The following is a 144,179-nucleotide window of genomic DNA, read 5'->3' on the forward strand; positions in this document are numbered from 1 at the left end:
TTCCATTTCTGCACTGGGACATGTGCCAACTTTTTTATTTCTGCTGCTAAATTCTTATCTTACAATTTTCTCGGAGTCTGACAAGATGTTCGCAGCTGCATGGATTCTTCACGTCTCCCCCCGAGCTGGGCTGTCTTTATTTTTTATACTAATTGCTATGTATTTTTTGTTTATTATTTCTTACTAATGTCTATCACTATTACTAAAAAGGTCATCTTTACTTTGACTTAATCCTCACTAACTACTTTGTGCCACGTTAATGCAGCAATGGAGTGAGGGAAGGAGAAGGAGAAGAAGAAGGAGACAACGCCTCAGATTCTCTATCTTGTCTCCATTTACTTCAATGCTAGGAACTGAAAACTACTATTTTCTCATTCTGTGATAAGCTAAACTACTATTTCTCACATTCTTGTGGCCTGTAAACCTTCTCTCAGTGTAGGAAGTTTTTCCCATGGACTGAAATCAAAGCCAGTGTCTCTCTGAGCTCTGGGCTGGGGTCCCAGACCCCCCTGCCCAGGTCTCTGACCCTCCAGGGCAACCAAAGGAATGCCCTGGACTCCAACACTAAATCTCTAATTGTCTCTCCATAGTCATTGATTTCTATGCAACACTCCGAGTCATTAAATTTCCCACACACACCCCCTTCTTCTGCTAATAAATAGTCTAAGGCAATTCTATTTTGGTATACAAATGCTCTCATCTGTGAGTGTTGTCGGGCTAACAGCTCTAGAGCATCCGAAGTGTGATTTGAAACTATCTCCACTACAGCTTGTAACCTAATCAGTCGGTTCAATAAGTATACTGGGGTTCGGTAGCCCCAGCTTCCATCTTGTGCCCACGTAGCGGGGCCATAATATTCTATAATGCGCTCTGCAGGCCATTCTTCCTCCCCCCATTTCTGATTCCCTCCTACTTGTGGAAGTTCCCTCTTTATCTCCCGTCTTCTCCGGCTGAGAGTCTCATACAAAGGAGCCCCTAGTAAATTACTGCCAGTTCTGGGGAGTGTAAAGAAGGAGGGTCTAATCATCCCTAGGGTACAGGATCCTTTCCACTTTCGGGGTAACTCGCTATAAGCTTTCTTCCCACAAATCCAGTAAATTCCACTTGGGGCTTTCCATTTGATGTTTATGTTTTCTGGTTTTTCCCAAAATTCTATCAAGTCAGTCAGGGAGTAGTAGGGGTTATCATTTGTTAACCTGTGCCAGCAGAGTCCAATTTCTTCTATCCAATTACATCCTTCCTCCCTTTTCTTTCCCCAATACCCGTTGGGGGGTTCGGGTTGCCACATTTGGACTTGTTGTTCGAGTTTACAGTTAGGGTGGATAGACATGGGGTGTAACCTACTATCTCACTGTATGCATTTCCTTCTCTGCTAATACAAATTGTCCCTATTACTCGTTCATCCAGTGTCCATCCCTCTGGCCGAGTCATTGTTTTTAGGATTTTGTTATCCCACCTTAGTAGTTGTTCAGGGGCCAAACTTTCACCTTTCCAGGGCCATCTTTCTGCTGATCTCAATCCTCCACAGATCCAGCAGTTAGTTAGTCCCAATTCTGTAGCAATTTCTTGCACTAGATCCAGGAAGAGGTTTTTGCTGGAGGCAGATAAGCTCCAATCACTAGATTGTTTTTCTAATTGCTCATATTGCTCGCTAAGTGTCCTCATCCTTTCTTGCTCAATCCTTTTTCTTTTTGCTTCTAATTCCTGCCTTTTGAGTTGCAAGGCTACCTTTTGTATCTTGTTCTCTGGGTCCAACCCTTCTTCATCTTTAGAAAAACAGAACACCTTTTCCAGTTTCAAACATACCCTTTCATCATTTTCACTCAACAAATCCAGTAATATGGGTCCTCTGCTTAAGGAAGTTGTCTGAAGTTTCTTATTCTGTCCCACCCAATATGTTTTCCTGTTGAGGGTACACATTTCCAATTTTTTCTTATCATAACACAATTGGTTAACTTGTAAGTATCCCACAAAAGTACTTTCTCTTTTTCCCCCAATCCATACAGTTTATTATTACATTCCTTACAAGTGGGAATTAAAGGTAAGCTATTTAACTCTCTTCTTTTCCTAGACATTGCCATCGGGTTATTGGTTTTGTTCATTTGGACCCCGCTATTCAATTTGTAGTCCCCTCCCCCTCGCAATGTAGACCAGTCTACTCGTACCCTGGATTTCAAGACTTGGTCCCAGGTAGGTTCTGAGTGAACCTCTGGGGGGTCAGTTCCCTTCCCCGTTCTCTCCTTGGGGTTGGGGAGGCCATTCGTGGGGTACACAGCTAGGCTCAGGATTACCAGGGTTACCCATAGGCGTATCCCTCTGCTCAACCCTTCGCCCATTGGGGTGCCACCAACGGCGGGGTAAACCATCTTCCTGGCAGCAGGGATATTCTTCCGGGCTCCTACAGGTGCTCCTTTGAGCATATCGCCTTTTGTATTGTTCCCACTTGGCTAATTTCACTTGGTCAGCTAAACAGGGTACTTTCACTGTTCTCCTACACTCAATCATGAGTGGCTCCGCTCTTTTATTTAGTCCTCCCCTTATCCCATTCGTGAAATAATGAAACCACTCAGGAGAATCCAATTCAAAAAGACCCGATTCTGTGGCAATGTATAGAAATAGATTTGTAAGCCTGCCCTCCTCCTCAAAGCAATGTTCACATAAACTCCACAGCCTGGCCCCTCTGTAACAATGTCACCTAAATCTGTTTACAATACCTGCACTTAAAATGAGCAAAGGGATAGCAGGGACATCCTGCTTAGTTACAACTTATCCGATAAGCGCTGGTCATTAGGTTTCCCGATGGATCTTCAGCTTTAAGTCTCCCGGAGCTGAAGTGACTTTCCACTGCGGAGAGCTGCTTTGCTGTTCAACTCTTTTCACCCGAGATGAGTGGGTCCAGCCTTTTTCTGCTGTTCTCACTGCCGTGTCAGTGGTGAGGAGGACGAGGAAAGGTCCCTCCCAGTGCGGTGACAATGGGGCCTCTTTCCACGTTTTGATCAGCACCTGGTCCCCTGGCTGGATTTTGTGAATAGCAAATCCCAGAGGTGTGCTTTGTGCTATTAGTCCGCGTTTTCGGAGCTCCTGTAAATTTTTATTAATTAAGACAAGATAAGACTGGATCTGGCAATCTTCCATTCGGGGGTGTCCAACCGGCATTCCATGCTCATATGGCATTCCATATAGCATTTCAAAGGGGGATAAACCAGAACCTGAATGGGGTTGGGTCCTAATATTTAGGAGAGCTAAAGGAAGGCACCTTACCCATGACATTTTAGTTTCTAGTATAAGTTTTGATAATTGAGCTTTTAGAGTCTGATTCACTCTTTCCACCTGGCCTGAACTCTGAGGGTGCCAAGGTGTGTGGTATTCCCATCTGATCCCCAGGGCCTCTGCCAAGTGTTTTGTGATTTTTGATGTGAAGTGGGTTCCTTGATCTGAATCTATAGAGTCAGGGATCCCATATCTAGGTACTATTTCTTCCAGTAACCTCCGTGCTACTGTTTGAGCTGTTGCCCTGGGGCTAGGGAATGCCTCCACCCAGTGTGTTAATTGATCCACTATTACCAGTAAATATCTATATCTTCCTATTTTAGGCAGTTCAGTGAAATCTACTTGAATCCTCCCAAAGGGGCAGTATGCTAAGGGGCGCCCCCCCGGTATATTTTGTCTAATTCTAGATTTATTAATTTTCTGACACACCAGGCAATTCTGAACTTCTTGCTTTGCTAATTCGAAAATACCTTTGCACCCAAAAAACTTCAGGAATTGTTCTGCTAATGCCTGAGTTCCCCAGTGGGTTTGAGAATGCAATCTCTTTAGTATTGTTCGGGCATATGCTTTTGGAATCAATTCTTGACCATCAGTTAGTTTCCATTTCCCTTTCTCCAATGTACCCCCTATCTTTTTGAACTCCTCAATTTCTTTTTCTGTGGGATGCGGAGGAAATTCCTGGGGACCATCTGTTATGTTTTCAGGGATGTCAAGGGTGAGAAGAGCTGCCTTCCTGGCTTCCTGGTCGGCTAGATTATTACCCCTTATTCTGAATTGTAATCCTGCTTGATGACCCTTTACATATACTACGGCAATAGCCTTTGGTTCTCTTACTGCTTCGAGGATCTGTCTTATTAAGTCTTCATGCACTAAATTTTTTCCTCGAGTGTTTGTTAGTCCCCTTTCCTCCCAAATTTTTCCAAAAGTATGTACCACCCCAAAAGCATACTTAGAGTCAGTAAAGATGGTCCCTATTTTTCCTTTCAGCTCTCTCAGGGCTTGTAGTACTGCAAACAATTCACATGCCTGGGCTGACCAAGAAGTACTTAGGGGGCCTGATTTGACTACTTCCCCAGTTTTCCCATTTATGATGGCATAACCTGATTTTCTTTTCCCTTCTATGACTCTGGCTGACCCATCTACAAACCATTTTTCCCCCTCCTCTAGTTCCTCATCTTCTAGGTCCTCTCTTACTTTCGTCTGCAATTCTATTAAGTCTGAACAATTATGCATAGGCTTACCCGGTGCTTCCCCAAAAAGAAATCCTGCTGGATTGCTTGCTTGTGTTGTTTTTAATTCTAATTCTGGGGCATGGATGAGAATGGCCTCATACTTTAAAAGCCTCGCATCCGTGAGCCATTTTTCAGCTTTCTGTTGTAAAATAGTTCTCACATTGTGTGGGGTATAAACTATAATAGGAGCCCCAAATGTGATCTTTTTTGCTTCCTCTACTAATAGGGCCACAGCCACTATAGCCTGCAAACATGTGGGCCATCCCCTACTCACAGGGTCCAATAATTTTGAGAGGTAACCTACAGGCTTTCTGTCTCCAGCCCATTCTTGCATTAAAACCCCATAAGCTGTGTGATTACTTACATCCACAAATAATTGGAACTTCTTGTTTATGTCGGGGAGGCTTAAAACAGGGGCGGTTACCAAAGCTTCCTTTAGTCGTTGCAATTCCTTGTCATCCTGCTCAGTCCATTTTATCTTGTCCTTTGTTAATTTTTCATATAGGAATTTTGCCTTCTCACTATACTCTTCTATCCATTGCCTACAATAGCCCAACAGCCCTAACAGTTGGCGTACCTGCCTTTTATTCTCTGGGGAAGGCAATTCTAAAATCCCGGCTACCCTTTCAGGATCCAGCTTTTTCTTTCCTCTTATAAGCCAGTGCCCTAGATATTTCACTCCTGGCTCGGTGAACTGTAATTTTTGTTTAGATACCTTTAAACCTTTTTCTCCCAAAAAGTTTAACAATTCAATGGTACACTCTCTTACATCCTCTTCTGTTCCACCAGCCACCAATAAGTCATCTACATACTGCAAGATCTTTGTCCCTTTCCTGGGGGAAAACTGACTTAGCAATTGCTCCAGGGCTTGTCCAAATAGGTTGGGCGAGTCTACAAATCCTTGAGGAAGGGAGGCCCATCTTAGCTGTTGCTTACGATTGGTGTCAGGGTCTTCCCATTGAAATGCAAAGAAGTCCCAACTGCCTTCGGCTAAAGGGCAGGTCTAGAACGAATCCTTTAGATCTATAACACTATACCATGTGTCCTCTGGGGGAACTCTATTTAGAAGAGTATATGGATTAGCAACCACGGGAAACCGTGTTCTTGTCCTTTCATTTATTGCTCTCAAATCTTGCACCAGCCTATAACTCCCATCTGTCTTTTTAATGGCCAAGATTGGGGTATTGTGCCTGGACATGCAAGGTTCCAAAATGCCCTTATTTATTAGATCTTCTATTATGGGTTTCAGTCCTCGTCTCCCTTCTAAGGGGATGGGGTACTGTTTGATTCTTATGGGGTCCTCGGGCCTTTCAATTTCAATTGAAATGGGGTTCATGTCTAGCCTCCCTGCTTCCCTCCCTGTGTGCCACACCTTAGGGTTAATTTTGTCCTCATCTTCACAGGTTAGTTTATATATGCTAACCACTATCCGTGAATCCCTTACAATTAAGTTAATACCCAGTGCGACTATCAGATCTCTGCCTAACAAGTTATAATCAGCTTCCTCTACTAGTAACATGTCTCCTAAGCAAATTTTATTATCGGATTCAATCTCCACATTCTTTACTATGGGAACCTTAAACGGTTCTCCCTTGGCCCCTATAACCACCATAAATTCCTTGCTGACCTGGCATCCTGGGGGTAACTGTTTAAATGTACTTTTCTCAGCCCCAGAGTCTACTAAAAAGTCCATTTTCATTCCCTTGGGTCCAATTTTTAATGTTATCAAGGGCTCCCCTGATGTTATGGACCCTAAAATGTAGAGCCCCTGACATCCCTAATCTTCTTGAAGCATCTTTTCATCCCTCATCCTTTTCATGCAATCTCTTTTTATGTGCCCCTTTTTCTTACAGTAAAAACATTCCAGCCCCTCTGTTCAATTCACCGGGGTCCCTCTCTGTGGACACACTGGTCCCTTCGATGGTCCTTTCCTTAAGGGTTTTTCCGAAGCTTGGGGGCGTTCCTGTTTTTGGGCTTCCCTTACAGCTGCTACCAGCACTCGAGCTTGTATTTTCTGCTTTTCCTCATCTCTCCTCATATATATTTTCTGAGCTTCCCTCAGTAGTTCCTGTAATCCTTTCTCCTGCCACCCTTCGATTTTCTCCAACTTTTTCCATATATCTTCCCATGATTTTGCTACAAACTGGGTTTTTAGCAATATTTCTCCCACAGGAGAATCAGGGTCTGTCCCCGAATATACTTGGAGACTTTTTCTCAACCTTTCTAACCATTCTGTAGGGGTTTCCTCTTTCCCTTGGCACTCCCCAAAAACCTTACTTAGATTTTGTCCCTGAGGCACTGCCTCTCTGATTCCCTGGATGATTATGTTCCTCATATCGATCATATTCCTCCTACCCTCCTCGGTCTGGGCATTCCATTGGGGATCTTGGCTTGGCCATTTCTGATCTCCAGGGGTACTCTGAGGGTTCCGTCGCTCCCATTCCCTTATCCCTGCCTGATGTATCATTTCTCTCTCTTCCGTGTTGAACAAAGACCTCAGAATGGCTGTGAGATCCTCATAGGAATATATACTAGTTCCCAAGAACTCATCCAGCCTTTCAGATACTCCTAAGGGGTCATCCATAAGCTTTCCCATCTCCTTTTTGAAAGCTCTCACATCACTGGTATTAATTGGGACGTTTACGTACCCGATAATTCCTGGGGCAGTTGGCACTTCTCTTAAAGGAAAAAGATTAGCCTTCTCGCCTTCCCCTTCACTCTCTGCCTCATTCATTCTCTTTAGCTGCCTTCTAGTCCTCCTAGTGGGTGGCGTATGCTTAGCTTCTGCCGGAACCTGCGGTGCCATGGGAGCGGGGCTAAGGAACGCTGCCAGATCTAGTTCAAGCGGCTGGCTATCGAGGAGCGGGGCAGGGGTGTGAGGAACCTGCGTCACCCCCCCCTGATGGCCGAGGAGCTGGCACCAGTTCTAGAGGGGGAGGGAGCCCAACCAGTGGGAACGGAGCCCCTGATTGTGGTCCTAGCGGAGGGGCAGATGGAAGAGGTGAGGGTCCGGGGATCCCTTGCCCCGAAGGATCTCCCAATCTCCCGGGGTTTTGGGGGTCATCCTGATCTGGGAGGGGAGGGGGCGAGGGCACTATGTAAGGCGGGGGAAGGTTATCTAAGGGTTCCCACTTATCCCCTGAGACAGAGGTAGGGCCCTTTCATTTCACGGGTAAAAGCCTAGCATCGATCCTTCCCCAGATACCTGCATATTCCTGTTCTTCTTCACTTCCCCTCTCCTTGACATAAAGTGTTAGTGCTTTGCAAATCCATTCTTCAAATGTCCCAAAAATAGGCCAAGTTACGTGGTCCCGTACTTCCATTCCTCCCCATATCTCCATACAGTAATGTATCATCTGTTTCTTGGACCTCCTTTTCCTTATAGGGCACTCGTCCCAATGTTCTAACATCCATCCCAACGGACTCTCAATCGGGATTTCAGGGATTCCTTTACCGGTTCCCTGTTTGGCTTTTCTTGAAGCCTTTTTACTATTTTTACTTTTTGTTTGCCCCATGGTGTGGGTCCACCAGATACTGGCCCTTTAAGGGTGATCGCTCCCCCTCAGGGTGTTCTCTGGTGATTGCAAGCTCTCCTTTCTCCTTACTCTCTCCCTTGGACCTTTCCCAGTCCTAGGCTGAAAAGTTTACCAGTCCCCGGAACTCTTTTAGGGACGTACCCTTCCCTTTCAGCCTTCCTGTGACCGATCCCCCTTCCGAAAACTCCCCGAGTTTTCAAGGCTTGACGTGTGAGGTGCGTTTTTACTCCCCAAAACTTTCGCTTCCCCCGCAACCGACCACACCCCTCGCGGGGAAGTGGAACTGTGATTTTGAGGTCCCACTCGCTTCGTGATAAAATCACGTCTCACTTCACACGCTCGGTCACCCCCACTCAACCACGCAATACTTACGATCCTTTTCCTGCGTGGGCTCTTCGTGCACGTAGACTTTTACGAGTAGATTTTCTTCGCCACGGCTCCGGAGGTTCTGCTTCCCAAACCTCCCCGAGTTCCCCGAGAGCTCTGACCTCGCCTATCTCCCTTTTAAATGTGGCTCTTAGCTGTTTTAGTCCGTCGTGTGGTTGATCGGTTCCACCCGGCTCTCCCAGCTCTGCCCGGCCGCTGAATTCAGCAGGGCGCCTCCTGGTCAGAGACGGGGGTTCGGCGGGGGTCCCGGTATCACTCCAATCACATCGGGGTCACCAGAATTGTTATAAATAAGATGGACCAAATTCGATAAATCAAAATTTGGAATTTTATTGAGAGACAAAATGACAGTCTCGGACAGCCACAATTAAAAGGACAGCGTCGAGCCCGGGGTCACCGCAGGGTGAACACTTGATAACATACTCTGTCAGTCTGTTATCCCCCAAGTTCACATTTTTGATTTGCAGCAGTCTCTTTTTATACACTGGATCACGGAGAGAGACTCGGGATTTTGATGGTCCTTCGTCCGAGGCATCTTCATTAATCATGCAGGTCTCAGTTCCGAGAGTCTGAATAGATCGGCGGAGGAGGACAATACTGTTAATGGTTGGGTCCAGGTGTGGTGTGGAGATGTTAATTTCTGACGCAGACGATCTAGATATTGTTCTGAGGTAATCATCTGGTTCTCCAGGCTATCATCTCCGTTTTCCGTCGGCCTTTGTTCCCTTTCAAGGATTCCCAGCAGCGGCATTTTCTCGTTCCCCTTTCTGGTAATTCCAATCATGTTTTCCTCGTGTCCCTCCCATGCCTTTTCGGGCTAGAGAAATTCCTTTCTTTTGTTGAGCCACCTTCCCCTGAGTTAATTCACAATATGCTAGTTTGAACAAAACTTAACTTATAACATGCTAGTTTATACAAAACTTATATTTATATGGCTTGTATTACATTTTATATCCTATTAACACGAATTAACTTTAGAACATATATCACACATGCATTCGGGAAACTATGGGAAGAAAGTGGTTTATTAACCTGCAGGGGAAAGAAGTTAGTTCATGAGAACTTAATCTCTCGCCTATTGGAGGTGGTGAACTTACCAAAAAAGGTAGCAATAATACACATTAAAGGGCACCAAACAGGGTACTCAGAGGAGGCAATAGGAAACCGGCTGGCTGATGAAGAAGCTTGAAAAGCTGCATTGTCACCAGAAATCTCTAAGATCCTCCCCTTGCTCACATTAACTGCATTACTGCCAGAGAAACTGTCTTTTTCACCAGAAGAACTTGAGATAATTAAAAAGAGTGGGGCAGAGGAAAAACGAGGTAATTGGTTTACAAGGGATGGTAAACAGTGTATACCAAAAGCTCTGTCCTTACAGTTATTAAAACAACTCCATGAAGGGAGCCATTGGGGCTCTCGAGGACTGGCAGAAGCTTTCCTCAAAATGTATGCTGCTGTGGGTCTTTTTACCCTGGCAAAGCGAGCTATTGAAGGTTGTTTGATTTGTGCTAAAACTAGTAACAGAGTTACAAAGAAACTTGCCAGGGGAGGGAGGCCTTGGGCTATATGTCCCTTCCAGAGATGCCAGGTGGATTTTACTGAAATGCCATGAGTGGCAAGGTTTAAATACCTTCTGGTAATAGTATGTCAGTTAACAGGGTGGCCAGAAGCATTTCCTGCCATTTCAGCAACTACAGGATCAGTTATTAAAGTATTTTTGGAACAAATAATTCCAAGATATGGGATTGTAGAAGCAATAGACTCAGATAGGGGATCTCATTTTACAGGAAAAATTCTTTAAGGAGTTATGACTGCTCTAGGGATAAGATGGAATCTCCACACCCCCTGGCATCCCCAGCGTTCCGGCAGGGTGGAGAGGATGAATGGAGAAATAAAGAAACACCTTTGAAGCTAGTAATAGAAACTAAGATGCCATGGGTACGGCTCTTGCCACTGGCTTTAGCAAGGATAAGAGCTAGACCCAGAGGAGATATTCAATTATCTCCCTTTGAACTGATGTTTGGAATTCCTTACCCTTACAATTCCCAGCCTAGTGCAGGCATAGAGATAAGTGATGTATATTTAAAACAGTATGTGGCCAGGATACTGTCTCTTGTGAAATCTCTTCAACAGGAAGCTCAGCTGGCACAGACTCTACCTTTGGACTTTGCTGTTCACAACATCCAACCAGGAGATTGGGTCCTAGTTAGGGAGTGGAAAGAAGCACCACTAGTGGCTAAGTGGCGTGGACCTTTCCAAGTGTTGCTGACCACAGAAACAGCCGTCAAGACAGCAGAACATGGGTGGACCCACCACACTCGGGTCAAAGTCTCTGAGGCCCCGGAGATTTGGACATCTCAGCTGGAAGAGAAGGATGGGAAGCCACGACTGACACTCTGCAGGAGTGGACTGGAGCAGTAGCCAGTGTGTCGACATCGGGGGAAGCCTCATGTGCCTACCCACAGAGAGCCTGCTGAAAGTTTGTGTGAGTGTAATAAATCGACAAGCCAAATTCAGTAAATCAAAATTTAGAATTTTATTTTGAGACTTAAATTCAGTCTCCAACAGCCACAATTAAAAAGGAACAGCGTTGAACCCCGGGGTTTCGGCACTGGGTGAACGTGGTAACGGACTCTCTAGCTCCGTAACCCCCTCTGTTCACAAATTGTGCCCAGCACCTCTGGTTTTTATGCAGTCTTTCGCTGAGAGTGGACAACAACTGTAGAACTCTTGCTTTGTAGCTTCATTAGGTATTCATATTCAGGTCTTGGGTCAGTTGAATAGATTCTCAGAGTGGAACAATGCCATGATTGCCAGGTCCGGAGAAGGTTTGGAAATGTTAAATCAGGCCAGAACAGATAAGATACCAATCTCCTCCAAATCGTTCGATCGTTAGCACGCCCATCTCCGGGGAAGGTAAGACCACTCTCCTCATTTTCCATTCTTTTAGTTTGTTTCGGTTGTCCCGAGGCTGTTCCTGGCAGAAATTCTTTCCTTCCCCAACCCCCCCCCCCCGTGCGCGTGTCCCCTTCTTGTAGTTTTAGTCTTAGTTAACCCTAAACACACTTTAGGTTTACAGATCTTAATTCAGACCGAACGCAGATCAATTTTATATTGCACATCACTACGTTTCACCGTGAATTAATTACATATCACATTACCTAACACGAATTAACTTTAGGTCATATATCACAGTGAGCATCCCTCCTCTTGGATCTCCAGTCACTGAGCGCCAATCCTCGCTGTCATTGTTTTCTTTATGTTAAGCTGTTTCTGTGCCTTCGCTTGCCACAGGTGGTGTGGAGGACAACGTTAGATTACACCATTAGAATGTTTCTCTTAATAATCTTACCTTTATACTGCCAGTTAGGTTGGGGTCAAAAGTAGGAAAATAATTTTTTAACCTTAGGAGAAGAAGTAGCAAAAACCTTTAACCTTAGCAATTGCTGGGTGTAGAAATTGCTTTGCTGCTGCTGCTGTGGACTCCAGGATGCTGTAGATAAATGTAGACGAGAGATCTCTGAAGCTGGGTTTTAGAAGATGAGGTTTATTTTAAGGGATATGGGGCCTTGCTTGGAGCCGCCAGGCTGCAGCTCGTGACAAGGCCTAGGAGGGTGGGGGAAGGGAGAGGTTGGAAGTGGGGGAGAGCAAAAAGCAAAGAGAGCAAGCCACCTTTGCAACCCCCTGATAAGGGGTCTCGAGGTGGGCTGGAACAGGACTTGTGCCAATGGGGTTACAGATACCTGATACTTCAGGGGAGGGTTACATGTGTGGGATGAATCATACATTGGGGGTTGTTTTCCTAGGCATCCAGTAGCTAGGACATCTCAAACATCAAAACTTACTTTCAATTCTATCTCACTTACAGGTTTCACATTCTCAGAATCTAAGCAATCATATTTATAGGGCTTTCTGGGTTCATCCTTCCCAACAGCTGGGTCTGCAGAGGGCCAGGGGGATCTGAAGACTGGCCATGGGTGGCCAGCCCAGTTGAACCTAAATGGTGGGTTAGCACCCTGAGTGAGGTCCATAATGGAACAGGATTTTGGGATGAGGAAGGAAGTCCATGGAGGCTTCATTCCTCCGAAAGAGGCATTTATTGTCTAAATAGAACAGGAAGTGTATATGTGGGAAAAAGTCTCTGCGACTGGACTTTAGGTTTAGATTGTTAGCCCCCCAACTGCCCTCCTTATGATTGTTCCAGATATCAAGGCAGATGGAATCAAACACATGTTAAGCTCACTAATGGTAGCTGGGTAAGGTGTTCCTTCCATAATCACCAAAAGGATTTTGAAGGCTGTAAAGCAGTGGGAAAGGATAGGTTTTTTGACCCTTTATTTTTAAGCTGCCCCCGAGATAATTCCACAAGTAGGACACATGTTGTTCGTGATTATCAGTGGAAGTGGCAGCACCGGAATGGAACTCGGGCTCTTTTTAATAGGTTCTGGTCTGGATCCAATAAAACAGATCTAGGATGTAACTGCAAGTGGAAACTTCATCTAGGAGCTTGGAAGTGCAAATACTGTGATGCTTATGGCAGGGCAACTATTGTTGGGGGACCACTAGGCCCAGGACGTAAGCTTTACTTTGACCCACCAATTGATGATAAAAATTGGAAAGGTCCATTTGCCAATGGGACCTGGGCTTTAAGAGGGCATTACTGGATTTGTGGCCAATATGCTTACTGCAGGTTACCCCCAGATTGGTCAGGGATATGTTATGTGGGGTATATTAGACCATTGTTCTTTTTACTACCACAAGTTCAGGGAAATCAATTAGGAATCAAAGTTTATGATGATCTAATTAGAGAAAAGCGGTCCATTGATACATCCCTGGTAGGAGGGAACACCCAAAAGTAGGGAAAGGATGAATGGCCACCTGAACGAATCATACAACACTATGGACCAGCCATATGGAATCCTAATGAATTAATTTCAGGTGCCAGAGAACCCATTTATAATTTAAATCAGATAATTAGGTTACAAGCTGTCTTTGAAGTAATAATGAACCAGACAGCTACAGCTCTTGACCTTCTTGCTGATCAATCTACTCAGATGAGAAATGCAATATTCCAACATTGGATGGTATTAGATTATTTATTAGCAGAAGAAGGAGGAGTGTGTGGCAAATTAAATGAATCAAACTGCTGTTTGCAAATAGGTGACAATAGAAAAGTGGTGAAACAATTAACAAAAGAAATAAGAAAGTTAGCTCATGTACTGGTCCAAACATGGAAAGGATGGGAATGGGACATGTTTTTGTGGTTACCCGGTGGACTATGGGTTAAACAAATGCTTTTCTTCCTCTTATGTGTGGTAGCAACTCTCATCTTTTTACCATGCATGATCCCTTGCTTAGTACAACTTATTCAACATGTGATCAAAGGGATGCAGGTAGTAGCCATGCCTACTGATCCAGAGATGGCTACAAAAGGACAGAAATTGATGTCACTGCAAATAATTGCAAAACCAAAAAAGACCCAAGAACAAAAAATTAAGTCAATGATAACTAAAGTTTGTAAAGACAATTATTATAAATAAAAGAGGAGGGACTGAGAGGAATGACAAGATTTGTCTTTACAAACAAGCCCTGAGTCTGCTAGTAGATAAAACTAGCACTGAGAGATAAGTGAAACAATGGGAAGGATTCTACTGATTGATGAATGGAAAAGAAGATACTTGCCTTTACAAACAAACTGTAGGTTTATTTGTAAATGAAATTGAATATTGAAAGATGAAAGCAGCAATGGGGAAAACCCATAAATCCCATAAGAATTAAAAATTAAGGGGGGGTTATACATTAAAAGGGGAATCTTAGGCATTTTGGGAAGTCTGTACCTCTCAAGTACCTCAGCCAATGGGGAAAGAGAGAGGGAAATGCAGCCGGGAAATTAGGATAAAAAGGAGTCTGCGTCCTCCGAAAAACTGAGAGACCCCAGGGGAAATGCCCCATGGCCTCTCCCTTTATTCGAATAAAGTAAAAGGACTCCTCTGTCTCCTTTTTGGACATAAACCTCTGGTGTTCATGGATTAATTTTCCTAACAAAGGTGACTGAACTCTGGAACAGGCTGCCCAGTGGGGTTGTGGAGTCTCCCTCCTTGGAGATGTTCTAAAGCCTCCTGGACATGATCCTAGGTAACCAGCTCTAGGAGGCTGTTGGGGGTTAAGTTTTCCTGTGGAATTTTCCCCCCCATAAGTTGCTAGGAGACTAAATACTGATGCTTAAAGGGTGCTTACCCCGTACAAAGAAGTGGATCACTTAGTTTAGTGGGGGAGGGAAAGGCTCCCGGGAGCTGAGGGTGGTGCTTCTTTTCGGTTCTCAGTTTTCCAGAGAGGACGGTCGGGAGATGGCTGGCTTCGTGAAGTCCACGGTTGGCGGAGGAGTCCGGTCCTGGGAATTCTGTCGTCTGCTGGAGCGCCCGGGAGTTCAGAGCTCTTCGCCTGCCCTGCTGGATCTGGTTCAGCTCAGGTCCAGCCACCGCGGCTTCTTCAGCACTGCTCACTTTGCCTGCCAGGACACCCCCCTGCCTGCTGGGACAGCCCACCGTTTCCAGCCATCAGCCTCGAGTTTCCACCGTTTCAGCTTGGCGCTCTTGGGGTCCCAAGAGATCAGACTGCCTGGGACTTGTGAGACAAAGCCCCTCGGGGTTCTTGGTTCTGTTTATTATTATTATAATTGCTGTTGTTGTTTGTCTGTCCTGTTATATTTACTAGTAAAGGACTGGTGTTCTTTTCCTCATAGCTCTGACTGAAAAGTTGTTTTTTTTTTTAATCTTCCAAATCATAATAACACAGAGGGAAGGGATTGGAATTCCCCATTGCTAGAGAGGCCCCTCCTCTCCTTAGGAGATACCTGTCTTTTCAAACCAAGACAGAGGCACTGCTTGATCAGGGAGGTTGGACCAGGGGACCTTCAGATGTCCCTTCCAACCTCAACCATTCCACAATTCTGTGAACAGACAAGGCCCCCAAGACAGAAATGCATGCACATGTGGACACTTGGCTTTTGAGGCAAGCTACAGTGTCTGTAAGTAATCTGTAACAGTCCATACCCTTAAATAATATGCCCAAGATAGGCTGAAAAAAGGGTCTAAGTTCTTTAAAAGACAGAGGGAGATAGACAATTTAGAGGTACTGTCAAAGCTCACAGTTCTTCCAGTCTCATTGCATGTCAAATGAGCAATCATGCTTGTACTTCCTGTGTAGAATCATTATTAAAATATTACCTTTGTGTGCTAAGGCCAGACTGCTGAGCACATCCCATACTTAGTTTGCAACCCATCATGTTTCTATTCAAGACCCAAATCTCATCCAGACCAAGTGTCATGTTTCTTTCACCAAGGTTGATAGGAAATTAGCATTAAGAATCCAAATTGTAACATATGGAGATACCTGGAAAGTCAAATTCTCAGACTCTCCTAATACTAAGGAGTGTCTGTAAACTATGAAGAAAATACATAAATATCTCAAAATTATAAGGACTATGAAGTCTTAAAACTAAAACAACATAATACAGGTTAATACACACCCCCCCACCAGTGAATATATGAATCATTTATACCTAAATAAGGTATATTTAACACAAAAAAGAAAACTTTAAAGAAAGTTGAACAAAATTTGGTGTTAAGGCACACAGGAACCCTTTGTAGTAGATTCCAGTAGTGGCCCTTCTTTTTTGTCTCCTACAGATGACTACAAAGTTCAATTCCACCTGGATATGATGTCTAACAAGGCAACACAGTGGTCACAATACAGCAAAATGTCACACTATGTAAGCAGAAATATAGCCCATTGCAAAGTTTTCATTAATACGCAGGGAGAGCACATAAAAAGGTCATTGGGAATGTGTTACTCTAAGGCTACTTCATGGCTGCAAACTGCTAATGAGCATTAAACTTTTTTTTTTGTTTTTGGTCACATTACCTTTGAATAATGGGAAAGCTTTGGTGTTTTATAGTTTTACTCCTTGTACTTAGATTTTTTGAAATTACAAGGTCACTAAAATTCATGCACACTGAAATAAAAAACATGCAGTAGTTAAGGTAAACCATCCAAGCAAGTTTTATTCATTAATATTCATAAATACACACAGCAGCTTCATTAGAGATTTTTTCATTTTTTCCTCTTCAGTTTAAATGTGGAGCATTAGGAGAGCTTTTTTGCATGTCAAGCTACAGGACACAGAGCTTTTTTTTTTTTCTCTGCACTGCAACCTATATTTATCTGCTAAAAGTAAAAATTGGTTAAGTGGAAATGATTATCATATATATCTTTTCTCTTTTCCTTTGAATGTACACAATGTAACAAGAGTGACAGACCTGAAATTACAATCACCAAAACAAACCCAAGACAGTTGTTGTCCACTTTCATTGGCAAATACAGCACAGAGGACGTTGTCTGCAAATTGGGATGCCATCAAAGAGGAGGCTCATTTCCTTTATTATTCTCTTTTAAATTTAGGTTTTCTAAAGCAACATCTAGAGGCATAATATCTACACAGCCCATAGCACCAAAATCAGCAATCTCTCCCCGTTCATCCTCATCTGAGGAGGAACTTTCTTCCTGCATCAAAGTGGACAGTAAAAGCTCTTGAACAAACAAGCTGCGATCTGCCTGTTCGCTTTCTTTTGATTGACGCTCTGCTTCTGACATCTTAGGATCATTCAACCTGCAGAGCAACACAGAAAAATAAGACAAGCTTAGTAGTATCATCAACAAAATGGGCTTTTGTTAATTGCTTAAACAGTTGGACTGATGCATGCTGAAAAACATCTGATAGCCATTCCTTTGAGAAACAACCTAGGTACTTCTGCACTTCTGTTGACATGTACAGATCTGACAATATCTGGCACTCCTGATGCAAAAAGACAAACATTTAACAAACTTGTTCCTAGATGCTTCGAAAAAATCCTTCATAGAAGTAGATTCTAAGGCTGAAGGGAAAAAAAAAAAATCTATTTCCAAAGTCTGTTTCCCCTCAGAGGGATTTTGTTTTAAGGGGCATTAAAATTCTCCAGTCATCTCTTAAATGCTCATTTTGTCCCCAGGGCAACTTCTAAATGCAAGCATGACACAAAATACATTACTACACACATAATGCCCAGAGATTCCCAAAGCACAGTACATCATTCCCTTCACTTATCAGTCCATGCACCATCACCTACCAGAAGAGAATTGTTTGCTTCAGTTCTATCCTAGCTCACAAGATCAGTGACTGACATTTGCAGATACTTTCCTTAAAGTTATGATTTTCTAAAAGCTTTGGATTGAGATATTATCGCAGGTTTTGACAGAAATCAGTACGAGAGTAATAACTTATCACAACCTCAGTTTCTAGACACAGAAACTGTTTAAATGCTTTTGTTCTTTCTCAACATGCAACTGAAAAACATCCTCCTCCTTGAATCCAGAAAATCAATATTCTAAACCTCCAAAAAGAGCTGGAACGAGAGTGGGCAACTCTTCTACAGTAGAATGGGCTAGATGATGGTTGTAGGTCTCTTCCAACTGAACTATTCTGTTCTATAGAACTGTAGGATCTAACTATACTTTCTGAAACAGATGCATGCTGGTTATTAATAGCACAATCCTTCGTTGCTTTTTTATCCAAAATATTTTATATAAAAACCTCTATTCAGCCTTCACATTAAAGATTCATTTCCTATTAAATAAAACTAACTTTAAAGTTCTCTCCCCTCACATTATCAGCATAAAAGTTTGAAACATTATTGTAAAGGCTCTTGTCTTATCAGAAGTAGTAGAGTAAACAAACAGAGGTTAAGGCAATATCCTATGTTTCTCTTCAAATTGAGAAACAACAAGTAATATTTATTCATTGCCTAGGAACAAACAGCAGGGTTGAAAAGGTGATGTTACAAATGCAAACAAAAGCATAGTGTCTAAACTACAAACTTCATTAGTGATCTGGCAGCAGTTTCACTGAACTCTATGTCCACAACAAGACAAGGAAAACAGAAATGGAAGAAGAATTAAAACCACAAACCAAATTACCTCATAAGAAGAAACTGGGAATTCTGTATAGTCTGATGATTGTTTTCTGTGTTAGATGTATTGGTTGCTGCTATAGATTGTGTAAGAGTGGTGGGTATGCTGCTTGTGTTAGTGCGTCTAGTTGCATTGCGTGCAGTTTCCAGTTGTTGTCTTGCTGCCTGTGCATGCTGTCTTTCCAACTGCAGTTGCATCTGCAGCTGCTGTAATTGAGAAGCAGAAGGGCCAGAAGAATTGAGTTGCCCTGCAGAACGTCTCACGCCTGATAACTGAGATAAAAGCTCTGCCAGAAAAGAGAGAAGTTTCTACAGTGAAATCTGCTTAAATACATAATTCACACAACAGCATAATTATGTCCTGAATACCAGTATATAAATTCCTTTGCTTTCTAAAAACTTTAATTGATTAAATTCATGAACAAATTGTATTGATTTGAAAAGCTTCATGGGCTATCCATTACAAGCACCCCGTGGCTCAAAACCCATGGAAAAATTAAGAATTATTTAAAGAACTACGTATAAAAAAGAGTTGAAGTTTAAAGCTTTTTAAACTGATAAGGGTCAACCTATGGGGAATACCAATAAGCAATATCCTGTGCAAGAATTCTCTAAAATTTTATCTTCAAGTTAGTCAAAATAGATATTAACCCCTTCAATTCTGACTTCAGTTGGTGGCTTTATGCACCTTCAATGCATATTCCAGAGGGAAGCTGTGCTGCAGAAAAGACAAATAATTATAGCATAATTTCAGACATTTTTAGAAAATATTCAGTTCAGAAAGGCTTTTTAAATGTTGCCTTATATGAAAAATATTTGACCAGAGGCGGGGATTTATTTTGTGCACTTTTTGTCCTCTGATCGAAAAAGAGAAATTCTAATGATAAAAAGTTAAATCTTGCCTGGATTTCTTTCCTTCAGAGTTCAAGACTGACAAATTATGTCCATGCTAAGGATTTCGCCAAATAAACATTAATAATAAGCTATTGCCCAGAAATTTGCTATATATTACAATCCACACAAAGTTGTGAGTACTACTTTGTTGTGTATGATACAAGGAGGGCAGAAGTAGTAGATTACCTTTTTTCCCCTATCCATCCAATCCTCATTAAAGCTGTAAGTCATAATAGGTCATGAAATTTTTCCTTCCATCTCACTTTCATGATATAATCCTTTAAAATTAGGCTTTTTTTAGGGGAATAAAGCACAATGCAGTAGTTCTTTGCATCTGGAACACTTGGAATGCCAACAGTAAATGCTCAAGTCACTTTTAATCAGCACAGATAATCATATCCCTATCAGCTACCAATAATATTTTATTTCACTAATTACTGATAATAACCACAAGGAGAAAAATAAATAATGCATACATGTCTGTTACAAGCACAAGTTCTAACTTCTGGTAGTATGTACTAATTATTACCTCAACACAAAGGAAGACTTCTAACACTGCCAGGTAAGACATATTTTTCCTTGCTGTTTGTAAGACCACTTTGAGTACAGCTTAACAAAACCCTAGTAGTAGATGTGAATTTGTGAATTTGAGACAGGCTTGGCATGACACAGACACCCAGCCAGGCTGCACTACATTGTCTGAATGCAAAAAACATCGACACAAAAAAAAAAGAAAGAGAAAAAATACAAGATTCATAGGAATACCATTTTATTACACATGCTCCTAAATGGGAAGGACTTGTGAGGCTGAAATAAACCAAGGCAGTTACTTCATGTTTAACTCAGCTAAACTAACACCCACTGCATTGGTAAGAGGAAGTGTTGCACTTTGTTGCACTTCAGGACTCCGGGAGACACAAACATCCTCCCTTCTTGCACCAACTCTAGTGCTTTAAAGACCTGCGATCTAACTTAAGTCATTAAGATGACAGAAAATTTTTCATCCTCTTGCTGGGATATTTTTAGTAGCAGGAATGCAGCCTGCAGGTCTCAGAAAGTGATTTTCCCCCTCTATTTGGCATTGGGGCAAAGCCACATCCAGAGTTCTGTGTTCAGTTTTTGGCGCCCCAGGACAAGAGACACATGGACATAACAGAGCAAATCCAGTGGAGGGCCACCCAGATGATCAGAAGGCTGGAACATATTACAGGAGGAGAGATTGGGAGAACTGGTTTTGTTCAGACTGCAAAAGAATACTTTGTAAGATATCTTACTGCTGTCTGAGTCTACCCAAGCGGAAGATACAGAGAGAACTAAGATAGACACCATTTTTCACTATATGAGTGTAAGATTGATATCTCTAAGATTTTACATTAGATCATCAAGTCCAACCCCCCTGCCATGAGCAGGAACATCTTTCACTAGATCAGGTTGTTCAAAGCCCCATCCAACCTGACCTTGAATACTTCCAATGATGGGGCATCCACAACTTCCCTAGGCAACCTGTCTCAGTTACAGTTACCCTCATTGTAAAAAAACCTCTTCATGATGTCCAATCTAAACCTATCCTCTTTCAGTTCAAAACTGTTGCCTCTTGTCCTGTCACTACAGGAGCCCCTCATAAAAAAACCCCAACTCTGTCTTTCTTATAATCCCCCTTTATATCTTGAAAGGTTGCAATAAGGTCTCTTCTCCTGGATAAACAACCCAAACTCTCTCACCCTTTCTTGAGAGGTATTTCAGCCCTCTGATAATTTTTGTGACCCTCACTTGGACCCACTTAAACAGGTCCATGAGGTCCATGTCTTTTTTGTACTGCTGACCCCAGAACTTGGCCTTGAACTTCATGAGATTCCCATGGCCCCACTACTCAAGCCTCTAAAGGTCCCTCTGGATGGCATCCCTTCCCTCTAGGGAATCAACTGTTCTACTCAGCTTGGTGTCATCTGCAAACTTGCTGAGGATGTACTCAATCCCTCTGCATCATTGATAAAGATATTAAATAGTACTAGTCCCCATATGGACCCTCGAGGGACACCACTTGTTACTGATTTCCACTTGGATATTGAGCCATTGACTGAAATTCTTTGGATGCAGCCATCCAGCCAGTTCCTTATCTATCTAACAGTCCACCTGTCAAACCTATCTCTCTCCAATTTAGTGGCAAGAATGTTGTTAGGGACAGCATCAAAGGCCTTACAGAAGTCCAGATAGATGACATCCATAGCTCTTTCCCTGTCCACTAATGCAGTCCCTCCATGATAGAAGGCCAGTAGATTAGTTAGGCATGATTTGCCCTTGCCTAGGGCATGTTGGCTGTGTCTAATCCCTGCCTTCCACATGCGTTGACATAGCTTCCAGTAGGATCTGTTCCATGACTTTACCAGGCACAGAGATGAGGCTGAATGGTCAGGAGTATCCAGGGTTCTCTCTTTTTAAAAAAAATTAATTGGTTGCATATATTAACGTTATAAGATTTTTCCTAAGGAAGCATTACATAATACATGGATACTGTAAAAAGATCGGATTAGTTAAAAGTAGCAAGCATTAATAGAGATACAAAACTCAACCTAGTCAGACTGAGTGCTGAGCTTGCAATGAACTATGGGTAATCAGCCTTTCCAGTTGCAGCCTTCACAGTGGAAAACATGAGACAGTTAAAAACGTATGTAACTTGTTACACAGATTGCCTGTAAACAGTTTTTCTCCATTGGACACCTGGAATTAGATTCAGTTCCAAACATATATGAGAGTTTCCATTCTAAACTAAGAGAAAGGACTGTTACCATGAAGTGTGATGTGGATGATGTGGGGACATGAGCTCTGAAGTGTGGGACTCAGATGCTTATGGGACATGGGTACATTTTGGGAGCTGGAGATGGAATTTTTTTTAAAAATTTCACTTTAAACACAGAAGAGGGACTGTGTGTTTGAGGGCCTAAGTGTGATATTCATTTGTGAATGATTGTGTCAACCCTTCCCTTTCCCCTCAGCAGCTGCAACTCTCAACAGAAGCCTTCATTCAGCCATTCTTGTCTAGTTTGATGGGTTCAGGGAATTCATCGTAAAGCTCCACTTCAGTTTCCTGTTTAAGTGCATTTCATGCAATCGTCTGAAGTTTGTTCCACATTAATGGCCTCCTGGGCACTGATTTCAAAGTAGGGGATGTTGTTTTTACTGTAGCACCAGGCTTGCACCTGTTTTGTGGTGACGTCTGTTTTCTAGGTCAATCTTGTTTCCCAGCACAAAAAAAAAAGGAGTCCTCAGGATCTCTTGGACTGGCCTGAATGAGGAATTAATCCCTTGGGCTGTCTAGGGTTTTAAATGTGCTTGGGGCCATGACATCAAACACCAGGACGCAGCAGTCTGCTCCCTTGTAGAAGGCAACTCCCAGAGACCGAAATTGTTCTTGGAGTGCCATATCCTATATCTGCATTGTCACTAGCCTGTCATCCACCATGATCTCTTTTCTCAGGAAGCCTGCACCTATGGTAGCTTTGTACTGGTTACTGAATTTCTTGTTCACATACTGGTCCATGTGTGATGTCTTTCCCATCCCAGAACCTCCAATGATGATGACTTTTAGTAACACTTTCTTCCTAGAAGTAATCTTTTACACTGGTGCATGAGCTGTGGCACCTGGCCTGAGACTTGCTGCCCTTTTACTCTTCTGAAAAATGGGTGTGATGTCTCCCTTTTTCCAATGACTGGAGACTTCACCTGACTGCCATGACTTTTCAAATATCATGAAGACTGGCTTGGCAACTACATCAGCCAATTCACTCAGGACTCTAGGATGCATCTCATCAGGTCCCATATACTTAGGTATGTTCAAGTTCCTCAGGTGGTCATGAACCTGATCTTTACTTACAGTGGGAGGGACTTTGCTCCCCAAGTCCCCATCCTGCTGTCCATCCACTCAAAAATTCAAAAATACATGCATACATATCATATGAGGAGAGGCTAAGAGACCTAGTACTCTTCAGCCTGGAAAAGGCTGAAGAGGGAGGAATCTTAACAGTGTATATAAATACCTGATGGGAGGAAATGAAGAAAAGGAAGCCAGACACTGTATTGCCCATTGACAGGACAAGAGGCAATGGGCAGAAATTAAAAAAAAAAAAAAAAATTAAATACATCTGAACACAAGAAAACACTTTTGACTGAGGGTGACCAAATTTTGTAACAGGCTGTCCAGAGAGGTTGTGGAGTCCATCGGTAAGAATATTCAAAACCTGACTGGAAATGGTCCTGAGCAACCTACTCTAGGGTGGCCTTGCTTCGGGGCAGGGGGGAGGGACGTTGGATGGGGTTGTAGTAGGTGATCTTAAAAGGTCCTTTCAAATGTCAGCCATTCTTTGATGCCACCTGTGAACAGGTCAGTCATGGGAATGAGACTAAAAGTCTCTAAAAGCACAAGCTAAAGGGGCAGTGCTTTTCATTTCAGAAGTTCCAGGTTCAGTCCCTGTAGACAATCCAATTAAGGATACTTTTCATCAGTAAATACCCATCAATTATCACATTGGGAAGCATTTAAAAAAAAACCAAACCAAACCAACAGAAAAATAAGATAACCATTTTCATCATGGACTTTGTTTCAAAGTCTATTTAAGGACTCTGATCTAAAATCAGTGGCTACAGCTCTTACCAGCTATAGGATCCATGGTTTCTCTATTGCTTGGAGAATATGAACTCTGAGAAGATGAAAGTCCACCGCTGGAACTGCTAGTAAAGTGCATGTTTGATCTACGTGCACGGGGGCCTCCCAAACCTCGGCCTGGGTGAAACATTCTACGTACGTGCCGAACGCCACTAGATTCATCATAACCAAGCAGTTAAGAAAAGTCTATTGCTATAAACTATTAAACATCAAGAACATTTATTAGACTGAATAATTGGGCAACATATTCCTCATTCATAAAACAATGATTCAACTTTATAAGCACAATGTAATCATAGCTATGGTGCCAGTCAGATCTATAGATGTGAACTCAAGGCACCCAGGGCTCTTTGCACCAAATTCATCTTTCCCGGGCTTTTTATCATTTTTAAAAAATGTCAGGATGGATTTTCTGCCTTATGGATTAAAGTTTCTACTAGGTAATGCTACAACTGATGATGCATATTCAGCAGAACATATTACTCAATAGACAAGGATTTTAACATCAAAATTGGGAAAGATTGGTATTTAAATATTGAAGATGATATACAAAATTTTTTTGCTATTCTTACCACACAAATGTGTTCTCCCAAGAAAGTCTAGGTAAAGCTTCCTTTTACCTTAAGAAGCACTAGTGCAATTAACTACTAAGCTAGGAAATAACATATTTATACATATCATATTTTTCCAATTTCTAAACTAGTAGCTTTAGCTCACCTTATCTCCAATTTTCCCGTTTTCAAAAATAGCATGTTTATTACTTGTATAAAATCTGCAGCAGACTGGTGCCCAATGTCTTATCCCACAATGCACAATTATGGTGTAGAATTCATTTACTCACAATATTACTGAATTGAAAAATTTAAGACTGAAAAATTAAGACTTCTTTTGGCAAGTAAGAATATCCAGTTACTATAATAAATACTTTCAGGAAGAATTGACTCTTTTAAATCTATTATACTATAGAGCATAAAATATTTCACTTGCAGGATTTAGGAGGGGGAGAAAATCTTCCTTGGGACAAAATATAGTTGTCTAGCACAGATTGGTTTGTTCCTCCTTTGAATCTGTTGATACTGGATACTGGTAGTGACAGAACATTGTCACTAATATTTTACTGATTGACTGCTGCTCTCAGTTAGTTTGGGAAGCTTTCCATAGCTCCATCAGACAGAAAAATGCCCCGATTCTGGTCTTTTTTAAAAGTAAATTTGGACAATAAGATAATTAGAACATCCCTAATATAAATATTTTGAAAAATTCCAGCCTTGGTCTCATTTAGAAAAGTATCGTAGTAGCTTGCTAACTGCACCTTTCAAAGTGCTTTCAAGATAAACAACATTATTTAAATATACTAGTGAAGAGTATATTGATGTCTCATCCAGCTATGCTGGGGTTAAAAAAGCATTTGAAACTCTTAGCTCATTGCAAACATACTGAAAACAACCAAGCTAGAACCATTTACAAGGTCGAGACTAAAGCCATGTTTTAAATAGTAAAACAGTTGAAAATTGTTTAAGAAAGAAACTGGAATTTAAAGAGCTGTCCAGAGTCTCCAGGGATAAAGGTGGTATCTTGCAGTGTCTGCACAGGATTCTTCACAAGAAATATGTGCAGCCATTTAAAATAGCTTTAAACATCCTCCTAACTTCTACACAGAAGACTATATCCTTTCCTAAGCTGATAGCAACTGGGCAGGGGGAAATCTCTCCCCCATTTCTTCCTTTTAGTCTTAGCTGTCAGAAGATGTGAAATAGCACACAACATGGAACAACTAGTCCAGAAACTCTATCAATTTTTGTGAACTTGGCAACACAGATTGCTAAAGTAATGTTGTACGGAAACTTTCACATGCGTTTCCTATATTTATATAGACTCTCCCTATCAATTTTGTGATGACAAACACTGTGGCCTTACTCAGTAACTGAAAAGATTATTCTGATTTCTTTAGCTCTTATGTAGCTAGTAATAAACATACATTTCCCAATTGCAAGTTATCTGACATCACCAATGTGGGAGGGGAAGTAAAAGTTCCAGAAGCATGAATTCTAATCCAACACCTCATCCACTTCAATAGGAAGTCAATTTCACTCTGTAATTGGGACTGACAATTTAAATGATAAAAAGTTTAAATACAGACAACAACCAAAGTGAAACCATTTCCTCTAATGTTGCTAGCAGTAGATATAACGAACTTGAGTTGTTAGGCCACCTTTTTTTTTTATAAGAAGCCCTGAACAAAAAAGGGCACTATCAAATTACACTAGGAGTGCATTTTTTAAAATGACGTACAAAAAGATCACTTAATGAGCTTTATATGATGGCCTGTACTTCCATGAAGAGTATCTTCTGAAATTATGTTGTATTTCTACAGCAAAAAACAAGCCACATTACTATTCCTAAAACCAAGTAACAGAAAGAAAACTGTACTTAGAAGTGCAAAGAAACAGACAGTTTGAACACTCCAGTTATTGAGAGTAGTTATAGCACTACAATTTGCAGTTAACAAAGATAGCCCTAATCCCTAGGAAGTCTCCTGATAGGTCTTCTAGTCATATCTTTAAAAAAGTCAATAAATAAGAGGCTGAAACTCCCCTATTGAAATACAGTAATAAAACTAATCAATCATTTAAGATCCCTCAATTTCAAAGTTCAAAGCATTCTCTAACATGCTTTTGGTGAAATCTGCTTTCAGTCTTGTAATTATCTATAAAACACTATTGCATCTGGATTGATGCTTTCCCAGACACAAAATGGCATCAGAACTAATGGCCAAGAAGGGTAAAAATTGCAGAAAGAAGCAGCTGGGTGTCAGAAAGATCTTAAAAGCTTTCGCTATCAGAAATAAAACAAAATCACACAGCCACATTGTCAAGCAACATCTAAAGCCTATTCACAGTCTGATGGATATATATACACATATAAAAAATTCAGATGTATAGTTCCCCTATAACTAAACATCAATTCTAAAAAATAAGCTAAACTGATGTAGCCACTTGACTACAGAAGTCAGAACAAGTAGCTACAGCTATCATAATGAAGAGTCTATCCCTTTTCTCTCAACTTAAGAAAGGATATTAAATCTCTAGGAGCTCTGTGTTCCAGTGTAAGATGAGCTGCAAAGTCATCTGTGACATGATTAGGATCCCCTCCAGGTAATGCTGCACATATTGGACAGATCTGAAACAACAAAGTGAGAAAAAAACCCCAAACACAACCAACTTTACACAAATCACAAAACACAATTCAGAGTTGATCACTTAACATGGATTCTTATACTTTAAATATCACATTTTAATCCTACACCTAAACAGACACAATTTAAAACAGTAAATGTGTTCAAACAGCTGTTAATTGTAGCATCTTTTTAAGTCTCACTTTTCCTTGTAATTATGCTTTTAATAATACCATGGAAACTAAAAAGTAAAATTTTCAAATCCTATCTGCAATGTTTCAGCTTTCAATATTGTCTTTATATGTCAATTCCAGCACAGACAGTAGGTCTAATTACACAGGATTACTGCTTGAATGTACCTACATATGACATTATCAAGTTAATTTACTGGTCTTTGTATCTCCAAGCGATTTCTCATTCATCTCACCAGTGTAGTGTAGGAAGGAGAATGAAACAAGAAGTGAATATTCATTAAAGTATCCCGAGACCATCCACCACAGTAACACAAGTAGAAATTTGGCAGAGAAACTCCTTATTCCTACCAAGTATTTTGAGAGATAGCATTATGGTTTTGTTTTTCTCTTAAGCCTAAATCCACATTTAAAAAAAGCCTAGGGACACACTGCCATAGCAACGTTCATTTATTATTTTGATTTTTTCCCCCAATGACTGCAACCACCTGAGAGAAGCATGCCTTAAAAGTCCTTTGCAACAGTGTGCTGGTTTTGCATTGATTGACATTTAGTGAGGAGGGAAGAAGCCACCCATGGAAATGATTTTTTCTAAGAGGAGCTGCTAAGAGTCTCCTCCATGCCTGACAAAACTAAAATCCTCTAAAGTTTGAGCCTGCTTTGCTCTTCTCCTAATCCTATCTTGCAGCAGATAAGGAGTAAATAATTCTAGCGGGTGCATTGGCATTTAGCCAACATTAGACCCACTACAAACAGTTTTGCAGGTCAGCCTTAAAGCTTGACAGATCATGTTAATAAGCCAGAAAGGAGAAATTTTGATGCAGTATATGCTAGGTCTTAACTACTCTTCCAAGGATATCAACCTGGACTTTGCAACTGATAAGGCTGTAAATTAGGGGGGAAGGCTCCAAACTGGGAGGGGTGAAGGAATCAATAGAACCACACAAACCTATGAAGAGAAATGCAGCGGGGAGGGAGAGCCAGGAGGAATGAAGGGAAGGGTAGACAGAAATGTATAAAGTGGACTGGTCACATGTAAAACAGAGGTGGTCAGTATGTTTGTCTGACTGAGCCTGATCACCACAGTCTGCCCTGTCTTCCTGTATTTTCTTATTAAATTTTAACAATCTCTGCATAATGTCACTGTCTATCCCATGTATATGTATGCTGCAAGGACTAAGTGCCAGCTACTGGTGAGACCTGTGTATGTATGAACAAAACTTGCTGCCAGATACTGGAATCAGACTAGGGCTGTAGGTGTCTCTGTGGCCTGTGGTGTCAGCTACTAGAACAAGTATCAGTAGTTGGAGGGGCCATAGCTCTTTAGACCTAGGGTGGGTACTACAAACTTTGTGCCTAGAGTGCCTGATACTGGGGAAGCTGTCATAAGTGTATTTGGTGCCAGCTACTCCAGTCAGACCAGAGATGCAGGCATCCCTGGCCTGTGGTGTTGGCTACTGGACTGAATGGGGTCTTAAGATCAGCTACCAGAGTGAGTCATGGTTTCTGCCTCCAACCACTGGGGCAGGAACAGTATGTGTCCCAAAACACAGCTAATGGGGGAAATCAGCATGAGAGAGGGATCCAGCACTGGTAGCTGAAGCAGGACAACCAGTCACAGCCTATGTGGTGCCTGGTGCCAGCTGCTGGGGAAAAGGGAGTGGTTGCCTGCATCTTCCCCAAACCTGGTGTGCATGTGTATTGGCTAGCAAACTTCAATCTGGACCTAGCAAATGAGTAAAGAACCTCAAGTCTAGGCAGGAGTATTAAGTAGGCAAGAGTCTGTGCTAGTATGCCCAGGGGGACTTGTGAATGTGGCGTGCTTGTGAGATGAGTGAATGAGTGTTTGCTAGTGAGCATCAAGCTGGACTAGCTTGCAAATAAGAGACCTGTGAAGCAGGTAAGAGTGCCTGGGATCCAGGCAGGGGTACTGGACAAAGAGGGCCATGTCAGTACTCAAAGGATCACAGTGAATGCATGTGTGCTTGTGAATCTAGAGAGCATCACGTACTTTCACTAGCAGCAACCTTTTATCTCTACCAGGTGGAGGGGAAGGAGGGAACTCGGCTGCCTATACTTATGTTTTATGCAAGTCCTACATGTAGATGCTGTTGAAGGCAGCACTGTCTGTGGTCATCTGTGTGATGGGGCATGTGTCAGTGTCCTCCGTGTGTGTACAGGTCTCCAAAATATGTGCTCAGCTTCAGTAGTGGTTGAACCTGCAAACAGGAAAGTGGCAGCTGCATCCCTCAGCCTGGACATGGGCCCTAGGTCCCCAGACTGGGCTTCAGCAGCTGAGCAGAAGAGAGTCCTGAGCTGGATAAGGCAGTCATGCTCTTAACATCCCTTAAAATTAACAAAGTACCATATTACTTGGAATGAAATCCAGGATATTATTAAAAAGCCTTTAGCTAGTTAGCCTCCAAACATCACAGTTGACTTGACAGTTTCTGGATCTGTTCCTTTATTACCATCACCTCCCCATGTATACAGGTATACTGGTTTTAGTTGGGATAGAGTTAAATTTCTTCATAGTACCCCATATATTGCTATGCTTTGGCTCTGTGACCAAAGGAGTATTGATAATACACCAATGTTTTAGCTATTGCTGAACAGTTCTCAAACATCATCAAGACCCTTTGTGTCTCACACTGCCCCAGCAGCAGGTAGACTGGGGATGTACAAGTAGTTGGGAGGGGACACAGCTGAGACAGCTGATCCCAACTTACCAAAGGGATATTCCATACCATATGCCATCATGCTCAGCAACAAAAAAAAAAACACAGGGAAGAAAGGAGGATGATTCAGAGTTACAGTGTTTGTCTTCCCAAGAAAGCATTACATGTGATAGAGCCCTGCTTTCTTGGAGATGGCTAAACATTTGCCTGCCAATGGGAAGGAATGAAATAATTCCTTATTTTGCTTTGCTTGCACAGGCAGATTTTGCTTTCCCTATTATCTCAACCCACAGGTTTTAGCACTTTTACCCTTCTTATTCTCCCCCCCCCCCCGCCATCCCATCCCATCTCATCCCATCCCATCCCATCCCATCCCATCCCATCCCATCCCATCCCATCCCATCTCATCCCATCCCATCCCCCTAGGGGCAGGGGAGAAGTGAGCAAGCAGCTGTGTATGCTGGTTGCCAGCTGGGATTAAACCATGACCAGTATTTGTGGCATGCAACCTAGGACTCAAAGGGTTTGAGATAATGACAGATTTGACCAGAGCATATTAGAGGGAACATAGAATTATTATAGCTGTTTAACCACTGCTGACCATAATATTAACTTATCCGTTCTTAGTATTAGTTTATCTTATCTATGCCATGCTCCCTTTTTTGCTGAACACATTAAAGACTTTTTGGCTTGAGAGGACAACAGGAGCTGTCCCCATGGCCAACAGAGCCAGTTCCAATCAGCTCAAAGACAGACTTGCCCCCGGCTAAAGCTGAATCAATCAGTGATGGTGGTAGCATCTCTGTAATAATATATTTAAGAAAGTAAAAAAAAACTTCACAGCAGCAGCTGTGAGAGAGGAGTGAGGAAATATGAGAAAAATAACCCTGCAGACATGAAGGTCAGTGGAGAAGGAGGGGGAAGCGGTGCTATAGGCAGTAGAGCAGAGATTTCCCGGCAGCCAGTGGAGAAGACCATGGTGGCACAGGTTGTCCCCCTGTAGCCCTTGAAGGACCCCACATCAGATCAGGTGGATGCGCTCTGAAGAAAGTTGCAGGCAATGTTGAGGAGCTGAGTAATGCCCCTCCTTATCCTGACCAATGATCATTTTGCCATATTTTCTACCCATCCTGTTGCTGGGGAGGGAGGTGAGAGAAGGCAGTTTGATGGGTATCTGGCAGCCAGCCAACCCACCCCACCCTGGACCTTTCACTTCAGTCTAGTTGCTGCCTTAGTAAATACAAAATGAATCTTCTAAGTGTGACTGAGTAGCAGAAAAGTGATGTCTACATTCTGAAACTTGGTTCAAAGATATCTGATTGCATTTCTTACAATTTCCAGAGCTGCAACCCTAAAAAAGACCCCTCTACCTGAATGCTGCTTTTGAAACCCAATTTCAGCAGTAACAATCATCATAATTCCAGCCACATCCATCTGAACATGTCCCGCATTTCTGACCATTATCCTTAATCACTTGATGGAGAAATAATAATTAATCCAGTTTTAAATCTAAAAATGAAAAATTATACACCAATAATTAATATTTTTTTAGGGAAGACCAAGACACTTGAGTCTCAGAACAGACTGATCAGATATGAGAGACTGGAGGACATTGCTGGCTCAAAACATTTTGGATGAGTGTGTGAGGGTGTTGGAGAGGATGAAACAGGAAAACCTTACAAATATGTTTGCTTGGCAAAAGATTCTATCACATGAACACTGCTGGAACCAGGAGTGGCAGCTATGTTTGTTCTTTTCTATATTTATTTTCACTTTCTCTTTCTTCTTCTTATTCCCTCTTCTTGGCGTTTTGACTAACTTAAAATCAAATGGGCTTGGAATTTGCTAAGTTAAATGGGCTGAAGTTAATGCTTTGTGAAATGCTTTATGTTGATTGAATGTTGCTCTAAACTTTTACCAAAGTTCTCTGATTTTCTGAAGTTGCCAGTAAAGGTTTTTTTGTTGTTTAGACCCCTTGAGAATATCTTGATGGTGTTTCTCCCATGCACCTAACTCAGAATACATGAAAAACCATAAGCCCCTTTAAGAGGCTCATCAAGAGAGTTTTTGGGGGTCTTATACCAGTTTTAATTCTTCTACTACTTCTTGATATAAGGCCCTTAGCAGGTGCAAAGGAGAGATTCTCCTTCTCTCACATAAGTTCTCAAAAAATTTGTCTTCAAGCATGCACATTTTTATAGAGATCTACAACAAAAACAACTAGACAACAGTTCCTTGAATGTCCTTCTGTAATCCTATATTCCTCAGGCATAAACAGTATTCACACACAAATATGAATATATTCCCTACTGCTGGAAAGATATCCAAACTTCTTGGTCAAGAATTTAACTTAGGATTGATAACACACATAAGTGTTGAATAAGTGAAGTGGGCGTTAGAAACAAATACAAAACATACACCTGCGCCATAAAGGGAAACCTAAAAACAGGGCTATGGACTTTTCTAAAAAGAAAATTGTCTGAACACAAAGCAGTGCAAGCATGCAGTTTTCTCAACACTGTAATGAGGGTTGAGAACAAACTATTGCTAAGAGTATCAAAATCCAAATTATTTATTAATTTATTGTTTCCATAGCAAAGAAGTCACCTTGCATTTCAGAAAAATTTCAGACGTTCTGGCACAAGCAACAGTAACATCTAGATGTAAAGACTTGAGAAGACTTGAGGAGAATGCTTACTGACAAAAACAGAAGCAAAACAACTGGTGCAGTAGGCTATTATATGGTATGTAATTGTTCTGCATCAGTGGTCACTGTTGAAATCATCAGAAAAATTAAGTGGAAGGGTTGAGGGAAAACAGCAAGGGCCACTTTATAAAAAAACCCCAATATATTGAAAATCAATATATCAATATTTTGAAAAGTTTTTATTTTTACAAAGGTTTAACCTTTTCTGTAACACCAGGAATTAGTGGCCTGCACACCAGGGATCCAGAGACTGGGCTGCAAAACGGATTCAGACTGATGAAAGAGTGCTGTGAGAAACTCTAGAGAGAGGTAAAGGTGATGATGTAGTCACTGTTAATAGCTCAAGGAGTCAATAGGGAAAACACCAGCATAGTGTGTATGTGTGTGTATGTATGTATGGTACATACCTTCCTGGTCAGCATTTAAATAACCCCATACTTGAAGAAAAAAAAAAACAACACATTTTCTGGATATTTTCATATACTTTCATTGTAATTTAAAATCAACGCTGAAGCGGCTTACCACCTCTGTTGATGTTTCGGCATGTTCAGAAGCAACATGTTCCTGAAGAGATGTTTCTGTATAACCCATCTTTCCACAATAAGGACAAGTAAAGGACTGTGGCTGTTCTACAGAGAAAGCTTCTCCACCATAATACAAATCTGGAAAAAGATGATATTTTAGGAACGGTTATTATCAAGCAGGATATCTCATTACTTTATTTATATAACTTCTCTATATATACACTTATGTACATGTAATCACTGTCAATTTCATTAATTAATTAATCAAAATAAACATTTTCCTTCTGCACAAAGTGTATATGCCAATACTATAAAGCTGTTCAATGACTCAACTTCCAAAAGAATAAAAAGACCACATAATTTTTACACTAGCAAACAACATGGCTCTTCCTGAATGTTAGAAAACTAAGTCTGATGGTGCTGGTGAACCATCACTCTTCCCCCCATCCTTGTTTATACCATAGGTGAGCTTGTATTACAGGTAAAATCACTATGGATGCACTGTGCTCTCACAACAAATCTATGTAATATATTGTAATTTAAAATTACTCAGTGACACTAGTACTTCCTATGTTGATATTGGTGCCATAGCCGAACTAGTGTTTAAAAATATGGGGAGCTAATCATTGGCTAAATGAATCCTATTCCAGAGCCTCATCACCCTCTGAGTAAAGAATTTCTTCCTAACATCTAATCTAAACCTGCCCTCTGTCAGTTTAAAACAGTTCCCCCTTGTCCTATCACTATCTATCCATGTAAAAAGTTGCACTATCTCTCTTTTTTAGAAGCCCCCTTCAAGTACTGGAAGGCCTCAATGAGTTCTCCCCTGAGCCTTCTCTTCTCCATAATGAACAATCCCAGCACTTTTAGCCTGTCTTCATAGGAGAGGTGCTACAGCCTTCAGATCATCTTTGTGGCCTCCCTTGGACCTGTTTTAACAGGTCCACGATGTCTTTCTTGTGCTGCGGACCCCAGACCTGGACACAGTACTCCAGGTGGGGTCTCATGAGGGCAGAGTAGAAAGGGAGAATCCCCTCCCTCGACCTGCTGGCCACACCTCTCTTGATGCAGCCCAGGATGTTGTTGGCCTTCTGGGCTATGAGTGCATGCTGTTAGCTTATGTCCAGGTCTCCCTGGATGGCATCCCATCCTTCTGTTGTGTCAGCTGCACTACTCAGCTTCGTGTCATCTGCAAACTTGCTGAGGGTGCGCTCGATCTCACTCTCTGTGTCATTGATGAAGATATTGAAGAGCCCTGGTCCCAAGACAGAGCCCTGAGGGACACCACTTGTCACCAGCCTCCACCTGGACATGGAGCCATTGACCACAACTCTCTGGCTGCGTACATCCAGCCAATTCCTTGTCCACCAAGTAGCTCACCCTTCAAATTCCTTTCTCTACAATTGAGAGATAAGGATGTCGTGTAGGACCGCGTCAAAGGCCTTACAGAATTCTAGGTAGATGACATTGCTTGGTCTTCCCTTGCTGACCATTGCAGTCACTCCATCATAGCAGGTCACCAGACTGGCCAGATATGATTTGCCCTTAGTGAAGCCATGCTGGCTCTCTTGGATCCCCTCCTTGCCTGGCCTTGCATGCGCCTTTACATTGCTTCCATGAGGACCTGCTCCATGATCTTCCCAGGCACGCCCAGAGGTAAGGCTCACAGGTCTGCAATTCCCCAGATCTTCCTTTCTCCCCTCTTTAAAAGTAGGAGTGATGGTTCCCTTTTTCCAGTCATCAGGGACTTTGCCTGACTGCCATGACTTTTCAAAAATGATGGAGAGTGGCTTGGCAAGAACATCAGCTAGTTCCCTCATGACCCCGCAATGCATCTCATCAGGCCCCATGAACTTGTGGCTATTCAGCTTCATCAAGTGGTCTCAAACCAGCTCTTTGCTTACAGTGGGAAGGCCTTTGCTACTCCAATCCCCACCTAGAGGTCCAGGGACATTAGAGACAGGAGAAACCTGACTGCCAGTGAAGACTGAGGTGAAGGGCTATCAATTGCAACCAGTTCTCCCTTCTTATTCATTGGGGCTGGTGGATGGGGAGGTGGTGTGTACACTCTCCTTGGCCTTTGTTTTCCGACCTATGTACTTTTAGAATCCCTTCTTGTTATTCTTCATCTCTGTCCTGGTTTGAAGAACAGATGTCTGTCAAGGAAGGCAAGAACCTCCCTTGGAATGGAAAATGTGCCCCCCTTTTCTCTGAATTATTATAACTTGAAATTTATGGGGCTTTCAGGCAAAGATATGGGAGAATAAATGACAGTTCTTTACCAGAATATATATATATATATATATGACAAGGCAAACAAACAACTACAGCAGGAACAACAAAGAAAAGCAGAAACCCAAAACTAATCTCTCTCTCCCACAGAAAAAGAATAAATACTAAAGCCCTTACAGTAACTTAGAGGGTAAGGAGGTTACTTTCTCTTACTGCTCCATGCTGTAACTTTCTTCTACCTTTCCTTATCCCTTGTGATACTGCCTTTCCTCTGGCAGAAAGCAGATCCTGGACCTGCCTCCATAGTGGCCATGTTGAGTTGGCTTCTATACATCATAGATGGCAGAGTACAGCTCCATTGATGAATCTCCCTCGTAGACTCTTGAATACTCCTCAGTCTGCTGCTCACCTCCTCCTGAAGCTCAGCCACCAAGCAGAGCAGTTCATCAATCTGGTCACAGCTTCCACAGTCTTGCTTGCAATCACTTTCCATCTCTAGGAATATCCCTTCAGACATCCCACAGCCAGAAACCTGGGTGGTTGCATTGTTGAATAGGAGCTCTGTCTATATAGAAGCTCAGGAGAAGCAGAAGACACTGCTTTTTGCCAGGTGGCCACCATGCTGCTGCTGCAGTGTGCCTGCCTACTAGGAATATATATGCTTGTTTGTTGCAGTCAGCTGGACTGATAATTTTTGCCTGCTTAAATCTCCTGTGGTGCCTGGTGCAGGTTCTGCCCCTTGCTGTCACTTTCAGTGGGTCTGGGGTCAGTTGCTTGGGGAACACCCTCTGTTGAAGACAAACCTCTACTTGTCCACATGTATCTCTCATGGATTTTTAAAAATTATATGAGTAACACACTAATCCAAAGGTGTGTTTACTTGGAGACTTTCAAAGAAAAATATTGTGGTTTCCTAGATGTTTTCTAGATGCACAGAACATTCACAAGATGGTTGGAAGTACTTTTTAAAAGTCAACATTGAATGTTAATTTATAGCTTTATAAGCAAGCATATCTGTCTTCTTTTCCCTATGAATCATGTACACTTAATGTTTATGATGATGCTGTCATTTAACCCTATATGTAATATACAAGAATAACTGTCATTGGGGAATAAATAAGTTTAAACCATATATCTCAAATAGTGACCAGAACATTGAATTAATGTATACTGTTACACAAATATTTTTACCTTGTGAAGAGGCAGAAAAGTAAAGCTTAAGAAGGAATATCTATAAACTTCAATGATATGATTTTCAAAACTAGATTTGTATATTTAAATTCATCTTTCCAAACTGGATTCTCAGACCACAGATTTCAGTCATTACAAGGCAGGCTTAGGGCAAGCAGCTACCGGAAAATTAGACATGAATGAGATACTTCTCTGCTCAGAGAGCTCTGAGAAAGAAACTATATATTGGTATATTCAGCTGTTTTGAGCTTTAAATGCATATAGGAAATAGCATAATGTGTATATTCAATACTTATTTTAAATCAAGAAGCTAAAAAAAATACTAAAAATTAAAAACTTCAACAACAATACCTACACTACAATCACAGAATTGTTAGGTTTGGAAGGGATCTCTGGAGGTCATCTAGTCCAAACCTGTCAAGGCAGAGTTACCTAGAGCAGGTTACACAGGAACACATCTGGGTGGATTTTGAATGTCTCCAGAGAGGGAGACTCCATGCCCTCCTTGGGCAGCCTTTTCCAGTGCTCTACCACCCTCAATGGAAAGAGGTTCTTCCTCGTGTTGAGGTGGAACTCCTTGTACTTTAGTTTATGGCCATTGCTTCTTGTCCTATAGCTGGGCACCACTGAACAATCTGGCATCATACTCTTGGCACCTGCCTTTGAGATATTTATATGCATTAATGTGATCCCCTCTCAGTTTTCTCCAGACTAACCAGGCCCAGCTCCTGCAGTATCTCTTCATAAGAGAGATGCTCCAGACCCCTAATCATGTTTGTAGCCTCTGCTGGACCCTCTTCAGTAGCTCCTTGTCTTTTTTGTACTGAGGAGCCCAGAAGTAGACACAGAACTCAGATGTGGCCTCACTAGGGCTGAGTAGAGAAGCAGGATCACCTCCTTTGACCTGCTGGCCACAGTCTTCCTAATGTACCCCAGAATCCCATTGGCCCTCCTGACTCCAGGGCACACTGCTGGCTCATGGACAACTTGTCATCCACCAAGACTCCCAGGTCCTTCTCTGCAGAGCTGCTGTCTAGTAGGTCAGCACCCAAACTGTACTGGTACTTGGGGTTATTCCTCCCCAGGTGCAAGACCTTACACTTGCCCTTGTTGAACCTCATGAGGTTTCTCTCCACCCAACTCTCCAGCCTATCAAGAATCAAGAATCACTACAAACAGTTTTTATTAAAACATTAACCTTGAAGGCTTAAAGCAGGTATATGAAGAAATAAGCATCCAATGTTTTAAATGCAAAGATTTGCTATGAAAATATCTCCTGAATTATGACACTCATGTTATAAATATGATGTGATAGAAATGACTCAGGGAAGAAAACCAGTAATTTAGAGGACTACTTCCTAGCCCTTGCCACTAGTCTTCCACATTCAGTACAGCCTACCATCCTTGCTGCATTAACAGCCCTTGATGTAATTACAAAACAACATTTTCCCTAAACTCTCACTATTATTTCTCTTCTTCACCATGGTACTTTCTGGTACAACATATTGAGGAAAGGAGGGGTGGCTGCACATAGTTTTGTTGCATCTTTTGAATCAAAAGTAAATTTAGGAGCAATCCTTTTTATCAGATACCTATCAAATAGTCTGATAATTTGCTGTGTGCCAAAACACTTAACCCAAAAGAATAAAACATATTTCATATGCTAGAACCAAAGACAGAACAAGCTTTTTATTAGGAGATGGGAATTTGCTATGATTTGCAGCATGCTATTTGGAGGGGAAAAAGTTCCAAAGTAGTGAAATAAAATACAAGTTTTTAACTACTGCAAACAGCTTTAATAGAAATTAAATTATTACTTACCAAAATCTACTCTTGTTAGTATGCACTGCATTGGATGGTCAGTTGTATGCCTCGTTGTTGTTGCACCACTCTCATAACAAGTTGCACACAAATCGTAATCATAGCAAATTAAACACTTGTATCTGCGACCTCGAAAATTTCCTTTTAAACATGCATCACAGCTGACACCTGTGAGCAAAGAAAATTGCTTGAAAACAACAGTAATTTCACAGTGGTTTAATGATACAGATTTGTTGCTATAGCCCCCAACAATGAATGGAATTCAACCAAGATGCTTTTATGGAACTGATGCCCAATAAGACTCAATTTTAAGCATATTTATATCTTTAAAAAGGCAGTAATCATCCAAAGTGAAAGTTAAAGTAAAATAAAAACCAGTCAAGCACTTAAAATGATAATTTGCTAGGATATAAATTATTTTAAATCACTTTTTTACACTGTTTGAAAGCTTGGTTCAAAACATTCTCAAGGTTAAATAGTATAGTTTGTGAAAACAACAAAACAAAGTCCACAGCAGACCATCCCGCAAGCCACACAAACCCACACACCACCACCAACACATAACACCACCCCTCCCTGGCTTTCGTGGTTATTTTTATACTTTCTAATAATTAAATTCTGAAGAATGCCAGAACCATTTTTCACAACATAAACATATCTGAGAGCAGAAATTTAGGTCTTCTGTTCTGAAGTACAGAATAACTTTGAATACATCTTAATTTTATGTTGCATTATCTCTTCAGCTTCTTCCTTTTGAAACTTCAAACTTTGTACTGTAAATCAATCAGTCACACTGCCTGGGTCAATAAAAACTTTCATTATCTTCTAAAGGTTTTTGCAAATTTCTTAATGTAATTTCGGTTCTCTGCTGTTAATTTAGATACAGGCAAAGGAAGCATCATCATCTTTTCATCTGTCAAGGCCCACAAAAACTTCCATCATTGCAGTAGTAAATTAAAGGCCTTCATGATAATATCTAGTGTGTACAACACATGCGATATTTTGACTGAAGTCCTCCTTTAGGATCAATTTAAACAAGCTTTTCATAGTTCAGTGCAAATGCAGAAAATGTTATAGAAACAATGTTATTGGAAGAAAGCACTGACATTGACTCCAAGATGATTAGTAGAGGAAGATCATCAAGATCTCAAAACTGCAATTATCCCAATGGTAATTTCCTAATTATAAACGCTATTATCAGATAAAAATCTAGTATTAACACAACTCACCACTACTGCTTGTGATGTCAGGTCCAGGGAGCAAAGTTAAATTACATAGAGAAAATTCTCACATCTCTCCAAGCTAGTATTTCTTCATATCATTCTAAAATACCATGTTTTCATTTTGATAAACTGACAGCAGGTGGCATAACACACTACTTTCATACCCTTTTATGTAACAGGAGAGAAATGCATCAAAAAAAAAAAGGCCTCAGAAATTCAGCTTTTTTTTTTATCCATACACTGTATTATATAAAATTATATAAAATTAATTAAAATTTTAGAAGTTTGCCCCTTTACACCTTAAAAACAAACAAAAAAAAACCCCACAACCCGCTCCAGAACACTGAAAGATAACAGAATGCCAAAGTGAATTGAATGCATCCTAATTAATCTCAGGTTTTGAGGAAAAACACACACTCAGGAGGGGTTCAATTATAAGCAGGGAACAAAAAGGGCAAACTAATTAAAAAGTTGTGAAAAGAATTCAGCTTCTTCATGAATTTCTGATTTACATGATGCGACAATGACTTTTTAAAACCTTTTAAATTATTTCCTATTCAGTGGAAACAGTTCTCCTGCACCTTCTTCAGAGTGGCCTCATGGAAATGATCAGAAAAGAAAAATAACCTGGCTTATTTTTAAATAAAGTTCTTGATGCATTTTACATTAGAAAATAGCAACGAGACATTTTCAGTTTTTCTACTGTTAATTACCAATACACAAGTACATATGTAGACTGATAAACAGACCCAAATAATGACATTTATACCAATGTACTCTCTCTTCACTATCAGAATAGCTATGGCTGCGAGGTGGTTTTTTTTGGTTTGTTTTTTTTTCCTCCCTCTCGACTGTTTGCTCAATGCATTCCTTTGGGTTTCTTTTGCTGTTTTTTTTTGTTTTCTTTGTTTGTTTTTTTCCTGATCTTGGACTGCCTAGGGGCAAATTCTGGGAGTACCTGTCTGCACTCGAGGCTCTAGGCCAAGTGGAGTGGAGTGGCTCTGCTCCAGTCTGAGTTGCCCCAGCTTGCCCATGCCAGCCAACTGACCTGCTGAGAGTAGGGCAAAGTCCCTCCATGAATTCTAGCCCTTAAATGAGTGCCAGCCATGAGAGTGTGCCAACGGCATATGCTGACGGAGTTGCCTCTGCTGGATACATGGGAAGGGAGGGGAGGGGGGGGGCTGGCGCCATTTTCCCCTTTGTCTTTTGAGCCATGCGCTCGGCTGCAAAACACACCATCCGGGGGGGGGAGGGGGGTGTCACACCTCCAATTTAAGTTTCTGTTTTGATGCCTATATACCTTAGGTCAAAGTTACAATGTACTTATATAGCTTGAGTTATAAGATATCAGTATAACCTCAATCATGCCTTTTTATATATCTATATAATCTGTATCAATATAACCTTGTCTTGGGGTGACTTTATGATGCATGTATCCCCAGTTGTCTGTTCTGTTTATGCTGGATATTAAGTTCTGCACCTTTAAGACTGGTTCCGAGAGTGAAAGGGGGAGAGAAGAAGCACACAGTTTGTTTTCAGAACTTGCACTTGCTCCCCAGCATCCTTCTCACGGACTGTGTTGTCTTCAGCACAGACATGTGGGAGAGAGCTCTCCTTTGCTTTTAGTTTCTTAGCGAGGTGATGCAAAGAAGTTCCCTGGACTGTGGTTTTTCTTTTTCTTGGATCTGTTCAAACCTGCTCTGGACTGAAAACCCAGAACAGCACCAGGAGCTCACACTTGTGGCCCACCAGGGCCTGGGACATGGCATTTTCCAGTGCAGGAGGGACTGAAAACAGACTGAGTGAGCCGAGCTACACCCCACAAAAAGGACTTTCTGAATTGGCCATCTCTTCAGAACAGCAAGAGGTTTCATTGTTTAATATTATTATTTTTTTTTATGCTTGGGAATACTTTGCTTGTTAAATAAATACTTTTTCCCACTTTTCTCCAAGGAAATCTTTTCCTGAACCAGTTGGGGGAGGGGCCACTTGAATTTGCTTTCTAGAGGGACCCCATTCAGAGGTTTCCACCAAAATTTGCCCTAAACCAGGACAAACCTGAATCATAACTTTCTATACTTATATAACCTGAATCGGAGCTTTTTATACCTATATAACCTGATATGAATAACTTTCCATACAATGTTATGGCTAGTATATAGTTAACTAGTTGCTTAATGCTGAATAGACAAAAAAAAAAAAAAAAAAAAAAAAAAAAAGGCAAACAACCCTCACCAGGTGGTAGTTTCAGAGATAGGTAAGCATAGTACTAATGAGAAATTGGCAAATGTAAAGCCAATTAGCCACAAAATAAAGAATTTAGGCTGGTTAGGACCAGACAGACCAAGGAACACCATAACTGCACATGCTCCAAAGACAAAGTTGAAAAGTTCAGATGCAAAGACTTTGGAAGCCTTCATCAAAGACCCCCGACAACCCCTGAATTGGGGAGGCACAAGCGCAGTGCAAAAGAACCATTGATATCCATGAGATCATACTATGTAAGTTAGTTCCAGCGTGTATATGATGTTAAAATGACATAGTAACACTAAGCAACATTTACGGTATAGATATACCACAGCACTTAACAAAGGTAGGTGAGTTAGGAGGAGAAATCCCCCTCACCTCCAGTGCTGCAATAAACAAATACCTGCTCTATAGACACCAGTCTATGGGGTTTTATTTCCAGTCTATCTTTCGGGCATTACTTTGTTCCTGGGGAGTCGGTGAGATTTAGCAATTTTGTATCTAGTGATTATTCACTGGTTTTGGGTTTTTTTGCCTATTGCTGTTTCTCTTGTTAGTAAATCCTTTTTTTTCCCACTTATATCTACTCATATGCATTTCTCCTTACTGGTAGAAAGGGATTGGTTAAAACTATGGGGAGGTAACTCATTTTAGAGCATCCCCATTAAAAAGTCTTTAAACCAAGACACTTGTGGATAAAACATGCTTGCTTTTTAATGCAACAGTATTCTGCTAAAGGGTAGCATTAAGCTAAAAGCCTAAAGATTTTTTGACTCATCACAACTTTAAATGATCAAACCTCACTCCTAAAGGCATTTTCAACAGTATTCTCTTCTCATTAATATTACTCAATTTCTACAGGTAAGCATTTTGAATTTATGGATGTCCTGGGGTGACTTTATGATGTTTGTATCCCCATTCGTCTGCTTAGCCCAGAAATGAGTTCTGCAACTTTGGGGCTGATTCCGAGAGCAAAGGGGGGGGGGGGGGGGGGGGGGGGGGGCGGGAAGAAGCGCGGAGTTTGTTTTCAGAAACTGCACTCACTCTTCTGTCACCCTGGTTTTTCTGAGTTTTTTTAAAGCCTTCTGATTGTTCATAAGATGGAGTCAGTCTCTTTAGCTTCTGCACAATATTAGGAGCAGTTTTCCCTTTTCTCACACATGGTAAAATAAACAAACCTTTTGTTTTTTATTCCCTGTCCTTTGTTTACATATTTCTAGCCTGAAAACAATTGGAACTGACAGCTGGTCTGGCCACTGGGCTGAGAGGTGATAACCCCAGAAGCCAATCCACAATCAGACCCACAAATGTATAAAAAGTAAGAAATAAACAGGCAGAGAAGCTCTCGGCCTTGGCTCGTGTCCTGGTTTGGGACAAATTTGGGAGAAAACCCCTGTATAGGATCCCTCTAAGGAAGCAAACCCACGTGGCCCCTCCCTCCAACCGGTCCAGAAAAAAAACCAAAAAACCAAAACCCTCTTTGGAGAAAAAAGTGGAAAAAACTATTTTACTAAACAAATGAAGTGCATACAAGTATAAAGAATGAATAATATGAAACAATAAAACCTCTCCTTCTGAAGTGAGATGGCAAATTGAGAAAGTCCTTGCCGTGGGTGGAGCTCGGCTCTCTCTCTCAGTGCCTCTCCTCAGTCCCAGTCTCTCCGGCGCTGCTGGAGAATGCCGAGGTCCAGGCCCCGGTGGGCTGCAGGTGCAGCCCCCAGTGCTCTCCTGGGTTTTCAGTCCAGAGCAGGTTTAAACAGTTCCAAGAAAAAGGAAAAAAACAGTCCAGGGAACTTCTCTGCCCTAGCTAGCTGAAACTAACTAAAAGCAAAACAAGATCTCTGTCCTGCAGTCTCTCCAAGCCTCCGCCGAACACGCTGTCCACAGAAGAATGTGGAGGAGTCAGGCAGTTTTCTCAAAACAAACTCCGCGCTTCTCCTTGCTCTTAGAACCAGTCTTAAAGGCACAGGACTCAATATACAGCATAAACAGAACAGACGATTGGAGATACAAGCATCATAAAGTTACCCTAGGACAGCTCGGCATTGGGCTCTCTCTGAGGAGCAACTCTGCCCTGCAAATCTCTGGTCTCTGTGTGACTGCTTTGCGTGCCGCGATCACACTCTTCCACATTCTGCTCCTGGACTGTGTTGTCTGCGGACGGACAGCGAGAGAGCTCTCCTTTGCTTTTTTAGTTAGTTTTTAGCCAGCTGAGGCAGAGAATTTCCCTGGACTGTGGTTTTTTTTCTTTTTCTTGGATCTGTTTAAACCTGTTCTGGACTGAAAAACCCAGAGAAACACCTGGAGCTCATGCCTGCAGCCCACTGGAGCCCAGAACAGCATTTTCCTGTGCTGAAGGGACTGATAAGAGACTGGACAAGCTGAGCTATAACCCATCTCTCTTCAGAACGGTGAGAGGCTTTATTGTTTAATATTATTTATTTTTCATGCTTGTGAACACTTTGCTTGTTGAATAAACACTTTTTTCCACTTTTCTCTAAGGAATTTTTTTCCTCGAACCGGTTGGGGGAGGGGCCGCTTGAATTGGCTTTCTAGATGGACCCCATTTGGAGTTTTCCTCACAAAATTTGCCCTAAACCAGGACAATGGATCAATCAAGAGATGCTTAAAAGTCCCATGACTTAAAGAGAAAAGGAAATGTTGTTTTGCTTAAACACATTGGACTCACTATTCTGGTATATCACACACTTTTCACCTCTACCACGGCTGAAAATTTCAGAGATGTTATCATACAAACATTTTATATGCAGCATGCCTAATATTAACCTATTAAATATATATATAGTCCAATATTTATTCTCATCTTCCCAATCAAATATAATTTATTCTTATGCTATAACATTTGGTTAATCTCTAATAAAAATAGATATGAGGAGCTAAGTATTTATCAGACTGAGATGAACATCTGATCTGATGTCCAGAAAAGGAGACTAATGCTAAATAATATTACAGTTCAAATATCATCTCACACTGGGATTAATTTTTAAAATTACAAACAAAACCAAGGTGTGAAATCCAATAAGATAACCTGAATACCCAAAATTAAAAAATGAGCAGCCTTACTGTTGGGGGTTAGGTTTGTTCCTTTCTTCACTTATAGAATTTTCCCCCATAAGTTGCTAGAAGACTAAGTACTGGTGCGTATGGGTGCTTGACCAACACAAAGAGGTGGCCGATGGGAGGGCAAAGTTTTGGGGCAGGAAAAGGACAGAGCTGGGGTCAGCTTGGTGCTTTTCTTGCTCTCAGCATCAGAGAGAGGACAGCCAGGCTGTTGCTTGCTAAGGGAGGAGTTCAGTGTCACCAGAAAGTCCGGTCCTGGGAAATCTACCATCACCTGCTTGTGTGCCCAGGAATTCTGAGCTCCTCTGCCTGCCCTGCTGAAGCTGAGCCAGCCCTGTTGGGCCGTCACGGCTTCTTTGACACGGTTCTCTTTTTGCTACGCTGTAGCCTCTCACCCTCCTGCCCTGCCAGGGACAACCTGCTGTTCCAGCCACCAGCCCGGAAGTTTCCACCATTCCAGCTTGGTGCTCTTGGAGTCCCAAGAGATCAGACTGCTCCTGACTTTGTGAAAAAAAAGCCCCTCGAGGTTCTTGGGTCTGTTTATTATTAATGCTGTAGTTGTTGTTTGTTTGCCTTGTTATACATACTAGTAAAGAACTGTTATTCCTACCCCCATACCTTTGCCTGAAAGCTCCTTTAATTTTCTAAATTATAATAATTTGGTGGGAGGGGATTTGAATTCTCCATTCCAAGAGAGAGACCCTGCTCCTCCTTAGGAGATACCTGTCTTTCAAACCAAGACAGATTTTGGAGGATGTCCCTGGCAGGCAGGGGTGGGATGCCCCGGCAGGGCAGGGGGGTGCTGGGCTACAGCGTAGCAAAAAGAGCAGTGCTGAAGAAGCTGTGATGGTGGGACAGGGCTGGCCCAGCTCCAGCACGGCAGGTGAAGGAGCTCAGAATTCCTAGGCACATGAGCATATGATGGTAGATTTCCCAGGACCAGGCTTTCTGGTGACAGTGAACTCCTCCCGCAGCAAGCAGCAGCCCGGCTGTCCTCTCTCCAATGCCGAGAGCAAGGAAAGCGAAGCTGCCCCCAGCTCTGTCCTTTTCCCACTCCAAAACTTGCGTGATCTTCCCCCTCCCGACTTTCGGCCACCTCTTTGTGTTGGTCAAGCACCCATAAGCACCAGTACTTAGCCTCCTAGCAACTTATGGGGAAAAATTCTATAGGTAAAAAAAGGAACAAACCTAACCCCCAACACTTACATAAGCAAAAATAACAACTTGCTTTCTCTTTGAACAGTGAAGACTTTTGCATTTGACTCCCCAATAATATTAGGAGCAGGTAAAAATAACATTGGAGATTTCACATTTGGCTTACACAGGATACACAAAACTTCAGGGTTATGAAAAGACCTCAGAAATAGCATTTCAAAGACATCAGTCTGAGATAAAATTTTCAATAATTTGCTTCCTTTGTCACTCTTATCCAAGACTGGCTCTATCCTGTTTCGGTATTTCACAGGAAAAGCATGGAAATATTGACTTCCATTTAATTACTAGACAAAGCAGGAACAGCATTTTAATGTAAATATGAAAAAGTTAAAGAGAACATATCCATTGTAAATAAAGAAGCATTCTTGAAGACATTAGGCCACAATTCCTTTCTACTCAACATGTACACAAGAAAGATAACAGATTTTAATTAGAATAAGTAACAGCTGCAAAGTAGAGAGTAATAACTCATCTCTTCACAATCAAATTAAAATACATGGTTTATGGTCACCAAGACGAGCAGCTCCAGCGACAGCACAATCTGCAGATGAGTGCTCTTGCCCACATGCAGTAGGGGAGGTCCTGAAACGGGGAGAGGAAAGAGGTGCTAGGAGCTCACACCTTGTCTGACAGCAGCTGACAAGACCCAAGCGGGACTGGGGGAAACAGCAGCCAAGCCCACACACTTACAAAAAGCTTCTAGGGAGCCCCAGTGATAAGGGCAGGCAAACAGGACATGGCATGGCAGTTTGCATGGAATGGCACTGTAACACCACTGGCCTGACTAGGGGGCAATGGTGTCTACCTGTCTGAAGGCCACAGCTTCTCCAAACACTGCACCTGCCTTGACTGACCCAGCTCTGATGGGATCACACTGTTACCCAAGTGTCAGGTTGTAGGATGTGTCCTACTCTTATGCCAGACAACAGTAGTGAGAACAACTGTGGGAGATGCACCAAGATAGAGGAACTCAGTTTAGTAGCAGAGCTCCAACAGGAGGTGAGTAGGTTGAAGAGTAGGAGTCTGAGAGATAGACTACAGGAATTGCACCCTACCTTCCCTGGGACAGGCCTATGAGAAAGACAGGACATATGATAAAGAGGATTCCCTATCCTTTGTCCACCTGGTAGAATGCAGTGTTTTAAGGGATATGGGGAATTGCAACAAGTTCCTGCCTGGCATAGCAGGCATGTGTCCTCCATGACAACCTCACCAAACAGTAGGAGGACCGAAACGTGGAACTGAACAATGATGAGGACAGTAGTTTATCTAGGTTAGAGATGTCATCAAGGTTAAGTCACCCTATGAACTGTGTCAAAACCACTTCCATAAAGAAAAAAAAAAAAAAAAAAAAAGAGTTCTTATCAGAAGAGACTCTTCTGATGGGAACAGAAATTCCAATTTCTTAAGGAAAGTATGCTGCCTTCCCAGGGCCCAGCTTAAAGACATGGTAAAGAAACTTCCTACCCTGGTAGAGCCCTCAGATTATTATCCATTATTGCTTTTTCATATAGGCAGAGATTAAGTTGCAATAAGCCCAAGGACATTCAAAAAAGACTTCAATGCCTTGGGACAACTGGTTGAAGGATCATGAGAACAAGTAGTGTCCTCTATTTTTCCAGTTTTGGGGAAGGATGAGTGTCTTGGGGTGATTTTATGGTGATACTCTATTCCCTAATTGTCTGCTTTATGCCCAGAAATGGTTGCTGTAGCTTTAAGGTGGGTCCAGGGGAGGCAGGGGAGCCTTGGGGCTCTGGTGCAGGCTTTCTCAAAAGCCTCACTCCTGGGTGTGCTGGGTGCCATGCGGACCAGCGTTATTTTGTTGCTTAGCTAGCTTGTTTTTTGTTACCTCAGGCAAGAAGTTTTTAGTTTGTTTATTTTTATTTTCCCTGGTCTTGAAGGCTGTGGCAGCAATCCTTTGGCAGCTTGAGGGTTTTTTTTTTTCCTTGAACTGATCAGCTTGGTTTTGGTCCAAGATCAGACAATCGATGGGAGCCACAGGGACACCCTATCTCAGCCAGACCTCGGAAAAAGCCAACCCAATGAAAGAAAGGACCCTAAATACACCAGCTTCACCTACTGTAAAGAGGAGACCAACATCAGAGATTCACCAAGTTCCCAGCTGTTTGTTTTGAGCTGTTGCTTGAACCTTTGGTTTTTTTCTTCCCTAGGACAGAAGATGAGCGGCATTTTGTTCCGCCCTTCCACATGGCCAGCTGTTTTGTTTCTTCCCTGTGGGGGGTTAAGTTTTCCTGTGGAATTTTTCCCCCCATAAGTTGCTAGGAGACGAAATACTGATGCTTAAAGGGTGCTTCACCTGTACAAAAGAAGTAGATCACTTAGTTTAGGGGGGAGGGAAAGGCTCGAGGGCTCCGGGAGCTGAGGGTGGTGGTTTTTCTGCTCTCAGTTTTCCAGAGAGGACGGTCGGGCGACTGCTGGCTGCGTGAGGAGTCCACTGTTAACGGAGGGTCCGGTCCGGGCAATTCTATCATCTGCTGGAGCACCCAGGAATTCGGAGCTCTTCGCCTGCCCTGCTGGATCTGGATCAGCACGGGTCCATCCATCGTGGCTTCTTCAGCACTGCTCAGTTTGCCTGCCGGGACACCCCCCTGCCTGCCGGGACAACCCACCATTTCCAGTCATCAGCCCAGAGTTTCCACCCTTTCGTCTTGCTGCTCTTGGGGCCCCAAGAGATCAAACTGCCCGGGTCTTGTGAGACAAAGCCCCTCGGGGTTCTTGGTTCTGTTTATTATTATTATTGTTATCATTGCTGTTGTTGTTTGTTTGTACTGTTATATTTACTAGTAAAGGACTGTTATTCCTTTCCCCATAGCTCTAACTAAAAAATTGGGGCTTTTTTAATCTTCCAAATTATAATAACATGGAGGGAAGGGATTAGAATTCCCCATTCCTAGAGAGGCCTGCCTCTCCCTAGCAGGTACCTGTCTTTTCAAACCAAGACAGAATTTGGTGTCCAACGTGGGGCACGAGGGCATTGAGAGAAAAAGGAATAACAGTTCTTAAGTGCCTACATTCTTGTGTACTGGATATCATGTGGTCTGGCTTACCCTGGTTCAGGTGGCATGTGGTGGTGGCCGTATTTCTCCCATTTGCAGGCCCTTACCTAAACATGGGCGCTGTAACTAAGGCTACTGTGGCTGTCATCCAGTTTGCTATATGGGTTAACAAGGTGAGGAATTCGTGGATTTTTAACTTCCTCTGGAAGGCAGGCACATGGATTCAGGGCTATCATACACTAACTGTGTGTTTCTGGGGTTACTTTAACAACGGTACCTACTGTGAAGAAATGACACCAGGGGAAATTTTTTCCCAACCCTTCACCCAGCTCTTTGGGCCTACCCCACCAGTCTTTGAAGGGTTCAAATCTCTGAATGTTAATGATATCATACAGTGGCTGGTATTGCTGGTATGCCTGCTCTGTTTAGCATTTAAAGATAAGGGGAGACTGACCTGGATAACCACCCTGATACCTACCCTAGGGAATAAGGATACTGCCCCACAGCCTGACCCTTCCCCACAGCCTGACCCCACCCCACAGCCTGCCTCAGAAATAAACCACCTAGATTGGGTAAAGGAGATCCGTGAGATGCTGAGGGAGCACATTTCCCCTGTAGTAGCCTCATTAGCCCCAGCTGGTGGGAAACCCTCCCCCTGCCCCAACAAAGGAGAGTCTGATGGTGCAGCAGCGGAACCCACGGACATTACAACCGTCCAGGTTCCAGCTGAACCACAGGGGCAGCCACAGCCAGCAGCAGTTGCCCCTGTGAAAACAAAGAAGTATAAGGTGAAATCAAAGCACCCAGGCAACAAGGATAAGAAAGGAGGGCCCTCACAATTCGCAGGGGAGTCAGAGGTTGAGATCATCACTGAGTCCCTGACATATGAAAGGCTCCGTAATCTGCAAAAAAACCTTGCACGGCGGGGACGTGTGGGAGATTAGGGACAGGCGGTCGGAAGATATCGCGTTGTACGGGCAGACAGAACCCCTGCCTCAATTCTTAGTTGGTTAGTGTCCTTGATAAGGTAAGCAATACCTAACTTGTAACGTAAGCAGACGGAAGTGATGTAGCAAACAGAGGTTTTATAACTCCATGTAACCTGTTAATAAACGCCATTAGCCGTCCACCACACTGGTGTCTGTGAGCTGGTGGACCGAGCAGCCTGGGTGTGGCTGCCGTGTCGTTCCTGAACCAGGTCGCTACGCCTCAGCGGAGGTAACAAGTGGTGCCGAAGCCCCGGGAGTCGCCCGGGAGAACGGGAGTCGCCTGGACGGGTGAACGACGGCCGAGCGGCTGGTCCAGCTCGGCGGGAGGGACGCCTCCGGACCCATGCAGAGGATGGAAGCTCTCGTGAAGGTCGTTTCTCAGATTCATAAGCAGTGGGGAATTGATTGTAAAGCAAAAGATTTTACCCTCGCAGTGACGAGGCTTTTGCAACTTAGTATTATTGATAGACCGGTGGATATCCTCCACCCAGATGTTTGGGATCAATGTACTAAAGCTCTTGCCGAAGACACAATGTCTTCCAGCTCGGGGAAAAATCTTAAAGCATGGGGAAGGGACGTAAAATCTTTACAGAAGGCTTTGCAGGAACAGGACACCTGGAGAGCTGCCCAAAATTGTTTAAAGGTTTCCCCCCAATTGGGTATCGCAGCAGCGACGCAAACTTTCTCAGAGGGAACTGTTGTTGAGAATTTTCAGTGTAAAAGAACGTAGTCTGAATGTTAGTGATAATGCTCAGAGTGTTGATGAAGTCAGTTCGGCCGAATGCATAGGCTCAGGCTCGGAAAATCAAGAGCTCGCGTCAAAGCCTCCAAGCTCAAGGTCGCTCACTGATAGCGCTGAAAACAAAGAGAGCTCGTTTGCTAACGCAGGGGCGCGAGAGCAGAAAAAGGGAGGAGAGCGCAAAGAGAGAGCTGAAGCTAATCTTTGCCAAAAAGTACGTTTTTCTAAGGCAAGAAGCTCCCACAGCAGGAGGTGGGGGGAGCGCAGGTGCAGGGGGCGGCTCAGCCCCGAGAGAAAGGGGCGGGGGCCAAGAGGGAAGGGACGGCCCAGCCCTGAGGGAAAGGGGCGGGGTCGGAGCCCGACCAAAAGGCTCCGGAGCCCGGAAGCAGCCAGTCAGTCGACTTCCGGCTCTGAACCGGACTCTAGCTGGGACTGGGACAGCCAGTCCTCTGCTGCCGGCTCTGACTCCGGCTCTGACAAAGAAGAAGTAACAGTATATAAAATCAGTAACAACAATGTTTCTACTTGGGTTGAGGGGAAGTCAGAAAAAGAACGAACTCCTCTCACAGACTGGAAGAAGATAAAAATGGCATGCTTTAAATGCAGCCAGGCATTTAAATTGAGCAAACGTGCAAATTATCAGACTCCCACCTTCAGTGCCCCAGTCATTCAAACCCTATCAGAATCTCGCAGCACGCAGACACAAGAGAGAAGCCACATCTGGCACCTCCTCCTCATCCCGTCCTTTAGCTATCTACCAAAAACCTAAGTCAGATCCTTACAATCTGTTTCTCAGTGTGTTAAATGCTACCTTTTTGTCATTGAACCAATCCAATCCGAACTTTACAAAATCATGCTGGTTATGTTATAATGCAGAACCTCCTTTTTATGAGGGCGTCGCCCTTGATGCTCCTTTTGAATACTCTGCAGCAAACAATCCACACAACTGTAAGTGGGACACACCCCAGAGAGTAATTACCCTGAGTCAAGTCACAGGCCGAGGCAAATGCTTTGGCAGTGTAACCATAGCAAAGCAGATGGGAAATATCTGTACTGAGTTCATCCAACCTAGTCAAAAGACTGATAAGTGGGCAGTTCCGTTCCTATCAGGAATGTGGGTCTGTCAACAAATCGGAATAACTCCCTGTGTGTACCTTAGCAAACTCAATAACCTTGCTGACTTTTGTGTCCAAGTTCTGATTGTTCCTAGAGTCCTGTATCACCAAGAAGAAATGTATCGCTTTTTAGAAGAAACCATCCTGCTCCGCAAAAGAGAAGTAGTAACAGGTATAACCATTGCAATGCTCCTTGGCCTAGGAGCCACTGGCACAGCCACAGGTGTTTCAGCTCTCGTGACCCAACATCAAAGACTTTCTCAGCTGCAAATGACAATTGACGAAGACTTACTGAGAATTGAAAAATCCATCTCCTCTCTGGAAAGATCTATCTCCTCGCTTTTGGAAGTCGTCCTGCAGAACAGGCGAGGACTGGACCTCTTGCTCATGCAGCAAGGAGGCCTGTGTGCCGCCTTGAGAGAAGAATGCTGTTTTTATGCAGACCACACCGGAGTCGTGCGAGACTCCATGGCCGAACTGAGAGGAAGACTGGCCCAGAGAAAGAGAGAGAGAGAGGCCCAACAAGGATGGTTCGAGTCATGGTTCAATCAGTCCCCATGGCTAGCCACCCTTGTTCCCACATTAAAAGGGCCTCTCACCATGATACTCCTGACATTGATTTTTGGGCCTTGCATTTTGAACAAGTTAGTGTCGTTTGTTAGAAGACGATTAGAGAAAGTCGACATCCTATTTGTCAAACGCATGCAATTATCGTGAAGTGTGTTTGTTACTAACATTTTATATTATTTTTGTATCCTATTATACTAACTTTAACAGCTTTTGCATTTTTATGACATTTATACTTTTATAACATTTATACTTTTATACTTTTTTACTTAGTCATGGGAGGGGGGGGAAATGTGGGAGATTAGGGACAGGCAGTCGGAAGATATCGCGTTGTACGGGCAGACAGAACCCCTCCCTCAACTCTTAGTTGGTTAGTGTCCTTGATAAGGTAAGCAATACCTAACTTGTAACGTAAGCAGACGGAAGTGATGTAGCAAACAGAGGTTTTATAACTCCATGTAACCAGTTAATAAACGCCATTAGCCGTCCACCACACTGGTGTCTGTGAGCTGGTGGTCCGAGCAGCCTGGGTGTGGCTGCCGTGTCGTTCCTGGAACCAGGTCGCTACGCCTCAGCGGAGGTAACAGGGACGTGAGGCTTATACAGCCTGTTTACTTCGGGTCTGGGACCTTATAGGTATAGGCCTGCAACTAGATAGTGGTGAGGTAAGGAATTTGGGACCCTTGACCCAGGACTGTTGTAATGCTTTTTCTCTGTATCACGTGGTCTGTCCTTGCCCAGCAGTGCCCATCCCCCACACTGAAATGTAACCTAACTCTGTTCCACTCCCACTTCTCCCTTATTGGGTAGTGTCGTGCCACTGCCTCTGGGCCCTGCCCCCTGCGGAAAAAGCCCCGACATGGCGGGGCGGGGGCAAGCTCTCTCTGCCACCGGGGAGCCATCGGCACGGGCTCCAACCATGCAAGGCAGGACTCAAGAATAAAAGTTGTAATATCCCACCTAGTGAAAGAGAGCAGACTCTTTTCCTTTTGCCATCGGCGGTCATCTAGTCTCATAAAGAAATACAACACAGGACTCAGGTGTGAATCAGGTATTCATAAGGGAGCCAGGGCCCCTTTCCCTTTGGGAGCAGCTTTTAATGAGTGTACGGGAGAGGTTTGTCCACAGAGACAGAATGCAGGAGCACCAGCATAGAATGTGCTGGAAGACCCTTGAAGAAGGGATCCAAAAGCTGAGAGAAGAGGCAGTGTCATGGGTCAGTACAGTTTGGTTTTTTAGCTATAGAAGATTGTAGAATAATTCTCCAGGTCAGGACCTGGGAATTGCTTTAGAAAAGACAGGGACCTATCAGAGGGTTAGTTGGAATACTGGCATCTGTTCTGACCACTGAAAATTGTTGGCTACGACTTTGGGAAGTACCATATAAAACCCCTTGATTTCCTGTAGGTGGGTCCTTTTTCTTTCTTTCCTTTGGCCAGAGAGAGATAGGTAACAACGAGTTGGGCCTGCTGCTCCCCCCTTTTTTGGGGGGAAGCTGGCCTGAGGCCTGGCTGGATTCTATCGCCTCCCGGGCTGGGGGGGAAGGAGAGGTTGCTGCTTTAAAACAACTACTTTCTCTAAACTTCCTGGAGCAGGGAGAGATCTCTGCCAGGCCCCTGATAAGAGGTATAGGCACTATTTAGTCAGAGGCCATCCCGATTTACACCGAGGGGTGGGCTGAGAAGGCATTTATGATCCTGCCTGGGGTTTTTTTTGTGATTCCGGACTGCCAGGGTGCTCTGATCTCTGATGTTTCTGTGTGAGTTCTTCCTCCCTCATCAGCGCAGCCTTGAACATCTAACACCACAAGCTACAGAGGAAGAGACAAAGACTCCGAGCAAATTTAACCCTTTCCTAGCAACATGAAGCTCCCAGAGCTTAGCCCTTCTCTGAGAGAGTAAGAAAGGACAGAGTGAACATAAAGAAGAAAAACAGCATGAAGTCAATCGAGCAAGAGTGAAAAGACTATTGGGACAGAGGGTTGAAGAGTTGGTTGTTCCATTCTTACTTGAGTCATGGAAATGAACTCTATATTTAGATCATTCCTTTAAATCATGGGAAAGATATGCATTTGGGGAGATGATTGTTTTAATTTGTATGTGGATTCGAGCAAAGGTGTTAGTTATGGACTAAGTAATATTAATCCTAGAAGATGCTTGAACAGAAATAAAGATAAGAAGCTCTCTGCACCAGTGAAGAAGTGAGAAGATATCTCTGTACCTTGAGATGAAGAATCCTTTGCTTTGGAGTTATTCATCTTTAAAAGGTGACACCCCAGTATGCAAAAGTCTAAGACCCATGACCCATAAGCAGCTTGGGAAACTGCTCCTGGGAGGAGTCACAAAAGCAGGTTTCTCCAGGCGGTTGTTTTTGTGACAGTTAAAAAACCCACAAGAGAACTGTTCTAGTTGTCAGTGGGATCCATGACTCTAAGAGAGACTCTTCTCCTAAAGAATTGATGAAAGACTATTTTTAAATGATGGAACTGACTAAAAATCACAAGTTTTGTCTCTTTATGTTGTTTTGTAAGAAAGTGAACAGTTTGTAAGGAGAGGGAAGAGTGTTTTTGGAGTTTCATACTGTTTTCCAACTTTCTTTTTTCTATTCTTTTAGTGTGTGTTAATAAAATATTTGTTAATTTTTAAGGTTAAGCCTGCTTTGTTTTTTCTCCTAGTCTCTCTCCCACAGAAAAAGAGTAAGTAGTAAGACCAGAATTTAGTGAACGTGAAACCACTACAGGCAGTATTAGAGGTACTCTTTGGGAGGGGTGGACAGCATGATAATGACCCCGACAAAGTCAGGTGCACAGGGCAAATGCTGTGGAATCGGGCAACTCTAAGACCACCTCAATACGCCACATTCATTGCAATCTTTAATGCCGATAACAACCGAGAGACAGTGGGTTCTGTCGCCAACAAGCTCAGAAATTAGGAGAGTATGATCAGTGGCCCAATGCAGGCTCAGGTCTCTGCCCTGGCTAAGGAACTCAGGGAGAAGATGGAGGAGATGAGGGAGGAGATGAGGAGGAACATTTCCCACGTGGCACTGGTGCAAGTCACAGGCCCCAGAGTCAGAGCTCAACGGCCCCCAGTTAGAGAGAGAAGGTACACCCCACGAGCTGACGCATGGTCCTTTCTGCGTGACCATGGGGAAGACATGGGAAGGTGGGATGGGAAACCCACATCTGCCCTGGCAGCACGGGTACGTGAGCTCAAGGAGAGAAACACTAACCAAGGGGGTTCCACTAAGATGAAGGTAGCTTCGACATCGCATGACCAAGCTGCCAGGTATTATAGAAGTGAGGATATGTCAGATCCCTGTGAAGGAACCTCTATCATGTATTCCCAGGAAGGGAATAATGACCGGTGCTAGACGGGCCCTGCCTCTAGCCAGGGAGAGGCACGGGAAAACCCAGTCTTTTGGACGGTGTGGATCCGATGGCCGGGCACATCAGAGCCACAGAAATATGAAGCTTTAGTTGATACTGGTTCGCAGTGTACACTGATACCATCGGAATATGTGGGGACAGAACCTATTTCCATTGCCGGGGTGATGGGGGGATCACAGGATTTGACTCTGTTGGAAGCCGAGGTGAGCCTGACTGAGAAGGAGTGACAGAAACATCCAATTGTGACTGGCCCAGGGGCCCCGCGTATTTTGGGCATAGACTTCCTCCGGAATGCCTATTACAAAGACTTTAAGGGACTCAGGTGGGCTTTTGGAATAGCAGCTGTGGAGGCAGAGGGCATTAAGAAATTGAATAGCTTGCCTGGACTGTTGGAGATCACATCTGCAGTAGGACTCCTGAAGGTAGAAGAGCAACGAGTTCCAGTTGCCACCTCGACGGTGCACCGCCGACAGTATCGGAAAAATCGAGATGCTGTGATCCCCATCCACAAGATGATCCGTGAGCTGGAGACCCAAGGGGTGGCCAGCAAAACCCACTCACCCTTCAACAGCCCCATCTGGCCTGTGCACAAATCTGACGGAGAATGGAGATTGACTGTGGACTACCATGCCTTGAACGAAGTGACTCCACCATTGAGCGCTGCCGTGCCGGACATGCTGGAACTCCAGTACGAGCTAGAGTCCAAGGCAGCAAAATGGTATGCCACAATTGACATTGCTAATGCATTTTTCTCCATTCCTCTGGCTGCAGAATGCAGGCCTCAGTTTGCTTTCACTTGGAGGGGTGTGCAGTACACCTGGAACCGACTGCCCCAGGGGTGGAAACACAGCCCCACCATCTGCCATGGGCTGATCCAGGCTGCACTGGAAAAGGGTGAGGCTCCGGAACATATACAGTATATTTATGACATCATTGTGTGGGGGAACATGGCAATCGAAGTGTTTGAGAAAGTAGAGAAGATCATCCAAATTCTCCTGGAAGCCAGTTTTGCCGTCAAGCAAAGTCAAGGGACCTGTCCAAGAGATCCAGTTCCTGGGAGTAAAGTGGCAAGATGGACGGCGTCAGATTCCCACTGAGGACATCAATAAGATCACCGCAATGTCCCCACCAACCAGCAAGAAGGAAACACAAGCTTTCCTAGGTGCCATAGGTTTCTGTAGGATGCACATTCCTGAGTACAGCCAGATTGTGAGCCCTCTTTACCTGGTCACCCGCAAGAAGAATGATTTCCACTGGGGCCCTGAACAGCAACAAGCCTTTGCCCAGATCAAGCAGGAGATCGCTCATGCAGTAGCCCTTGGCCCAGTGACGCTGGGACCAGAGGTGAAGAACGTGCTCTACTCAGCAGCCGGGAACAATGGCCTGTCCTGGAGCCTTTGGCAGAAGGTGCCTGGGGAGACTCGGGGCCGACCACTGGGATTCTGGAGCCGAAGCTACAGAAGGTCCGAAGCCAACTACGCTCCAACAGAGAAGGAAATCTTGGCCGCCTATGAAGGAGTTCAAGCTGCCTCAGAGATGATTGGCACAGAAACACAGTTCCTGCTGGCATCTCGACTACCGGTGCTGGGGTGGAGTTTTAAAGGAAAGGTTCCCTCCACCCATCATGCCACCGACGCCACATGGAGCAAATGGATTGCCCTCATCACTCAGCGCGCCCACATTGGAAACCCAAATTGCCCTGGGATTTTGGAGATAATTGCAAACTGGCCAGAAGGTGAAAACTTTGGTCTCACAGATGAAGAGGAGCACAAACAAGTGACATGTGCCGAAGAGGGTGCACCATACAACCAACTGCTAGCAGAAGAAACACGCTATGCTCTTTTCACTGACAGTTTCTGCTGCATTGTAGGGATGAATCGAAAGTGGAAAGCAGCCGTATGGAGCCCCACACAACAAGTTGCACAAGCCACTGAAGGAGAAGGTGGGTAAAGCCAACTTGCTGAACTCAAAGCTGTTCAACTGGCCCCAGACATTGCTGAAAGAGAGAAGTGGCCAAAGCTCTACCTCTGCACTGATTTGTGGATGGTAGCCAATGCTCTGTGGGGTTGGCAGGACAGGTAGAAAAAGGCCAACTGGCAGCATAAGGGTAAGCCAATCTGGGCTGCAGATGAGTGGGAGGACATTGCCACTCAGGTTGAGAAGCTACCTGTGAAAGTCCGTCATGTAGATGCCCATGTCCCCAAGAGTCGGGCTAATGAGGAGCGCCGAAACAACGAGCAGGTAGGTGACGCTGCGAAGATAGAGGTGTCAAAGATAGACTTAGATTGGCAACACAAGGGAGAGTTGTTCCTAGCTCGATGGGCCCATGATGCCTCAGGTCATCAGGGCAGAGATGCCACCTTGGGCACGAGACCGAGGGGTGGATCTAACCATGGACAGTATTTCTCAGGTTATCCATGACTGTGAGACGTGTGCTGCAATCAAGCAGGCCAAACAGGTGAAGCCCCTATAGTATGGTGGGCGATGGTCCAAGTATAAGTATGGGGAGGCCTAGCAAATTGACTACATCACCCTTCCCCAAACCCGCCAAGGCAAGCGCTATGTGCTGGCCATAGTAGAAGACACCACTGGATGGTAAGAGACCTACCCTGTGCCCCACGCTACTGCACGGAACACCATCCTGGGCCTTGAAAAGCAAGACATGGTACCCCTGAGAGGATTGAGTCCGACAATGGGACCCATTTCAAGAACAGCCTTATAAACACCTGGGCTAGAGAACATGGCATTGAGTGGGTGTACCATATTCCTTATCATGTGCCAGCAGCCGGGAAATTGAACGGTAGAATGGCCTGCTTAAAAACACCTTGAATGCACTGGGTGGGGGGACTTTCAAGAACTGAGAGATTAATTTAGCAAAAGCCACCTGGTTAGTGAACACTCGAGGTTCCACCAACCAAGCAGGCCCTGCCCAATCTGAGCCCCTGAGAACAAGAGATGGAGATAAGGTTCCAGTAGTACACATGAGGGGAATGCTTGGAAAAACTGTTTGGATTAATTTTGCCTCCAGCAAAGACAATCCCGCTCCTGGGGTTGTTTTTGCTCAGGGACCTGGCTGCACATGGTGGGTGATGCAAAAGGATGGAGAGACCCGCTGCATACCTCAAGGGGACCTTGTTTTTCAGTGAACACTGTGACTGTGTCTGTATTCATATTCACGTGTATATATACGTATATCATTTAAAGGTTTAAATTCTATATAATATGTTGGTATGGGGAAAAAAATTCGGGGTGGATAATGTTGGGGGTTACGTTTGCCTGTGGAATTTTTCCCCCCATAAGTTGCTAGGAGACGAAATACTGATGCTTAAAGGGTGCTTGACCCGTATAAAAGATGGAGATCACTTAGTTTAGGGGGAAGGGAAAGGCTCGAGGGCTCCGGGAGCTGAGGGTGGTGGTTTTCCTGCTCTCAGTTTTCCAGAGAGGACGGTCGGGCGACTGCTGGCTGCGTGAGGAGTCCACTGTTAACGGAGGGTCCGGTCCGGGCAATTCTATCATCTGCTGGGGCACCCAGGAATTCGGAGCTCTTCGCCTGCCCTGCTGGATCTGGATCAGCATGGGTCCATCCATTGCGGCTTCTTCAGCACTGCTCAGTTTGCCTGCCGGGACACCCCCCTGCCTGCCGGGACAACCCACCATTTCCAGTCATCAGCCCAGAGTTTCCACCCTTTCGTCTTGCTGCTCTTGGGGCCCCAAGAGATCAAACTGCCCGGGTCTTGTGAGACAAAGCCCCTCGGGGTTCTTGGTTCTGTTTATTATTATTATTGTTATCATTGCTGTTGTTGTTTGTTTGTACTGTTATATTTACTAGTAAAGGACTGTTATTCCTTTCCCCATAGCTCTAACTAAAAAATTGGGGTTTTTTTAATCTTCCAAATTATAATAACATGGAGGGAAGGGATTGGAATTCCCCATTCCTAGAGAGGCCCCGCCTCTCCCTAGCAGATACCTGTCTTTTCAAACCAAGACATTCCCCCAGAATTTTGGGGTTTTTTGTTCTGCTGTGAGTGGGTGTGTGTGTGGGGGGGGGTGTGTGTGTGGGGATAAGGTTCTGACAATTCAATATCTAGTATTTATTCATTATTTTCCTGTGCTGTGCAGGCACTTTTTCAATAAACAGTTGTGGGTTTTTTTCACTTTCATCCACTAGTATTCCTTTTCTCATTGGCGAAAAGGGATTGCTGAAACCCTTTTCTTTAGAGGAAACAGTCATTCCAGAAAGTTTTCTCCTAAACTTGTCTCTAAACAGAGACATAATTTGGTGCCCAACTTGAAGGGCAAGAGAAAGTGAAAAAAATATTTACATTCTGGTTTGAAACACTTTGTATTGGGGTAAAGCAATCAGTGGTCACCATGCTGCTTGCTTTAATAATGGCTCTCTGGCACCTAGGCATATTTACCTATATATATATATAGGGGCAAATTTGTCCCTAGCATATGCCTTTTACAAATCAGGGACACGAATAACAATTGCCATATTGATATACTCATGCTAATTTATGGAAGTTTAGCAGAGGTACTGTGAGCTACTGAGGATGTGTATGGTCTGTTGTTTTTCCGTCCTAGTCTTGGTAGCCTTCTTTGGGGATTTATTAGTAATTAAGCCCAGTCTGTTAGGGGAAAAGTAGGGGATGATGTTTCCCAGACCTTCATCTCCTTCTTCCCCTTCAGATCTGGCACGTCACCTTTTGAGAATGTTCAGTTTCCCCTGGATGGTAAATGTTGTTGTGCATTATTTGGGTTTATATTGTATTTCATTTTATATTGGGTTTTGTAATGGTTTCTTCTGTACCACTGTTTTCCCCTGGAAAATGTATCACGAGGTTTGTCACTGCTCCTTTTCCCCGCCCATCCTCCCACGCTGGAATGTAACCCAACTCTGTTCCACTCCCACCTTATCCCTGATTGGGTAGTGGCTTGTCCCTGCCTCTAGCCCCTTCCCCCCGAATAAAAGCAAGGAGAGCCCGTGGAGCTCTCTCTGGTTCTTGGGGCGGAGAATGGACTGGGCTCCTGACCCTGCGGAGGCAGGACCACAGACTGAATAAAGCCGTGATTCTCCCTGGAACAAGGGCAGACTCTTTCCTTTTGCCATCAACGGGGACCTGCTCTCTCTTAAGGAAAAGGTTTGCAGCCTCTGGGATCTTTAAGACCCTGAGGGAAAAAATCCTTCCAACCGTGGTTTCTCTCTCAAGCTAGCTGAGGCAAAAACGGAGCTGGGGCTCTAGGAGAGAGAGAGCCACGGCAGGTAAAGGTATCACCTTTCTGGTGTTTTATCTGGTAGTTTTCTTCTATATGTTTTGCAGCTTGTCTAGAATCAGGGCTGAGATTTCCAGAGAGGCTGTCCAGACATCTGCCGCAGTCATGGAAAATCCTGAGTGGTGTGGGGTATGGGAGGACATAGGCCAAACCCTGAAGGAATTCTCTGCCCCAATAGCTTGGAACTTCCCCCCTGAACAAATTCAGAATCCAGCTGAGGTGGGGAAATATCTGAAAGAAAATTGCAATGACAATTCTAATGAAAAGAAGCTCATTGCAATGTGCTGGGCCCTGACTAATGCTTACTGCACACTGCTAGATACTGTAGGGCAGCAGATACAGCCAGAGGGGCAGGAAGATGAATCAGCAGACATCCCAGTCACTCAGGCTGCAGCTAAAACAGGCAGGGAGCTTAAGCCAATAGCAATTGCCCCATCCAGAGAAGGAAGCAAAAAACCAAATCCATTTGCCCAGTGGATGATGATGGGGAGCCAGGATCCTCACAAACTGAAGAAGAATCTAAACCAGAAATCATTACTGAGTCTCTGTCCATAGAAAGTCTTTGAAGCCTAAGAAAGGATTACACTCAACAGCCCGATGAATCTATATTAAGTTGGTTGGTCCAAATCTGGGACGCCACAGGCAACAGTATAATTCTGGACGGCACTGAAGCAAGGCATTTGGGATCTCTGTCACATAATGTGGGTATTGACCAAGGGATGACAGGGGGGCCCAAAGCTCTCAGTCACTGAACATGGCTCTTAAGAAGCATGAAGGAAAGATACCTATGCCAAGATCCCCAGCTACAGCAAAGCTTTTGAAGAACATGGAACAAGAGATTCAATGCTTGAGAGAACTGGCGGTGATAGAGATCATTATCTTAGACGACCAAACAATTAGGAGCCCAGACATAGTAAAATGTACGCCAGTGATGTGGCTAAAACTTGCACAACTTGGGCCACAAGAATATGCCCCTGCTTTAGCAATGATGAAGTGGAATGAGGGGGATGAGATAGTGAATATAAGGGTGAGGAGGCTCCAGGCATATGCAGACACTGTGCACGGCCCAACACATGCAAGAATCTCATATGTGGAAACACGTCTGTCCGAGCACATATAGAAAATGGAAGATAGGATGGAGGAGAGTCACCAGAAACTCAAGAAGGAGCTTAAAGAGGACCTTCTTCAAATCTCACTGGTACAGACCAGAGGTTCTGTTACCAGATGCAGATGTCCCCCAGCTAGGGAAAGAGGGTACACCCCATGACCTGAGCTGTGGTTCTTCCTGTGTGACTATGGGGAAAATATTAGGAGGTGGGATGGAAAACCCACCACTGCTCTGGATCAAAGGGTGCATGAATTGAAGGAGGGCAAAACTCAGACAGGAAGTTCCACCAGAAATGAAGTAGCTCCAGTCGCCCGTAGCCGAGCTGCCAGACATGATGGAGGAGAAGATGACATGACCAATCCCCTTGAAGGAACCTCTAGAACGTATGTCATATGAGGGAAGGACTAGAGGGAGCCTGCCTCTAGCCAGGTAGAGGTCAGGGAAAACCGCGTCTTTTGGACTGTGTGGATTTGTTGGACTGGTGTGCTGGTTTTGCATTGATTGGCATTCAGTGAGGAGGGAAGAAGCCATGCACGGAAATGATTTTTCTAAAAGAAGCTGCTAACAGCTTCCTCGGTGGCTGATAAAACCAATCAGTAGCTAGTTTGAATATTAATAACCTGTTAAACCAATTAAAGAGTTGAATACGCCTCTGTGAGATTCATATTTTTAGACAAACAAACCCTGGGAAAACTCTCTTTTCTTCTACGCCACGTGGCCGGGCCGGGCAGACCCTGCTGAGGGGCAGGGCCCCTTCCTGGGTGCTGTTGTATATTATTTGGGTTTATATTGTATTTCATTTTATATTGGGTTTTGTAATGGTTTCTTCTGTACTCCCTTGTTCCCCTGGAAAATGTATCATCTCGAAATTTGTCCCTGACCCTTTTTCCCACCCATTCTCCAACAATGGAATGTAATCCAACTCTGTTCCACTCCCACCTTATCCCTGATTGAGTAGTGGCTTGTCCCCGCCTTTAGCCCCTTCCCCTGGATATAAGCCAGAAAAAGCACATGGAATATCTCTTGGTTTGGGGACAGGGACCAGGCTCCTGACCCAGGCAGGGGCAGGACCACAGGAGAAAGACTAAATAAAGCCCTGATTTCCCCCGGATCAAGTGCAGACCTTCCTTTGCCATCGACGGGGAACTGCTCTCTCTAAAGGAAAAGGTTCACAGCTACTCCTGGGATTTTTGGGGCCCTGAGGAAAAATCCTTCCAACTGTGGTTTGTCTCTCGAGCTAGCCAGGGCTCCAAGAGAGAGACTGCCACACCTGGGGAGTCTGCCGGGCCCCATCCTGGCCAGGCCAGGCCCCAGCAGCTGCTAACATCCTGCCGCCAGGCCTGTTTTCCCCCAAAAGCGTGGCCCTGGCAGGGCCGAACTAGGCCCTGCCTCTGCTACAGCGCTGGCCAGGCCAAGCCCCAAGATCCTGACACCGCCCCAGCGCAGCCTGAAATCCATCATCATGACTGCTTTGGCCACCGCCAACCACCATGACCTCTGCAGGCCCCAGGCAAGATATTAACTCTTTTATTGCACAGATGAAACTTGCAAAGCACTAATCCTATCTCAGGTGAGAGAGAAGGACAGAGTAAAAACATGTAGAGAGACAACATGAAGACACCGAAGTCAGTGAAGAAGGAGTTAAGTCCCAGATGAGAGGAGAATGAAGAGATGCCTTAGTCTTAATCTGAAATTCTTTTGCAAGGCCATGGTGATAGACTGTTAATACACTAGAATACCCATTTAATTCATGAAAACAGTATGGGGAGATGGAGTATTCAAATTACAGATATGAGCAAAGGCATTCATACTGAAGCAAGTAGATGTTAAAGTAGTTGTGATGTCATGAGAAGCCTGAACAGAGAAGAAGATGAAAGTGATAAAGACCATCTATCCCCAGGGAAAGAAGATCTCTGTTCCCAGAGATGAAGATGATCTCAGAGATAGATGAAGAGAACCTTTTCTTTTGAACAACTCATCCTTAAAATAGTACCCCATAAGTTTGACATGGCCCATGAATGCAGCTATGGGAAGGCTGCATGAGATAAGAGAGACTTCATGAATACAGATTTCCGGGCTGCTGCTATTCATGAAAATTGAAGCCATGAGAGAACTGTTTTCTTGTAGAGAAGTCTCCATGACATAGCAAAAGAGACTCCTCTCCCTAAGAGAACGGATGAAAGACTATTTTAGAGATGGTCAACTGACCTAAGGTTTTGTCTCTGTATGTTGTCAGTAGGAAGGAAAAGAAGGTTCTGGGGGGAGAAGTGTTCTGAAGATTTAATTCTGGTTCTTATAATTTTTTCCCTCTTTTTCTTGTAGTTTTGTTAATAAAGCCTTCTTTATACCACTTAAAGTTTGAGCCTGCTTTGCTCTTCTCTTGATCCTATCTCACAGCAGAAAAAGAGTAAATAATTCTAGTAGGCATTCAACCTACCACATTATTTAGTGTGTTGGCCAGGAAACAAAAAACTAACAAACCAAAACCACCACACCTGGCACATAAGAACCACAAATATACGAGACTTTGGTCGACACTGGTGTGTAGTGCACGCTAATCCCATCAAGACATAGGGGCAGAACCTGATTCTATTGCTGGTGTGACAGGGGGATTGCAGGCTTTGACCCTGTGTAGAAGATGAAATAAGCTTGACTAGAAGAGTGGAAGAAACACACTATTGTGACTGGCCCAGAGGTCCCATGCATTTTGGGCATAGATTTCCTCCAGAGCAGGTATTTCAAAGACCCAAAGGGACTCAGGTGGGCTTTTGGAATACCTGCTATGGAGACAGAGGGCATTAAGCAGTTGAACACCTTGCCTGGACTGCCAGAAAAACCTTCTGCAGTAGGACACCTGAGGGTGGAGGAAAAACAAGTACCAATTGCCACCTCAACAGTGCAATGCTGGCAGTACCGGACAACTCAAGATGCTGTGATTCCCACCCACAAGATGATCCGTGAGCTGGAGACCCAAGGGGTGGTCAGCAAGGCCCACTCACCCTTCAACAGCCCCATTTGGCCTGTGTGCAAATCTGAAGGGAAATGGAGATTGACTGTGGACTATCATACCTTGAATGAAGTGACTCCACCATTAAGCACTGCTGTGCCAGACATGCTGGAGCTCCACTATGACCTGGAGTCCAAGGTAGTGAAGTGGTATGCCCCTATTGACATTACGAATGCATTTTTCTCCATTCCTTTGGCAGCAGAATGCAGGCCTCAGATTGCTTTCACCTAGAAGGGAATGTAGTACACCTGGAACTGACTACCACAGGGGTGAAAGTATAGTCCCACCATCTGCCATGGACTCATCCAGGCTGCACTGGAAAAGGGTGAGGCTCTGGAACATCTACAGTACATCGATGACATCATTGTGTGGGGGCACACAGCAGCAGAAGTGTTAGAGAAAGGAGAGGAAATCATCCAGATTCTCCTGGAAGCCAACTTTGCCACCAAAAAGAGCAAACTCAAGGGACCTGCCCGGGAGATCCAATTCCTAGGGATGAAGTGGCAAGACAGATGGCATCAGATACCCACAGAGGTCATCAACAAGATTACAGCGATGTTTCCACTGACCAGCAAGAAGGAAACACAAGCTTTCCTAGGCACCATAGGTTTCTGGAGGATGCACATTCCTGAACGATTACAACCAGATTGTGAGTCCTCTCTCCCTGGTTACCCGCAAGAACGATTTCAACTGGGGCCCTGAACAGCAACAAGCCTTTGCCCAGATCAAACAGGAGATTGCTCATGTGATAGCCTTTGGCCCTGTCAGGACAGGACCAGCAGTGAAGAATGTGCTCTCCTCTGCAGCTGGGAGCAATGGTCTTTCCTGAAGCCTTTGGCAGAAGGTGCCTGGTGAGACTCTGGGTCAACCCCTCAGATTCTGGAGCACGAGTTATAGTGTGTCTGAAGCCAACTACATCCCAACAGAGAAGGGAATCCTGGCAGCCTATGAAGGAGTCCAAACTGCCTCAGTACTTAAAAGACAAAAGATGTAGCCAAGGAGGAGAAGGAGGGGTGCAGCTGGCTGCACTCTCATAGCTGAGGGGCCTTCTCTTAGGAAGGGCAGAGATACCACAAGATTTTGGCTGGGGGTGAGGGGCTGGACTCAGCTTCTCCCTCTCTTGCTCTCGGATCAGAGGGGGAGACGGTGAGTCTGCGGTTGCTGTGAGACAAATTTGTTGCCACCATGGAGTTCCATCTTTTATTGCTTCTACAGTGAGTGAGGCTTTCCTCGTAAGAGCAGCCGTTGAACTGGGACCTTATTGAACACCCAATCTCACTAGAAAAGGACCCTCACCATCTACTCGGATGTCCCAGGGGAAAACTCGGGACTCAGAGACCCTCCCCCCCTCTGAGGGAGCCTCTCCCGGGTGCTTGCAGGAGCCTGGCTGTCACTGCCCAGCCCCACTATCTTCTGCTGCTGCTTCGGGATTTTCGCTACACTTTAACCCTATACCCCGTGTCTGCCCAACCCTTCTGCAGTTCTTGCTACGGCTGTGGAATCTCTACATTTTGTTTGCCACCCCAGGTTCTGCACACCTCTGCCATACCAGCTGCTGCTCCAGAGTTCCTACAACAGTCCATTCTGCCATTGGGGAGGGCATGGGGAACAGCTGTCCCTGGGGGCTTGCAAAGAAAGCCCCTTTTCTATCTCTTCCACCAGCTTGCCTGCCATTATCCACATGCAGAGAGGCGGCTGAGCTCGTGCCACAACGCCCCCTGCAGCTGTGGGAGAATCATCACACCTGCCCTGCCTGGCTGGGAGCCAACAGCACCCCGGCCAGCTGTGACCATAACTACATTGAAAGGGAAAGTGCTTGACAGCTGAGAGAAGGCTGTTTTTGGGTTTCTGCTTTTCTTTGTTGTTCCTGCTGTAGTTGTTTGTTTGCCTTGTCATATATATATATATATATATATTCTGGTAAAGAACTGTCATTTATTCTCCCATATCTTTGCCTGAAAGCCCCATAAATTTCAAGTTATAATAATTCAGAGAAAAGGGGGGCACATTTTCCATTCCAAGGGAGGTTCTTGCCTTCCTTGACAGACACCTGTTCTTCAAACCAGGACAGAGATGAAGAATAACAAGAAGGGATTCTAAAAGTACATAGGTCGGAAAACAAAGGCCAAGGAGAGTGTACACACCACCTCCCCATCCACCAGCCCCAATGAATAAGAAGGGAGAACTGGTTGCAATTGATAGCCCTTCACCTCAGTCTTCACTGGCAGTCAGGTTTCTCCTGTCTCTAATGTCCCTGGACCTCTAGGTGGGGATTGGAGTAGCAAAGGCCTTCCCACTGTAAGCAAAGAGCTGGTTTGAGACCACTTGATGAAGCTGAATAGCCACAAGTTCATGGGGCCTGATGAGATGCATTGCGGGGTCATGAGGGAACTAGCTGATGTTCTTGCCAAGCCACTCTCCATCATTTTTGAAAAGTCATGGCAGTCAGGCAAAGTCCCTGATGACTGGAAAAAGGGAACCATCACTCCTACTTTTAAAGAGGGGAGAAAGGAAGATCTGGGGAATTGCAGACCTGTGAGCCTTACCTCTGGGCGTGCCTGGGAAGATCATGGAGCAGGTCCTCATGGAAGCAATGTAAAGGCACATGCAAGGCCAGGCAAGGAGGGGATCCAAGAGACCCAGCATGGCTTCACTAAGGGCAAACCATATCTGGCCAGTCTGGTGACCTGCTATGATGGAGTGACTGCAATGGTGTCTTGGTTTGAAAAGACAGGTTCCTGCTAGGGAAAGGCAGGCCTCTCTAGGAATGGGGAATTCCAATCCCTTCCCTCCAAGTTATTATAATTTGGAAGATTAAAAAAAAACTTTTCAGTCAGAGCTATGGGGAAAGGAATAACAGTCCTTTACTAGTAAATATAACAGGACAGACAAACGACAACGGCAATTATAATAATAATAAAAACAGAACCAAGAACCCCGAGGGGCTTTGTCTCACAAGTCCCAGGCAGCCGGATCTCTTGGGATCCCAAGAGCACCAAACTGAAACGGTGGAAACTCCGGCGCTGATGGCTGGAAATGGTGGGTTGTCCCCAGCAGGCAGGGGGGTGTCCTGGCAGGCAAACTGAGCAGTGCTGAAGAAGCCGCGGCGGCTGGACCCGGGCTGACCCAAAATCCAGCAGGGCAGGCGAAAAAACTCCAAATCTCTGGGCACTCCAACAGATGATAGAATTCTCAGGACCGAACCCCTCTGTTAACCGCGGAATCCACGCAGCTACCAGTCGCCCGACTGTCCTCCCCGGAAAACTGAGAGCCGAAAAGAACCACCACCCTCAGCTCCTGGGAGCCTTTCCCTCCTGCTAAACTAAGTGATCCACCTCTTTTGTACGGGTCAAGCACCCTCAAAGCATCAGTATTTCGTCTCCTAGCAACTTATGGGGGGAAAAATTCCACAGGCAAACGTAACCCCCAACATTATCCACCCCGATTTTTTTTCCCCATACCAACATATTATATAGAATTTAAACCTTTAAATAATATACATATATATACACGTGAATATGAATACAGACACAGTCACAGTGTTCACTGAAAAACAAGGTCCCCTTGAGGTATGCAGCGGGTCTCTCCATCCTTTTGCATCACCCACCATGTGCAGCCAGGTCCCTGAGCAAAAACAACCCCAGGAGCGGGATTGTCTTTGCTGGAGGCAAAATTAATCCAAACAGTTTTTCCAAGCATTCCCCTCATGTGTACTACTGGAACCTTATCTCCATCTCTTGTTCTCAGGGGCTCCGATTGGGCAGGGCCTGCTTGGTTGGTGGAACCTCGAGTGTTCACTAACCAGGTGGCTTTTGCTAAATTAATCTCTCAGTTCTTGAAAGTCCCCCCACCCAGTGCCTTCAAGATGTTTTTAAGCAGGCCATTGCACCGTTCAACTTTCCCGGCTGCTGGCACATGATAAGGAATATGGTACACCCACTCAATGCCATGTTCTCTAGCCCAGGTGTTTATAAGGCTGTTCTTGAAATGAGTCCCGTTGTCAGACTCAGTCCTCTCAGGGGTACCATGTCTCCACAGGATTTGCTTTTCAAGGCCCAGGATGGTGTTCTGTGCAGTAGCGTGGGGCACAGGGTAGGTCTCTAACCATCCAGTGGTGGCTTCCACCATGGCCAGCACATAGTGCTTGCCTTGGCGGGTTTGGGGAAGGGTGATGTAGTCAATCTGCCAGGCCTCCCCATACTTATACTTGGACCATCGCCCACCATACCATACGGGCTTCACCCGTTTGGCCTGCTTGATTGCAGCACACGTCTCACAGTCATGGATAACCTGAGAAATACTGTCCATGGTTAGATCCACCCCTCGGTCTCGTGCCCACTTATAGGTGGCATCTCTACCCTGATGGCCTGAGGCATCATGGGCCCATCGAGCTAGGAACAACTCTCCCTTGTGTTGCCAATCTAAGTCTATCTTTGACACCTCTATCTTCGCAGCGTCACCTACCTGCTCGTTGTTTCGGCGCTCCTCATTAGCCCGACTCTTGGGGACATGGGCATCTACATGACGGACTTTCACAGGTAGCTTCTCAACCTGAGTGGCAATGTCCTCCCACTCATCTGCAGCCCAGATTGGCTTACCCTTATGCTGCCAGTTGGCCTTTTTCTACCTGTCCTGCCAACCCCACAGAGCATTGGCTACCATCCACAAATCAGTGCAGAGGTAGAGCTTTGGCCACTTCTCTCTTTCAGCAATGTCCAGGGCCAGTTGAACAGTTTCGAGCTCAGCATGTTGGCTTGACCCACCTTCTCCTTCAGTGGCTTGTGCAACTTGTTGTGTGGGGCTCCATACGGCTGCTTTCCACTTTCGATTCATCCCTACAATGCAGCAGAAACTGTCAGTGAAAAGAGCATAGCGTGTTTCTTCTGCTAGCAGTTGGTTGTATGGTGCACCCTCTTCGGCACATGTCACTTGTTTGTGCTCCTCTTCATCTGTGAGACCAAAGTTTTCACCTTCTGGCCAGTTTGCAATTATCTCCAAAATCCCAGGGCAATTTGGGTTTCCAATGTGGGCGCGCTGAGTGATGAGGGCAATCCATTTGCTCCATGTGGCGTCGGTGGCATGATGGGTGGAGGGAACCTTTCCTTTAAACATCCACCCTAGCAATGGCAGTCGAGATGCCAGCAGGAGCTGTGTTTCTGTGCCAATCACCTCTGAGGCAGCTTGAAGTCCTTCATAGGCGGCCAAGATTTCCTTCTCTGTTGGAGCGTAGTTGGCTTCGGACCTTCTGTAGCTTCGGCTCCAGAATCCCAGTGGTCGGCACCGAGTCTCCCCAGGCACCTTCTGCCAAAGGCTCCAGGAGAGGCCATTGTTCCCGGCTGCTGAGTAGAGCACGTTCTTCACCTCTGGTCCCAGCGTCACTGGGCCAAGGGCTACTGCATGAGCGATCTCCTGCTTGATCTGGGCAAAGGCTTGTTGCTGTTCAGGGCCCCAGTGGAAATCATTCTTCTTGCGGGTGACCAGGTAAAGAGGGCTCACAATCTGGCTGTACTCAGGAATGTGCATCCTACAGAAACCTATGGCACCTAGGAAAGCTTGTGTTTCCTTCTTGCTGGTTGGTGGGGACATTGCGGTGATCTTATTGATGTCCTCAGTGGGAATCTGACGCCGTCCATCTTGCCACTTTACTCCCAGGAACTGGATGTCTTGGACAGGTCCCTTGACTTTGCTTCACGGCAAAACTGGCTTCCAGGAGAATTTGGATGATCTTCTCTACTTTCTCAAACACTTCGATTGCCATGTTCCCCCACACAATAATGTCATAAATATACTGTATATGTTCCGGAGCCTCACCCTTTTCCAGTGCAGTCTGGATCAGTCCATGGCAGATGGTGGGGCTGTGTTTCCACCCCTGGGGCAGTCGGTTCCAGGTGTACTGCACACCCCTCCAAGTGAAAGCAAACTGAGGCCTGCATTCTGCAGCCAGAGGAATGGAGAAAAATGCATTAGCAATGTCAATTGTGGCATACCATTTTGCTGCCTTGGACTCTAGCTCGTACTGGAGTTCCAGCATGCCCGGCACGGCAGCGCTCAATGGTGGAGTCACTTCGTTCAAGGCACGGTAGTCCACAGTCAATCTCCATTCTCCGTCAGACTTGCGCACAGGCCAGATGGGGCTGTTGAAGGGTGAGTGGGTTTTGCTGGCCACCCCTTGGGTCTCCAGCTCACGGATCATCTTGTGGATGGGGATCACGGCATCTCGATTTTTCCGATACTGTCGGCGGTGCACCGTCGAGGTGGCAACTGGAACTCTTTGCTCTTCTACCTTCAGGAGTCCTACTGCAGATGTGATCTCCAACAGTCCAGGCAAGCTATTCAATTTCTTAATGCCCTCTGCCTCCACAGCTGCTATTCCAAAAGCCCACCTGAGTCCCTTAAAGTCTTTGTAATAGCCATTCCGGAGGAAGTCTATGCCCAAAATACGCGGGGCCCCTGGGCCAGTCACAATTGGATGTTTCTGTCACTCCTTCTCAGTCAGGCTCACCTCAGCTTCCAACAGAGTCAAATCCTGTGATCCCCCCATCACCCCGGCAATGGAAATAGGTTCTGTCCCCACATATTCCGATGGTATCAGTGTACACTGCGAACCGGTATCAACTAAAGCTTCATATTTCTGTGGCTCGGATGTGCCAGGCCATCGGATCCACACCGTCCAAAAGACTGGTTTTTCCCGTGCCTCTCCCTGGCTAGAGGCAGGGCCCGTCTAGCACCGGTCATTATTCCCTTCCTGGGAATACATGATAGAGGTTCCTTCACAGGGATCTGACATATCCTCACTTCTATACTATCTGGCAGCTTGGTCATGCGATGTCGAAGCTACTTTCATCTTAGTGGAACCCCCTTGGTTAGTATTTCTCTCCTTGAGCTCACGTACCCGTGCTGCCAGGGCAGATGTGGGTTTCCCATCCCACCTTCCCATGTCTTCCCCATGGTCACGCAGAAAGAAACACAGGTCAGCTCGTGGGGTGTACCCTCTCTCTCTAGCTGGGGGCCGTTGAGCTCTGACTCTGGGGCCTGTAACTCGCACCAGTGCCACATGGGAACTGTTCCTACTCATCTCCTCCTTCATCTCCTCCATCTTCTCTGTCACCTCCTCCATCTTCTCCCTTATCTCCTCTCTGAGTTCCTTAGCCATGGCAGAGACCTGAGCCTGCATTGGGCCACTGATCATACTCTCGTAACTTCTGAGCTTGTTGGCTACAGAACCCACGGTCTCTCGGTTGTTATCAGGATTAACTGTTGCAATGAATGTGGCGTATTGAGATGGTCTTAGAGCTGCCATATTCCACAGCATTTGCCCTGTGCACCTGACTTTGTCGGGGTCATTATCATGCTGTCCACCCCTCCCAAAGAGTACCTCCAATACTGCCACTTCACTCAGCTGTTGGATCCCTTCCTCAAGGGTCTTCCAGCGCATTCTATGCTGGTGCTCCTGCATTCTGTCTCTGTGGACAAAGCTCTCCCGTACACTCATTAAAAGCCGCTCCCAAAGGGAAAGGGGCCCTGGCTCCCTTACAAATACGTGATTGACACCTGAGTCCTGGGTCAAGGGTCTCAAATTCCTTGCCTCACTACTATCTAGTTGCACGCCTATACTTATAAGGTCTCAGACTCGAAGTAACCAGGTTGTATAAGCCTCACGTCCCCGTCGTGCAAGATCTTTTTGCAGATTACGGAGCCTTTCATATGTCAGGGACTCAGTGATGATCTCTACCTCTGACTCCCCTGCGGATTGTGAGGGCCCTCCTTTCTTATCCTTGTTGCCTGGGTGCTCTGATTTCACCTTATACTTCTTTGTTTTCACAGGGGCAACTGCTGCTGGCTGTGGCTGCCCCTGTGGTTCAGCTGGAACCTGGACGGTTGTAATGTCCGTGGGTTCCGCTGCTGCACCATCAGACTCTCCTTTGTTGGGGCAGGGGGAGGGTTTCCCACCAGCTGGGGCTAATGAGGCTACTACAGGGGAAATGTGCTCCCTCAGCATCTCACGGATCTCCTTTACCCAATCTAGGTGGTTTATTTCTGAGGCAGACTGTGGGGTGGGGTCAGGCTGTGGGGCAGTATCCTTATTCCCTAGGGTAGGTATCAGGGTGGTTATCCAGGTCAGTCTCCCCTTATCTTTAAATGATAAACAGAGCAGGCATACCAGCAATACCAGCCACTGTATGATATCATTAACATTCAGAGATTTGAACCCTTCAAAGACTGGTGGGGTAGGCCCAAAGAGCTGGGTGAAGGGTTGGGAAAAAATTTCCCCTGGTGTCATTTCTTCACAGTAGGTACCGTTGTTAAAGTAACCCCAGAAACACACAGTTAGTGTATGATAGCCCTGAATCCATGTTCCTGCCTTCCAGAGGAAGTTAAAAATCCACGAATTCCTCACTTCGTTAACCCATATAGCAAACTGGATGACAGCCACAGTAGCCTTAGTTACAGCGCCCATGTTTAGAGAAGGGCCTGCAAATGGGAGAAATACGGTCACCACCACATGCCACCCGAACCAGGGTAAGCCAGACCACATGATATCCAGTACACAAGAATGTAGGCACTTAAGAACTGTTATTCCGTTTTCTCTCAATGCCCTCGTGCCCCATGTTGGGCACCAAATTCTGTCTTGGTTTGAAAAGACAGGTACCTGCTAGGGAAAGGCAGGCCTCTCTAGGAATGGGGAATTCCAATCCCTTCCCTCCTTGTTATTATAATTTGGAAGATTAAAAAAACCCCAACTTTTTAGTTAGAGCTATGGGGAAAGGAATAACAGTCCTTTACTAGTAAATATAACAGTACAAACAAACAACAACAATGATAACAATAATAATAATAAACAGAACCAAGAACCCCGAGGGGCTTTGTCTCACAAGTCCCGGGCAGTCTGATCTCTTGGGATCCCAAGAGCACCAAACTGAAACGGTGGAAACTCCGGCGCTGATGGCTGGAAATGGTGGGTTGTCCCCAGCAGGCAGGGGGGTGTCCTGGCAGGCAAACTGAGCAGTGCTGAAGAAGCCGCGGCGGCTGGACCCGGGCTGACCCAAAATCCAGCAGGGCAGGCGAAAAACTCCGAATCCCTGGGCACTCCAACAGATGATAGAATTCTCAGGACCGAACCCCTCCGTTAACCGTGGAATCCACGCAGCTACCAGTCGCCCGACCGTCCTCCCCAGAAAACTAGGAGCCGAAAAGAAGCACCACCCTCAGCTCCTGGGAGCCTTTCCCTCCTGCTAAACTAAGTGATCCACCTCTTTTGTACAGGTTAAGCACCCTTTAACTATCAGTATTTAGTCTCCTAGCAACTTATGGGGGGAAAAATTCCACAGGAAAACTTAACCCCCAACAAATGGTCAACAAGGGAAGACCAAGCAATGTCATCTACCTAGAATTCTGTAAGGCCTTTGACGCGGTCCTACACGACATCCTTATCTCTCAATTGTAGAGAAAGGAATTTGAAGGGTGAGCTACTTGGTGGACAAGGAATTGGCTGGATGTACGCAGCCAGAGAGTTGTGGTCAATGGCTCCATGTCCAGGTGGAGGCTGGTGACAAGTGGTGTCCCTCAGGGCTCTGTCTTGGGACCAGGGCTCTTCAATATCTTCATCAATGACACAGAGAGTGAGATCGAGCGCACCCTCAGCAAGTTTGCAGATGACACGAAGCTGAGTAGTGCAGCTGACACAACAGAAGGATGGGATGCCATCCAGGGAGACCTGGACATAAGCTAACAGCATGCACTCATAGCCCAGAAGGCCAACAACATCCTGGGCTGCATCAAGAGAGGTGTGGCCAGCAGGTCGAGGGAGGGGATTCTCCCTTTCTACTCTGCCCTCATGAGACCCCACCTGGAGTACTGTGTCCAGGTCTGGGGTCCGCAGCACAAGAAAGACATCGTGGACCTGTTAAAACAGGTCCAAGGGAGGCCACAAAGATGATCTGAAGGCTGTAGCACCTCTCCTATGAAGACAGGCTAAAAGTGCTGGGATTGTTCATTATGGAGAAGAGAAGGCTCAGGGGAGAACTCATTGAGGCCTTCCAGTACTTGAAGGGGGCTTCTAAAAAAGAGATAGTGCAACTTTTTACATGGATAGATAGTGATAGGACAAGGGGGAACTGTTTTAAACTGACAGAGGGCAGGTTTAGATTAGATGTTAGGAAGAAATTCTTTACTCAGAGGGTGATGAGGCTCTGGAATAGGATTCATTTAGCCAATGATTAGCTCCCCATATTTTTAAACACTAGTTCGGCTATGGCACCAATATCAACATAGGAAGTACTAGTGTCACTGAGTAATTTTAAATTACAATATATTACATAGATTTGTTGTGAGAGCACAGTGCATCCATAGTGATTTTACCTGTAATACAAGCTCACCTATGGTATAAACAAGGATGGGGGGAAGAGTGATGGTTCACCAGCACCATCAGACTTAGTTTTCTAACATTCAGGAAGAGCCATGTTGTTTGCTAGTGTAAAAATTATGTGGTCTTTTTATTCTTTTGGAAGTTGAGTCATTGAACAGCTTTATAGTATTGGCATATACACTTTGTGCAGAAGGAAAATCATTATTTTGATCGACCCAAGCCTTTCTATGATCTCTGCCTCTTATTATCTCAACCCTCAAATCTTTACTTGTCTTTACAATCCCAGAACCCATATCAGACATCAGGGAGGACATTCCTGTCTACACTGCATTTTCTTTGTCTGTTTCAGGCACTCCGCAGGCTTTTGCTTCTACCCACCCCTCTGCAAATCACAGCTGCTTTATTTCCTCCTTATGCTGCCTTGATTGCTCCTGCTCCTTTCCCTGACATAGCCACAACCTGCAGAGCTGTACCCTATGTCCCTGCAAGCAGTACCTAATTAAACTGCTATGCAACCCGCAGCTCTACCAAATACTACTCACGTGTTAACATTTTACAATTATTATCTGTGGTCCGCCAGAGACTAAGTTTGGGGAAGTAGCAAAGGTGTTTAGAGTTGTTTCAGTTTTAAATGTATATATATAGGCTCATATGCTTTATTCTCAGTTTTTGTGATCTACAGGTGTCCTAGGGTGACTTTATGATGACTGTATCCCCAATCATCTGTTCTGTTTATGTTGGATATTATGTTCTGTACCTTTAAGACTGGTTCCAAAAGCAAAGCGGGGAGAAAGAGAAGCACACAGTTTGTTTTCAGAAACTGCACTCACTCCTCCACATTCTGCTCCTGGACTGTGTTGTCTGTAGCATGGACAGACAGCAGGAGAGAGATGTCCTTTTATTTTTTTAGTTAGTTTTTAGCTAGCTGAGGCAGAGAAGTTCCCTGAACTCTTTTTTCTTTTCTTTATCTTGTAACTGTTCAAACCTGCTCTGGACTGAAAACCCAGAGAGACACCAGGAGCTCACACTTGTGGCCCGCCAGGCCCTGGGCCTCGGTATTTTCCAGTGCAAGAAGGACTGATAAGAGACTGAGTGAGCTGAGCTACACTCCATGACAAGGACTTTCTGAATTTGCCATCTCTTAGAACAGCGAGAGGTTTTATTGGTTTATGTTATTCATTTTTTATGCTTGTGGATACTTTGCTTGTTAAATAAATAGTTTCCTTCCACTTTTCTCCAAGGAAATCTTTTGCCGAACCAGTTGGAGGAGGGGCCACTTGAATTTGCTGTTCTGGTGGGATGCCATTCCGAGGTTTTCTCCCAAATTTGCCCTAAATCAGGACAACAGGTAAAAAGAACCTAGCTGAAATCTAGTACAGTAAAAGAATAAATGTTGAAAAATACTGAGTGTGTCCACATTTTTATATGATGGAAGGGAAAAAAGGAAAAAGGTGGAAGAATGAAAGGTGAAAAGAAAGAAGGAACAGAAAGTGAGTTTATTGGCAACAGCATTGGCAAAAAAATTTTCAGGATAGGAGCAGAGGATTTGGAAGTAAGAGCACATGGGGAAGATTTGTAATAGCTGAGGACTCAGCCATGTATCTCCTGGGAAGGGATCTGTTGCAGGCTTTGGATGTAGAAATAAGGTTGGCATCAGAAGGAATAGATTTAGATATTATGGGAATTAATATGATAAAGGAAAAACTCAAAGTAGGTATAACCAGAAATGCTTTTGTAATACCCTCAGAATTGAGGAAAGTCCCAAAGTTATTGTGGAGCCAGACAAGCATAGATATGGGCCTATTGCAGTCAGCATAACCAGTGCAGATAAAAACCAAGGGGGGGGGTGTTCCACTTGCAGTAAAGCAGTATCCTATCCCCAGGGAAGCACGTCCAAGTATTCAAAACCTAATTGATGTGGTTTTAAGAAACAGCATTCTAAGGGAATGTGAATCCCCTTATAATACCCCATTATTACCAGTTAACACAACCAGAATTGATGAAGAGGGTAGTCCAGGATATAGATTTATACAGGACCTAAGAAAAATTCATGAGCATGTGATAGTGCCTCATCCAGTGGTACCAGATCCATCAACCATTTTATTACAAATTCCACACTGGGAAAGGGTATTTGTGGTCATAGATTTAACTGTTGCATTTTTTAGTATTCCAATGGATGAAGAAAGCCAGCTACTGGTTGCTTTCACTTGGGAAGGGAAACAGTTAATTTGGACAAGGTAGCCTCAAGGCTTTGTGGGAGCACCAACTATATTTTCACAAATATCAAAAACAGATTTGGAAGATGTACAGCTACCCAGAGATTCAGTGTTAGTACAGTATGTGGATGATTTATTGATAGTAACTCAAAAGATAAGTTGTCATGAGTTAACACAGCTTGGTTTTTACTTAAAAAGTGGAAACAGTTCCCTGTCAGGACCATGGAATTGTTTTGGAAGGGACAGGCACCTATCAGAGATCATTTTTAGATACTGACTGATACCCACTGAGGAACGACTTTGTGAATACACATATAAAGCTGAGACTGTCTGAGAAGGCCCTTTTCCTTCCAGCCTCGGAGGAGGTAAGAAGGCAGTCCCAGCTCTCTCCTTGCGGGGGCGGGGGGGGCAGGGGGGGGGCGGCAGGCCCAGGATTTTCATGGGAGGCTTTTGAAAATCCTGGAGGCTGCTGCCCAGCAGAGATCACATGATCACCATAAGCCTGGATAAGTTTTAACTCTTTCCTGGTACAGATGAGACTTTTTAAAACTTTAATCCTCCTTTAGAGTAAAAGGAAAAGGACAAAGTGATTGAACATAGAGAAGACACAGCATGAAGTCAGTGAAGAGAGAGTCAAAGTCCTAAGTGGGACAAAGGAGGAGGAGTGGCCTTATTTGGCTGGACTTTTCTGGTGAAACCATGGAGAATGGACTATTTCCTGTAACATGAATTCTGTTTGGGGGGAATGCATGGCTCTAGTTAAAAGCGATATGAAGCCCTTCACTCCTAGGGAAAAAGGAGATCTCTAGTTTTAGAGATGAAGATGATTTTGGAGATGGAAGAAAATTTTTGGTTTATACTAGAAGAGGCATCCTTAAACAGTACTCCTAATGTAGGAATGCACCCCCCACACCCAAGCAGGTGTTTCTATATAAGGGGAAAAGTTTCAGCTTACCTTGGAACATGTAAGGAAGTTAAACTAGAACTTTCCATAGCCTTCTAATTGTAATTGGCTCAGTGCCAGCACAGGAAAGCCTGTTGCCAATTTCATTGGGCAGGGTGCCAAATAGCCCACCTAGACCATCGGGTACTAAAGGGACTGCACAAAGAGCTCAATTGCTTTTTTGGGACTGCCTTACCAGTGTCAGAGTGCTCTCTACACTGTGTTCGACTTACATTTCTTTGATTATGTTTATTATTTTCTTCTTTTATTAAAACCTTTTATTTTACAAAGCATGTCCAGAGAAGTTGTCTCGCTATTATTTTAAGCTATTCTGAGAAGTGTTGGACACCCTCAGAGACTTGATAAATCGTCACGTGTCTCATTCTACTCTGGACACATGCCAAGATTTTATCACCCTAATAATCTGATAGGCCCATATGAAGCCATGGGAAAGGCTGCTAATGGGTGGGATTTCACAGTTTGCAGAGGTTTCTTTTGGGTGGCTGCAAATTTGTGACATGGGAGTGTTGTAATGCATTAATTAGGTTTATATTTCATCGGATTTGTAATGGTTTTTCTATGTATCTGTCCTATGATCTGCCCATCCCCCACACTGAAATGTATCCCAGCCCTGTTCCCCTCCCGCTTATCCCTTATTGGGTGGTGCCTCTGGGCCCTGCCTCTGGGCCCTGCCCCCTGGAGGAAAAAGCCCCGAAGGGGGAGGGGCCAGGTCACTCTGGCACCGGTGAGCCATCGGGACACTCCAGCTAAGCAGAGCAGGACTTGAGAATAAAAGCTGTAAAATCCCATCGGAAGCCAGAGAACAGACTCTGTTACTTTTGCCATCGGCGGCCGTCTAGTCTTGTGGGGAAAGCTACATCTGGCGCGCAACGTGCGGCTCGAAGCCACAAAAGGTTCCCAAAAAGTTGGAAGAACCACTTGGGGAGCACATGGCCGAGGAATCCCATGCAGAGACAGACCCGCCAGGCTTGGCGTTCACTGTGGAGTCTCCGAAACACAGGACTCTACAGGCCAGGGCTGCAGTTTTCTCCCTTGGACTCAAAAATCCCATCGGAGTGCTGCAAAGAAGCCCTCCCGAATGGCAAGCTGCTCCGGAGAGTGACCACGTGTTCGTGGAACAGTGATCCTGGGGACCGAGACTGGAAGCTCTTTTTGCACCAAAAAGGGTCAGTCTCAGGCAAAAGGAGTGATTGGGAAAGAAAGGAAAGGAACGCTGGAATTTTGGTGAGTACCACTTTCAGTTTTCTAAGGGAAATTTTTTTCAGAGGCAATGTTCCTCAGGGAAAAGGGGTTTTTTTCTTTTTCGGGGAAGGTTTTTGCTTTCAGAGTAAACCTTCAAAGTGCTTTTATCAGCCTGGGGGGGTGGAAAAGGAAACTGTTTCCCCTTTTGGCTTTTTTTCTCTCCAGCGAGCTTTTCTCTTTCTTCCTTTCAGTTTCTCAGTCACAATAGAGAGGACACAGAAACTAAAAATCTGAGCCAAAATGGGTGCAAAATTGTCTGTGTCTCAAAAGAGGGTCTATTACCATATTTTAAATTCCTTGGATGATGGGAAAACCCATTTTTCCAAGAAGCAATTAAAAAATTTCCTTCGGTGGTTATTTGCTCAATTTCCAGAGGTATCATCTGAGCAAATAAGCTCCCCAGACTTTTGGGAAACTGTTGTAAAAGAATTGTCACAATCAAGCTCCCCTAATGATAAAGAAAAAGCAAACTTTGCTCTTTGGAGCTTGCAGATTCTATTTGCAATGCAAAAACAAAATTAAAAGAATAAAAAGCCAGTTCCTTGTAGACTTTCCCCAGTTTCCTCAGTTTCTCCCTATCCTGACCCCAAAATCCCTTCCCCAAAATCAGATATTCCTCAAGAAACCCCTAAGCTTTCCCCAAAACTCCCTTCTTCCCCAGTTTGTAAATCCTGGGTTAGGTTTACTTTTGCAGGCAGTTCGAGTGCACAAAACCCCCATCTTAGTGAATCCCAAGCTAGTCTTAGTTCGGAAGGGGGGTCACAAGATGGAGGGGACTCCTTTGTTTCCCAAAATGGCCAAAGCCATGTGCTCCCGAGTCACGAGGAGCCTCTCTCTTTGTTTGTCCCTCTTTCCTGCAATCCCTTTTGCAATCCCTTCCTCCCCCTAGACCCCCCCTTCCCTTTGGTGCCGCCCCAGCACTGCCCTCTCCTCTGACTCTGCCCCCTACCCTCAAATCTCTGCCCTCCGACTCCTCCCCATGTGACTCAAGCCTCCAGCCCCTCCTCCCTGCCTCTGGTTCCCATGGTTTCCCCACCCACAGTCCCAGTTCCCATGCCCAGGGAAAAGGGGGGGGAGCCGGGAACCCAGAAGCAGGAAATTATCCTGGCTTCTCAGCCATCCCTGTCACATACCGACGGTCAAAAAGGGGGGGTGTTGTCCACAGTAATTGGGACCCCTTCCCCCAACAAGCGATTCAGGATTTGTGCAAAGCTCAGGCCAAATTTGGACGTGAAAGTGAATACTTTTGCAGCCTTTTGAAAGCAAATTTAGCAGGGAATCCTATAGTTCCCTTTGACTTCCGGCAGCTTTTTTCTGCCCTCCTTTCATCCACACAGTTTAGGCTTTGGGACTCTACATGGAAGAAAAGATTAAGAGATTTACTCCCGGAGCTTTGGCAAAATCCTGAAACGGCTGTTGATAATAATAATTTGCCAATTCAGTTAGAACATCTATGTGGTGATGGTGAATGGGTCGCAGCACGCAAGCAAGCTCAAGAAATTTCTTTAGCTGTTTTAGAACGCATTAAAGAGACTGCTTCCAAGGCATTCTTTTCAATCCAACCCGATGGGTCCTTCCAACCTTACAGTAAAATAAAGCAGCTTCCATCAGAACCTTTTGTAACATTTGTTGAGCGATTAACCTGAGCTATCGAGTTACAGGTTAAGAATGAAGGAGCCCAAGAACAGGTCCTGGAGGAGATGGCACTGACCAATGCAAAAGAACAGTGCAAGGCAGCCATCCTCAGCCTGCCCATGAAACCGGCTCCAACCTTAGATGACATGCTGCATGTTTGTACCCAGAAGGTCCCTTTCATGACAGCACACCTTAATCATAGTTCCAGAGATGCATTCAGACCACCGCAAAGAGCTGCCGCAGCAGACACCATGCCACCTGTGCCTGTGCCACAACCACCACCCAAAAGAAGAACAACGTGTCTCCTGTGTGATCAAGCTGGGCATTGGGCATCTCAATGCCCTTTAAAGAAGCAATTTCTGGACTTTCAGGACAATGGGGGTGGGAGGTCTCAAGAGTCCAAAGGGAATTTTTCAAAAATCTAAAATGTCAGCACTTACTTGCCCAGCGTGCCTACATAAACAGGGCAAATCTGAGGGGGGATGACAAAAAACTAAAAAATGCAAATGTTAAATTAAATAATCCTGTTATAATCAGTTCTACCTTTCAGCAGAAGTCACCAGATATGACCCTTTCAGATCATGACGTAAGCAGACCCTGTCTAACCACACAATGTGTCCAAAAGCCTTTTAGGTTGCAACTGACAGAATCCTTGCACCTAAGTGACACAGACTCGCATTTAGGTTCATTGGATCTACAGGTGCCAGGCTCCTGGCAACATGTTGGCAGTAAGTATGACATCCTTGGGGACACCAAGCACACACCGAGAGAGATCGAGATCCTCCCTGGTCTCATCCCATCAAACCCTAAACAACTAGTTCTCTGGCTGCGCTGTGTCCGCCCAGCTTTGTTTCTGCCTAAGGGGCAAATGATAGCTCAGGCAATTCCAGCACCTGACCCGTTCCCTGGAAAAAACATCACAAGGAACAAACACCCTCTCTTTGCCCCACACGAGTTATTGGGAGGGACAAACTCATAATAGGGTGTGAGGTCCGTCACGGTGGGGACGTAATAAACCTCAAAGGGGTTTTGGACACAGGTGCGGCGGATGTAACGATTGTACCGGAAAGGATGTGGCCCTCACATTGGGAACTGCAAAATGTAGCTGGGCACGTAGAAGGTGTAGGGGGGATGAAATGGGCAAAACAATCAAAAAGTGTTGTGCAAATTAAGGGGCCAAACGGACAATTAGCTACACCTTGCTTCCATTTGTTTTAGATTATTCAGAGCCCTTGTGGGGGAGAGACCTGATGGTCCAGTGGGAGGGTCACGATTGGCATTCCAGATGCCCCCCTGGTTTTTCAGGCTGCGGCCACTGAAGAGCACCCTACCAAGAAACTCAATTGGAAAACTGATTCACCAGTCTGGGTAGAGCAGTGGCCGCTCAGTAAAGAAAAATTGAAGGCACTTCAGGAGCTAGTGGATGAACAGCTAGCTAAAGGCCACATTGTGGAAACCACATCTCTGTGGAATTCCCCAGTCTTTGTTATAAAAAAGGCAAACAAAGGCAAGTGGCAGCTCCTCCACGATCTCTGTCAAATTAATAATGTCATTGAGGACATGGGTTCTCTCCAGCCAAGGATGCCATGCCCAGCAATGCTCCCTCAAAACTGGAATTTGGCAATTATTGATATCAAAGATTGTTTTTTCCAGATTCCTCTGCACCCTGACGATGCCCCGTGTTTTGCCTTCTTGGTCCCTACCCTCAACCGAGAAGCCCCGAGGAAAAGATACCACTGGAAATTTCTTCCCCAAGGGATGAAAAACTCACCATTTCTTTGTCAGTGGTATCTCTCTTCCCTGCTGTCCCCAGTGCGCGCAGCTGGGGAAGAAGCCATCATCCTGCACTACATGGATGATGTGCTCGTGTGTGCCCCCAATGATGACTTACTGTCCCACGCGCTTGACCTGACAATTGATTCTTTGGTTGCTGCAGGGTTCGAGCTTCAGGAGGAAAAGGTTCAAAGGATGCTGCCTTGGATGTACCTGGGTCTGGAGATTGGTAAGCGGACCACTGTGCCTCAAAAATTAGTTGTCAAAAATAACATCAAGACCTTAGCAGATGTCCAGCAGTTGTGTGGGTCTTTGAATTGGGTAAGACCTTGGCAAGGTCTGACCACCGAGGACCTAGACCACCTCTTTAATCTTTTAAAAGGAGGAGAGGAGCTAAGTTTGCCTAGGACCCTTACCCAAGAGGCATGAGCAGCCCTAGGCAAGGTACAGGACTGCATGGCTACCAGACAGGCCAACAGGTGCAAATCAGACTTGCCATTTAAATTCATCATTTTAGGCAAATTGCCACACCTCCACGGAATGATTTTTCAGTGAGAAAGAGTGGAAAAATCAAGAGGACAAAGACTGTAAGGATCCCCTCTTAATCATAGAGTGGATTTTCCTCAGTCACCACCAGTCCAAAAGAATGACCAGGCCACAGGAATTGGTACCAGAATTGATCCGGAAAGCCAGGACCCGGATCAGGGAGTTGGCAGGATGTGATTTTGAGTATATTCACATCCCAATTGAGATAAACTGGGCCAAATCACAAAAGCAATGTTGGAGCACCTGCTTCATGAAAATGAAGCTTTGCAGTTTGCTCTGGATAGCTACACAGGTCAAATTTCAATTCATCGGCCTGCTCACAAACTATTTAGACAACAAATTCAGTTCAAGTTATCATTAAAAAGTGTTCAGAGCAGGAGGCCTTTAAAGGCTTTAACCGTTTTTACAGATGCAGCTGGAACATCTCATAAATCAGTAATAACATGGAAAAATCCTCAAACTCAGCAGTGGGAAAAAGATATTGTTGAGGTGGAAGGATCACCTCAGGTAGCTGAGTTGGCTGCAGTTGTTAGAGCTTTTGAAAAGTTTCCTGAACCATTCAATTTGGTCACAGATTCAGCCTATGTAGCAGGTGTAGTATCCAGAGCTGAACAAGCTGTACTGAGTGAGGTCTCCAATGCTGCACTTTTCAACTTGCTCTCAAAACTAGTAAATCTGGTCTCCCACTGAGAGCAACAATTTTATGTGATGCACATCAGATCACACACCGATTTACCAGGATTCATAGCCGAGGGCAACAGAAGGGCTGATGCTCTTGCTGCGCCTGTGGAGATGGCCCCACTCCCAAACATCTTCGGACAAGCCAAAATCAGCCATCAGCTTTTTCACCAGAATGCACCAGGCCTAGTCTGCCAGTTCCACCTAACTGGGGAACAGGCTCGGGCAATTGTGTCAATGTGTCCCTCGTGCCAGCAACACGCACTCCCAGCCCTGAGTGCAGGAGCAAACCCCAGGGGATTGAACAGCTGTGAGGTATGGCAGATGGATGTGACATACATCATGTCCTTTGGTAGGCAAAGGTATGTCCATGTATCTGTAGACACCTTTTCTGGAGCTGTCTATGCCTCTGCCCACTCAGGGGAGAAGTCTAGTGATGCCATGAAACACCTAATACAGGCTTTCTCCTTCCTGGGCATCCCCAAATCAATAAAAACTGATAATGGACCCACGTACACATCCAAGGAGGTCAGAAGCTTCCTGCAGCAATGGGGAGTACAGCACAAAACAGGCATCCCCTACTCCCCGACAGGTCAGGCCATCGTGGAAAGGACCCACCAAAATCTCAAAAGGGTCCTCAACCAACAACATCAGTCTCTAAAATTAGAAACACCCCAGATCCAGTTGTCCAAGGCCCTGTTCACTCTGAACTTTTTAAATTGTACGTTTGAAAATCTTAACCCACCAATTGTGCGCCATTTCAGAGAGAACTGCCAACTGCAGCTGAAAGCAAAGCCACCGGTAATGGTAAAGCATCTAGCAACCAGGGAAACAGAGGGTCCTCATGATCTGATCACCTGGGGTCATGGGTATGCCTGCATGTCCACTCCCTCAGGTCCCAAGTGGGTGTCAGCCAAGTGGGTGAAACCTTTCATCCCTAAAACTGCAAAGCCACCTGCAGAGGCCCCACAAGTGGCCAGTGCTGCCTGGAGGAAGAGAAAGCGCCGAACCCTCTCCTTATAATTATCATTATTCCTTAACCGTGTTTTTCTAGACAGTTTTGTTTGCACTAAAGGTCATTTTTCTTTTGCAACTTTCAAGGTACTCAAGGTCCAAACTCTGAGCAGCTCCCACGAACCGAGCCTTCCTCCTTCTTAATTTAATAAGAAAAGGGGAAATGTTGTAATGCATTAATTAGGTTTATATTTCATCGGATTTGTAATGGTTTTTCTATGTATCTGTCCTATGATCTGCCCATCCCCCACACTGAAATGTATCCCAGCCCTGTTCCCCTCCCGCTTATCCCTTATTGGGTGGTGCCTCTGGGCCCTGCCTCTGGGCCCTGCCCCCTGGAGGAAAAAGCCCCGAAGGGGGAGGGGCCAGGTCACTCTGGCACCGGTGAGCCATCGGGACACTCCAGCTAAGCAGAGCAGGACTTGAGAATAAAAGCTGTAAAATCCCATCGGAAGCCAGAGAACAGACTCTGTTACTTTTGCCATCGGCGGCCGTCTAGTCTCGTGGGGAAAGCTACATGGGAGACACCAGAGGACTGTTTCTTTTGGGGCGATGTCTCCATGGGACTCTAAGAGAGACTCCTTTCTTAAAGAACTGATGAAAGAGTATTTTTAAAATGGTGAAACTGACTGAAAATCACAGGTTTTGTCTCTATCTTGTTTGTGGGAAAGTGAACACTGTGGTGGGAGGAAGAATGCTTTGAAAGTTTCATTTGGATTCCTTTTTTCTCCTTTTATGTGTGTTAATAAATTTATCATTGTACCCTTAAGACTGGTTTTGAGACTGGAGAAAGAAGGGCACAGTTTGTTTTGAGAAAACAGCATTCACTCCTCTGCATTCTTTCTCCAGACAGTGGTTTGTCTGAGGCATGGACATCAGCAGGACAGAGATCATTTTGCTTTTAGTTAGTTTTAGCTAGCTAGGGCAGAGAAGTTCCCTGGACTGTTTTTGTTTTTCTTTTCCCTCTTTTTCTTGGGACTGTTTAAACCTGCTCTGGAGTGAAAAACCCAGAGGAGCACCAGGAGCTTGCACCTGGGGCCCACCAGGGCCTGGACATCCGGAGGGACTGATAAGAGACTGAGTGAGCTGAGCTACCCAGGGCAAGAACTCTCTGAATTTACCATCTCACTTAAGAACAACAAAAGGTTTTATTGTCTCATATTATTCATTCTTTGTGCTTGTAGGCACTTTGTTAAATAAATAGCTTTTTCCACTTTTCTCTGAGGAAGTTCTTTCCCAGACCAGTTGGGGGTGAGGGGCCATTTGGGTCTGCTCCCCAGAGGGACCCCATTCAGGGTTTTTTTTCCCAAATTTGCCCGAAACCAGGACATAAGCGTACAGTATGTGCCAGTTATGTACAAAATTGTCTGAGAAAGAATACTGCATTTCTATATTTTAGACATAGACTTCCTCCGGAATGGCTATTACAAAGACGCTAAGGGATTCAGGTGGGCTTTTGGAATAGCAGCTGTGGAGGCACAGGGCATTAAGAAATTGAATAGCTTGCCTGGACTGTTGGAGATCACATCTGCAGCAGGACTCCTGAAGGTAGAAGAGCAAAGAGTTCCAGTTGCCACCTCGACGGTGCACCGCCGACAGTATCGGAAAAATCGAGATGCCGTGATCCCCATGCACAAGATGATCCGTAAGCTGGAGACCCAAGGAGTGGCCAGCAAAACCCACTCATCCTTCAACAGCCCCATCTGGCCTGTGTGCAAGTCTGACGGAGAACGAAAATTGACTGTGGACTACCGTGCCTTGAACGAAGTGACTCCACCATTGAGCGCTGCTGTGCCGGACATGCTGGAACTCCAGTACGAGCTAGAGTCCAAGGCAGCAAAATGGTATGCCACAACTGACATTGCTAACGCATTTTTCTCCATTCCTCTGGCTGCAGAATGCAGGCCTCAGTTTGCTTTCACCTGGAGGGGCATGCAGTACACCTGGAACCGACTGCCCCACAGGTGGAAACACAGTCCCACCATCTGCCATGGACTGATCCAGGCTGCACTGGAAAAGGGTGAGGCTCCTGAACATCTACAGTATATTTATGACATCATTGTGTGGGGGAACACGGCAATGGATGTGTTTGAGAAAGGAGAGAAGATCATGCAAATTCTCCTGAAAGCTGGTTTTGCCATCAAGCAGAGCAAGGTCAAGGGACCTGTCCAAGAGATCCAGTTCCTGGGAGTAAAGTGGCAAGATGGATGGCGGCAGATTCCCACTGAGGCCATCAATAAGATCACTGCAATGTCTCCACCGACCAGCAAGAAGGAAACACAAGCTTTTCTAGGTGCTATAAGATTCTGGAGGATGCACATTCCTGAGTACAGACAGATTGTGAGCCCTCTTTACCTGGTCACCCGCAAGAAGAATGATTTCCACTGGGGCCCTGAACAGCAACAAGCCTTTGCCCAGATCAAGCAGGAGATCGCTCATGCAGTAGCCCTTGGCCCAGTGAGGATGGGACCAGAGGTGAAGAATGTGCTCTACTCAGCAGCCGGGAACAATGGCCTCTCCTGGAGCCTTTGGCAGAAGGTGCCTGGGGAGACTCGGGGCCGACCACTGGGATTCTGGAGCCGAAGCTACAGAGGGTCCAAAGCCAACTACACTCCAACAGAGAAGGAAATCTTGACCGCCTATGAAGGAGTTCAAGCTGCCTCAGAGGTGATTGACACAGAAGCACAACTCCTGCTGGCACCCCGACTACCGGTGCTGGGGTGGAGGTTTAAAGGAAAGGTTCCCTCCACTCATCATGCCACCGACGCCACATGGAGCAAATGGATTGCCCTCATCACTCAGCGTGCCTGCATTGGAAACCCAAATCGCCCTGGGATTTTGGAGATAATTACAAACTGGCCAGAAGGTGAAAACTTTAGTCTCACAGATAAGGAAGAGCAGGAACAAGTGACACGTGCCGAAGAGGGTCCACCATACAACCAACTGCCAGCAGAAGAAACACGCTATGCTCTTTTCACTGACGGTTCCTGCCGCATCGTAGGGATGAACCGTAAGTGGAAAGCAGCCGTATGGAGCCCCATACGACAGGTTGCACAAGCCACTGAAAGAGAAGGTAGGTCAAGCCAACTTGCTGAGCTCGAAGCTGTTCAACTGGCCCCAGACATTGCTGAAAGAGAGAAGTGGCCAAAGCTCTACCTCTGCACTGATTTGTGGATGGTGGCCAATGCTCTGTGGGGTTGGCTGGACAGGTAGAAAAAGGCCAACTGGCAGCGTAAGGGTAAGCCAATCCGGGCTGCAGATGAGTGGGAGGACATTGCCACTCAGGTTGAGAAGCTACCTGTGAAAGTCCGTCATGTAGATGCCCATGTCCCCAAGAGTCGGGCTAATGAAGAGCACCGAAACAACATGCAGGTAAATCAAGCTGCAAAGATAGAGGTGTCAAAGATAGACTTAGATTGGCAACACAAGGGAGAGTTGTTCCTAGCTCGATGGGCCCATGATGCCTCAGGTCATCAGGCCAGAGATGCCACCTATAAGTGGGCATGAGACCGAGGGGTGGATCTAACCATAGGCAGTATTTCTCAGGTTATCCATGACTGTGAGACGTGTGCTGCAATCAAGCAGGCCAAACGGGTGAAGCCCCTATGGTATGGTGGGCGATGGTCCAAGTATAAGTATGGGGAGGCCTGGCAAATTGACTACATCACCCTTCCCCAAACCCGCCAAGGCAAGCGCTATGTGCTGGCCATAGTGGAAACCACCACTGGATGGTTAGAGACCTACCCTGTGCCCCACGCTACTGCACAGAACACCATCCTGGGCCTTGAAAAGCAAATCCTGTGGAGACATGGTACCCCTGAGAGGATTGAGTCTGACAACGGGACTCATTTCAAGAACAGCCTTATAAACACCTGGGCTAGAGAACATGGCATTGAGTGGGTGTACCATATTCCTTATCATGCCCCAGCAGCTGGGAAAGTTGAACGGTGCAATAGCCTGATTAAAACCACCTTAAAGGCACTGGGTGGGGGGACTTTCAAGAACTGGGAGATTAATTTAGCAAAGGCCACCTAGTTAGTGAACACTCGAGGTTTCACCAACCAAGCAGGCCCTGCCCAATCTGAGCCCCTGAGAACAAGAGATAGAGATAAGGTTCCAGTAGTACACATGAGAGGAATGCTGGGAAAAACTGTTTGGATTAATTCTGCCTCCAGCAAAGACAATCCCGCTCTTGGGGTTGTTTTTGCTCAGGGACCTGGCTGCACATGGTGGGTGATGCAAAAAGATGGAGAGACCCGCTGCATACCTCAAGGGGACCTTGTTTTTCAGTGAACACTGTGACTGTGTCTGTATTCATATTCACGTGTATATATATGTATATCATTTAAAGGTTTAAATTCAATATAATATGTTGGTATGGGAAAAAAAATTGGGGTGGATAATGTTGGGGGTTAAGTTTTCCTGTGGAATTTTTTCTCCCCCCCATAAGTTGCTAGGAAACTAAATACTGATAGTTAAAGGGTGCTCCACCCAGACAAAGGAAGTTGATCACTTAGTTTTGGGGGAGGAAAAAAGGCTCCCGGGAGCGGAGGATGGGGGTTGTTTTTTTTTTTCTCTCAGCTCTCAGTTTTTCCGGTTTTTCCGTGAGGAGGATGGTGGAGCGACTGGTGCCTGCGCAGATTCCATGGTTAACGGAGGGGTTCGGTCCTGAGAATTCTGTCATCTGTTGGAGCGCCCAGAAATTCGGAGTTTTTTTCGCTGCCCTGCTGGATTTTGAGTCAACCTGGGTCCAGCCGCTGCGGCTTCTCTGGCACTGCTCGCTTCGCCTGCCAGGACACCCCCCTGCCTGCCGAGGACAATCCACCGCTTCCAGCCATCAGCGCCAGAGTTTCCACCGTTTGCCCCTCAGGATTCTTAGTTCTGTTTTACTATTATTATAATTGCTGTTGTTGTTTGTCTGTCCTGTTATAGTTACTAGTAAAAGACTCTTATTCCTTTCCCCATAGCTCTGACTGAAAAGGTTTTTTTTTTTATCTTCCAAATTATAATAACACGGAGGGAAGGATTTAAATTCCTCATTCCTAGAGAGGCCTGCCTCTCCTTAGCAGACACCTGTCTTTTCAAACCAAGACAGGATGTCATCATGGGAGTCTACTATAGACCTCCTAGCCAGGACAATGACGCTGATGAATTATTCTTTGAGCAGTTAAGGGACACTTCCAAGTCAACTGTCCTTGTCCTTATGGAGACTTCAACTTGACAAAAATTAACTGGGAGTATCACACAACTCAAGCCAGAAGATTTCTTAAAAACATGAAAGACAACTTCATGAGACAGGTACTACGGAAGCCACCTTGGAAAGATGCCCTCCTTGAGCTACTGCTTGTCAACTGAGTGGATCTTGTGAGTGGTGATTGGCAGCCACCTTGGCCACAGCAACCACAAAGCAATTGAGTTTAAAATCTCTAGTGATAGGAGGAAAAGTGTCAGCAAAACCTCAACCCTGGACACAAGGAGAGCAGACTTCAGGCTGTTCAGGAAACTAGTGAGTAAAGTCCCCTGGAAAAATGTTTTTACAGGTGCTGCGGTCCATCAGTGCTAGTCACTTTTTAAACATCACATCCTAAGGGCAAAGGAGCAGGCAATTCTCAAATGTTGGAAGTCAAGCAGGCAAGGCAGAAGGCCGGCTTGGCTGAACAGGAATCTTCTCTTGGAAATAAGGCAAAAGAGGAACATGTATGACCAGTGGAAGCAAGGTCAAGTGACATGGGAAGAATACAGAGATGCTACTCATTTGGATTGGAAGGGACCTTTAAAGATCATCTAGTCCAATCCCCTCCTGAAATGAACAGGGACATCCTTAACTAGATCAGGTTGCTCAGAGACACATCCAATCTAACCTTGAATGTTTCCAGGGATGGGGAAACATTTGAATCTACCCTCTTTTAGTTTAAAACCATTACCCCTTGTGCTATTGAAAAAGGCCCTGCTAAAAAGGCTCCCTCAATCTTTCTTATAAGCCCCCCCTTGAAAGATCACAATAAGGTCTCCCCAGAGTCTAGCCTTAACAACCCCAACTGTTTCAGCCTTTCCTAATAGAAGAGGTGTTCCAGTCCTCTGATCACTTTTGTGGCCCTTCTCTGGACCCACTCTAAGAGGTGCATGTCTTGTACAAAGGACTCCAGAGCTGGATGCAGCACTGCAAGTGGGGCCTCACCAGAGCAGAGCAGAGGCAGAATCACCTCCCTTAAACTGCTAGACACGCTGCTTTGGATGCAGCCCAGGACATGTCTGGTTTCTGGGCTGCAAGTTCACATTGCCAGCTCATGTCCAACCTCTCATCCACCAGCACCCCCAAGTCCTTCTCGGCAGGGCTGCTCTCGATCTGTTCATCCTCCAGCCTGGATTGATACCAGGGGTTGCCCCAACCCAGGTGCAGAACCTTGCACTTGACCTTGTTGAACCTCATGAGGTTCATATATGACCAGTTCTCAAGCTTGTCCAGGTCCCTCTGGATGGAATCCAATCCCTCAGGCATGTCAACCACACCACATGTCCATGCCCATCTTGTACTAGGGAGCCCAGAACTGGACACAAGATCACACCTGGAATCCCAAATGCCGGTGCATTGGGTTTGCGTGGCCAGGTTTCGGTAGCAGGGGGCTACAGGGGTGGCTTGTGTGAAGATGTCAGAAGCTTCCATTATTTCCAACAGAGCCAATGCCAGCCAGCTCCAAGATGGCCCTGGCCAGGACCAAGCCAATCGGAGATGGTAGTAATGCCTCTGTAATAACATATTTAAGAAGAAAAAATTAAAAAGTTATTGCACAGGATTGTAGCCAGAGAAGAGCAGATTTAGAATATGTGAGAGGAGCAACCAATGTCAGTGGAAAAGGAGGGGGAGGAGGTGCTCCAGGCACTGGAGCTGTGATTCCCCTACAGCCCATAGTGAAAACCATGATGAAGCAGCTGTGCCCCTGCAGCCCATGGAGATCCATGGGGATGCAGTTACACCTGCAGCCCCTGGAGGAGACCTATGCTGGAGCAGGTGAATGCCTGAGAAGAGGCTATGAACCCTTGGTAGGCCCGTGCTGGAGCAGGGTTCTGGCAGGGACCTGCAGACCCATGGAGAAAGGAGCCCACACTAGAGCAGGTTTCCTGGTAGGACTTGGGACCACATGGGGCATTGGAGCAGGTTGTGCCTGAAGGACTGCCTCCCATGAAAAGGGACACACACTGGAGCAGTTCATGAAGAACTATAGCCCATGGGAAGGACTCACGTTGGAGAAGTTTGTGGAGGACTGTCTCCCATGGAAAAGACCCTAAGCTGGAGAAGGAGAAGGGCTCCTCTTCCTGAAGAGGAAGCAGCAGCAGAAACCACCTATGATGAACTGACTGTAACCTCCAGTCCCTGCCTCCCTGTGCCACTGGGGTAGGGGGGGGAGGAGGTAGAGTCTGGGAAAGAGAGAGAGGTGGAAGGAAGGTGTTTTTAAGATTTGTTTTACTTCTCATTATCCTGCTCTGATTTTGATTGGTAATAAATTCAGTAATTTCCCCAAGTCATGTTTGTTTTGCCCATTATGGTAATTAGTGAGTGATCTCTCCCTGTCCTTAACTCATGAACCTTTTGTTGTATTTTCCCTCCCCTGCCCAACTGAGGGAAGTCAGAGTTGCTTTGGTGGATGCCTGACATCCAGCCAGGGTCAAACCACCACAGCTTAATAGAAGGAAACCATCTCTTCCCTCAAGCTGCTACTACACTCTTGCTGAAACAGCCCAGTATTTGCTGGACCTTCACTAGAAGGGCATACTGCTGTCTCTCATTCAGTTTATCCTCCAGGACCGTCATGTCCTTTTCTGCAAAGCTGCTTTCTAGCTAGCTGGTGCTCAGTCTGAACTGGTGTGGGGTGTTTACCTCCCCAGGTGCAGGATGTGGCATTTGTCCTTGTTGAACTGCATGAGGTGCCTACCAGACCATTTCTCCAGCCTAGTGAGGTCCTTCTGAATAACAGCCCAGCCTTATAACATATTGACTGTTTCCCACTATTTGGTCTTATCTGCAAACTTGTAGAGAGGGGACAAAGTTGTGTTATCCAGTTGTTCATAGACATTAAACAGAATTAGCTCCCGTATCCATCTCTAAGAAATACCACTAGCAATTGGCCACCAGTTGGACTTTGTGTTGCTGATCACACCCCTCCAAGTCTAGCAGTCTGTCCTAGTTACAGGGATAGGAGGCAGAGTCCAAATTGTGTATTCTACACCCCTTCTACATCATCTTTAGTAGACTGTCTCTTTAAGACCTGCAGCTGAACCAGAAGGACAGCCCAAGCCACTAGCAGTTGCTCCCATTCAAAGAGGAAATCCAGGACCAAATCAGTTCACATAGTGAGTGACAAAGGGGAGGAAGAACCTTCACAACCAGTGGAAGACACAGTCATTCAATCCATGTCCCTGCATCAGCTGCATAAAGAGTTCATCCATCAGACAGATGAGTCCATATTGACCTGGCTGCTCTGAATCTGGGATGCCACAGCCAATGATACAAACTTAGATGGTGGTGAAGCCAGGCAACGGGGATCCCTGTCCTGGGATGTGGTTATTGACCAGAGGATTGGAAAAAAGCAAGAAAATCTCAGCCTCTAGAGGCAACTCCTGTCAAATGAGGGAAATATACCTTTTCAGAGAAGACCTCTATGTGCAGCAAGGCCAGTGGAACGAGGTATCCGGTGCCCAAGAGAAATAGCTGCGATGGAGATAATTGTTTCAGATGATGCACAATTCCCTAAAAGTCTGGACTGCATCCAGTGTACATCACAGATGTGGCAGAAATTTGTATGGCTCGGGCCAAAGATATAATCCCACTACTTAGCATCGCTGCAGTGGAAGGAGGGAGAAGACAGCGAGTGCTTTGGCTATCAAACTCTGGATATATGAAGACACTATTGCCACCCCATTACAGGCCCATGTCTCAGCTGTGGAAACAGAACTGGCTGAGCATGTCCAGAACTGGGAAGAGAAAATTGAAGGGTGCCACCAGAAACTCAGAGTGAAGTTTAAGGAAGAAACTTTCCACATCTCGCCAATACAGACCAGCATCTCTGTTATTAGGATCAGGCACCCCCAGGCCAGGGAGAGAGGTAATCTGTGGTTTTACCTGCATGAATATGGAGAAGACACAAGGAGGTCGGACGGAAAACCCACCTCTGCCCTAGCAGCAAGGGTACGTGAGTTGAAAGGAGGAACAACTACCACAGGAAATTCATCAAGGAAAAATGCTGCTCCAATCTCCCATGAACACACTCCTAGGCAGAAGAGAAGGGATGATGTCATGGCTGATCCTCTGGAAGGGACCTCCAAGTCATATTTACAGGGAGGGAGCAATGAGTACCATAACTAGAACGAGAGGGGCCTTGCCTCTCACCAGGTAGAAGAAAGTAACAATTGGATCTATTGGACTGTGTGGATCCAATGGCCTGGCACATCAGACCCACAAGTGTATAAGGCTCTAGTTAACACCAGCACACAATGTACCCTGATGCCATCAAGATATGTAGGGACAGAATTTATCTCCATCTCTGGGATGACGGGATTACAGCAGCTGACTGTAGTGGAAGCTGAAGTGAGCTTGACTGCAAAGGAGTGGCAAAAACACCCTGTTGTGACTGGTCCAGAGACCCCATGCATCCTTGGCATAAATAACCTCAGAATCAGGTATTTCAAAGACCCAAAAAGATACCACTGGGCTTTTGGGATAGCTGCTGTGCAGACAGAAGAAACTAGACCTTGCCTGGTCTCTCAGAAGACCTTTCTACTGTGGGACTGCTGAGGATTGAAGAACGACAAGTTTCAATTGCTGCTGCAATAGTACATCATCATCAATACTGCACCAACTGAGATTCCGTGATTACTATCCATAAGATGATTTGTGAACTGGAGACCCAGGGAGTGGTCAGCAAGACTCACTCACCCTTTAATAGTCCTATATGTCCAGTGTGTAAGTCCAATGGAGACTGACAGTAGACTATTGTGGCCTGAACAAAGTCACACCACCACTAAGTGCTGCTGTGCTGGACATGCTCAAACTTCAGTATAAGTTCGAGTCCAAGGCAGCAAAGTGGTGCCACCATCGACATTGCTAATGCATTTTTCTCCATTCCTTTAAGCAGCAGAGTGCAGGCCACAGTTTGTTTTCACCTGGAGGGGTGTGCAGTATACCTGGAATCGATTGCCCCAGGTGTAGAAACACAGTCCCACTATTTGCCATGGACTAATCCAGGCTGCACTGGAAAAGGGTGAGTCTCCGGAACATTTGCAGTACATTGATGATGTCATCATATGGAGAAACACAGCAGAGGAAGTTTTGGAGAAAAGTACAACTGTAAGCCCTCTCTATCTCGTGACACGGAAGAAAAAGTATTTTAAATGGGGCCCTGAACAGCAACAGTCTTTTGAACAAATTAAACAGGAGATTGCTCATGCAATAGCCCTTGGACCAGTCAGGACAGGACAGGATGTGAAGAACATACTCTACACTGCAGCTGGGGAGAATGGTCCTTCCTGGAGCTTCTGGCAGAAAGTATCAGAGGAGAATCAAGGACAACCCCTGGGGTTCTGGAGTTGGGGATACAAAGGATCCAAAGCCTGTTACACCCCAACTGCATTTAGTGAAGGCCACCAGGTTAGTTAACACTAGAGGCTCTACCAGTTGAGCTGGCTCTGCCCAGTCAGAACCCCTGCATACAGCAGCGCGCAGATAAAGTCCCCGTGGTGCGTATGAGAAATATGTTAGGAAAGAGTTTGGACCAGCCCTGCCTCAAGCAAAGGCAAACCCATCTGCAAGATTCTTTTTGCTCAAGGACCAGGATGCACTTGGTGGGTAATGCAGAAGAAGGGGGAAACACAATGTGTACCTCAAAGGGATTTGATTTTGTGTGAGAACCCTCTGTAATGTTGAAGTGCCTGTGTAATACTGGTTGTTGAATGATACCGTGTCTTGGGGTGACTTTATGATACTGTATCCCTTATCATCTGCTTTATGCCCAGACATGGGTCCTGTAACTTTAATCTAGGTCTGGGATGGGGAGAAAGCCAAGGGAATTCTTTCTGCTGTTTGTGTTCAAACACATCCTCCCCTGTTCTTTCTCAGCAGAGAGGGAGAGTTAACTGCTTTGCTTTTAGCTAGCTTCTTTTTTTGTTAGCTGAGGTAAGAAGTTTTCCTGGGACTGCATACAGCTTCTCCGTTGACTTCTGTGGCTTCTTCCAGAACTGTTCAGCTTTGCTCTGGTCTGAGAACAGACCATCACTGGGAGCCGGCAAGGAGGTTCCGGGATGCCGCATCCTGGCTCCAGCCCTCAAGAGGAGCCGAGACACACCTACAGAAAGACCTCTGAAATCCACCAGCTTTCTCCGCAGCAAGAAGGTTTTAATGTTTAACATTATTCTTTTTTTTCTGTGCCTGCATGCACTCTGTGTGTGTGTTAAATAAACGTTTTTTTTCACTTTCCTCCAAGAAATTCCTTTCGTATCAGTGGTGGGGGAGGTAGTGCCGAAACCTCCCTTCTTTAGAGATGCCCATTTCAGGACATTTCCTCCTAAACTTGTCTCAAATCGAGACATACTGCCACTGTATACCATAAACACCAGTCAAGGACAAAATGAACTCGACCCAAATCTTGAGGGGTGGTCAGTGACTACTGAAATAATACCTGAGCTTGTGTGTATTTTATATATATATGCATATAGTTTAAAAGGTATTAATTTGAGCATGACATAGATGGTATAGAATAAGGCATGGAATATGTTCTAGTTCCAGGGATAGGAGGCAGTCTAAATTGTGTATTCTACACTCCCTTACATCATCTTTAATGGACTGACTCTAAGACCCACAGACAGAAATGGAAGGTCAGCCATTTTTGCTGCTGCACAGGCAGGAGAGGGCATGTGGGACTGGGGGCTAGGACCACATGGCTGATAGACACCAGGAGAGGAATAACCTGTCACACACCACACCACCACTGCCGGGGCCGCCACAGCTGCCGTTGGGAGCTGCTTGCAGCTTTTGCCAGCTGCTGCGATGCAGGAACCTACATCAACATCTTTGCAGAGTAAATCCTTTCATACCTTCCAAGTTTTGTTTTGCCCCTGTTCCCCATTGTTTTGTCTGTCTGGAGAAGGTGTTAAACCGTGGAAATTTGTTTGTCACAGTACTTAGTTCTCCAAAGCCACATGGCACTTTTGTTTTTGCCCTGGGCGGGGAGGGGGGGGGGGGGGGGGGGGAGGAGGTGGCATTTTGCCTTTGATGGTTTTGTAGGTAAACCATTTTCTTCTGTATTGTTGTGTTGTTTGCAATTTTCACCTAGAGTAAAATTGTGACTTCGGTTTTAAACCTCTTGCAGTCTTGTTTTCTTTTTTTCCCCTCCACTGTCATGGGGGCGGGAAGGAGGGTCTCAAGCAGTTTGTTGGGTTCTGGGTTTTTTTTAAAAACCATTACACAGTCCAGCTAGTTTTTCACCCACCTTATCATCCACTTCACCAAATTTGTGAGGTATGCAGACCATGTCAAGTGTTTCTAAAGTCAACATATACCATTTTTCCCCTTGTCCACACAGCCAGTCATGCAGGGAGGGCAATCAAGCACAACTTATCCTTGATAAACCTGTGCTGGCTGCTCGCAATCACCTTCTTGCACTTTATATTCTCAGACATGGCTTCCAAGAGGATTTGTTCCTTAACTTTCCCAAGGACTGAGGCAAGGCTAACCAGCCTGTAGTTTCCCAGATCCTACTTCTTGAAAATTGAAATAATGTTATGGTTTATTTCCTCCCCAAGTCATCTGCCAATCACCATGGCCTTTCAGAGAAGACAGAGTGGGCTCACAATAACATGAGCCAATTTCCTCAGCACCCTCAGGGGCATCTCATCTGGTCCCACAGACTTGTAACTCTGAAATTCGCTGAAGTGGTCCCTAACTTAATCCTTGTCTACTGTGGGAAATATTTCACTCCCGCAGACTGTCACTAGGCTCTGGCACCTGAGAAGCCAGAAGGCAGATCTTACCAGTGCAAACCAAGAGTCCTGGTTTCAGCTGGAAAAGAGTCCATTTTCTCCTTAGTAGCTAGTACAGTGGTGGGTTTTGGATTCAGTATGAGAATAATGTTGATAACACACAGATTGTTTGGCTGTTGCCCAGCAGTGCTCACCCTGAGTCAAGGACTTTGCAATGTCTCATGCTCTGCCAGTGAGCAGGTGCACAAAAAGCTGAGAGGGAGCACAGCCAAGACAGATAACCTGAACTGGCCAAAAGGATATTTCATAACAGAGAGCTGGAAGTGGCTAATCACTGCTCAAAGACTGGCTGGACATCAGTCAGCATCACTTGTGTTTCTTGGGTTTTATTCTCCTCTCTCCTTTTCATTACAGTTAATTATTATATTTTATTTCATTTATTAACCTGTTCTTATCTCAACCCACAAGTTTTACCTTTTTTTACCCCCAGTTCTCCTCCCCATCGCACTGGAGGGGGAGAGTGAGCAAGCTGCTGTGTGGTACTTAGTTGCCAACTGGAGTTTCTCCTTTCTCTTAATTTAAGGCTAATCTCATAGAACACTGATGATTCTTCACAGAATCACACAATATTCTAAGTTGGAAGGGACCCACAAGGGTCAAGTCCAACTCTCAAGTGAATGGCCCATAATTAAACCATGACACTAAGGCAAAGTGGCATCTAGTACCCAACTACCTCAGCCTTTTACATGTTCATTGAGAAGAAAACCGGGCCTTTTGCTGCCCATGTAACCCTGCTGTCCTCCATATCCCTCTCTAGTTGCAACTCCAGCTGATCTCAGGCTTTCCTAACTCCATCCCTGCATGCTCAGACAGTGTTCTGGGCTCCCCACATCTCTATAAAGACTTTTGATACACTCATGACCACCCTAGCATTACCATTGGCATTCATATGTATGAGCAAAAAGGGATAGATGAGTCTTTGCTCTTTCTGCCACTGTCCAAATCCAGGTCCCTGATAGGCAACAAGCCTCCCAAGACTGCAAGTCAGGCTAGCAGATGAGTGCCTCACTCCCCCACAAGAGGTTTCCAACCACCAGCATCCTCCACTTACTCTGGTGAGGAATCTTTCATAATTCATTTTATCCAATAAAAATTAACATTTAAGTGAAACTTATGCTTTTTAATTAGAGTATGTGTGAAAACCCACCCTGTGAAAATAAAAATCTGATCCAGAACAAAAACATTATGGAGCTTTGTCATTAGTCTAATGCAACTAGAAGATACATCACTGCCTACAGCTGAGAAAAAGCAAATTCCTAATTCTGTCAACACCAGACAGCAGCAGATCAACATACTGTAAAGAACAAATAGAAATACAATTTCATTAGCCTACAAATCATATTAGGAAATTTCATTACAAGAAGAGAGAATTCGCTTTAATTTCTAAAAACAGAAGAATCACATAAAAAGCCAACAGACGTCTATTTCTGCATGTCTAGAAACTGAAAACACATTAAGATCACTACTTCGAGCATTTTTATTTGGGGTATAATGACTCCAAAGTAGTTCCATTAAAACAGTCACTGTGGTTTTATTCTCAACATAAATCCCTTTCAAAAGGCTTAGTATGGGATCCGAAATTTAGTAACTAACTGAACAAAACATACACACCAAGTTTTAAAAATTAAAACATTGAACTCAAAAAAAAGCCATTTTCTTAAATTTAAGTGATTCTATGCTACAGAGATATTCCTTTATTTGCTGAACTAGCTTTCTGAAAATACAAACTTTATTATACCATTACATTGAAATATACAACGCAACACTGTAGTTAATAAATCATTGCATCAAAACACATGTATCCGACTCCACAGATTGAGATACAAGCAAAGAGAGCATCAAAATCCAGGTCTCATGATTCCTAATTGCATACTCAGACCCCAAGGTACAACTACAAATAGAAAAGATACAAAATAGTATATTATTTAATATTATTTTAACAGGTTGAGGGGTCAACAACAGTAACAGAAGTTTGAAAAATCTACACCAAGACAATTATGATTTCAGTGACCTATCCATTAGAAAAGCTTACAAAATTATTGATAATTAGGAAATTTCAAATATAGCTAGAAATCAAGAAACAGCTACTCTGTCAATTATGCCTTTTATATGATGCAGTCACATTTTAAAAAAAAAATCACTATCTAAGATTCCCATTGATCTTTAAGTCAGTATATTTTAGTCTCATTCACTTATTCATAGAAGCAAGATTTTTTAAATCTAATATTTAAGTAAAGAAATTGGATAACAACTGAGATAGAAGTTAGTGGTTTGGACTTAAAAAATCTGCTATGCAGCAAAATAAGACCAAGTAGTTCTGATAAATAACAGGAAAGAATACAGATTTGATTGAGGTTCACAATTGAGCAGTATGGTAAAAACTGCCTATAGTAGCTAGGATATGAAAATAACAATCCAGAGATCACAATAATGTCACAAAATAGGAAAAGCGCGTGTCTCTGATCTTCATATAAAAGCTAAGAGGAAAAACAATGCCGTAAGTTCAAAAGACAGGTCTGGTGTTCTCTTGCTACAAGCAGAGTATGTTTGTACATGTACTGACCACTACCAAGTAGAAAGGAAATCAGAGACTCAGGAAGAAAACCTAGATAATAAATGGAGGGGACGTGCTAGAAATACAGGAAAAACCCACTAGGTAATAGTATAGAAGTATCTCAGGAAAAGATATGACAGCTGAAACACTGAAGAGCAAACAGTTCCAACTTTAAGTTTAGAAAAGTTAGTCTATAAGCTCTTTTCTATTGAGCTTAATTCAAATGCCATTGTCCTGGTTTCGGCCAGGCCAGGGTTAATTTTTTTGCAGTAGCCAGGAGGGGGTGTGGCCAGGACTCTGAGGCTACCAAGGAGAAAGGGTTCCTTCCTTCCAGTCAAAAAAACTGTGAGTGTGTGGGGGGGGGGGGGGGAAGCTGTCAGGCATTGTTTATTGTTTTGGGCTCCACAGTAAGGTGGTTTTTTTAATGTGCATCACTCTCTCTTTTGTACACTTTTGTTATTAGGATTGTTACTGTTCCTTTCTTATCTCATTGCTATTTCCAGTAAATTGTTCTTATCTCAACCCATGATCTTCTTCGCCTTTTGTACCTCCAATTCTCCCCTCCAGCCACCTCCAGGGGGCAGGGGGGAAATGGAGGGGGTAGCGAGCAGCAGCGTGGTTTTAGTGGGAGTACTAAATTGGGGAGCACCATTCCTAAACCACAACAGCCATTTAAAAGACTCATTTTTTGCTCAGGAGATTTATGAGCAATCTGAAATCGTCAAATGCCTGTGAGGAAATGCTCACCCTCACAAGAAATGGACCTCCAGTAGTTAGCACCTTCTTTAAAAACATGAGATGCACATAAAATGTGACTCAATGTCCAAGTGGAAACCAGTAACAAGTGGTGTCCCTCAGGGATCTTTACTGGGACCAATATTGTTTAATATCTTCATTAATAACATTGATACTGGGACTGAGTGCACCCTCAGTAAGTTTACAGATGACACCAAGCTGAGTAGTGCAGTTGATTTCCTAGAGGGAAGGGATGCCATCCAGAGGAACCTTGAGAGGCTTGAGGAGTTGGCCTATGGAATCCTCATGAAGTCCAACAAGGCCAAATGCAAGGTCATGCACCTAGGTCAGGGCAACCCCCAGGATCAATACAGGCTGGGAAATAAATGGATTGAGAGCAGTACTGCAGAGGAGTTGAGGGTACTAGTGGATAAAAAATTGGACATGAGCTATAGCATGTGCTTACAGCTCAAAAAGCCAACTGTATCCTGGGCTGCATCAAAAGAAGCCTGGCCAGTGGGTTAAGGGAAATGATTCTCCCCCTCTGCTCTTGTGAGACCCCACCTGGAGTACTGTGTCCAGCTCTGGGGTCCCCAGTAAAAGACAGACACGCACCTGTTAGATAAGGTCCAAGAGGGCCACAAAAGTGTTCAGAGGGCTGAAACACCTCTCCTATGAAGAAAGGCTGAGAGAGTTCGGATAGACTTTATTGTGACCTCTCAATAGTTAAAGGGGACTTATAAGAAAGACAGAGACTTTTACCAAGGCCTGTAGTGACAGAACAAGGAGCAACAGTTTTGAACTACAAGCAGGTGGCGAGACATTGGAACAGGTTGCCCAGAGAAGTTGGAAGGTTGCTCCATCCTTGGAAGTGTTCAGGGTCAGACTGGATGAAGCTTCGAGCAGCCTGATCTAGTGAAAGATCTCCCTGCCCATGGCAGGGGGGTTGGACTACGTGGTCTTTAAGTTTAAAGACCCTTTCCAACCCAAAGTATTCTTTGATTTGATGCTGCACATAGGATAGCCTCACCCATGCGCTGTATTCTCATGTTTCCTTTTAAGAATACATGACAGAAACATACAACTCTATCACCCTATTGGTTTACCACACTAAGACAGCACAGTTCACTAGCCTAAGAAATTATGCATACACAGACACAAGCTTGATATTCCATCAATTCATTTCAGAGCAATTTTTAAGGTAGCATTTGGGGAGGTGCTCTAGCCTATAGAGTAAGTCTACCTGTAACACAGAACTTGTATATATGTAGTACTACTTTAAAGAAACCTCAACATCTTAGCCCATGCTGGCTCCTGCAGGAGATCCTAAGCATGAATTGTTTTCCTCCTATGTACTGCCACACATGCCATAGCAGTAACCACCTTACAGCATTGGTGTTAGGGGTTAAGTTTGGTTTTGGTTTTATTTCCTTTCCCTATAGAATTTTTCCCCCCCATAAATTGCTAAGAGACTAAATACTGATGCTTAAAGGGTACTTGACCCACACAAAAGAAGTAGCAAGGACGGTAGATCACTTAGTTTGGGGAGGAGGGAAAAGGCTCAGGGGCACCTGGAGCTAAGGGTGGTTTCTTCTGCTCTGGGTTTTGGAGAGGACAGTGGGGCAACAATTGGGCAACGGCTAGCTGCGTGAAGAGTCCACTGTTAAGGGAGGGTCCGGTACTGGGAATTCTACCACCATCCATCATCTGCTGGAGTGCCCAGTGAGAGGAATGAGATTTGTCTTTACAAACAAGCCCTGAGTCTGCTGGTAGATAAAACTAGCACTGAGAGATAAGTGAAACAATGGGAAGGATTCTACTGATTGATGAATGGAAAAGAAGATACTTGCCTTTACAAACAAACCATAAGTTTGTTTGTAAACGAAATTGAATATTGAAAGATGAAAGCAACAATGGGGAAAACCCATAAATCCCATAAAAATGAAAAAATTAGCGGGGGGTTATACATTGAAAGGGGAATCTTAGGTCTTAGGCATTTCAGGAAGTCTGTACCTCTCAAGTACCTCAGCCAATGGGGGAAGAGAGAGGGAAATGCGGACGGGAAATTAGGATAAAAAGGAGGCTGTGTCCTCCTAAAAAACTGAGAGACTCCAGGGGAAATGCCCCATGGCCTCTCCCTTTATTCAAATAAAGTAAAAGGACTCCTCTGTCTCCTTTTTGGACATAAACCTCTGGTGTTCGTGGATTAATTTTCCTAACACCAGGAATTCAGAGCTCCTCGCCTGCCCTGCTGGAGCTGGGCCAGCCCTGCCCAGCTGTCACGGCTTCTTCAGCACTGCTCACTTTGCCGGGACACCCCCCCTGCCTGCTGGGGACCCTTGCCGTTCCATCCACCAGCCCGGGAGTTTCCAATCATTCCAGCTTGGTGCTCTTGGGGTCCCAAGTGATCAGACTGCCACGGGCTTTGTGAAACAAAGCCCCTCAAGGTTCCTGGTTCTGTTTATTATTAATGCTGTAGTTGTCGTTGTTTGTTTGCCTTGTTATACTTACTAGTAAAGGACTGTTATTCCTTTCCCCATAGCTCTGACTGAAAAGCCTTTTTAATATTCTAAATTATAATAACTTGCAGGGAAGGGATTGGAATTCCCCATTCCTAGAGAGGCCCTGCCTCTCCCTAGCAGATACATGTCTTTTCAAACCAAGACAGTTGGTAATGTTGTTTTGCAGAACACTCATTCAGAAATAGCTCGGCACCTCATACAAACCTCCTGACAGTACCAACAGATGTCCAAAACTTTAAATCCTGCATTAGCCTATCAAAGAGGGGTATGGTATAGCAAAGGTCCTAGTGTAGCAGTTGTAATATTGACCATAGAATGTATTTTACAAAAATAGCTCCAGCTTCTTCAAGTTAGAGATAAAGAACAGGTCTTCTTTTCTTCTGCACCATTTGCAGAGGCCTTAGAACAACCACAGGTAGAAAACAAAAGGATTCCCAACCCTACTGTTTATATGAACTTCTCTAACCTCCTGAACTTTTATTTTTTATTGAACTATATAAATCTAATGATTCAAAGGTATTGCCTCATTTGAGCCAAAAGAAATTAAAGCAGCATAGACTACTATAACTGCATGATACAGCTGAGACTCAAGTCCCTACTGTCACCAAAAAAAAAATGCAGACACATTCTTGCAGTTTATAGAGGTTTAACACATAATTCTACACAGTTAAAAAAATCAAATTTTTAAAAAAAGGATTAATTAACAAAGAGCATTTGAGGAAAGGGAATAATGTGTTTGGAGCAAGTTTAACATGAAATTCAACATAAGCATCACAAACAGAAGCCATTAGCTGCTGATCTGATACAGTTATTCAAAAAACACGTCATAGCACGCCCTAACGAATTACTGGGTTCTGTACCCTCAACCAATTATTATTTCAAACTGCTGTGTTGGGGTCTTTTAATTCCTGAATAGACTGTCATATTTTTACATATGAGTCTCAACAATCCTATCAGAGATGAGCTCCTTATTCAGCTTTCTGGTCACGCTGCTTAAATCATTCCTGCTTCCAGGATACAAGAAACAAAAAGTAAATCTCACGCCATTACATAGTATAAAACCCACCCAATATATGTGAAAACACCATTTAAATACAATTTCTTCAATATGATGCCATGTGCTAAGCCTAATAATTAGTGCTCTCCAGATCCCATTCCTTCAGGCAGCTATCTGAAATGTCTATAGCAACACCTACCAATACTAGTTTGACCCATGAGGGTCACAGAACTACTTTAAGAATAGCCTTTACTTATAAGGCACCTATATGATAAAGTCAAGTCAGTTTGCAGAAGTGAAAGCCATCCAACTAGTCCTAGAGGTTGCTGAGAGAGAAAAGTGGCCTGCACTCTATACTGACTCCTGGATGGTGGGTAATGCCCTATGGGGGTGGCTACAGAAACGGAAGAGCAGGAATTGGCAACACAGAGGCAAACCCATCTGGGCTGCTGCATTGTGGCAGGACATTGCTGCATGGGTAGAAAATTACTCTGAAGGTACGTCATGTAGATGCTCACATGCTCAAAAGTCATGCCACTGAAGAACATCAAAACAATGAACAGGTAGATAAGGCTACCAATATTGAAATAGCTCAGGTAGACTTGGACTGGGAGCAGAAGGGTGAGCTATTTATAGTCCAATGGACCCATGAAACATCAGAACATCTAAGAAGGGATGCAACATACAGATGGGCTTGTGATCAAGGGGTGGACCTGACCATGGAGGACATCACACAGGTTATTCATGAATATGAAATGTGCTGCAATCAAGCAAGACACCAAGAACAAACCTAATCACTTGAATAAAACCCTCAAGGTACTTTGACATCTTCAAAAAGGGCTCAAACCTTGAAGCAAAGACTGTAAAAGGTATGAGTCAAGCAACTGCTTGTACTCACTTCTGAACTCTCAGAAATACTTTCTATAATGTCTCATCTGGTCCTCCTCTACATACAAGTCTCCTTCCCTTTACATCCTTGACAAGGCAGAGCACAACAAAGATATGTGGCTATTTAATTTCACAGTGCGTGTGCTCAAAGAGGGCTGAATTAGGTTTCTCTGCACAATCTAGTTCTGACACATCCCAACTCCTGAGTACTCAACTTGACAACCTTGCTGTTCTGAACAGCTTCTTGAATGCAGTAACATTTTTCATATCTCACCAATAAACACAGTAGCAGTAAAAACAAGCATGATTATCTACACTGATACCCCACAACCTTTCCCAAGTTGATACCAGTGAAGTAAACACTAAGGTACACAAAAAGTTCCTTTTTCCAAATTGCTTTTCCTCTCAACACAAGTTAATTTCACTCACCTTGTGTCACTCATTATTGAGCATTAGCTCTTTCTAAAGTTTCTTGGAAGACCTTCTAATCACTCCAGCTCAAATAACTGTCCTATTTGCAAACATTTCTATCCTGCTATTCCCCTTCCTCACATCCTCCACTCTCTGGATAATTTTTCCAGTTCTATACCCATTCCACTTTTAAAGGTATGCAGCAGTCAGTGGCAAAAGGTCAATGGTTAAATTTATTCTCTTTCCTATCTCCCAACAGGACTTAATTCCTCTCCACAAAGTAAAGAAAACACCAAGAGACCCTGATTAAAATTAAGCTTATACCTCCATCAGATACTTATTTAGGAGGCCTGAGACATTGGAATTCCAAGTTCTCCAGCATTTATCTTCTCAAACACACCCTTCCCCATCACAAAACTGATTCTAGCAAAACCAAGCCACTTTGACAAAAAAAACACAGACCAGTGATACAATTTATTAACACATCTGAAGCTCACTTTTCTCCTATACTTTATCCTTGCAAGAACAACTTCCATCATGTTACAGATTGAGAACTTTCAGCCAACCACAGACCCTATATTAAGGCAACTTATCCTAACCTTATAACTAATATAAAATTAACAATGTGTTAAATGAGGAATGAAAGAAAAACATTAAGAAAACTCAAACCAGGTTCCTATAAAATCTATCACAAAAGTACAACTGTTGCTGGAGCTTTATATTTTCAGCTTTGATGAGGTTTTTCCTTCCTAATATAGGGTATTTATGTCAACAATGTAACATTACCATCAATGGTTTATTAGAAGATAACTATTTTCATTTTTAAAAATCTGCAACTTCAAAGGACACCAATATACCCATTTCCAATTTTTTTACAAAACCATGCTTAATATTATTTTCATATTTAAATTTCTGCTGATAAGACTAAGAAAAACATTAATCCCTGCACTACAAACAAAACATACACCAGAAAAAAATCAAAACATAACCTCTATCAATCAGGAACACATTTTTAAAAATTCTCATTTAATAAAACATTGCAACACATCATACTGCTTTTTTGGCTTTAACCAGTATAATCTAACAAGCCTGCATCCTACTACCCTGCCTTAAATCATATACCATGGATATCTATCACAGCAGCAGTTTACAAAGTACTTTTTCCAACAAAGCCATAAAACCTTTTTATTAACCCTTATTTTACTTCTTGTTGTTCACATTTGCCTCATTATCTGCATTATCACACACTCTTTGAGAAAAAAAAACAAAATCAACCAACAGCAGAAAAAAAAAACAAAACCAAAAAAACACCAACCCCACACACACCACCAAAGCAAACAACACACACAATATACCACATCTTAATCAGAAAAGAAACAAGAGGATTTAGTACCTTTTCAAAAAAAAGGGTTAGTAGATTTGGGCAAGTCTGGTCTTAGGCAAGCATGCACACTAACAAAATGCTCTAGCTATACACCAAATAGCCATCATACCAATCCTCCATCTAGAAGTCAGTATTACTCCCAAAAATTGAAGTCTTCCAGCACATCGCTTTCAAAACATCAAGATTAAATAAAGATATCTCAATTCCTTTTAAAAATATTATTCTCACAGCTCTAGGAGAATCAAAACTATGTATGGAGACAGGTGCTAAATTTAGTTCCTAACAGAGCCAAAAATTATCCTTTCAAGATATAAGGTAGAACTTCTGCATAAGATTTTTATTAGTGCAATTACCAGTAAAAAGGGGTAGAAAACCAAGCAAATTTATTTACACATAACTCCTCTCTACATAAATTCCCTTCTTTCATTTTTCTCTCCATTCTCCTCACTTTTTTATTAATCCTTAACTATCCTCTTCATATACCCATAGCAAAAAAACACCAAAAACCAAAACAAAGAAAAATCCACCAAAAAGAAGAACAAGGACAAACATGCAAAATACTTAGATGATGATCTCTACAAACGTTGCTACTAGATTGGCATGTTTCCTCTTTTTAAATACAAAACTTGAAAAGAATATATTACTTCTCAACCTGCCAAAGCTACCAAAATACAAACTACACTTGAACAAGGCAAACTCTTTCTCCCAATCCCAACACCACAGCCAATTACCTGCATAAATTCCTTCTACACCTACCGTGCAATCCCTTCCCCCATCTTCATTATACCCAAGTAGACCACACCCCAATCCATTTCTGGATGCCAAGCCACCTTTCTTGCATCGCCTCCCTCCAAGCACTGCTCTTCCCGAGCCTTATGCCCCACGATCCCTTTTCCTCCTCCTCCATATCCTAAGACACCTGAGGGTACTTCACTTCACAGGGAGCATATAATGTCAAGCCCACCTCCTCTTCTTCTGCACTCCTTCTCCCTTCATATCATGCCATTCAGAACTCCCAGGGCACATCAGCATGCCACTCTGATGCCCACTCCCCAAACACCTTCCTCCTTTCCCCCAAAACAGATTCCTTCAGGCCCACCTCTCAGGCTCATCTTTCAAACAGTGAAGTAAAAGTAAGAGAAGTGAAAATAAACAGCTCTTCTGTCTCCTGCCCTCTATTATCTGCCTCGGACACACTCCTTGTCCAGGGCGAGGCAAGGCCCGAGTCGCGGGCTAGTGAGTGGCAGAGACCAGGCCCACTTCAAGCTGCAGTAGGCCCTTCAACCTCAGCAAGCACAGGCCTGACGTGCGTGCTTAGAGGCAACAGAAAAAGGACTCAGAGCCTACCCATATAAGTACACGACCACGGCCTGCGCTCCCGCAACACTACAAAGTAAGGCTTGGCTGCCGCCTTCCTCCTCCCACCATGGCCACTTTTCGCGACCGACTCCACAGGCCCCGCTCTCAGCGACGGTGCCGCCATGTTGACCCACCTCACACAGCAACAAGCGAGACCGTACAGGGCTCAAGGACATCCCTCCCCCCACCCCCACCGCGGTCGTGGGTCTCTCACCTTCATGTCGGGACATCCTAATGTGGAGGCTGCTGCCCAGGCCTATCCCTAGGCTCCCGCTGGGCTGCTCGGGTGTCGTTTTAGGCCAGGTCCCTCCCGCCTTACGCACTGATCCCCAAACGCGAAGCGAACAAGCAACAAAAAAGGGAAAGAAATGGGGGGCTGGGGGGGGGGGGGGGGGGCCCGGGGTGAAGCAAAGAGGTATTTGTTTCAGCGGCCTCAGCCAGCCAGCCGGCCGGCCGGCCAGTCTGTGTTTCTCCACCTCCCTCTCTCTTCCTCCCTCCCTCCGGGGGAGGCGGATCCACCAGCAGTGACTTCCCAGGCGCCACGATACAGTGAATCGTAGGCCCCTCTTCCTTTTCCGCCGCTTTAATCCACACCCAGCTTCCTGAGTTCCCACCTCTATTACCTCTTCTGTTGTTACTGTAAAAACACTGCTCGTACCCCTCAGCTCTTTCCCGCCCTAAGATCACGGTCTCCCAGTTTTTTTCTTGCTCTACCTGTTTGCTTGGGTTTTTTAATTCTCTCTCTCTTTTTTTTCTTCATTCCTTCTCTGTCCGATAGCCACTGCTACTGCAAAACGGGAAGGAAGAGTAAGTACTCAGCCAATAGAAAGGAGGATCGGCACCATCTAGCGCAGAAAAAGCCGCGGAATTGAGCGTAGGTTAGTGTAACTGGATGGGTTTCTCCCCTTATTCTTCTAAATTAGGAGAGACTGCTTTCTCCTGGCATTCATCAGAGACGGCCTCCTTCACCATTTTGGCCTCTGACAATTGCCCATGTGCCGCGGGAGGCAGATTAAGAGCCCCCCTGCTTGTCCCTGTTGTAGAACACACCGCTGTAGTGGTAGGGCTACGCCTCTGCGGGTGCACGGTCGTCTCCCTCGTCCCCTAGTAAAGACGCCAGAGAGCGAGGAATGGCAGCAACCCGACAGCAGCCTCGAGGAATGGGATTAGCTCAGCTAAGTACTTCCATTCTCTCTCCTTTCCAGTGTGGCTTGCAAAGCCCTCTCTGTCATTTGGGGAGGTGTAGCAAACAGTGACACATGCTCTGATGCTTCCTGCCCCGTCCTAGCTGCCTGACTCCTGAAACACAGAGTGCTTGGGTAACTTCTCAGTCAAATGAGAAAGGTAAACGCCGGCCTGCCTGCAACAGCTACCGTATTGCACATGTGTGGGTTTTACCTAGTCTTGATAATTTTCAGTGTTTCTGCTTAGGCTGCAAAGTGCTGAGAGATGAAGAGTGGGCGACCTTGTGGCCACAGTAACATACTGATTTGTCATAGGCGAACTAAGCCATTTTAGTGGGATATTCTCATACTATTCTGTGCATTTTTTTCCCATTCTGCCTCTTAGTAGTGTTAGGCTACAAAGGATAGGCATGTGTGTTTCAGAATGGGGAGGGGGAGCTCCAAACCTTGCACAGCTACTGACTGCTGCAGGAGCTTTCCCATAAGAGGTTTAAGGTAGCAGCAGCATGCCTGATTACTGTGACAGTGAAGTGAGAGCATTAGTTGGGAAGAGAGGAGGCAGAACCTTATAAAGAATGATGAAAAAGAAAAAAATTGTGACTTGCAGAATTCTTTTTGCTTTCCCCACAACTTTTTGGCTTTTTGCAAAAAGACATTAGTCTAGAAAATAAATTGTAAAGGTAAAATGGGATGAGTGGTTGGAAAACTGTCTGGCTGCAAAGGACCTAGGGGTGCTGGTTGACAGCCAGCTGAACTTGAGCCAGGGTGTGCCCAGGTGGCCAAGAAGGCCAATGGCATCCTGGCCTGTATAAGAAATAGTGTGGCCAGCAGGACCAGGGAAGTTATTGTCTATTCACACTCCACACTGGTGAGGCCACACCTCAAGTACTATGTTCAGTATTGGGCCTCTCACTACCAGAAAGACACTGGGGTGTTGGAGTGTGTCTAGAGAAGGGCAATGAAGCTGGTGTAGGGTCTGGACCACAAATCTTATGAGGACTGACTAAGGGAGCTGGAGTTCTTCAGCCTGGAGAAAAGGAGGCTCAAGGGAAATGTTATCGCTCTCTTCAACTACCTGAAAGGAGGTTGTATCCAGGTGGGGGTTGGTCTCTTGTCCCAGGTAGCAAGTGACAGGATGAGAGGAAATGTCCTCAAGTTGCACCAGGGGAAGTTTAGATTAGATATTAAGAAAAAAAAAAAAAAAAATCACAGAAAGGTTTGTAAAGCATTGGAACAGGCTGCCCAGGAAAGTGGTGGAGTCACCATCCCTGGAACTGTTAAAAAAACACGTGGATATGGCATTTGAGGACATGGGTTTAGTGGTGAACATGGTGGTGGTGCTGGGTTGCAGTTGGACCTGATTATCTTAAAGGTCTTTTCCAACCTTAATGATTCTATGATTCTAAACCACCTATCATGGGAGGATGAAGAATCAGTCAGGTGGGGGAGGGGTGGTTGGGAGAGGGAAAAGGGGATGGGGAGAGGACAAAGAGGAAGAGGGAGATGGGAAAATGGGAAGTTGGAAGGTGGACAGTAAGTGAGAGAGGGGGAAAGAATGGAGGGAAGGTAAGAGGGGAGGGAGAGGGAAAGAGGCACAGGGGTGTATGTCACCCTGGTTTTTCTGAGTTTTTAAAAGCCTTTTGATTGTTCATAAAATGGAGTCAGACTTTTTAGCTACTGTACAATATTAGGAGCAGTTTCTACCTTTTTCTCACACATGTAACATAAACAAATCCTTTGTTTTTCATTCTCTGTCCTTTGTTTGCATATTTCTAATCTGAAAACAATTGTAACTGACAGCTGGTTTGGCCATTTGACTGAGGGGTGAAAACTCCAGAAGCCAATCTACAGCCAGACCCACAAATGTATAAAAAGTAAGAAATAAACAGGCAGAGGGGCGCTCGGCCTTGGCTCAGCCCTGAGCTCTCTGAGGAGCTCTGCCCTGCGAAAATTTCTCGTCTCCATGTGATTGCTTTGCGTATCCCGATCACAGGTGTGGAGTTGAAGAGAAGGGCAAGAGGGGAAAGTAGAGAGAGAGGGTTGTGGTGAGGAGGGGAGGGGTAAAGGAAAAGGAGTGTTGGGGGTAAAGTGGAGAGAATGTGGTGAGGTGCAAAGAGGGAGGGATGGGGGAGAGTGCAGAGGGGATTGGAGGGATAGGGATTTGGGAGTAGAGGGAAGAGGGTGTTTTGCACCAGGAGGTGCCAGTTCGTGATGATGCTGGCAAGAAAAGCACTTAGACTCTGTAATGTATCATTTAAAATGCTATTTATTAGAGCTAAAACTATAAAGAGGGAGAGGATAGTGTGAGAAATGAGCCTCATTCTTTTAAAATTTAAAAAGTTTAATAAGAGACAAAAAGGGACTTTTACAGCGCTGGGTGCATAGCCGTAGCTAGATGCAAACCGGTTTACTATAACAACTCTTCTTATATGGTTTTTCATTGCTTTGTTCAAATGCATATTCATGAAGATTATGCATATTCAAATATTCCTTTGAGTTCTTTTACATGTTCCAGGAATTCTTTAGCTTGGTTTGACCCCAACCCATCATCATGCAATAGTGTAGATTTGATTTTTGGGAGGCGTGTATGTCATTTCCTCACAATGACAAATGGGGAGTTATTGATAGTCAAAGGGTCAGTGGCAGAAGTCCTCTTCACATCCTTTCTTTCAATGTTATATGTGTGGTTCCTTCAATGGTATCTAAACATACAGACAGTTTTAGCTATTTCCACAAACTTATCTGAGTTATTCTCACTATTGTCAGTTAGTTACAAAAATAAAGGCATTAGTTACCTCTGCAAAAGTTATCATTACAATGCACAACGCATAGTCTCTATTTTAATATATTGCAAAAGCCTTAACTATATGTTCATCACACTAATATATATATATAAGCTACACATGGCCAGGGCATTGGCCACAAAAGCTGACAAATTATACTATATCAAAAACAGTTAAAAAGTCATTACAAACTGTACTATATCAAAATCGTTGTGATTAATAATAATTTGCAAAAGCCAATACATAATAGTGAAAGCCAACAACTACATAGTTATTTATAACAGATAGTATAGATAATGTTATGTCCCTTCAGATGGTGGGAACCCTGAGTTGTGCAGCATTGAATGGGCCTCTGATCAGGGAGCAGCACACTGAAAACCCTGTCTGTAGAAAGGTGTCTTGGGGTGATTTAATGTTGATACGCTATTCCTGATTGTCTGCTTTTTGCTCATTAATGGTTGCTGTAACTTTAGGGTGGGTCCAGGGGAGGGGGAAGCCTTGGGGCTTCTTGCGCGGGTTTTGTTCAAAGCCTCACTTCCAGGTGTGCTCGATGCGGGGTCGATGGGTTGTTATTTAGCTAGCTTGGTTTTCTGTTAGCTTAAGCAAGAAGTTTCTTTTTCCCCTTTCTCTGGCCTGGAGAGACTGCAGCAGCAATCCTTCGGTGACTTTTGTTTTTTTCTTGAACTGTTCAGTTTGGTTTTGGTATGAGATCAGACAATCGCCGGGAGACAGTTGACCAGGACCTGCGGGGACCTGCAGAAACCACTCTTCTTGACTCCAGACCTCAGGAAAAACTGAACCAACTAGAGAAAGGACACCAAAATCCACTAGCTTCATCTGCTATGAGGAGGAGACCAACGCTAGAGGTTCAACAAGTTCGCATCTGTTTTGCCTGAGCTGCTGTGTGTTACCCTGGTTTTTCTGAGTTTTTTAAAGCCTTTTGAATTTTCATAAAATGGAGTCAGACCTTTTAGCTACTGTACAATATTAGGAGCAGTTTCTACCTTTTTCTCACAGATGTAACATAAACAAATTCTTTGTTTTTCATTCTCTGTCCTTTGTTTGCATATTTCTAACCTGAAAACAATTGTAACTGACAGTTGGTCTAGCCACTTGGCTGAAGGGTGAAAAACCCCAGAAGCCAATCTTCCGCCAGACCCACAAATGTATAAAAAGTAAGAAATAAACAAGAAGGCTCTCTCTCCGCCCTGACTCAGCTTGAGCTGGATCGGAGAAAGTCTCTGCCCTGCGAAATTTCTCGTCTACGCGTGATTGCTTTGCGTGTCCAGGTAGCAGCTGTGTGAACTTTTTTCCTTCCCTGAGACAAAAGCTGGGTGCCATTTTGTTCCCCCCTGCCACGTGGCCAGCCGGTTTGATTCTTCCCCTGGCATTCTGGGTTTTTTCTGTTCTGCTGTGGGTGGGTGTGTGTGTGTGAAGGGGATAGGGGTCTGACGGTTCAATATCTAGCATTTATTCATTTTTTTTCCTGTGACATCACGGCACTTTGTTTGTCAATAAACAGTCTGTTGGCTTTTTTTCCACTTTCACCCACTGGTATTCATTTTCTCATTAGCAGAAATAGGTTGCTGAAACCCTTTTTCTTTAGAGGAAACACTCATTCCAGAGCATTTTCTTCTGAATTTGTCTCTAAACCGAGACAAAAAAGTTTCCCCATTTTGGTCATTTGAGCTCTTTATAGGGTTTTATTACAAGAAAATAAGTCTGTTCCTTTCTACTGTCAAACAGAAAGGATGTTTACCTGAGAACTCACTGCTTTACTTTTAGGTTGTGTAAAATGAGGTTCACTTTCTTAGTAAAATTTATAAGTTTAATAAAAATAATAATTAAAAAAGAGACAATTAGGAAACAGAAATAAAGCAAAAGATCTCTGCTGGGTGACTTGGCATTCAGCCAAGAACACACCCTACCCTTTCAGAACACCGGTTTAAAAGGATCAGTATGTTACATATTCAGTAGACCTTTATGCATTATTCAAATATTCCTTTGAGTTCAGATGCCCTCCTCGGTTCAACCCCCCTCCAACCTGCCCCATTTTACTAATTTAGCATTTTATTACTCCTTGTTCTTGGTGGTGCCTTGTCACCCTGGTTTTTCTGAGTTTTTTAAAGCCTTTTGAATATTCATAAAAATGGAGTCAGACCTTTTAGCTACTGTACAATATTAGGAGCAGTTTCTACCTTTTTCTCACAGATGTAACATAAACAAATTCTTTGTTTTTCATTCTCTGTCCTTTGTTTGCATATTTCTAACCTGAAAACAATTGTAACTGACAGTTGGTCTAGCCACTTGGCTAAGGGGTGAAAAACCCCAGAAGCCAATCTTCCGCCAGACCCACAAATGTATAAAAAGTAAGAAATAAACAAGGAGGCTCTCTCTCCGCCCTGACTCAGCTTGAGCTGGATCGGAGGAAGTCTCTGCCCTGCAAAAAATCTCTCGTCTCGTGTGATTGCTTTGCGTGTCACGATCACAAGTGGTGACCCCTGCGTGTGGAAGAACCAGTCTGGTGAGGTTTTCCTTCCCCTTTTCCCCGTTTTGTGCCTACCATGCAGGACTCTTTGGTATTGCAGCTTTGGGAAGACCTCTTGAAGCGGAAACACGCTGAGGTCTCCCGGGAAGGGCTTCAGAGTCTGTTCGCATGGGGCAGACAGCGTGGGCTATTTCCCACACCAAATGCTGTGCTCAGTCGGCAGGTATGGTTTCTCCTGGGGGAACGTTTGATGGACATACTTGAAATAGAATATGATGAGGAAATTGCAGGTTTGTTGCTGCAATGGAAGTTAGTTGAGTGGGCTGTGTGGAGGCCGACCCCCCCCAGCTCGCAGGCTACCAGCCCCGTTTCGAAGCAGGACGGGGAGCTGGAGGGGGGCGGGGTCATTATATCAGACCCAGAGGTATTGTCTGAGTCCGAGCTTCAGGTCCTTTGTGAGACGGGCTCGGTCCCTTCCTCCCCGGTCCCTGTGCCGGCTGGTTCTTCCCCCTCGGGCTCCGGCGGTGATCTCGGGCAGCGGGGGGGCGGAACCCCACCGAGCCCGGGGCCGGTCCCGCCTGTCCCCACGCCGCGGAGCCGCCGGAGCGGGGCGGGGCCGCCTCCTCTCTATGCCTTTCCAGCGTTGGTGGGGGGGGACGGCCCGGGGGGGCGGCCCTCACTGTCGTTTGACCGAGATTCGGTCACTGTGCACTGTCCGTTCTGCCGCACGACCGTCACGTATCTGATGGAACCGGGTGAAGCAGCGCTTCCCTCCCTGCCACCTGGGCCGGGCCCAGAGGCGGCTGCGTTGGCTGCTTCTGCCCCCGCGCCGCCTGCCGATGCGGCAGTGCGGGGCGGGGACGCTGACGGAGGCAAGGTCCCGGTCAGTCCTTCCATGGACACCGCCCCCATGGGTGGGCTGACAGCTCCGCCCCGCTCGGGGGTGGTGGTGCCTGCAGGCCTCCGCCCCCCCGCAGGGGCCCTTCTCGGGGGGGTTCCGGACACTCTGCTTCCCGCGCCAGCCCCATGGGCTGCGGCCGCGGGCGGCGTTCACGGGGCGGGGAGAGACTCTGGTACGACCAGTTCTAATGGGCTGCCGGCGGGGACCGGCACGACCCCGGCAGTGGCGGAGGTGCGGTCACCGTCTTTGCCTGAAAGCAGCCCAAGCTCCCCAGCTGCGCCGGGATGTGTGCCCGCCGCGGAGCCATCTGACTGGTCTCCGGCGGCCGGTGCTGCGGCGCTGCTGGCGGGCTCCAGCCCCGCTGAGGATGCGGCGGGCCCGACACCAGCGGCTGGTCCAGCCCCGCCCCCGCTTCCCGCTGCGAACATTACGGCGCCTGCGGGCGCCGAGGTGTTTAAGTTCAGCGCGAACGGGGACACAGCCGGAATGCGGCTGGTCTTTGACAAGAGAAAGAGGCCCCGCGCCGTTGGCTCTTCGTCCACAGCCTGGATGCTCACCCCCGTCAGGTGACCGTACGCCCGAGAGACCGCTGGCAGTTCTGGGGGGAAGTAAAAGCTAAGGTTGAAGGACTGAACGATGGTGCTGATGCTGGTGCTGGACCTGCAGTGTCTGGTGTTCAGCCGGTCCCCAGCCGAGTGCCTGCCTCTGACCCTGTGGGGCCCACAGGGCAGGATAAGGCAGGTGCTGCTGCTTCATCTGAGGGTCTTCAGGCCTTCCCTGTCCTTCAGGGTACTACTCATAACACCTATCAACCCTTGGCTTGGCAGGCCTTGACAGAACTGCGTGACGCAGTCGGGAAGTATGGTCTGGGCTCAGCTGAGGTGATGCAGGTTCTCTGTTATTTTAATGCCAGTCCTTTGACGCCCTTTGACATTCAGAGCTTGGCTCGGACCCTTTTCCCACCGGTTGAATATGACTTCTTTGAGCATAAATGGACTCAGTTGGCAGTCAGAGCGGTGGAACGGAATAGGACACTGGGTCAGGGTGATCCTAGGCGTATGGTTAATACCGATATGCTAATGGGAATAGGCAATTATACCAGGGCCGATGGGCAGGCTGGTTTTGAGCCCTTGGTCCAGGAGCAGTGCCAGCAGACAGGCATGGCAGCCCTGGTTCAGACCTTACAGTTGGCTACTCCGCAGCAGTCCTTTGCAACTATTGTCCAGGGAGTTGATGAGCCCTTCCTGCACTTTGCAGGATGGCTGACTGCTGCGGTTGAGAAGCAGGTGAGTGATCCTGCGGCAAGGAAGCTCATGCTTCAGTCCCTTGCTTGAAGCAACTGCAGTGCTGTTTGCAAGAGGATAATTGAGGCACTTCCTGGGGAACCATCCATGTCAGAGATGGCTGGGGCCTGTGCAAGGGTAACCCCTTCCAGCCAACAGATGGCTGCCGTGCCTACAGCTGTGCAGCCAGCTGTGGCTACGGTTGTCCAACCGACGGTGACTACGGCGGTCCAGCTGGCCGCGCCTGCGGCCATGCAACCGGCTGTGGCTGCTGCTGTGCAGCCTGCTTGGGTCGTTCCCCAGGGGGTGCACCAGCAGCAGTGGGGTGCTCGGACCAGGAAGAAAAAGGGCGGAAAGGCACAGAAGTCTACGGCTGTCTTGTTTTATTGTGCACGATGTGGAAGGCCGAATCACGCTACGAATGCGTGTAAGGCAACGGTGCATGTGAATGGTCATTCGTTGGGCAGTTCGGGAAATGCAACGTGGAGCGCGAAGGTGAGACACGTGCCGACACAAATGTCTCTGCCTCAGCCCCAACCGATGGAGATCTGCTCAGCGGGCTTGCAGCCAGCACCCGCGGTTCAGCAGGTGTTGATGTCTGCACAGCCGAGTCTGTCGTGATTGATTCGGACAAAATACACAAGGTTCCCCTGGATGCCTTTGGTCCCTTGGGTGATGGCATGAGTGCCTTCCTGATGGGGGGGTCCAGTGCCACCATTCAGGGTATCATGGTGCACCTGGGACTGATTGATGCAGATTTTTCAGGGCAGATTCATGCAATGGTCTCCACACCCACCACCCTCTGACTATCCCAAAAGGCACACAAATTGCTCAACTTGTTCCTTTTAAGTCTTCTGTTTCCAGGACCGAGGACCGGTCGCGAGGAGACGGTGGCTTCGGCTCAACAGGACCACCTCAGGTGTGCTGGACTGCTGTCCTGACCAAAGACTGTCCTGAGACACTGTGTACCGTGTCCATGGTTGGTGCCACGCCGTCGGAGATTCACCTTCGTGGCCTCCTAGATACTGGGGCCGACGTGAGCATTCTCTCCCTGGCTGCTTGGCCCCCGCAGTGGCCTTTGAACCTGGCAAAGACGTCGATCTCAGGCTTAGGAGGAACAAAGCAATGCTACGTGAGCCAGAATCCCGTGGCTGTCACGAACCCGGAGGGACAGACGGCCATAATTTGGCCTCATGTTACTGAGATTCCTCAGAACCTCTGGGGGAGGGATGTTTTGGCCGCGTGGGGGGTGCAATTGGGAACGGATTTTTGATTGGGGCCACTGTGATGAAGGGCACAGAGTGTCCCACGCCTTCTTTATGGTGGCTGGTGGACAGACCCATCTGGGAGAACCAGTGGCCCCTCCCTCATGACAAGCTAGCTGCCCTTTGTGAACTCGTACAGGAGCAGTTGGATCAGGGGCATTTGGAACCATCTACCAGTCCCTGGAACACTCCTGTCTTTTGTATCAAAAAGAAGTCTGGGAAATGGAGGTTGCTACAAGACCTCCGAAAGGTCAATGCCGTGATGGAAGGCATGGGGACATTGCAGGCGGGCATGCCATCACCTACCATGCTTCCTGCAGACTGGCCGGTCCTCATTGTGGATCTGAAGGATTGTTTTTTTACGATCCCTCTGCATCCCGATGACAGACCAAAATTTGCCTCCACGGTACCAACAATAAATAATGCCGAGCCCGCACAGCGGTATCAATGGAGAGTTTTGCCTCAGGGCATGCAAAATTCCCCGGTGTTATGCCAATGGTATGTAGCCCGTGCCTTGTCTGGAGTTCGCAAGCAGTTTCCTGATGCTCATGTCTATCATTATATGGACGACATTTTGGTGGCTACGCCCACCCAGGATGAGCTGCTGAGGATACAGCCTCAGTTGTTGAATGCTCTGCATTCACATGGACTGCAGGTGGCTCCAGAAAAGGTACAACAACAACCTCCTTGGAAATATTTGGTGCTCAAAATTCTGGAACAGACAATCTGTCACCAGGAGGTACAATTTGTGCAATCGGTGAAGACACTGAATGATGCTCAGAAGCTGGTAGGTGTCATCACTTGGTTACGTCCTTACTTTGGACTGACCACAGCACAGCTGTCTCCCTTGTTTGAATTGTTGAAAGGGGACACTGATTTAAAGTCACCTCGTGAATTGACCCCTGAGGCACGCAAAGTGCTGGAGGAGGTTCAGCAAGCTGTTTCGGCTTGCCAGGTGTACCGCATTGAACCTTCCATTGATGTCACTGTGTTCATTACCACTCCTGATTTACATCCTACTGGTATCATAGGCCAATGGAATGATGATTGGACTGATCCTCTGCCCATCTTGGAATGGGTCTTCCTGCCTCATCAGCCGCATAAGACGGCGACAGCACTGTTTGAATTGATTGCGCGCTTGATAATCAATTGCCGGCAACGCTGTTTGCAATTGATGGGTGCAGATCCCTCAAAGATCATACTCCCGGTTCAGAGGGAGGAATTTGATTGGAGCTATGTGAACAATGTTTCGCTGCAAAGTGCTCTCCAGGGTTTTTCAGGGCAGATCACTTATCATCTGCCTAGCCACAAGCTATTGCAAGTGGCCAAAAATACTCAATTTTCTCTACGACCCAAAAATAGCCAAGAGCCAGTGCAAGGTCCCACTGTCTTCACTGATGGTTTGGGCAAAACAGGAAAAGCCATTGTTACCTGGCAGGATGGATCTGAGTGGCAGGTTTTGGAAGGCCATGAGGATGGGTCAGCCCAACTGGTTGAACTAAGGGCTGCTGTCATGGCATTTGAGAAATTTTCCCAGGAACCTTTCAATTTGATCACGGACTCCGCCTATGTTGCCGACATCGCACAGCGATTGGGTTGTTCAGTTTTGAAGGAGGTCAGTAACCCTGCCTTGTTTGATTTACTGAAGGCCCTGTGGTGTGCAATTCAGGCCAGAGTTCATCCATACTACGTTCTGCATGTACGGAGTCATACTAATTTGCCAGGATTTGTAGCAGAAGGTAAGGCAAGGGCTGACAAGTTGGCTAACCCAGCATGGGTAGCCCCTCAGCCTGACGTGCTCGCGCAGGCCAAGGCATCACATGGGTTTTTCCACCAAAATGTGCATACGCTGCAGAAGCAGTTCCAACTGACGGCCACTGAGGCTCGTGAGATTGTCGAGTCGTGTGACGACTGTCACGCCCTTGGTGCGCCATTGCCAGCAGGGGTTAACCCCAGAAGCCTTAAAGCCTTGGAGCTTTGGCAGACCAATGTCACCCAGGTCGCCGAGTTTGGCCAGCTGAAGTATGTGCATGTCACAGTGGACACGTTCTCCTCTGCGATGTGGGCTTCTGCTCACACTGGAGAGAAAGCCTGTGATGTCATTGCCCACTGGAGGCAGACCTTTGCTGTTCTTGGCATACCTTCTGCTGTGAAAACCGACAATGGTCCTGCTTATGCCTCACAGCAGGTACGGCAGTTCCTACAGTCGTGGGGTGTGTCACATAACTTTGGCATCCCTCATTCTCTGACGGGACAGGCGATTGTAGAACGCGCTCATGGTACACTCAAGCGTGTTCTTCAAAAACAAAAATGGGGAATGCAGGGTGAAACCCCACACAGTCGGTTGGCAAAGGCTTTGTACACCATGAATCACCTTACGGTGCCGCAGAACTCAAATAATCCTGTCATTTTGAACCATCATCTCTCGTTGCAGGCTTCGGATGGTGAGCAACAGCCTCGAGTGAAGGTACGGGTCCGAAATTTAGTCACCAAGCAATGGGAAGGACCCTATGACCTTATCGCTATGGGGCGTGGGTATGCGTGTGTGTCCACAGACACTGGGACACGCTGGCTACCTTCAAAGTGTGTCCATCCTGACCTGCGACCACAGAGGCAGAATTCGGCCGACAGGCAAGGTGGAAGCCGTGATCAACTTGAAAGTCACCAAGTGGATGAATCCTCGAGTGATCACTCTGATGATTCCTCCACAGACAGTGATTGAATTTGTATATATTCCCTTTGTAAATTTGTTCATTTTTCTTTTTCTGTTTTTCTTTTTTTGTAAAGTTAAAAGGGTGAGATGTCACCCTGGTTTTTCTGAGTTTTTTAAAGCCTTTTGAATATTCATAAAAATGGAGTCAGACCTTTTAGCTACTGTACAATATTAGGAGCTGTTTCTACCTTTTTCTCACAGATGTAACATAAACAAATTCTTTGTTTTTCATTCTCTGTCCTTTGTTTGCATATTTCTAACCTGAAAACAATTGTAACTGACAGTTGGTCTAGCCACTTGGCTGAAGGGTGAAAAACCCCAGAAGCCAATCTTCGGCCAGACCCACAAATGTATAAAAAGTAAGAAATAAACAAGGAGGCTCTCTCTCCGCCCTGACTCAGCTTGAGCTGGATCGGAGGAAGTCTCTGCCCTGCAAAAAATCTCTCGTCTCGTGTGATTGCTTTGCGTGTCACGATCACAGTGCCTCTTGGTCATCTCATGTCCCATTTTCTGATAACAGAAGATCAATAAATTCCTTCTTGGAGCTTTGATTCACTGCTATCTTCATCTGGATAATTCAGGAATGCGGGAGGACCCCTTCTATCTTCCGGCTTGGCCGGTTTAGATATTACAAAAAAAGGGGGTTTTACTTTTAACACTATGTTACAAGCTAAAAAATATACATATTCATCACATCACCATTTCTAAACCCTGTTAAAAAGAAACTAGAAAAACCTTCCCACATTATACATGTAGCATTAATTTTAATAATTGCAAAAAGCCAACTTTATAATATGCATTTATAACAAGGTCAAGGCAAGAAAATGCAGGGGATGTAATCACTGGCATCAGGTGGGAGCTGCCTGCGGGCTCCTCTGTTACAATAAGCTAATGATGCCCGAAAGATAACTGGAAATAAATCCCCATACACCGGCGTCTATAGAGCGGGTATTTTTTTATTGCAGCGCTGGAGGTGAGGCAGATATCTCCTCCTAACTCACCCACCTTTGTGAAGTGCTGTGGTATATTTATACAGTAAGTATTGCTTAGTGTTACTATGTCATTATAACATCATCATATATGTGCTGGAATTAATTTACATAGTATGATCTCATGGTTATGACATAGTTCTTTTGCACTGCACTTGTGCCTCCCCAAATCAGGGGTCATCAGGGGTCTTCAATGAAGGCTTCCAAAGTCTTCTTTGCATCTGAACTTTTCAACTTTGTCTTTGGAGCATGTGCAGTTACAGTGTTCCTTGGTCTGTCTGGTCCTAACCAGCCTAAATTCTTTATTTTGTGGCTAATTTGCTTTACATTTGCTAATTTCTCATTAGTACTATACTTATCTATCTCTGTAGCTATCTACCTGGTGAATTTTTTCTTGTTTTTTTTTTTTGTCTATTCAGCATTAAGCAACTAGTTAACCATATACTAGCCATTTTGTACTAGACACATTGTATAAAAAGTTATTTATATCAGGTTATATAGGTACAAAAAGCTATGACTCAGGTTATACAGAGATATAAAAAGTCATGATTCAGGTTATATTGATATCAGGTTATATAGATATATAAGGTTATATTGATATCTTATAACTCAAACTATATAAGTACCTTGTAACTTTGACCTAAGTTCTATAGGCATCACTAAGTTTATCCTGTAGCTAAGAGATGTGTGCAGCACAGTGCAGGCCTGGGCTTACTTAGGTTAATTGTTATGTTGATCACTAACTCCTAGGTGCACAATTATCTTCTAGTTAGGATCATTACAGCACCATGCACACCTTCTTTGGAAGTTGGCATTTTGTTCTGGGTTTTACATTTTAGTCAACTGTGTTGCATATATCTTGCAGCACAGCACAAAGCCCAAAGGCTGCCCAAGTAATACTGCATGGTTGTCATATGTCAGAGTTCCTGGCTCTTTCCTGCTCCAAGGTCAGGACGGATAAAACTCAGGAGATGTTGTTTTTGAAGTCTTACTCTGAAATGTATTATCCTTATCTATTACAAACTCACGAGATGTGAGCTCTCTCTAACAAGTCAAGAAAGTGAATCCAAAATGGTGTCTATTAAAGACTATTTAAGTCCCAATTATTCAATAAACAGTTGACATCTATATTATTTATGTTTCTAATCCAATTATGTTCACCCGAAACCCGCAATGCAGACTTCTTTCACCCAATTACAGACAACCACCCAGGTTCATGAAGAAGAAGGAAGAAGAAGGTGCAAAAAAGACAACTAATCCACACCCCAAATTCTCCATCTTGGCTCCCATATATCACTATACACTAAAACCCCAAATCTAAGTTTTTCACCCTGTGAGATCACGCAATAATATCCAAACTACATCCCCATGATCTCAGTACTATCACTCATTTTTTGAAGCCTGTTTTAAGGCCGCAGGTCAAATGCAGTGCTTCCCTGAAGTTCTGTGCCTGTCAGCATAGAGAGTCCAAAATTCTCAGCATCTAGATTTCCCACAGTCATAGTTTAACCCCAGGAAGCAACTAAGCACCACACAGCTGATCATTCACTCCCCCAAAGCAGGATGGGGGAGAGAATCAGAAGAGCAAAAGTGAGAAAACTTGTGGGTTGAGATAAAAACAGTTTAATAATTGAAATATAATGATAATGTAATTGAAAGGAAAGTAACAAAGAGAGAATTAAAACCCAAGAAAGACAAGTGATGCAAATGAAAACAATTGCTTACCACCAGTTGACCAATGCCCAGCTAGTCCCTGAGCAGCAGCCCCTTCATCAACCTCCCCCCTAGTTTTTATTGCTGAGCATGATGTCATATGGTCTGGAATAGCCCTTTGGTCAGTTGAGGTCAGCTGTCCCAGCTATGTCCCCACCCAACTTCTTGTGCACCTCCAGTGTACTTGCTGGCTGGGTAGTGTGAGGAGCAGAAAAGGCCTTGGCTCTGTGTAACTGCCACTCAGCAATAGCTAAAACATCCCTGTGTTATCACCACCATTTCAGGCACAAACCCAAAATATAGCCCCACTCTAGTGTGGGAGATTAGGGACAGGCGGTCGGAAGATATCGCATTGTACGGGCAGACAGAACCCCTGCCTCAATTCTTAGTTGGTTAGTGTCCTTGATAAGGTAAGCAATACCTAACTTGTAACGTAAGCAGACGGAAGTGATGTAGCAAACAGAGGTTTTATAACTCCATGTAACCAGTTAATAAACGCCATTAGCGTTAGACACTGGTGTCTGTGAGCTGGTGGTCCGAGCAGCCTGGGTGTGGCTGCCGTGTCGTTTCTGAACCAGGTCGCTACGCCTCAGCGGAGGTAACACTCTAGCTACTATGAAGAAAATTAACTCTATCCCAGTTGTGAGTCAACATAGGCAGGCAACTGGGACAACCACGAACTTGCAGCTAGAATGCAAAGAGTAATTTTTTCCCCATTACCTTGCTAACCTGGGGGTTCCCCACAGCAACATCTGGGCAGAGGCACACAAGTAGAGAGACCGGCACCACTAAACTCAGTCCATGCTAGAGGATCACTGGCCTACTATTTGCACCAGTTTATCAAGAGTTATTCTCAGCTGCAAGGTCACTTAGTTGATTTACAGTCCTTCTTCCCAGTCTTCTGCTTTTAACTCATTCCTCCCAACACCAACCAAAACCAGCAAATTCTCTATCCCTTATTCCATACCATTTATGACATGCTCAGGTCCTACACTATCCCGTATATCCTCATTAACCACCACCACCTTCCCATCCTTTAATATAATAGTTATCATTTGTTTAGTCTATGTACCAGCCCTGTGAAATGTCCAGAAATGTCCACTGTAGCTAGGAGAGAACCCTTCAGTCCTCTCTCCTCTCTTGGCATTGGCCTCTCTCTTGATCTTTCTTCTCCCCTTCTCTCTAAATGTCCTTTGGGATGTCTGAATATCTGCCCTCTTGGTCTTAACCTATCTCTCTCTCTCAGCTGTGGCCCCCACCTCCCTCTCTCTCTCTGTCACAGTCCCTCTTTATTTCAGTCTTGCCTTTTAAGTCTCATGAAATTCCTCAAGGGGAACTGCTAAGTCCTGCACCTAGGGAAGAAGAAATCCATGCATCAGTATATATTGGGGGGCACCAGGCTGCAAAGCACCTTGGCAGAGAAAGACCTGAGGATCCTGGCAGACAGGGTGGTAAGTTAACCTTAACTGGTCACCAGGTACACAAGTTGGTCTATCACTCCCCCTTCTCAACAGGAAAGGGGGAGAAAGTACTATGAAAACCTCATGGGTCAGGATAAGGAGAGGGAGATCACTCAGCAGTTGCCACCATGGGCAAAACAGACTCGACTTGGAGAAATTAGTTTAATTTATTGCCAATTAAACAGAGTAGAAAAAATGAGAAATAAGAACAAATCTAAAAACATCTTTTCTCCCAATTTCTCCTTTCTTCTTATGCTCAATGTCACTCCCATCTGGGAGTCACAAAATGTCCAGTATACAACTAGATAAATAAATAATGTGACAAGTGAACAATTGGCTGATGGTGATGCGGAACAAAGACTCCACAACCAAAGGTTATGAAGTTGATATGTTTTATCTATAGGCACCCAGACACACGGAGGAATGGTTCCACCAAGGACATGGGTACAGAACAGAGTAAGTGCCCTGTTCAAATACACTTTAACTCATACATATTCACAAAGTTTCAATATCACCTATACATATTCAGAACCTATGCCCCCCCCCCTCATATGTTAATCAGCTTTTTGTCAGCCTGCACTTGCGCATTATCTTCTGGTGGTCTTGGGTGGGGGATGAAGTAAGATAGTCTTCCTCAGGTATCCCCTGGATGAGTCCAGTTTCTGCACAGACCCTTTTGGTCTCTCGCTGTCCTCTAAGGCTCTTGGGCATAGTCTAAACTACAAATCTAGTTTTCTCTAGTTTTTGAGCACTGGTTTCTGCTTATCAGTCTAAAACAAATGGGCAAGGTCCTGTTTTCCTATGGCAAAGGACTATCTGTTTTTAACGCACTTGATTACACAGCAAGTTATAATCTGTTTAAATTTAGTTATAAGTTCCTTATATCAGTCCCCCATTTTTCTATACCATAGGCAAATTCTTTTGCCTTCTAGGTGATACTGGGATACTTCTTATTGCATTTTCATGTGCTTCAAGCATTGCAATAATTTCATCCACATACTTCATTATTTTAACAATCCAAATAAGCATAAACAATAATAAAGTGAAACTTATACAAACTAGAATCAAAAGCACTATTATAGGATGACACAACATGTTTAAGATTCTAGTGGCCGTAGGGGACTATCCAAAGAGTACATCCCACTAATGGTGACTCGTGTTGTCTTTTACTCATTTTAAAACTTTCCCTATCTCCTTGTCATCATGGTGGACTGAGATTCAAGTTTTCTTTCTAATATCCTTTACATCTTTGAGAATCTTCCTTAGGTCTTCATGTAGTAATAATTGTTCTACTAGAGTAAGATTCATCCCAATGGGTGTGGGTAATATCTCCTGGACCGTAGTAAAATTAATTTTTGCATATTGGATCTCAGTGGGGAAGGTCCCCTCCCTCTTGTATAATTGAGGCAGCCACTGATTGCATCCATAGTTCTGCCTGTACACAGCTAAGGGCTAAAACTGTATCTAGTGCGATTATTGTTAATTCATGATCCTGTTCCTCTGTATTCTCCCACCCTGGTAATACTTTAGATAATTTCCATTGACTAATGCCTAGTGCTAGTAAGGAAGACTAGAGGTTTTTGTAATTTAACTAGATCGCTGCCAGTCACAGCTAATCTGTTCATTAGTACTTCTGAATCTATTGTATTTAAAACCTCCATCCTGTTCCCATTGCCCCTGTAAGGTCTGTCTTCCTTCAAGTTGTGTGGGGCATAAGTTTCTGTAGCCAATTAGTTCATTCCATGAAGGAAGTCTTAAGGAATGGAGCACATTCTGACTGGATGTTAAAAGTATTCACCTGCATTGCCATTTCAACTTGTTTCAGGGACCATTCTGGGTTAATCAATAGCTTTTGAGTTATTGTATTTTTAATGGCTTATGGCCCTATTTCGGTAATTGTGGGATGGAGCTCTTCCTTATGTTGGGGCTTTTCTTTATTTGTTATGTTTTTATTAGGATCCTTGCTTTATTTAAACAAATTTGTGTTATTGTATAGAAACTTTCACCCCTTGTTCTTTGCCTTCAATGAGATTCAGAAACCGTACAGTAAATTAAGCATTTGTTGCCAGTTTCTGTTGAATGTATGCGCCCATATTTTGTTGTATTGTATTACACTTTCCCTGACCAGTTTGTTGTGTTCTTAGTAACACCCATACTTATAGGCACATACAAGTCATCCCACAACTTACTAACAGTGGTGGTGCCATTGCAGGTGCTTGTGGGTAGTACATTTTTTGGTTTTTCCATATTCTCATATCCTTTGATTACACTTAGGATTTTGAAAAGAGTAACTTCCCAGGATGTTCTTGCATGACTTTCCAGGAAAACTGTGGAGCCTTTTTGTTTCTGATGTGGTGTATCCATGATGCTTGTTCCTTGATCTTGACTGCTGTGAATGAAGTGAGGAGCACTTGGAATGGTCCCTTCCACTGTGGTTCCAGAGTTTTTTCTGCAAGAGACTTTACATATACATAATCTCCAGGTTGTATGTTATGCATAGGCCCATCCAAACCCCTACTTCAAGTCTTAACTACATGTTTCTGAATTTTGCTGAGTTGTTTGCCTAATGTCACCATGTAGGAGGTCATAATTTCATCCCCAGCTAGTGTGGACATCCCTTTTTGTATTCCATAGGGTCTCTCATACAAGATTTCAAAAGGGCTCAGTCCTTTTACCCTTGGCTTAGTTCACATGCACAAGAGTGCTAAAGGAAGAGACTGAGGCTAGGACAAGTTAGATTCCTGTCCTAATCTCACAATCTGCTGTTTGATCTACCATTGTAGCCTGGTATTTCAAAAATCATTGTGGGGAAAGCCAATGCCCACCTTCCATCTCTAGTACTGAAGATACTGTATGGGATACTAACACAGTCATTTTCTGGCCCAGGGTAAATTTTTGGGCCTCCTGGATGTTTAGTACTATGGCTGCGACTTCTTGCAAACATCCAGGCCAACTTTTCGCAGTTGCGTCCAGTTGTTTGGACAAGTAAGCCACTGCTTGGCGATACAGGCTCAGATCCTGTGCTACTATTCCTAGGGCAATCCCCTGCTGCTCGTGAGAAAAGAGAAAAAATGGTCTACTCACATCTGGGAGTCCCAAGGCTGGAGCTGACATCAGAGCGTTTTTCAGTGACTTAAAGGCTTGTATAGCTCCGTGTGGCAGTTTCACGTTTGCCAATTTTTGTTTCCCAAAATTAGTATAGTGGTCTGAGTGTCTACCAGAATAATTTACTCTCTTCTGCTGTGAGATAGGATTAGGAGAAAAGCAAAGCAGGCTCAAACTTAAAAGGTATAAAGACAGGTTCATTAACAAAGCTACAAGAAAGAAAAAATTAATAAGAATTAGAATGAAACCGTCAAAACGCTTCTCCTCCCCCCATAGAACTATTCACTTTCCCACTGACAACATAAAGAGACAAAACCTGAGATTTTCAGTCCATTTCACCACTTTAAAATAGTCTTTCATCAGTTCTTAGGGAGAGGAGCCTCTCTTAGAACTCCTATGGAGACATCACCACAAGAAACAGTTCTCTGGTAGCTCCTATGTCACAAATCTGCAGCTGCCCAGGGAATTCTGCAAACCATTAAGTCCCTCCCATTTAGCAGCTTTCCCACGGCTGCACTCATGTGTGGTGGTGCAGAACTGTTTTATTAGATTTTTGTAAGAAGTTTATGTTATGGTTCGTTTCACTGTATCCCCAATTCTGTATCCCTTTTGTGTTGTCTGTATAATAAGGTGTTTTGTGTCAATCATCCCATACCTCACATGACATGTAACATCCCCTCTGCCCCAACCCCCCTCTCTGGGGCAGCTTGTCAATCACTCCCGGGGTCCCTCCCGGATTGTGAAATCTCCGTGAGAGAGCTTCAGGTGATAGGTAGCCTGGGGGAAATTCCTTTAGCTCTGGATTTTAGTGGTCTGAAGCTTGGGGGTGGGCACACCTTGTTACCCCCTGAAACCCCTGATATGTTGTCTTTTTGTATCCTCCCTGGGACCCTCCCCCGCTTATAGGGGGTAGGAGGGAGGAGCAAGCTCTCTCAGCCGCTGGGTTCTCAGCCTGGAAGCTCTCAGCCGCTGGGTTCTCAGCCTGGAATCTCTCAGCCGCGGGGCTCTCAGCCTGGAAGCTCTCAGCCGCTCGCCTCGGAGCTTGGAGATCTCTGCTAATAAACATCCTTTAACCTGCTAAGCTGAGAGCCAGCCTTTTCTCTTCTGCTGCTGTTGACTGTCACCTTTGGGTCCAGCTGCCAAGCCGAGAAGCCGAAACGAACTGGAAACTTTGTGTCTGTGTTGACCCGAGCTAGCTGGGGGTCAGCTCCCACCCGGAGCGGGGACACAACCGGACATACTCATGGGCATATCAACTTTTTTTTAGGGTAGTTTAAGGATGACTGTTCTAGTATAAAATGAAGGTTCTCTTCATTTATCTCCAAAATCATCTTCATCTCAAGAAACAGAAGTCTTCTTTTTCCCTGGGGGCAGAGGGCTTCATAACTCTTTATCTTCCTCTGTTCTAAATTCTCCATTAGATGACAGTTATATCAGTCCATTGCCTATGACTAGAACTTTGCATCCCCCTAAAAAGCATTCTATAAGTTACTGAGATATTTTAGTCCATTCTTCATGGCCTCACGAGAAGTCCAGCCCAAACTAGGCAACTTCTTGATCTTCCTTCTTATTAGGAGTTTTACTCTCTCTCTTCAATGACTTTGGTCTCATGCTGTGTTTCTCCACGTCTCAATCACTGTCTTTTCTCTCACTCAGAGAGAGGATTAGTGCTCTACAAGTTCCATCTGTCAAGGAAAGAGTTAACATCTCACCCAGGCCTGCAGATGGTCATGTGATTTCTACCAGGTAGTGGCCACTACAGGGATTTTCTGGCCCCTGCTGCATTCAATTCCAGTCACAGGGTTGCTTTCTGTGCAGGGCTACGGGGCCGCCTCTATTCTTAGCCGCATGATTTTCCTGTGGCCCCGACAGGATGGTTCGGGGGCTCACGACTAGAGTGGGGGCCCGGCTCAGACGTGGTTGGAACTTGGCAGCAGCAGAATATCAGCTGAGCCGCCTTTGGTCTCAGCTGCGTGATCTCTCGCGCGACTGGGGGAAGGGCTTGATAAGGGGTCTTGGCAGTGGTAGGGAGAGGACAGCTAGGATTTCACAGCAGCATGCCTGTGGCTGATGGCTTCCTCTCCCCTTTCTCTGCCTGGCAGCCACTGGGGCTTGGCCTGGCCCTGTGGCTTAGTGGCAGGATGTTTTAACAGCCACTGGAAACCTGATCTGGGCCAGGACGGGGCATATTCTCCTCCCCTCCCCCTGCCAGGGAGTCACCGGGCCCAGCGGGTTTCCCGGGAGAAGCCTGGCCTGGGCAGGGACTGGCCGGCCCGTTCCTGGGGAAGAGGCCAGAAGGAAAAAAGGACTGTTGCTGAGATTTCTCTGATTTTTAACCCTGTGTGTTCATAGAGGCATCACCTTTCTAATGGCTATATTAGCTGTCAATTTTCATCCCTAGTCACTAATTGGTTTTACTATAACTTCCTTGGAAGAATCACTTCCTTGCTAAACCAACACACTCCTTTATTCCATTGAAGGTGTTTTTTGTTCAGTGGTTGTCAGTGCATATAGGGGTTTAACCAGCAGTCCATAGTTGTAGATCCATAGCTGACACCACCCAGTCATTCCCAAAAAAGTTTGTAACTCTTTCACTGTTTGTGGCCTAGGGGTTTGGCATATTGCTTCTTTTTGGGCTTGTCCCAAAGTTTTTGTACAGCACTGATCTCATATCCCAGATAAATTACCTTCTGCTACATTACTTGGGCCTTCTTCTTAGACACTCAGTATCCCTGAAGCCCTAAGAAGTTTAACAGACTCACCGTCCAGGTCAGGCAAGCATCCTATGTCCTGGTGGCAATCAGGATATCATCTATATATTGTAACAGCTTCCCTTCTTCAGATGAAGCCTCCCAGGACTGGAGATCTTTTGCTAGTTGATTGCCAAATATAGTGGGGCTGTTCTTATATCCTTGGGGTAACACTGTCTAAGTAAGCTGGATTTTACACCCACTTTTGGGATTCTCCCATTCGAATGCAAATATTTTCTGTCTGGCTTTATGGAGAGGGAAGCAAAAAAAGGCCATCCTTCAGGTCTAAAACAGTAAACCAGGTTAGTTCAGGTGTCAATGCAGTCAACAAGGTGTATGTGTTTGCCACCACTGGATAGAGGTCCTCAGTTATTTTATTTACAGCCCATAAGTCCTGGACCACTTGATATGACCTGTCAGGTTTACAGACAGGTAATATGGGAGTATTAAAATTGGACTCACACTCTTTTAAGAATCCCAGTTGTAAAAATTTTTCTATCACTGGTTGAATTCCTTCCCTGTCTTCCCTTTGCGGAGGATACTGTTTGATTCTCACCAGCTGCTGTCCCTCTTTGAGTTTGACCTCGACAGGTGGAGCATTTTTTGCTTTCCCAGGCACATCAGTGGCCCATACCCTGGGATATGCCTGGTCGGTGATTTCTTCACTGATTTTTACCACTGTAGGAAAACTAGCTAGGGATAAGCTCATTATTTGTATATACTGCTGATCATTTACCTTCAGAGTAATTTCCTTTTTCAAACTTAATTACTGCCCCTAATTGCTCTAATAAATCTCTTCTCAAAAGTGCCTTTGGGGAATTAGGCATATACAGAAATTTGTGGATGCCCCATTGTTTTCTTAGTTTATATCGCAGAGGTTGTGGAAGGGGATGGCAGCTGGCCTGTGAGCCTGAAGTGTAAGTTAGCTAAAGAAGAAGCTGATAAGATCCGTGTGTACCCCTGAATGGAATTTTTACCAAGGCCACTGACATGGAGACCAAGAAGAAGGAAAAGATAAGCAGAAGAAACCTGCGGCTGGAAAAAGTATTTTTTGAAAAGTTTTGTGAATGCTAGCTGAAAACAGTGGTGGAGACTGCTCTGTACTAATGAATACTGTGTTGATTTATTGTAACCAATGAATAAGTATAAACTATGTTGAGGAATGTATAAAAGACAGCATGCACCTTTTACCATTATATAATAATTTCCCAGGGGCATCAAAGCTTGGTTCAAAACCCAGTATGTTGCCCCCATGTCAACAAAAAATTTTACCTTCTTTTGCTTTTTCCTTAGCTTCATTATAACCAGAGGGTCCACTAGGGTGGACTCCCCAGGTCCCCATCAGTCTTCCTCTACAGGAGCCATTATCTTCCTCCTCTGGTCTTCTTTATCCTTTGGTTTTCTGGACATTCGTTTTTCCAGTGGCCAAACTTTTTGCATAACACACATTGGTTCTTGCCTAGTCAGGGCAGTCTCCACTTCTGTTTCTTTTTCCCTCCTCCCTGGCAACCACCACCACCCTTCCTTGTCCTTGCTTGTACTTTTTTCTCTGTTACTAGATGTCTAGGTTTGAAAAGACAGGTATCTGCTAGGGAGAGGCAGGCCTCGCTAGGAATGGGGAATTCTAATCTTTCTTTCCATGTGTTATAAATGAAATCGACCAAATTCGATAAATCAAAATTTGGAATTTTTATTGTGAGACAGAATAACAGTCTCGGACAGCCACAATTAAAAGGACAATGTCGAGCCCGGGGTCGCCGCTGGGTGAACAATGGTAACACACTCTGTCAGTTTGTTACCCCCCAAGTTCACATTTTTGGTTTGCAGCAGTCTCTTTTTATACACTGGATCGTGGAGAGAGGCTTGGGATGTCGAAGGTCCTCTCTCCGAGGCATCTTCATTAAACATGCAGGTTTCAGTTCTAAGAGTCTGAATGGATCAGCGGAGGAGGACAATGCTGTTAATGGTTGGGTCCAGGTGTGGTGTGGAGATGTTAATTCCAGACGGAGACTATCTAGATACGGATCTGATACAATCATCGGGTCCTCCGGGCTATCATCCCCGTTTTCCGTTGCCTTTTGTTTCTTTTCAACGATTCCTGGCAGTGACAGTTTTCTGTCTTCCTTTCTGGTAATTCTAATCAAGCTTTCCTCGTGTCTTTCCCATGCCTTTTCAGGCTAGAGAAATTCTTGTATTTTATTAAGCCACCTTCCCCTGAGTTAACTCACAAAATGCTATTTTAAACAAAACAACTTCCAACATGCTAGTTGTCCTGGTTTGGGACAAATTTGGGAGAAAACCCCTGTATAGGATCCCTCTAAGAAAGCAAACCCAAGTGGCCCCTCCCTCCAACCGGTCCGGTAAAAAAAAAAAAACCTTTGGAGAAAAGTGGAAAAAACTATTTTACTAAACAAATGAAGTGCATACAAGTATAAAGAATGAATAATATGAAACAATAAAACCTCTCCTTCTGGAGTGAGATGGCAAATTGAGAAAGTCCTTGCCGTGGGTGTAGCTTGGCTCTCTCAGTGCCTCTCCTCAGTCCCAGTCCCTCCGGTGCTACTGGAAAATGCCGAGGTCCAGGCCCCGGTGGGCCGCAGGTGCAGCCCCCAGTGCTCCCCTGGGTTTTCAGTCCAGAGCAGGTTTAAACAGTTCCAAGAAAAAGGAAAAAAAACAGTCCTGGGAACTTCTCTGTCCTAGATAGCTGAAACTAACTAAAAGCAAAACAAGATCTCTGTCCTGCAGTCTCTCCAAGCCTCCGCTGAACACGCTGTCCGCAGCAGAATGTGGAGAAGTCAGGCAGTTTTCTCAAAACAAACTCTGCGCTTCTCCTTACTCTTAGAACCAGTCTTAAAGGCACAGGACTCAGTATACAGCACAAACAGAACAGACGATTGGGGATACAAGCATCATAAAGTTACCCTAGGACACTAGTTTATGCAGAACTTATATAGTTTGTATTACATTTTATATTCTATTAACACAAATTAACTTTAGGACATATATTACATTCCTTTTTAATGATTCCCAGCAGAGGCATGTTTGTGTCTCCCCTTTCTGGTAATTCTAATCATGTTTTGTCTCGTGTCCCTCCCCTGTCTTTTCAGGCAAGAGAAATTCCTATACCTTTACTGAGCTACTTTCTTCTGAGTTAACTCATAGCATATTGGATTAAAACAAAACTTATACTTATAGGGATGGTATTACATTTTATATCTTTTAACACGAATTAACTTTAGGACATATATCACACGTGTTATTATAATTTGGAAGATTAAAAAAAACCTTTTCAGTCAGAGCTATGGGGAAAGGAATAACAGTCCTTTACTAGTAAATATAACAGGACAGACAAACAACAACAGCAATTACAATAATAATAAATAAGAACTAAGAACTCTGAGGGGCTTTGTCTCGCAAGTCCCGGGCAGTCTGATCTCTCGGGACTCCGAGAGCACTAAACCGAAATGGTGGAAACTCCGGGCTCATGGCTGGAAATGGTGGGGTGTCCCCAGCAGGCAGGGGGGTGTCCTGGCAGGCAAAGTGAGCAGTGCTGAAGAAGGCATGGCGGCTGGACCCGGGCTGACCCAAAATCCAGCAGGGCAGGCAAAAAAACTCTGAATTCCTGGGCGCTCTAACAGATGATAGAATTCTCAGGACTGAACCCTTCCGTTAACCGTGGAATCCACGCAGCTACCAGTCTCCCGACCATCCTCCCCGGAAAAAACTGAGAGCTGAAAAAGAACCCCCACCCTCAGCTCCCAGGAGCCTTTTTCCTCCCCCTAAACCAAGTGATCCACACCTTTTCTCCGGGTTAAGCACCCTTTAACGATCAGTATTTAGTCTCCTAGCAACTTCTGGGGGGGAAAAATTCCACAGGAAAACTTAACCCCCAACATTATCTACCCCGAATTTTTTTCCTCATACCAACATATTATATTGAGTTTAAACTTTTAAATAATATACATATATATATACATGTGAATATGAATACAGACACAGTCACAGTGTTCACTGAAAAGCAAGGTCTCCTTGAGGTATGCAGCGGGTCTCTCCATCCTTTTGCATCACCCACCATGTGCAGCCAGGTCCCTGAGCAAAAACAACCCCAAGAGCGGGATTGTCTTTGCTGGAGGCAAAATTAATCCAAACAGTTTTTTTCAGCATACCTCTCATGTATACCACTGGAACCTTATCCCCATCTCTTGTTCTCAGGGGCTCAGATTGGGCAGGGCCTGCTCGGTTGGTGGAACCCCGAGTGTTCACTAACCAGGTGGCTTTTGCTAAATTAATCTCCCAGTTCTTGAAAGTCCCCCCACCCAGTGCCTTTAAGGTGGTTTTAATCAGTCTATTGCACCGTTCAACTTTCCCGGCTCCTGGCGCATGATAAGGAATATGGTACACCTACTTAATGCCATGTTCTCTAGCCCAGGTGTTTATAAGGCTGTTCTTGAAATGAGTCCCGTTGTCAGACTCAATCCTCTCAGCGGTACCATGTCGCCACAGGATTTGCTTTTCAAGGCCCAGGATGGTGTTTCGGGCAGTAGCATGGGGCACAGGGTAGGTCTCTAACTATCTAGTGGTGGCTTCTACTATGGCCAGCACATAGCGCTTGCCTTGGCGGGTTTGGGGAAGGGTGATGTAGTCAATCTGCCAGGCTTCCCCATACTTATACTTGGACTATCACCCACCATACTATAGGGGCTTCACCCGTTTGGCCTGCTTGATTGCAGCACACATCTCACAGTCATGGATAACCTGAGAAATACTGCCTATGGTTAGATCCACCCCTCGGTCTCGTGCCCACTTATAGGTGGCATCTCTGCCCTGATGACCTGAGGCATCATGGGCCCATCGAGCTAGGAACAACTCTCCCTTGTGTTGCCAATCTATCTTTGACACTTCTATCTTTGCATCTTGATCTACCTGCTCATTGTTTCAGTGCTCCTCATTAGCCCAACTCTTGGCGACATGGGTATCTACATGACGGACTTTTACAGGTAGCTTCTCAACCCAAGTGGCAATGTCCTTCCACTCATCTGCAGCCTAGATTGGCTTTCCTCTATGCTGCCAGTTGGCCTTTTTCCACCTGTCCAGCCAACCCCACAAAGCACTGGCCACCATCTACAAATCAGTGTAGAGGTAGAGCTTTGGCCACTTCTCTCTTTCAGCAATGTCTAGGGCTAGTTGAACAGCTTTGAGTTCAGCAAGTTGGCTTGACCCACCTTCTCTTTCAATGGCTTGTGCAACTTGTCGTATGGGGCTCCATACGGCTGCTTTCCAGTTCTGATTCATCCCTACAATGCGGCAGGAACCATCAGTGAAAAGAGCATAGCGTGTTTCTTCTGCTGGCAGTTGGTTGTATGGTGGATCTTCTTTGGCACGTGTCACTTGTTTCTGCTCCTCCTTATCTGTGAGACTAAGGTTTTCACTTTCCGCCAGTTTGTAATTATCTCTAAAATCTAAGGGCGATTTGGGTTTCCAATGTGGGCGTGCTGAGTGATGAGGGCAATCCATTTGCTCCATGTGGTGTTGGTGGCGTGATAGATGGAGAGAACTTTTCCTTTAAACATCCACCTCAGCACCGGTAGTCGAGGTGCCAGCAGGAGTTGTGCTTCTGTGCCAATCACCTCTGAGGCAGCTTGAACTCCTTCATAGGCGGCTAAGATTTCCTTCTCTGTTGGAGTGTAGTTGGCTTGGGACCCTCTGTCAATTCGTCTCCAGAATCCCAGTGGTCGGCCCTGAGTCCCCCCAGGCACCTTCTGCCAAAGGCTCCAGGACAGGCCATTGTTCCCGGCTGCTGAGTAGAGCACGTTCTTCACATCTGGTCCCGTCCTGACTGGGCCAAGGTCTACCACATGAGCGATCTCCTGCTTGATCTGGGCAAAGGCTTGTTGCTGTTCAGGGCCCCAGTGGAAATCATTCTTCTTGCGGGTAACCAGGTAGAGAGGGCTCACAATCTGGCTGTACTCAGGAATGTGCATCCTCCAGGAACCTATGGCGCCTAGGAAAGCTTTTGTTTCCTTCTTGCTCGTCCGTGGGGACATTGCGGTCATCTTATTGATGACCTCAGTGGGAATCTGATGCCGTCCATGTTGCTTATTTACTCTCAAGAACTGGATCTCTCGGGCAGGCCTCTTGATTTTGCTCTGCTTGATGGCAAAACTAGCTTTCAGGAGAATTTGGATTAAATTCTACCTTTAGGAGTCTTACTGTAGATGGGTTCTCTGACAGTCCAGGCAAGCTATTCAATTCCTTAATGCCCTCTGCCTCCACCGCAGCTATTCCAAAAGCCCACATGAGTCCATTAGAGTCTTTGTAATAGCCATTCCAGAGGAAGTCTATGCCTAAAATATGCGGGGCCCCTGGGCCAGTCACAATTGGATGTTTCTGTCACTCCTTCTCGGTCAGGCTCACCTCGGCTTCCAACAGAGTCAATTCCTGTGATCCCCCCATCACCCCGGCAATGGAAATAGGTTCTGTCCCCACATATTCCGATGGTATCAGTGTACACTGCGAGCCAGTATCAACTAAAGCTTCATATTTCTGTGGCTCGGATGTGCCAGGCCATCGGATCCACACCATCCTAAAGACTGGGTTTTCCCATGCCTCTCCCTAGCTAGAGGCAGGGCCCCTCTAGCACCAGTCGTTATTCCCTTCCTGGGAATACATGATAGAGGTTCCTTCACAGGGATCTGACATATCCTCACTTCTATAGTATCTGGCAGCTTGGTCATGCGATGTCGAAGCTACCTTCATCTTAGTGCAACCCCCCTCGGTTAGTGTTTCTCTCCTTGAGCTCACACACCCGTGCTGCCAGGGCAGAAGTGGGTTTCCCATCCCACCTTCCCATGTCTTCCCCATGGTCACGCAGAAAGAAACACAGGTCAGCTCGTGGGGTGTACCTTCTCTCTCTAGCTGGGGGCCGTTGAGCTCTGACTCTGGGGCCTGTAACTCGCACCAGTGCCACATGGGAACTGTTTCTACTCATCTCCTCTCTCATCTCCTCCATCTTCTCCCTTATCTCCTGTCCTAGGGTAACTTTATGATGCCTGTATCCCCAGTCGTCTGTTCTGTTTGTGCTGTACATTGAGTCCTGTGCCTTTAAGACTGGTTCTAAGAGCAAGGAGAAGCGCGGAGTTTGTTTTGAGAAAACTGCCCGACTCCTCCACATTCTTCGGCGGACAGCGTGTTCGGCGGAGGCTTGGAGAGACTGCAGGACAGAGATTTTTTTTTTTTTTTTTTTGCTTTTAGGTAGTTTCAGCTAGCTAGGGCAGAGAAGTTCCCTGGACTGTTTTTTTTCCTTTTTCTTGGAACTGTTTAAACCTGCTCTGGACTGAAAACCCAGGGGAGCACTGGGGGCTGCACCTGCGGCCCACCGGGGCCTGGACCTCGGCATTTTCCAGCAGCGCCGGAGAGACTGGGACTGAGGAGACACTGAGAGAGAGCTGAGCTACACCCACGGCAAGGACTTTCTCAATTTGCCATCTCACTTCAGAAGGAGAGGTTTTATTGTTTCATACTATTCATTCTTTATACTTGTATGCACTTCATTTGTTTAGTAAAATAGCTTTTTCCACTTTTTTCTCCAAAGAGGGTTTTGGTTTTTTTTTTCCGGACCGGTTGGAGGGAGGGGCCACGTGGGTTTGCTTCCTTAGAGGGATCCTATACAGGGGTTTTCTCCCAAATTTGTCCCAAACCAGGACATATTTCTAACTGGCGCCCACTGCGGGGCACGAGAGAGTGGAAAAAACTTGTATTGATTATTATTAACTGCATTTTTTGGTTGTCCTTTGGGTGGGGATTAAACAGTCAGTGGCCATGTTGCTTCTTGAATTCCTAATGTCTCTTAGAATGGAGTCTTTTCTGCATTTCTGTTCCCTAGGCTTTTTTGAGGTTTTAATACCTTTCTGGTCCCTAGGTTTGTTTTCTTACCCAGAAATAGCTCCAATATTGTCCCTAACATACAGCTTTTACACTAGGGATGCACAAATTAGAATAGTTATTTTGCTGGGTTCGGTGATTATGGTTTACAAGAAGCTTATAAAGATACTGGAGTTTGTTCTGGGTATGTTCAGTTTATGGTTTTTTCGTCCTACCCTGCGTCCTAGTTCCAGCAGCATGGTTTGGGGATTTATCAACAATTGCACCCAGTTTGTTAGAGGAGGAGTAGGGGATGAGGCTCTTCAGCCTCTTCTTTCCTTCTTCTCTTTTGAGTCAGTTACATCACTTTTGGAGAATGTTCAGCGTCTCCTGAATGTTAAAGACACCACCTTCCTGGTATTTCACCTGGTGAGCTTCCTCTATATGGTTTATAGCTTTTCTAGAATGAGTCACACACTGCTAAACACTGTAGGGCAGCAGATAGAGGCAAGGGGGCAGGGAGATAAATCAGTCGCTCAGGCTGCAGCCAATCCCACAGCTATTCAGGCTGCAGCTAAACCAGACAGTGAGGGTAAGACACCAGCAGTTCCTGCAGTAAAGAAGGGAAAGAAGCACACGGACAAAACCAATCGACCAGTAGACGATGATTCAGGTGAAGGATCCTCAATGCCTCCTGACACCCAGTCAGGAGTCAAACCACCTGACACACAATCAGAAGCTGAAGCAACTGATGATACACAGTCAGAAGCCGAACCAACTGATACAAAATCGGAAGCCAAATCAACTGGCACAAGATCAGGAGTCCAACCAACTAGCACACGATCAGGAGCCCAACCAACTGCTGCAAGAGCAGGAGATACTATTGAGTCCTTTTCCCTGAAGGACCTTCGTGGCCTAAGAAAGGATTATACTCGACGACCTGATGAATCTATAATTAGTTGGTTAGTCCGTCTTTGGGATGCTGCAGGCGAGGCTACAATACTGGATGGCACTGAAGCGAGACATCTGGGATCCCTGTCACATGATCCAGTTATTGACCAAGAAATGATGAGGGAGGCTAGTCCTTGCAGTCTCTGGGAACGGGTCCTGGGAAGTGTGGCACAAAGATATCTCTGTGCCGACGATCTCTATATGCAGCAAACCCAGTGGAAAACCATTGAACAAGGGATTCAGCGCTTGAGGGAAATGGCAGTGGCGGAGATTGTCTTCTCAGATGACATAAACACTAGGAACCCCAACTTGGTACCATGTACACCTGTGATGTGGCGAAAACTTGTACGACTTGGGCCACAAGAATACTCCTCTGCTTTAGCAATAATGAAGCGGGATGAGATAGAGGAGACTGTGCTTGATATGGCGAAGAAGCTACGAACATATGCAGATGCTGTGCATGGTCCAACACATGCAAGAATTGCAGCTCTGGAAACACAGGTGCGGGGATTAGCAGACAAGATGGAGGAGAATCACAAAGAACTCAAGCAGGACATTCTCCAGGTCTCTGCAGTACAAGTTAGGGGCTCTGGCACCACACGCAAACGTTCCCTAGATAGAGAGGGAAAAGGCATCCCACGGGCTAAGCTGTGGGTCCTCCTGCGTGAATGTGGAGAAAACATGAAAAGATGGGATGGAGAATCTACTGATGCTATGACACAACGGCTGCATGAATTGTTGGATGGCAAGACTATGAGAGGAAGTTCCAGCAAGAAGGAAGCAGCTCCGGTTACCCAGGGAAATAAGGATAATCAGGCTTAGAGGGGCCCTGCCTCTAGCCAGGTAGAGGCTAGGGAAAACCGTGTTTTTTGGACTGTGTGGATTCGTTGGCCTGGCACATCAGAACCACAAAAATACGGGGCCTTAGTTGACACTGGTGCACATTGCACATTACTTCCATCAAGACATGTGGGGGAAGAATCTGTTTCCATTGCTGGGGTGACAGGGGGTTCACAAGATTTTACTTTGGGGGAAGCTGATGTGAGCCTGACTGGAAATGAGTGGAAGAGACACCCTATTGTGACTGGCCCAGAAGCTCCATGCATTTTGGGCATAGACTTCCTCCGAAATGGGTATTTCAAAGACCCAAAGGGATTTAGGTGGGCATTCGGGATAGCAGCTGTAGAGACAGAGGGTGTTAAGCAGTTGAATACCTTGCCTGGACTATCAGAGAACCCATCTGCTGTAGGTCTTCTGAAGGTGGAAGAGCAACAAGTGCCAATTGCCACTTCAATAGTGCATCGCCGACAGTACAGAACAACTCGAGATGCTGTGATCCCCATCCACAAGATGATCCGTGAGCTGGAGAGCCAAGGGGTGGACAGCAAAACCCACTCACCCTTCAACAGCCCCATCTGGCCTGTGCGCAAGTCTGACGGAGAATGGAGATTGACTGTGGACTACCGTGCCTTGAACGAAGTGACTCCACCATTGAGCGCTGCCGTGCCGGACATGCTGGAACTCCAGTACGAGCTGGAGTCCAAGGCAGCAAAGTGGTACGCCACAATTGACATTGCTAATGCATTTTTCTCCATTCCTCTGGCTGCAGAATGCAGGCCTCAGTTTGCTTTCACTTGGAGGGGCGTGCAGTACACCTGGAACCGACTGCCCCAGGGGTGGAAACACAGCCCCACCATCTGCCATGGACTGATCCAGGCTGCACTGGAAAAGGGTGAGGCTCCGGAACATCTACAGTACATCGATGATATCATTGTGTGGGGAAACACAGCAATGGAAGTGTTTGAGAAAGGAGAGAAGATCATCCAGATTCTCCTGAAGGCTGGCTTTGCTATCAAGAAGAGCAAAGTTAAGGGACCTGCTCGAGAGATCCAGTTTCTGGGAGTAAAGTGGCACGATGGAAGGCGTCAGATTCCCACTGAAGTCATCAACAAGATCACAGCAATGTGCCCACCAACTAACAAAAAGGAAACACAAGCTTTCCTAGGCGCTATAGGATTCTGGAGGATGCACATTCCTGAGTACAGCCAGATTGTGAGCCCTCTCTACCTGGTCACCCGCAAGAAGAATGATTTCTACTGGGGCCCTGAACAGCAACAAGCCTTTGCCCAGATCAAGCAGGAGATCGCTCATGCAGTGGCCCTTGGCCCAGTCAGGACAGGACCAGAGGTGAAGAACGTGCTCTACTCAGCAGCCGGGAACAATGGCCTGTCCTGGAGCCTTTGGCAGAAGGTGCCTGGGGAGACTCGAGGCAGACCACTGGGATTCTGGAGCCGAAGCTACAGAGGGTCCGAAGCCAACTACACTCCAACAGAGAAGGAAATCTTGGCTGCCTATGAAGGAGTTCAAGCTGCCTCAGAAGTAGTAGGGACTGAAACACAACTCCTGCTGGCACCTCGACTACCAGTGCTGGGATGGATGTTCAAAGCAGAAGTTCCCTCTACCCACCATGCCACCAATGCCACATGGAGCAAATGGATTGCCCTCATCACTCAGCGCGCCCGCATTGGAAACCCAAATCGCCCTGGGATTTTGGAGATAATTACAAACTGGCCGGAAGGTGAAAACTTTGGTCTCATGGATGAAGAGGAGCAGGAACAAGTGACACGTGCTGAAGAAGCTCTACCATACAACCAACTGCCAGCAGAAGAAACACGCTATGCTCTTTTCACTGACGGTTCCTACCGTGTCGTAGGGATGAACCGGAAGTGGAAAGCAGCTGTATGGAGCCCCACACGACAGGTTGCACAAGCCACTGAAGGAGAAGGTGGGTCAAGCCAACTCGCTGAGCTCAAAGCTGTTCAACTGGCCCTGGACATTGCTGAAAGAGAGAAATGGCCAAAGCTCTACCTCTACACTGATTCGTGGATGGTAGCCAATGCTCTGTGGGGATGGCTGGAGAAGTGGAAAAAGGCCAACTGGCAGCGTAGG

General features: G+C 45.1%; 1 protein-coding gene and 1 pseudogene across 4 annotated transcripts; both read right to left on the bottom strand.

Annotated features, from left to right (window-relative positions):
* Positions 1 to 16,462: 16,462 nt before the first annotated feature.
* On the bottom strand, positions 16,463 to 110,610 carry LOC120764935 (E3 ubiquitin-protein ligase KCMF1-like). Of its 4 annotated transcripts, none has more exons than XM_058423946.1 (7): positions 110,500 to 110,610; positions 38,503 to 38,670; positions 33,260 to 33,396; positions 27,062 to 27,163; positions 23,972 to 24,146; positions 18,437 to 18,716; positions 16,463 to 17,093 (listed from the first exon to the last, which is right to left on the bottom strand). In XM_058423946.1, exons 1-7 carry the CDS (start codon positions 110,543 to 110,545, stop codon positions 16,841 to 16,843), a joined length of 1,161 nt encoding a protein of 386 aa, XP_058279929.1. In that variant the 5' UTR covers positions 110,546 to 110,610; the 3' UTR covers positions 16,463 to 16,840. The 4 variants fall into 4 exon arrangements, with proteins under 4 accessions (XP_058279929.1, XP_058279928.1, XP_039945042.1 ...); XM_058423945.1 differs by having other exon boundaries at positions 33,257 to 33,396; positions 110,500 to 110,605; XM_040089108.2 differs by lacking the exon at positions 110,500 to 110,610 and adding an exon at positions 110,000 to 110,161 and having other exon boundaries at positions 33,257 to 33,396.
* On the bottom strand, positions 22,227 to 23,405 carry LOC120764958 (ras-related protein Rab-7a-like; annotated as a pseudogene).
* Positions 110,611 to 144,179: the final 33,569 nt, after the last annotated feature.

This window comes from Hirundo rustica, chromosome W (assembly GCF_015227805.2).
Source record: "Hirundo rustica isolate bHirRus1 chromosome W, bHirRus1.pri.v3, whole genome shotgun sequence".
Classification (NCBI taxonomy): Eukaryota; Metazoa; Chordata; class Aves; order Passeriformes; family Hirundinidae; genus Hirundo; species Hirundo rustica.

Excerpts from the sequence above, each read along its gene's own strand:
- LOC120764935 (XM_058423945.1), bottom strand. The coding sequence starts at position 110,545 with ATGAAGAAAAAAAAGAGAGAGAGAATTAAAAAACCCAAGCAAACAG. Across the intron at positions 33,397-38,502 it reads ACTAACAAGAGTAGATTTTG|ATTTGTATTATGGTGGAGAA; the intron begins GTAAGTAATAAT and ends ATCTTTTTCCAG. Across the intron at positions 18,717-23,971 it reads AACCATGGATCCTATAGCTG|AGCTTTTATCTCAGTTATCA; the intron begins GTAAGAGCTGTA and ends CTTTTCTGGCAG.